Source organism: Equus caballus, chromosome 20 (assembly GCF_041296265.1).
Source record: "Equus caballus isolate H_3958 breed thoroughbred chromosome 20, TB-T2T, whole genome shotgun sequence".
NCBI lineage: Eukaryota > Metazoa > Chordata > Mammalia > Perissodactyla > Equidae > Equus > Equus caballus.
In genome coordinates, this window is record NC_091703.1 from 8,192,887 (window position 1) to 8,319,087 (window position 126,201).

The 126,201-nt window shown below is 41.9% G+C and overlaps 1 pseudogene; it reads right to left on the reverse strand.

Moving 5' to 3' along the window:
• Positions 1 to 915: 915 nt before the first annotated feature.
• On the reverse strand, positions 916 to 70,295 carry LOC111769271 (deoxyribonuclease-2-alpha-like; annotated as a pseudogene).
• Between the last annotated feature and the right edge of the window lie 55,906 nt (positions 70,296 to 126,201).

Here is a 126,201-nt window from a genome sequence, read left to right on the forward strand (position 1 = left end):
AAGATAGATAGATAGATAATAAATAGATAGATAGATAGATAGATAGAGTCTACATATAACAGAGATCATGCAATATTTGTCTTTCTCTGTCTGACTTACTTCCTTTAGCATAATGTCCTCAAGGTCCACCCATGTTGTCACAAAAGGCAAAATTTCATTCTTGTTTATGGCTGCATAATATTCCTGTGTGTGTGTGTGTGTGTGTGTGTTTGTGTGTGTGTCTATATACCATGATTTCTTTATCCATTCAGCCATCAATGGACACTCAGGTTGTTTCCACATCTTAGCTATTGTAAATAATGCTACAATGAACATAGGACTGCATATATCTTTTTGAATTAGTGTTTTCATTTTCTTCAGATAAATACCCAGAGGTGGAATTGCTGGATCATATGGTAGTTCTCCTTTTAGTTTTTTGAGGAACCTCCATGCTGTTTTCTATAGTGACTGTATGAATTTGCATTCCCACCAACAATGGACAGGGTTCTCTTTTCTCCACATTCTCACCAACACTTGCTATTTCTAGTTTTTTTTGTAATAGCCATTCTAACAGGTGTGAGGTGATATTTCATTGTGTTTTATTTTCCACCAATTTCCTTTTATTCCTCAATAACCTTGACTCAGGTGTTACAATTCACATTTTGCAAGTGAGTAGACTGAGCCACAGAGATGTTAAGGCCATAATTAAGGTCACACAATTAGGAAGGGTCTAAACTGGGGTTCAAAGTAAAGTCCAGACTGGCTCCTGAGCCATAGCTCTTGCATGCTCTGCTGGGCTTCCTGGAGAGAAGGGCCTGCTCTCCTCCCACAGGGCTCCCAGGCCCTCACCAGCAGCTGGGAGGCCTTTCAGAGGGCCGGCGGCTGGGTACACAGTGCACACAGGCCTGGTGCTCCTGTCTGAGATTCCGATTCGTTTCACCCACACAAGCCCAGGCCATTTAGGGGTTCACACCACTTGGAGTGGTCTTCTGTGGCCTTGAAGGTTGGCCCAGCTGGCCCGGGAAGGCTGTCTATGTCATGTCCAGCACATGCTGGACCCCAGAGCAGTTGGAGGAGGGGATGCCAGGAGAGTTTTGCCAGGACTGGACCTGCAGGCTGCTGCCAAGGGCTTCTGCCAACCAGCCGGAGTGCAAGTCACCTCCAAAGTCTCCAAATCTGGCAGAGGTCTGGAAGGTGGCCCCTGCCTTTGATGTAAGTGTTACACTGCTCTTCTAGGGTCCAATGGTGAACATGGTGGCCCTTGACCCCCTCCTCCAGGCTTGGGAATTCCTGGGTGAAGGCCTCTTCCAGCATGTGTCCATACATCAGGGGGTAGGTGTAGGTCAACTGTCTGCCTACATTCTAGAACTAGGTGAGGGAAAGAGACATACTCTAGGAGGCTAGCTGCATGCAGCAGAGGAGGCAGGTGCAGGGAAGTGCAGGATGCTATGGACCAGCCAGAAGCCCTGTTCTTCGTCCAGGAGCAACACATCCTTTGTGTGCCCCCAACTGGAAGAGTCCTGAGTTCTACTGGATATAGGCAGCTAGTCACTGTATAGTAGGAAGGTAAGCTGGCTGGCATTGTTCCAGTACAGCAGCAGCAGGCTGTGGCCCACAGCTTCCACTAAGCTGTTGATGATCCCAGAGCCATGGTGCCAGCCCCAAGTCCTCATCCATGTACTTATACAGCAGCCCCCTCTGCACTGCATCCCTGGGCCTGCTCTGGGCCCACAGCTTGTAGATGATAGTCCACAGGCTGCCTCAAGTCCCTGTTTCAGGTCAGTGCCCCTACAGTGGCCCACAACAGCACAACCAGGAGCAGTGGGCTCATCAGGGCCATGCGGCTAAGTTTGAGGAATCTGTGTTGGGCCCACGGGTGCCGGGTCATGAGTTGGGCCAGGCTACACCCCTGGTGACTTTCACTTCCCCAAATCCACCTGGGCACCTGGCTGGAACATCATGAGGATGGAGACTCCTCATTGTGGTTTTGATTTGCGTTTCTCTGATGATTAGCGATGTAGAGCATCTTTTCATGTACCTGTTGGCCATCTGTATGTCTTCTTTGGAAAAATGTCTATCCAGATCTTCTATTTTTTAATTGGATCGTTGGTTTTGCTATTGAGTTGTATTAGTTCTTTATATACTTTTGATATTATATCCTTACCAGATATACAATTTGCAAATATTTTATCCCACTCCATAGGTCACCTTTTCATTTCATTGATGGTTTCCTTTGCTGTATGGAAACTTTTTAATTTGATGCAGTCTCACTCATTTATTTTTGCTTTTGTTACTTTTGCTTTTGGTGTCAGGTTCAAAAACTCATCACCAAGACTGATGTCAAGGAGCTTACCACCTATGCTTTCTTCTAGGATTTGATGGTTTCAGGTCTTATGTTCAAATCTTTAATTCATTTTGAGTTAACTTCTGAGTATGATTTAAGATAGTGGTCCAGTTTCATTCTTTTGCATGTGGCTGTCCAATTTTAGCAAAAGCATTTACTAAAGAAACTATCCTTTTCCCTCTGTGTATTCTTGGCTCATTTTTCATAAATTAATTGACCAAATATGCATGGGTTTATTTCTGGACTCTCTACTCTGTTCTACTGATCTATATGTCTGTTTATATGCCAATACCACACTGTTTTAGTAACCAGAGCTTTGTAATATAGTTTGAAATCAGGGAGCACAAACATTTGGAAGTCAAATCACACACTCTTAACAAACTGATGTGTCAAAGAAGAAACCACAAGAGAAACTAGAAAATACCTTGAGATGAATGAAAACAAAAACACAGCATAACCAAACCTATGAGATGCAGCAAAAGCAGTACTAAGCAAGACATTTATAGCTATAAACAGCTACACTTAAAAAGAAGGAAGACCCCAAATCAATAACCTAACTGTATACCTTAGGTAACTAGAAAAAGAAGAGCAAAGTAAACCCAAAGCTAGAAGAAGGAATGAAGTAATAAAGATTAGAGTGGAGATAAATAAAACGGAGAGTAGATAAATAATAGAGAGGCTCAATGAAATCGCAAGTTGGTTCTTTGAAGAGAACAACAAAATTGGCAACCCTTTACCTAGATTGACTAAGACAAAAAGAGAGAAGACTCAAATTACTAAAATCAGATTCAGTGCAATTCCTATGAAAATAATATATTATTTTTATGCAGTGAAATGTACAAATACTAAAAGTGCACAGTTCAATTAGTTTTAACAAATGTGTCCATCTGAGCAATCCACACCCTTGTCTAGACGAGAAAATTTCCATTCACCCCAGAACGTCCCCAGTGTCCCCTCTTGGTCAATTGCGACCACATCCTGCATTCCAAGCAACAATTTTCATATTCCTTTCACCTGAGTTTAGTTTTACCAGTACTTAAACTTCTCATTAACAGAATCATGCAGAAACCTCTGTTTTCAGCTTTTTTCATTCAATGTTTTTTAGGTTCATGAATGCTGTGCATGTGTTATTAATTCATTCCCTTTTATTTATGAATAGTATTCTGTTTTATAAATATACTATAGTTTATTTGCATGCACTTTTATTGATAAATATTTAGTTTTTTCCAGTTTCTAGCTAATGTATATGAAGCTGCATGAATGTTCTTGTACAAATCTTTTTGAGATATATTTACATTTCTCGAGTAAATACCTAAAAGTATAATATCTGAGTGATAGGGTACTTGTGTTTTGTTGTTTTTTTTTTAACTTTGCAAGAAATTTGTAAACTATTTTCTCAAGTAGTTACATAAGTTTACACTTCCACTATCAATGTATGAGATTCCCATTGCTCCATATCCTCATGAACATTTAGTATTTTCAGTCTTTTTATTGTTAGCCATTGTATGGCTCTTTAGCACTATATGTTGTGGTTTTAATGTGCATTTCGGATGACTAACAATGCCGAGCATTTTTAAATATGCTTATTTGCTACCAATACGTCTTTTTTGTTAAATGTCTGTTCAAATTTTTGCCCAATTTTATTTGATTGTTTTCTTATTGTTGCGTTGTAAGATTTTATATATATATGTGTGTATATATACAGATATGTATACATATATAAAAATATATGTGCATACTCTACATACAAGTCTTTTGTTAGATATGTGTATTGAGAATATTTTGTCCAGTCTGTGGTTTTACTTTTTGTTTTTTGTTTGTCTCTTGAGGAACATAAATTTTTCAATTTGATGAGTTTAATTTCAATAGTTTATATCATGGATAGTGATTCCTGTATCCTGTTAAAAAAATCTTTGACTTCCGAAGGTCACAAAGATATTCTCTTATGTTTTGTTCTATAAATTTATGTTTATCTTTCATATTTAGGTCTATGAAATACCTAGAATAAATTTTTGTGTATGGTGTGAGGTGAAATTTCCATACTTTTTTCAGTTGGTCCAGCACCATTTGCTGAAAAGGCTTTTTCCCTCTTTGAATTGCTTTGGTGAATCTATCAGAGATCAACTGATCACACACATGACGGTCCATTTCTGGACTCTTTATTCTGTCACATTGACTGATTTTCATGTTTTTATATAACTATCACAATGTCATAATTACTGTAATTTTAGCATAAGTAGTGAATTCACACAGTATAAGTGCTCCAATTCTATTTTTCTCAAGATTGTTTTCACTATTCTAGGTTCTTTGAATTTCTTTGTGAATTTTAGAATCAGTTTTCTAATATCTATGGAAATTGATTAAGATTGCATTAAAATTTTACATCAAATTGGGAAGAATTGACTTCTTGATATTGTTGTCTTCTATTCTGTAAATATATCTTTCCATTTATTTGTCTTCTAAAATTTCTCTCATCAATGCTGTACAACATTTTCAGTGTATAAGCCTTGCGTATATTTGATTAAATTTATCCTTAATGATTTTCTGTTTTTTATACTATAGTAGATGCTATTTTCCAATTATTGATACATAATATATAGAAACATAGTTAAGTTTTATATATTGACCTTGTATCCTGTAACTTTGTTGAATTCAATTTTTTTTTTAGTTCTTGGCATTTCTTCTTATAGATTTCTTAGGACTTTTCACAGGAGAATGATATGATCCATAAATAAAGATAATTCACTTCTTTCTTTCCAATCTGTGCCTTTTATTTCTTTTTCTTGCTTTGTTACACTGGCTAAGATCTCCAGTACAATTTAGAATAGAAATGATGAAAGCAGACATTCTTGGAATATTCTCAGTCTTGGAGGTAGGGTTGTGTATTTAATCTTTCACTATTAAGGATGATGTTAGAGATCTCGTCAAGATGGTGCTGTGAGCAGACGTTGAACTCACCTCCTCCCACGAACACAACCAGGTTACAACAATTTTGGGAAGAATCACCCTGGATTGAAAACTGAAAGCTGGATAAAAAGAACCCCCACGACAAGGGACAGTCCTGACGAAGGCAGAAGAGGCAGTAACTCTGGCCAGAGAGGAAAAAAGCCACCTTCGGGAGCAGCAGAGCTTCTCAGCTGGCCAGGTGGGAGCCACCCTAAGGTACGAGCCCTCCCTGGAGGAGTGAGGTCCGGAGCAGGGGCAATACTACTATAAACATCCCTCAGACTCAGCCCAGTTGAGACAGGGGTCTTACTGTCTGGCTTTGTTGGCTATTAACTGCAGCGAGGACACCCCCAGAAAACTATCTCCAAAAGCCGAAAAGATCTGGGTCTTAAAGGGCCCACGCACAAACTCACTCATTGCAGCAACCTGAAATCACCAGAGAGAAGGCTGACTGTCCTTTGGTGAAACGAGACTCACCTGGTGGGCTCTGGGGGCACCTTGGTGAGAGGAGGGTCCTCTCCAGAGACTGAGACATTGGTGGGGGCCATTGTTCTGAGCTGGTCCAGGCATGCTGACACCGACACCAGTGGGGGCCATTGAGGAGCATCCCTTGGGCTGTTAGCCCAGGGGTTTGCCACACCCACTACAGCACAGATTAATCCAGTTCAGCCAGGGCAGGCAACCCGCCCTAGGGACTGGCCCCGCCTAACAGCAAGCCCTCAGGCTACTTTTCAGCCTGCATTGACTGAGTGCCGTGATCCTCTACAGGCAGGCAAGGGTGTCTGCCTCTGTGGGGCAGGGCCTGTGAGAGGACCAGGTGAACTGTGGGGAGCATTGGGGGAGGCGGGGGCCTCTGCCGTGTGGCGTTGGGGTATGCTCCAGGGGGTTGAGAAGTGTGCATGGACCAGGACTGTGTTGACAGTGTATGTGGTCTGGTGGGGGGTGAGGCTTATCAGCGCAGAAGACTTGTGCTTCACAAATAGCCATAAAAAGGATCAGCCCCACCTTCCAAAGCATGAAACAATTGAGTGCCCCCATGGCAAGGGCTAGGCCCACTCAGCTGCACTCCTAAGAGAATTGACAACAGCCTTGTTGACCTCAGGCCTATCACAACTGTACGCCCCTGAGCCTGGTAACCAGCTACACTGGGTGCCAACCCAATTAAGAGGACAACTGCAATAAGAGTGTACTGATAGACTTTGTAGCCAACAGTGCTGAGGCCCCTCCAAACCGGATTTACAAACAGCTAGCCAGGGAAGGAAAGATTAGACTCCCTGGGTACCTGTAGTGGGAGCAACCCTGCCACAGCAGAAGAACACAAGTAGCCCACAAAGGGGTCACTCCTGGTTCTTATGGACTGGTGATGAGAGGGAAGCACACTGCTGGGCCTCAAAAGGCATCTCATACATAAGGCCACTTCTCCAAGATCAGGACACGTAGCCAACTCACCTAGTACAAAGAAAATAGCACAAAGAGGCATAATGAGGAGGCAAAGGAATACTTTCCAAGCAAGGGAACAGTACAAAACCCCAGAAAAAGAACTAAGTGAAACAGAAACTAGCGACCTACTCGACAAAGAATTCAGACAAAATATAATGAGGATGCTCACGGACATGTGGAGAAGAATGGATGAACACAGTGAGCACATCAGCAAAGAACTGTAAGATATTAAAAAAAAAATCAGAAATGAAGAACACAATACTCGAAATGAGAAATTCACTAGAGGGACTCAATAACAGAGTAGAGGAAGCAGAAGAACGGATCAGCAAGCTAGACGAAAGACTAGAGGAAATCACCCAAGCAGAAGAGAAAAGAGAAAAAAGAATTAGACAGAATGAGAACAGTGTAAGGGAACTCTGGGACAATATCAAGCATGCTAACATTCAGATGATAGGTGTCCCAGAAGGAGAAGAGAGAGACAAAGGGGCAGAAAATTTATTTGTCGAAATAATAGAGGAAAATTTTCCTAACCTGAGGAAGGAAACAGACATCCAAGTTCAGGAAGAACAGAGAGCTCCAAACAAGAGAAGCTCAAAGAGGCCCACACCAAGACATATTATAATCAAAATGTCTAAAATTAAAGACAGAGAGAATCCTAAAAGTAGCAAGAGAAAGGCCACAAGTGACATATAAAGGGAAGCCCATCAGGCTATCAGCAGACTTCTCAGTCAAGACCCTACAAGTGAGAAGAGAATGGCACAACATATTTAAAGTGTTAAAAGTAAAAAACCTACAACCAAGAATACTCTATCCATCAAGGCTGTCATTCAGAATGGAAGGAGAGATAAAGAGCTTCCCAGACAAGCAAAAATTAAAGGAGTTTATCACCAAGAAACCAGTTCTGCAAGAAATGCTGAAGGGACTTATTTAAGTGGGAAAGCAATGACCAAAAATAGAGATAAAAAAAAATTATCAAAAAAACCCAAAACAACAACAACAACAAAAAACAGGCAATAAAATCACTTGTAAGGTAAAAGTATAGTAAAGGCAGCAGATCAACTACCTGTGAAGATAATATGAAGGTTAAAAGACAAATGTACCAAAATTACCTATTTCAATGATAAGAGGGTAACGGATAGACACACACTAAACAAAAGACTATATATGATGTGAAAAACATATAATGTGGGGAAAGAGGTCAAGCTAAAGAGTCTATCTACTCAATATAGACTGTTATATACATAGTATATTAAATAGGATCCTCATGGTAACCACAAACCAGAAACCTATAATAAGCAGGAAAAAAAGTAAAAGAAAAGAAATCAAGCATATTACTAAAGATAGCCATCAAACCACAAGGGAAGAGAGCAAGAGAAAAAGAAAGGAACTGAGAGGAACTACTAAAACACCCCAAAAAAAGAAAAAGTGACAAAATGGCAATAAATACATATTTATCAATAGCTACTTTAAATGTCAATGGACTAAATGCTCCAATCAAATGCCATAGGGTGGCCAACTGGATAAAAAAACAAGATCCATGTATATGCTGCATGCAAGAGACACACTTCAGACCCTCAGACACTCACAAACTGAATGTGAAAGGATGGAAAAAGATATTCCATGCAAATGGCAAAGAAAAGAAAGCAGGAGTAGCAATACTTATATCAGACAAAATAGACTTTAAATCAAAACTGTAATACGAGACAAAGACGGGCACTACATAATGATAAAGGGAACAATCCAACAAGAAAATATAACACTTGTAAATATCTATGCACCCAACATAGGAGCACCTAAATATATAAAGCAATTATTAACAGACATAAGAGGAGAAATAGACAGTAACACAATAATAGTAGGGGACTTTAACACTCCACTTACACCAATGGATAGATCAACCAAACAGAAGATCAATAAGGAAACACTCGCCTTAAAGGACACATTAGACCAGATGGACTTAGTAGATATATACAGAACATTCCACCCAAAAACCACAGAATACACATTCTTTTCAAATGCCGATGGAACATTCTCCAGGATTGATCACATATTAGGCCACAAAACAAGTCTCAATAAATTTAAGAAGATCAAAATAATACCATGCATCTTTTCTGACCACAAAGGTATGAAACTGGAAATCAACTACAGAAAGAAAACCAGAAAAGCCACAAAAATGTGGAGATTGAACAAAATGCTACTGAACAATGATTGGGTAAATGAAGAAATCAAAGAAGAAATCAAAAAATTCCTGGAGACAAATGAAAATGAAAACACGACATGCCAAAATCTGTGGGATACAGCAAAAGCGGTTCTACGAGGGAAGTTTATAGCAATTCAGGCCTACCTCAACAAAGAAGAAAAATCCCAAATAGACAATCTAAAAGCACACCTAAAGGTACTGGAAAAAGAACAACAAACAAAGCCCAAAATCAGCAGAAGCAAGGAAATAATAAAAATCAGAGCAGAAATAAATGAAATAGAGACTAAAAAAACAATAGAAAAAATTAATGAAACCAAGAGCTGGTTCTTTGAAAAGATAAGCAAACCTGACAAACCCTTAGCTAGACTCACCAAGAAAAAAAGAGAGAAGCCTCAAATAAATAAAATCAGAAATGAAAGAGGAGAGATTACAATGGACACCTCAGAAATACAAAAGATAATAAGAGAATACTATGAAAAGCTATATGCCAATAAACTGGATAATCTAGAAGAAATGGATAAATTCTTAGATAATACAACCTTCCAAAACTGGACCAAGAAGATGTAGAAAATTCGAATAGACCAATCACCAATAAGGAGATTGAAACAGCAATCAAAAACCTCCCAAAAAATAAAAGTCCAGGACCAGATGGCTTCCCTGGTGAATTCTACCAAATTCAAAGAAGACTTAATACCTATCCTTCTCAAAGTCTTCCAAAAAATTGAAGAGGAGGGGAGCCTTCCTAGCTCATTCCATGAAGCCAACATTATCCTGATACCAAAACCAGACAAGGACAACACAAAAAAAGAAAATTACAGGCCAATATCACTGATGAACATTGATGCAAAAATCCTCAACAAAAGACTAGCAAATCAAATACAACAATACATTAAAATATCATCCATCATGATCAAGTGGGTTTCATTCCAGGGATGCAGAGATGGTTCAACATCCGCAAATCTATCAACGTGATACAGCACATTAACAAAATGAGGAATAAAAATCACATGATCATCTCAATAGATGCAGAGAAAGCATTTGATAAGATACAGCATCCATTTATGATAAAAACTCTAAGCAAAATGGGTATAGAAGGAAAATACCTCAACATAATAAGGGCCATATATGACAAACCCACAGCAAATATCATTCTCAATGGAGAAAAACTGGTTCCTGTCCTCTAAGAACAGGAACCAGACAAGGATGCCCACTGTCACCACTCTTATTTAACATAGTATTGGAAGTCTTAGCCAAAGCAATCAGGCAAGAAAAAGAAATAAAGGGATCCACATTGGAAAAGAAGAAGTGAAACTGTCACTCTTTGCAGACGACATGATTTTATATCTAGAAAACCCTAAAGAGTCCACTAAAAATCTTTTAGAAATAATAAAGGAATACAGTCAAGTTGCGGGAAACAAAATCAATGTACAAAAATCGGGTGTGTTTCTATACGCTAACAATGAAGTAGCAGAAAGAGAAATTAAGAATACAATCCCGTTTATAATTGCAACAAAAAGAATAAAATAGCTAGGAATAAACTTAACCAAAGAGGTGAAAGATCTGTACACCGAAAACTATAAAACACTGTTGAAAGAAATCGAAGAAGACACAAAGAAATAGAAAGATATTCCATGCTCTTGGATTGGAAGAATTAACATCTTTAAAATGTCCATACTTCCTAAAGCAATCTATAGATTCAACGCAATCCCTATCAAAGTTCCAACAACATTTTTTACAGAAATAGAACAAAGAATCCTACAATTTATATGGAACAACGAAAGACCCCAAATAGCCAAAGGATTCCTGAGAAAAAAGAGCAAAGCTGGAGGTATCACACTCCCTGATTTCAAATTATACTACAAAGCCATAGTAACCAAAACAGCATGGTACTGGCACAAAAACAGACACAGAGATCAATGGAACAAAACTGAGAGCCCAGAAGTAAACCCACATGTTTATGGACAGCTAATATTCGACAAGGGAGCCAAGAGCATACGATGGAGAAAGGAGAGTCTCTTCAATAAATGGTGTTGGGAAAACTGGACAGCCACATGCAAAAGAATGAAAGTAGACCATTCCCTTACACCATGCACAAAAATCAACTCAAAATGGATTAAAGACTTGAATGTAAAACCCGAAACCATGAGATTTCTAGAAGAAAACATAAGCAGTATGCTCTATGACATTGGTCTGAGCAGCATATTTTCAAGTCCCATGTCTGACCGGGCAAGAGAAACAAAAGAAAAAATGAACAAATGGGACTACATCAAACTAAAAAGCTGCTGCACAGCAAAGGAAACCATCAACAAAACGAAAAGACAGCCTAACAATTGGGAGAAGATATTTGCAAACCATATATCAGATAAGGGATTAATATCCAAAATATACAAAGAACTCATACAGCTCAACAACAAAATACCAACAACCCAATTAGAAAATGGGCAAAAGATCTGAACAGAGATTTCTCCAAAGAAGATATACAGATGGCCAACAGGCATATGAAAAGATGCTCAACATCATTAGCTATCAGGGAAATGCAAATAAAAACTACAATGTGGTATCACCTCACTCCGGTCAGAATGGCTATAATTAACAAGACAGGAAACAACACATGTTGGCGAGGGTGTGGAGAGAAAGGAACCCTTGTTCACTGCTGGTGGCAGTGCAAACTGGTGCAGCCACTATGGAAAGCAGTATGGAATTTCCTCAGAAAATTAAGGATAGATCTACCACATGATCCAGCTATTCCACTGCTGGGTATTTATCCAAAGAGCTTGAAAACACAAAGGCATAAAGATACTTGCACCGCTATGTTCATTGCGGCATTATACACAATAGCCAAGACATGGAAGCAACCTAGGTGCCCATCAAGGGACAAATGGATAAAGAAGATGTGGTATTTATACACGACGGACTACTACTCAGCCATAAGAAATGACGAAATCTGGCCATTTGTGACAACATGGATGGACCTTGAGGGTATTATGCTGAGTGAAATAAGTCAGAGGGAGAAAGTCAAATACCATATGATCTCACTCATAATTAGAAGATAAAAATGACACAAAAAAACACCACATAGCATTGGAGATTGGACTGGTGGTTACCATTGGGGAATGGGGGAGGGGGGAGGGCAAAAGGGGTGATTAGGCTCACATTTGAGGGGATGCACTATATTTAGTGTCCGAGTGGTGAACATGATGTAATGTATACAGAATTCGAAATATGATGTACACCCAAAAATTAAAATTAAAATTAAATTAAAGAAAAAAGAAAAGAAAAGAAAAGGATGATGTTATTTTTCAGGTTTTCACAGATATCCTTTATCAAGTTGAGGAAGTTTCATTCTAATTGTCTGAGAATTATCATCATGAATGAGTTTTGCATTTTGTCAAATGCTTTTTCTGCATCTCTCAAGATGATCATATTGTTTCCTTTACTTTGTTAATATGGTGAATTGTATTGTTTTATATTCAAATGTTAAAGTATTAATACTTGAGAATCATAGATGTTCATAGATATTATCCTTTATGTATGTTTCTGGGCTTAATTTGCTAATGTTATGTAAATGATTTTTGCAATGTGTTCATGAGCATATTGGTCTATAGTTTTATTTTATTGTAACATCTTTATCTGGTTTTGATATCAGGGTTATGATGTCTGATAAAATAAGTTAGGAACTGTCCTATCATTTTCTGGCCTGAAAGAGTGTTTTATAAGCTTGGTATTATATCTTCCTTAAATATTTGAAAATATTCACCAGTAAAGCAATCTGAGCCTGAAGTTTTATTTGTGGAAATGTTTTTAATTACAAGTTCAATTTCTTTGCAAGATGCAGTGCTATTCAGATTTTCTATTTCTTTATGTGTTCATTTTAGTAAGTTATATCTTACAAGATTTTTGTACACTTGGGTTGTCTAATTTATCTGCATAAAGTTGTTCATAATATCATCCTACCTTTCTAACGCCTTTAGTATCAGTAGGAACTTCCCTTCTTAATTCCTGATACTGACAATCTCCTCTCTCTTTTTATTCTTGATTAGTCTACCTAGGAGGTTATCAATTTTATTCAGCTTTTCCAAGAACCAACTTTAGGTTTGCTTGATTTTTTTTTATTGTTTTTCTGTTTTCTATTTTATTGTGTTTTGCTCTTTATTATTTTCTTCCTTATACTTACTTCAGTTTAATTTGTCCCTTTTTCCTAAATTCTTAAAGTGAAAGTTTAGATCATTGATTTTAACATATCTTCTTTTCTAATATAAACATTTAAAGCTATAAATTTATTTCTAAGTTCTGCTTTGCTACATATCACATATTGTAATGTTGCTGTTTTGGCTCAAATGTAATCTTTTCTTTTACCAGGGGATTATTCAAGATAAATTATTAATTTCCAATTATTTGGGGATCTTTTTAGAATTTTTTGTTATCGATTTCTAGTATACTTTCATTGTGGCCAGAGAATATATTCTGTTGTTTTCAATCCTTTGAAATGTACTGACACTTGTTTTATAGGCTATCTTGTTGTATAAATCTGTCATGATGAACGTTGCATGTGCACTTGAAAAGAACATATTCTGAACATCTTGCATCTACTGATCTATAAAATCCAGCTAGATTAAGCTTCTCAATAAAGTTGTTCAAAATTCAGTCTACCTTTTCTATCAAATATTGATGAGGAGTTTCCAACTGTAATGGTGGATTTGTCTATTTCTTCCTTTGGTTCTGTCAGTTCTTCCTGAATGTATTTTGAAACTGTTTTATTAGATGTGTGCACATTTAGGATTGTTACGTCTTCTTGAAGAGTTGGCCTTCTTATTGTTATGAAGCGTCCCTCCGTATTCTGGTAATACTTCTTGTACTGAACTTCATTTACTCTGATATTAATATAACCACTCCAGCTTTCCTATACTTAGCGTTTTCATGGTAAATATTTTTCATCCTTTTATTTTAGCTCACATCTTTACATTTAATATACATTACATTTAGTACAGTTACGCATTACTTTTTAATGCAGTCTGACGTTCTCTGCTTTTTAATTGGAGTGTTTGTTGATTGATATGATTGAGTTTAAGTCTGTCATCTTGCTATTTTTTTTAGTTATCCCATTTGTTCTTTGTTTCTCTTTTTCTCCTTTTCTGCCTTCTTTTAATTGCAGTCTTTTTTAGTAATCCATTTTATCTTTGTTATTAGTTACTTTTGCTTTAAACAGGCAATTATCTTTTAAGAAACACATATATAAAAGAAAAACTTTTTATATTCATTCATATATTTATTATATCTGGTGCTTTGCATTCCTTTTGAAGATCTGAGTTTCCATTTGTATATGTTGTCCGCTAATCCTAGAGGTTTGCTCATTTCAAAGGGAGAATTTGGTCCTTTTCTAATACCAGGCACAGAGGAATGCCGAATCTCATCTGCTCACCATTGCTATTTTTTAGCATTATTACCCAGTGTTGGTTCTGAAGCTTAGTGCTGCATAATGCTTTGGTGCTTGTGTGTTTTGTAGCATTGCCAGTCCAGGTTTCCATACAGACACAACAGTTGTTTGAGAGAGGATAATTCTATACCTTCAGCACTAAATTAAGTCAAGGATGCTTCACACCTCAACATCACAGCTTTCAGAGCCAGATCTTCTTGTTCATAGATACAGATTCTCAGGATACAGCCTGGTGCTAGAAAGACTGGGTTTGGCTCTCATTTCAGCATTCAGCATCCCATGGATCTAGAGCCACTGGCCCCATTTTCTCCCCCATGACCACTCTCTCTCACGAGTGGAGTCATATTGGTTTCCTTAGGGCAATTGAAACTAGTCCTCCCACTGTGTGAGCAAACACACACACATGCACATGCATGCATGCACACACACACGCACATGCATGCACGCTCACGCGCACATAATGCTGCACTTCCGATATAGGCCACTCTGAGGATCCCAAAGAAATTTTCTGTCCCCGTCCAAACTGTGGCTATAGCTATTATAGCTGACAACTCCTCATTAATCCAAAGATTGATATCAGTCACATTAAAACACCAACACTCAAAAGTTTTGCTGCAATGAAATAGTGCATTTTAGAGCTCATAGCTCTTTCCACTCTAAACTCCCACTAACCTACAAATATTTCCAAATTTAATACTATATACTTAATATTTGGATATATATGTGTATGTGTGTGTATGTCTAAAAAGAGAACTCTTTCTTAAGTTCTCTATTAAAAATCATTGCCTCCTTGTCAAAGTAGCTGAGGGCAGAGACATTGGAAGCCAGTATGTCAGTACTGTTGCCACCTGAAAATCAGTCAGGGAGGAGAAGAGCAAATCTCAAAGATATTACATCAGTGAAATGATGTTTTAATTTACTAAGTGCATATTCAGCCATGTGAGAACATATTTTTGCAGAAAAGGTATACCATACTTCACCATAATCTCTCTCACTTTCACGGGCCGGAGAAAGGAGGTGTTAATGTAGTCAAATGGCTTATTCAAATCACATGAGGGTGAGGCAAGGAAACAAGAGAAGCGCCTGCCAATATTCACCAGTAAGCACACCGCAGTCCGGGTCTGGCCATGTGCACCCATCTGTCTTTTCCACCAGGTCTCTGGAGCTTTGCATCGACCCTGCCCTCCCTGGGAGAGCCCTACCTCCTGGCACACTCCTCAGGGACACAATCTCAGTTCTTCCCTCTGCCAGGAGGACTTGGCCCATCCATGGCATATTGATTGGAACTCAGTGGAAATTTTGAGTCCTTTTTTTTCTAAAGAAAGAAAAATACCCAGACACAACTGAAGAAAAACCCTTAAATTCTGTTCAGTTATCTGAGTTTGTGCCAGATTGGAGGGAACAACTTGCAAATTCTTCTTCAAAAGCTGTCAGAATATTCGCCTTAAGCTTGCTCTGACTCAGCTCTCTGCAAGAAAGACATGTTGCTGCAGCTGATTCATCAGTAAACTGCCCCTCGCTCAAGAGCAAGCAGTCACAGTCACCTCTGATTCCACTTGACCCAGTTCAAGAATGGGGTGCACGTGGTCGGAATGGACCACCACACAGCTCCCACAGGATCAGCACACCTTGAACTGCATGGGGCATGGCAGCGGGACTCATCTTCTTCACTCTTGGGTATGGGTTCATCCCAAAGGCTTTGAATAGAAACAAGCGTTTGTGGGGAAAGGCACAATTCAGAAAATGTCATATCACCAGGAGCTTCTTTTTTCATGATGAATTAACAAAAGTTTGTTTGAAAAGATGTCATCAGTACCAATCCAAAACATGATCTATAGGAGATGAAACCATAAAGCCATCCTCAAATTTTTTACAGAGTTTATCACTTTCTATAAATTGCTCTTTTGCACCATATAGCATCATCTAAAACATTAGCAGTCACCTTTTATTCCTATTGCTGAAAGAATAGATAGTAACCTATATGAATTTAAACATGTCTATTTCAATACACTCAACTGTGTTTGTCACGTGCACTCAATGTATACAACGTTCAGTAGCAAGCTACTAGCTATCAGAAAAACCCAGGCTTCTTTTTGCATTTGCATTTGAATCTATTAGCTCACATTTTGTTTTACGCGGGATGGGAGGAGAAAATTTGATCCCAGGGTCTGTAGTTTTCCTAATTACCAGAGGAGTTTCTATAAATTATATGGTATAATACTGGTAAATTTACTTACATACATAACAAATTCCATATGCTATAACAAATATAATAGATTCATGAAATAAACAACAGAATGTTTTACATACTTCTTGGTTGGAAGTTATGCATCAGGAAGATTAAATAAGAATTTTGTACTTAATATTGAGCCCACGAATAGGAAGATTTCTCTAGTCCTATTGAAGAGCTTTGGTAATTATCAGGACTGGTATAAATACAACAAAGACTTTTTTCCCTTTTGTCTATGTACCCTTTGCTCTCTGAGCTCTGATCTGAACTTGGTATTGTAAATATTCTTATTTTACAGGAAGGGTACTTTAAAATTCAAGCTACTTAATAGTCAACCTGATTGTTTCTTAAGGCTTCTCATATGCCACTGTGACTTATAATCTATTTTAATTTTATCCAAGGTTAAATCAAGTTTGTTTCTTTGTTTGCTTAGGGTTATAATTTCTATTTCTAATCAGTGAAGAGATGCAAATATTAATAAATCAGTGAGATTTAGTGGAGGGGTAGGAGTTCTGGAAGAGCAGCCCGAGGACTGATATACATCTGCTTCTCCATAAAAGCAGCAAAACAATGGCAAAAATCATCAAAACCAACTTTTTCAGAACTCCAAAAATTAACAAAAGGCTTGCAATGATTTTGCGACCTTTTAATTTGGCCTACTCCCATTGTCCTCTCCCTAGCTCCATAAGAGCCTTGCAGCCACTAGTTGGGGCTAACTTGATTTTGAACTTCTCAAAAACTCCTATGTCTAGATCAATGTCACTATTTGACTTGACATGCAGCTCCCTGCAAAAGCCATGTTTGCAGTCATTATTTGATGTGACTTGGAGCTTGTTCTGCCAGAAAAGCCCTATCCCCAGAGCATTTGTTGAAAGCAATCAATGGCAATTCTTTGGCATCATAGCTGCCTGCAGATGTAACTGGGCCAAATCAGAGCTTGGCCAAAAACTTAAAAGGAAGATCTGGGGAATTAGATGTCCATAGAGGGCTTTGAAAAGCTGGGACATATTCCTAGGCATAAAGAGGGCCACACACATGTGCAGGGTTGGGTGCATCCCCCAGAAACACCTGAAAGGACCCCAGTCTCCCATTTTTGGCTGAATTTTAGGCCCTGTACAAGCAGGAAGTGGAGGCTAAGACGGTTGTAAACTACAGGAGCATTGAAAGCATGCCCCAACACACACACAGAGCCGCTCAGCTCTTATTTGTTGAAGACACGTAAGGAAATCTCTGGCTAATCATTAGATGACCATTAAGCTAAGGAAGCAAAGACTTAGTGACTTAAAAATACAGGGAATATAGACTTTACCCAGTTAATTAAGGAACATCAGTAAATACGTAAACAGCAGTAACAACAAAATAGTGACGACAACAACAACCTCTACAAAGTGGAGTGGAATCTGATATCCAGAGTTGCCACATTAGATTACCTAAAAATGCCTATTTTGTACAAAAAATAAAGAAATATGCAGAGAAACAGGAAAGTAAGGCCCATGGTTAACTGATTTTTGATGAGAGAGCCAAGACAATTTTACGGGGAAAAAACAGTCTTTTCAACAAACGATGCTGAGATGACTAGATATCCACATACCAAAGAATGAAATTGTACCCTTATATCATAGTGCACACACATGCACACACACGCAACGCCTCAAAATGCATCATAGACCTAAATGTAAGAGCTAAAAATATAAAACTTTTAAAAGAAAACATAGGAGTAAATCTTTACGACCTTAGCTTAGGCAATAGTTTCTTAGATATGCCATCAAAAAGCAAGAACAATAAACGGAAAAATAGATAAATTGGACCTCATCAAAGTTTAAAACATTTTGCTGCAAATCACACATCAACAGTGAAAAGACAACCCACAGAATGGGGGAAAATATTTGTAAATCATACATCTGATAAGGGACTTTATTCAGAATATGTAAAAATGTCTTACAACTCAATAATGAAATGATGAATAATTCAATCAAAAATGGCTAAAAGATCTGAATAAACATTTTTTCAAAGAAGACATAAGAATGGCGAATAAACACATGGAAAGCTCCTCAACATCATTAGTCGTTAGGGAAACGCAAATTAAAACCACAGGGTGATACCACTCCACTCCCACTAAGATGGCTACAATCAAAAAGACAGACAGTAACAAGGGTGAGTGAGGATACAGAGAAATTGAAACCCTCATACTTTGCTGGTGGGGCCACTTTTGAAAACAGTTTGACAGCTCCTCACACAGAGTTAAACATAGAGTTCCCATGTGACACAGCAATTCCACTCCTAGGTATATACCTGTGGTAAACAGAACAATGGCTTCTCAAAGATGTCCACGTCCCAATCCCTGAAACCTAAGGAATTTTGCACCTGTGATTAATTGTCTTGAGATGGGAGATTGTCCTGGATTATTTGTGTGTATCCAATACAATCACGAGGGTCTTTACAAGAGGGAGGCAGGATGGTCAGTTAGAGAAGGCAATGTGACAATGGAAGCAGCGAAAGAGATGTGACAACAGAAGCAAGAGAAGGAGACAAGATGATGTTAACTGAAGTGGGAGTGATGCCATTGCCGGCAGGAGCCAAGGAGTGTGGATGGCGTCTGGAAGTTGGAAAAGGTTTCCTGGAGCCTCCAGGAGGATAACAGCCCTGCCAACACCTTGATTTTAGCCTCGTGAAACTGATTTCGAACTCCAGATCACCAGAACTACAAGATAATAAATTCATGTTGTTTTAAGCCACTAATTGTGTGGTAATTGTCATAGCAGTGGTGGGAATCTAATACAATACCCAGGAGAAATGAAAATATACATCCACACGAGAACTTGTATACACATGTTCTTACAGCATTATTCACAATAACCAAAAAGTGAAAACAACTCAAATGTCTATTAACTGATGAATGAATAAACAAAATGTGGTATTTCCAAACAATAGAGTGATAACTGAAATAAAAAAGAATGAAGTACTGTTACATGTTACAATGTGAATAAACTTTGAAAACATTATGCTAAATGAAAGAAGCCAGTTATTTATATGAAATGTACAGAACGGGCAAATCTATAGGAACAGAAATAAATTAGTAGGGGATGGGGAGTGACTGCTGATATGTATGGGGTTTCATTTGGGGATGGTAAAATTGTTCTAAGTTGTGATGATCGTGGTACAACTCTGTGAATATACTAAAATCCTTTGAATTATATACTTTAAGTGGGTGAATTTCATGTTATGTGAATTACATATTAATAAACGTATCAATAATCTGCAGCAAAATACAAATGCTCACCTCACTCTACTTCACAGCAAAGTAATTCAAACATACAGCAAAAAATAAAGCATTGATTTTTATCTCTCAATTGGAATTTTAGTTTTATTCTAAGTATTAGCTAACCCCACAGTGAATGCTAAGTTAATTGATTTACCTACTCACTCAACAAATAAATGCCTCCTTTGTGCCATACCCTGGCTAGGCTCTGGACCATAAGTACCAATGGAACAGGCTTACCAATTTTTTTAAATCTTATTCATACAAGGACAGTAGGTCTGCTGCCTTCTTCTCAACTAATAATATATCTTGAATATGTCATATTTCACCACTTCTATTATTCCTTATGTAATAGGGCAGATCCACATTGTTGGTATAGATTAGTTTAAATTTGCTTACTTTATGGGATTATTGGCCAGTTCTAAATTGTTGATACAGGTTAGGTTTAACCTGTTTACACACACATGCCTCACTACTCATGCTGGAGTATTTCAAATACAGTATAACAATATTAATCAAATGCTTAGAAAAATAAATGTGTAACTGAATTAATGCCATGAATGAAATGTTTAAGGAGTTAAGAGAGCAACTATCATCTTGTCTCTTAGGTCAAAGAAGTTCTTTCCAAGGAAACAAGCAGGAAAGTGTTTCAGGAAGGCAGAAGACGTGGGAGATCCAGAGACCAGAGGTTTGCTCACTACAGGGAGAAGCCCAGTGTGGCCAGCGCTGACGAGCAAGGAAGCAGCCACAGGAGCTCTTGAAGGACCTTTCATGGCAGAGATTGGTAGGGGTTCCTCAACTTTCATTTTCAAAATCTCCATTATGAATACCCAACTATTAACACCTACTTCTATTGTGTACTTGGATTAAAGACTCTATATCCTACTTCCTTTGCAGCTAGGTGTGGTAGTGTGATAAATTTGTGGACAACTCGAGGTAAGCAGAATGGTGTCTTAGGGAGAGATGTGTTTTTTAATGTCACATCCTTCTTCCAGTTAGCTTGACGTGGACAGGATGGCTGGAGATTAGGCAGCCATCTTGACCATGAGTGACAGCTGCATGCTGCAAATGCCAGGGCAAGAGAGAAGCAGTGTAGGTCTTGGATATGATGTTATACAAAATCAGCCCCAATCTGCCTACCTCTTATTTCTCTTTTGTGTAAAGAAGAAATCTCAATCTTGCTAATCCACTGTTATCTTAGGTTTTCTGTCCTTTGTGGTTAAACATAATCTCACTTAGTACACTGTTAAGGATTTATTAGTCTCTCCTGCAAGCACACAGAAGATCATAAAGGTTATGACTTAGTTGCTTTATGCTTTAAAAGATCACTTTGGCTGTCACGTGAAGGACTGAAGTGGGAAAATATTGGATAGAGGGAGACCAAGTGGGAAACTATTATAATAATGTAGGTTAAAGATGTTGGTAAATTTAAACTAAAACAGTGTCAGACAAAAAGAAAAAAATGAATTTGAGATATATTTAGGCTAGAGAATCAACAGTACTTGGTTACCGATCACTGTAGGGAGGGAGGAAAAGGGAGGTGTTAAGGATGACTCCAGTCTTTCTAAGATGAGCGATGGGTGGGCTGAGGTGCTATTTCCTGAAATGGGAGACACTGGAGGAAGAGCGGTCTTAAGCAAAAGATCAAGAGTTTAATTTTGGACTGAGAAAGTCTGAAATGGCTGAGGCTATGGCAAGTCTGTAGCTGGAAAGGAAGAAATGGAGATCAGAAGATAGGTTGAGGCGAAATTTGCACACTTGTGCTGTGGAATGCTGTCAATGAAAATTTAAATTTGAGGAGATTTTGGCTGTTGCTTTTCTCTCTCTGATCTAGGGCAACGCTTTGTAAACTGAAGACTATGATCCGTTAGTGGTTCACGAAATCAATATTTTTTTTACCTCACTGGCTTCATTTTTAAAATGAGATAGAAGCTAAAAATTGTGATACTCTACCAGTAATAAAATTATAACTTAAATAAAACTTTCGTTTCCACTTAATGTATGTATATGTACATACACACACACACACACACACATACGTACATTAGCACTGGTGGATATATGCACATGTAAGCTCCTTGGAAAGACATTTTTGTTGGTTTTGGTCACTGATGTATATCCATTGCCTAGATGGGTATATGGTTAGCAGTTGCTAAACATTAATTGAATGAATAAATATGTAAACATGTATGTATGCGTACATTCACTGGGTTGTGATTTAAAATCAATTTATTATTATCATTTTGATATAATTTCATATTTAAAGAAAATTTGCAGGAAAAGTCAAAGAATTCCCAGATACCCTTATCCTTTACCCAGATTCCCCCAAAGTTAACATTTTGCTGCATCTGTGCATGTATACATAGAGAGAGAGAGAGAGAGAGCACTAGCAATATCTATATACAATATTTTTTCTGAACCATTCAAAAATTGCAGACATAATGCCCTTTTACCCCAAATCAGTATTTATGTCTTAAAAAACAGGAATTATATAATCAGTATATAATTATCAAAACCAAGAAATTACATTGAAATGGTACTATTATCTTATCTACAGACCACGTTGAGATTTTTGACAATTGTGCCAATAATGTCTTTCATAGCAAAAGAAGATCTGAGGTCATGTGCTGCATTCATCTGTCGTGTGTCTGTTTAGCCTCCTTTAATCTGGAAGAGTTCTTGAATCTTTCTTTTTATAAAATATGGTATCTAGGTGTGGGTCATGGTAACAACAATTTTTCCGACAGTTACTACTCTAGCGAGTAGAGTCTGCAATGCCACGTTGGTCTGCCTTCAGAGGGGAGTCACCAGAAGGACACTGTCTCCCTTGAAAGGGTGGAGGGTGGCTTCTGGATCTGATCAGAACACAGTGTTAGGGAAAGGAAAGCAATGGGAAATTCCTTATTGCAGCACTTGGGTTCTGAGAGGATATTAGAGCCCGTCATGGGGGAAACAAGGTTACAGAGACCTTGGTGTTGAGGGCCTGGACAGACGGCGCTCGCTGACCTAAGCAGGTGGATTCCAAGGGAGAAAAGAGAACAGCGATTCTAGATCTTTTCAGGGTGAGTTCTACTCAGAGCCCTCTGGAGGCTGGAGCTTTGGGGAGCATTAAAACTTGTGACCAGAGACCAGCAAACAGGAAGCACCGCTGGGCACCGCTGGGCACCCCTGGCACCGAGGGAAGGAACGTTCTCCTTGGAAACCTCTCTGGCTCTGGATCAGCAATGGCATCTGCCCATCTGGATAGGACGTGTTGTCAACAGCTGTGTGTCCGCAAGAAGCAACAGCAGGAATGAGGATGTAGGATTCCAGGTTTTCCAGAGTGAAACTGACTCGGCCCATCCTAGCCCCACACTGAACTGCTGATATTCCCAGGGCTTCATGAGCTATCAAGAGGAGGGAAAATGCTTAAATATCTGCTGATCTGGAAGGTCAAATCTCAACCCACCACCTCTAATTCAAGTTGTAAATTAGAAAGATGAGTTTGAATTTGCACTCTGAAGTTTTGGAACAGTCCTACTTGTTACAGATTATATCTGAAATACGGGAGATGAAAGAAATCTCCTGGAGAGAGCAGAGAATGCAAAGAGAGCCCAGGGCTGAGCCTGAGGAACACCATCACTTTAAAGCCAGGCAGAGGAGTAGCTGCCACGGAGACATGACAGGAGCTGACACAGAACAAGAAAGAAAACCTGAGAGTGTGGGTCATGTAAGCCAAAAGAATGTGGGTTTTAAGGTGGCAGAAATGCTAACACATTGTTGAAGTTTATCTGGGAGCATTTACATTCTATAAAAAGAGAAATAATTATTACACACTTACTATTGTGCCCAGGATTTTCTGTGTCCAGCGTTATTGTAAAGCTGTGGATACACATGGTAAGACCCAGCAGCTAATCAGGACTCATGGTTGTCAGCCCCGGAAACCCACTTCCACTGTCCTAGGATATTGGGGAAAGGAGAACTGGCTTGGAAAATGGGTAGACGTCCAGGGAGCTTCAGTGGGCTGGGCAGCAGTAACCACAGTTCCCGCAGCAGGAACACTGAATGTGCCCCTTCACTGCAACCAACCCATGTGCTCCTGTCATTCGCTGACATTCCAAGTGCCAGGAAGGGACACCAGCCTGGCCAAGCTTCAGCTGCATGCTTACCCCTGGGGTCCACTTCAATGGGGAGAAGCAGGATCTGGGCATCTCCATCTCAGCGTTATTTATTTAAAACTTGAATCCCCTCTGTAATTTAAAGCTCCACTCTCCCCTCCATCCCTCTATCCCAAGTACAGGCAAGGAAGAGAGCAGTGTGCCCTGGACCTAACTGGCTATCACTCTGGTCTTGCGTCTGTGTGGTCAGATGGCAGGACTCCAGCACACCTCACAGATGAGAGGCTCCCTCCTGAACACGGGGCTGCAACTTCCCACTGACTCAGAAGTTACCTGGAACGAGCAGCTTTGCCTCCCTCTCTCCCTCCCCACTGCCCCTCCTCCGTACCCTCCCCCCCAATGCAGTAACAGTCCTGGCAAGATTGCAGCCTCTGTCCAATCTCTCTGTGGACACGTCTTGGTCTGCAGGCGCCATGCTTCTTGGCAAGTGGTAAATCTGTAGGAAAAGGGAAGGAGTGGCTGTACTTGGCCTGGCAATACCACACCATGCCATCTCTCCCCAACTATGCTATTTTCTCCTGTCCTAGTTAACTAGGGCAGATCAGAAAGTTCGCTGACTATGGAGATAGGCCTGGTGGGGGACAAGGGAGATGGAGGAGTTCTCTCTTGGCTTTCGGGAGCCTTTTCCTCCCTCTCAGTGATGAATGGAAGAAATAATGCTCCCTCCCAAGCACTGCACTTCCCAAATGGTGCTCCTCTCCTCTCCCAGTCCTCTCCTTCCGTCAAGAGGATGGGGTGTGGGAAGAGGATGGGAGTGCTGGGGGTGGTTCTGTAAACTGATGCCCCCCAGCAAGCTCTGAAAGGTGGTGGCTGGTCCCAACCACCAGTGGACCAGGGCAGGGCAGGGGGAGCCGTTTGCCCTGCTACAGGGAATTGTTAGAACTTCGATTTGGGGGAGTAGCATAGGGATAATAAGGAGACCAAATTTTAATTGGTTTTATTATTATTTTTAAACTCTAAACAGACAGTGCACTTTCCTCGTAGCCTGCAGCCTGGAGTGGACTGCTCCCACCTCTCCAGCTTTGGGATGTTACTGGATGGTTATCTGACCTTAGGCTGAGGACTATTGATGTGGTCATTGATAAGTTTCCAAGATATGAGGAAAAATCTACCTTGAAATCCTAAATATTAAATATTCCCTGAGCAGAGATACAGGAAGGAAGGGAATTAGATTATGGGCAATCAGGGAAAAAAAGACAAAACAAATTTCTACTATGGTGAGTTTATAATTATTAAAGAGGAGCACGTGTGTACAGATATTTTTCATATGCACTTACTGTCCCCCACACATGTGCACACTGGAGACCAAGGCTGCACACAGACAGTGAAGGAGACCAGCCCTTGCTTACAGTGATTTTCGGGGTGTCAGATCCTCCCCACCGCCAGTTTTCACAGTGCGTGACTATCCAACTTCAGAGACTCATTCCTTTGTGAACATCATCGTCAGGCCATTTTTTTCCTTAGGGTTCCTCTTCAGAAACCCCAGCTAAAATATTCTGTTCCTTCTTTGAATTTTCAAGTCCTTTGTCTAAGTTATTACTTAATACTCTCCATATGCTTGAGGGCAGGAATATCAGTAAGTCATCTTTGTAGTACCCACAGCACCAAATACAGTGCCTGGCATCTACTGAGAGGTCGACCAAAAAATTCTAAAAGTGAATTAAAATATAATCCAGTCTGGGAATTTTTTTTTATTAAGATTATGATAGATTACAACCTTGTGAGATTTCAGTTGTATATTATTGTTAGTCATGTTGTGGGTACACCACTTCACCCTTTGTGCCCTCCCCCCACCCGCCTATTTCCCTGGTAACCACCGATCAGTTCTCCTTGTCTATATGTTAACTTCCACCTATAAGTGGAGTCACATAGAGTTCGTCTTTCTCTGTCTGGCTTATTTTGCTTAACATAATACCCTCAAGGTTCATCCATGTTGATGCGAATGGAACAATTTGGTCCTTTTTTATGGCTGAGTAGTATTCCATTGTGTATATATACCATATCTTCTTTATCCAGTCATCAGTTTCTGGGCATTTAGGTTGGTTCCTTGTCTTGGCTATTGTGAATAATGCTGCGATGAACATAGGGGTGCATGGGATTCTTGGGATTGCTGATTTCAGGTTCTTAGGATAGATACCCAGTAGTGGGATGGCTGGGTCATAGGGTATTTCTATTTTTAACTTTTTGAGAAATCTCCATAGTGTTTTCCATAGTGGCTGCACTAGTTTGCATTCCCACCAACAGTGTATGAGGGTTCCTTTTTCTCCACAACCTCTCCGACATTTGTCACTCTTGGTTTTGGATATTTTTGCCAATCTAACGGGTAGAAGGTGATATCTTAGTGTAGTTTTGATTTGCATTTCCCTGATGATTAGTGATGATGAGCATCTTTTCATGTGTCTATTGGCCATACTTATATCTTCTTTAGAGAAATGTCTGTTCATGTCCTCTGCCCATTTTTTGATGGGGGTTGTTTGTTTTTTTGTTGTTAACTGTGTGAGTTCTTTATATATTATGGAGATTAATCCTTTGTCAGATAAGTAGCTTGTAAATATTTTTTCCCAATTAGTGGGCTGTTTTTTTGTTTCAATCCTGTTTTCCCTTGCCTTGAAGAAACTCTTTAGTCTGATGAAGTCCCATTTGTTTATTCTTTCTATTGTTTCCCTCATCTGAGGAGTTATAGTGTCCGAAAAGATTCTTTTGAAACTAATGTCAAAGAGTGTACTGCCTATATTCTCTTCTAGAAGACTTATTGTTTCAGGCCTAATCTTTAGGTCTTTGATCCATTTTGAGTTTATTTTTGTGAATGGTGAAAAAGAATGGTCCATTTTCATTCTTTTACATGTGGCTGTCCAGTTTTCCCAGCACCATTTGTTGAAGAGACTTTCCTTTCTCCATTGTAGGCCCTCAGCTCCTTTGTCAAAGAGTAGCTGTCCATAGATGTGTGGTTTTATCTCTGGTCTTTCAATTCTGTTCCATTGATCTGTGCACCTGTTTTTGTACCAGTACCATGCTGTTTTTATCACTGTAGCTTTGTAGTATGTTTTGAGATCTGGGATTGTGATGCCTCCAGCTTTGTTTTTCTTACTCAGGATTGCTTTAGCAATTCGCGATCTTTTGTTGCCCCATATGAATTTTGGGATTCTTTGTTCAATTTCTGTAAAGAATGTCCTTGGGATTCTGATTGGGATAGCATTGAACCTGTAGATTGCTTTAGGTAGTATGGACATTTTAACTATGTTTATTCTTTCAATCCATGTGCATGGAATGTCTTTCCATCTCTTTATGTTGTCGTCAATTTCTTTCAAGAAAGTCTTGTAGTTTTCATTGTATAAATCTTTCACTTCCTTGGTTAAATTTATCCCAAGGTATTTTATTCTTTTCATTGAGATCGTGAATGGGATTGAGTTCTTGAGTTCTTTTTCTGTTAGTTCATTGTTAGTGTATAGAAATACTACTGATTTATGTATGTTGATTTTATACCCTGCAACTTTGCTGTAGCTGTTGATTGTTTCTAATAGTTTTCCTAAGGATTCTTTGGGGTTTTCTATATATAAGATCATGTCGTCTGCAAACAGCAAGAGTTTTACTTCTTCATTGCCTGTTTGGATTCCTTTTGTTTCCTTTTCCTGCCGAATTGCTCTGGCCAACACCTCCAGTACTATGTTGAAGAGGAGTGGTGAAAGTGGGCACCCTTGTCTTGTTCCTGTCCTCAGAGGGATGGCTTTCAGTTTTTGTCCGTTGAGTATGATGTTGGCTGTGGGTTTGTCATATATGGCCTTTATTATGTTGAGGTACTTTCCTTCTAGACCCATTTTATTGAGAGTTTTTATCATAAATGGGTGTTGGATCTTGTCGAATGCTTTCTCTGCATCTATTGAGATGATCATGTGGTTTTTGTTTCTCATTTTGTTAATGTAGTGTATCACGTTGATTGACTTGCAGATGTTGAACCATCCCTGTGTCTCTGGTATAAATCCCACTTGATCATGGTGTATAATCTTTTTGATGTATTGCTGTATTCAGTTTGTCAGAATTTTGTTGAGGATTTTTGCATCTATGTTCATCAGTGATGTTGGCCTGTAGTTCTCCTTCTTTGTGTTGTCCTTGTCAGGTTTGGGGATCAGAGTGATGTTGGCTTCATAGAATGTGTTAGGGAGTACTCCATCTTCCTCAATTTTCTGGAATAGTTTGAGAAGGATAGGTATTAAATCTTCTTTGAATGTTTGGTAGAATTCTCCAGAGAAGCCGTCTGGTCCTGGACTCTTATTTTTGGGGAGGTTTTTGATTACTGTTTCTATTTCTTTACTTGTGATTGGCCTATTCAGATTCTCCATTTCTTCCTGGTTCATTTTGGGGAGGTTGTAAGAGTCTAGGAATTTGTCCATTTCTTCTAGGTTGTTCAATTTGTTGGCATATAGTTTTTCATAGTATTCTCTTATGATCCTTTGTATTTCTTTGGTATCTGTTGTGATTTCACCTCTCTCATTCCTAATTTTTTTTTTTTTAAAGATTTTATTTTTTCCTTTTTCTCCCCAAAGCCCCCCGGTACATAGTTGTGTATTCTTCATTGTGGGTTCTTCTAGTTGTGGCATGTGGGACGCTGCCTCAGCGTGGTCTGATGAGCAGTGCCATGTCCGCGCCCAGGATTCGAACTAACGAAACACTGGGCCGCCTGCAGCGGAGCGCGCGAACTTAACCACTCGGCCACGGGGCCAGCCCCTCTCATTCCTAATTTTATTTATTTGAGATTTCTCTCTTCTTTTCTTGGTGAGTCTGGCTAAGGGTTTGTCGATTTTGTTAATTTTTTTGGAGAACCAACTCTTTGTTTCATTGATCCTTTCTACTGTCTTTTTTGTTTCAATATCGTTTATTTCTGCTCTTATTTTTATTATTTCTCTCCTTCTACTGACTCTGGGCTTTGTTTGTTCTTCTTTTTCTAATTCTGCTAGGTGTCGTTTGAGGTTGCTTATGTGAGATTTTTCATGTTTAGTGAGGTTAGCCTGTATTGCAATGAATTTCCCTCTTAGGACTGCCTTTGCTGCATCCCAAATGATTTGGTATGACGTGTTCTCATTTTCATTTGTCTCCAGATAATATTTGATTTCTTCTTTAATTTCTTCAATAATCCATTGTTTGTTCAGTAGCGTGTTGTTTAGTCTCCACATTGTTGCACCTTTCTCTGCTTTATTCTTGTAGTTGATTTCTAGTTTCACAGCATTATGATCAGAAAAGATGCTTGATATTATTTCAACTCTCTTGTATTTATTGAGGCTTGCTTTGTTTCCCAAAATATGGTCTATCCTTGAGAATGTTCCATGTGCACTTGAGAAGAATGTGTAACCTGCTGTTTTTGGATGAAGTGTTCTATATATATCTATTAAGTCCATCTGGTCTAACTTTTCATTTAATTCTATAATTTCCTTGTTGATTTTCTGTCTGGATGTTCTATCCATTGGTGTTAATGGGGTGCTGAGGTCCCCTACTATTATTGTATTGTTGTTGATGTCTTCTTTTAGTTCTGTTAAGAGTTGCTTTACAAATTGTGCTCCTGTGTTGGGTGTGTATATATTTATAAGTGTTATGTCTTCTTGGTGGAGGGTCCCTTTTATCATTATATACTGTCCCTCTTTGTCTTTCTTTATCTGTTTTGCTTTGAAGTCTATGTGTCTGATATTAGTATAGCGACACCTGCTTTCTGTTGTTCATTATTAGTTGGAGTATGGTCTTCCATCCCTTCACTCTGAGTCTGTGTTTGTCTTTGGGGCTGAGGTGTGTTTCCTGGAGGCAGAATATTGTTGGGTCTTGTTCTTTGATCCATCCTGCCACTCTGTGTCTTTTGATTGGAGAGTTCAATCCATTTACATTTAGAGTGATTATTGAAATGTGCGGACCTACCACTGCCATTTTATGTCTTGTTTTCCGGTTCTCTTCAATTTCCTTTGTTTCTCGTCCCATGGTTTAGTCTGTTCTGATGGAGAGCTGCTACTCTCTGTTGTTGTCCTTCTACTTATCTCCTTTGCTCTTGGTTTTGTAGCCCCTTTCCTTTTTCTGATTTTTCAGGAAGGAGGGTTTTCCTAAGCATATCTTGAAGAAGAGGTTTTGTGGCGATGAATTCTCTTAATTTTTCTTTATCTGGGAAAGTTTTTATTTCTCCATCATATTTGAAGGATATTTTCACTGGGTAGAGAATTCTCGGCTGCAGGTTTTTGTCCTCCAGATTTTTGAACATGTCATTCCACTCTCTTCTAGCCTGTAAAGTTTCTGCTGAGAAATCTGCTGATAGCCTGATGTGGGTTCTTTTGTAGTTTAATTTCTTCTGCCTGGCTGCCCTTAGTATTCTCTCCTTGTCGTTGACTTTTGCTAGCTTCACTACTATATGCTTCGGGGTTGGTCTTCTTGCATTGATAAAGTTTGGAGATCTATTGGCTTCTGTCACATGTAGTTCCATCTCTCTCCCCAGGTTTGGGAAGTTCTCAGCCTTTATTTCTTTGAATAGGCTTTCTGCCCCCTTCTCCCTCTCTTCTCCCTCTGGTGTACCTATAATCCTTAGGTTGCATCTCCTAATTGCATCAGATAATTCTTGGAGAGTTTCTTCATTTCTTTTTAGTCTTAGTTCTCTCTCCTCCTCTGCCTGCAGCATTTCTATATTCCTATCTTCCAAATTGCTAATTCTTTCCTCCATATTATCGGCCCTACTGTTCGGTGTGTCTAGATTCTTCTTAATCTCCTCTATCGTGTTCTTCATTTCCAGTATTTCTGTTTGGTTCTTCTTTCTAGTATTGAACTCTTTTGTGACATAGCTCCTGAACTCGTTGAGTTGTCTATCTGAATTCTCTTTTAACTCATTGAGTTTTTTAATGATGGCTATTTTGAAGTCATCATCATTTAGGTTATATATTTCATTGTCTTTGGGATTGTTTTCTGTGTATTTGTCATTTTCCTTCTGTTCTGGAGATTTAATATATTTTTTCATATTGCTTGATGGTGTAGATTTGTGCCTCTGCATAGAGAGAGAGTTTAGTTACTGCTTCCACTTGTTTCTACTGGTGTGGTGGGGGGACAGTTGTTTATACTGCACCAACCAGGAACCCTATCAGCTGTTGCTAACTGGGCCTGGGCCCCTCCTTGTAGTCACAGTGGTCCTGTGGGTTCCCTCTTTAGCTGTGGGGGCCATCACAAGGGGGCTTCAGGCTGCTGGTGCCTACTGTTGCAGACCACCTAGACGTGCTCCCTCCTTAGGGTCTGCAGCAGTGTTATGGGCTTTCCCAGAGGCCAGGGGCAGGATCACTTATATTTGCAGCTCTGTCACTATCGGTGCCCACAAAATCTCACTTGTCCACTATGGGTCACAGCAGAGCTATGGGCATCTTCTCCAGTCTGTGGTTAGCTCACCTAGCTATGCTACTTTTGTCCCAGGGTCTTCCAGCCTTGTGGTTGCCAGGTGGGTACTCTCTACTAGTGCTGTGCAGAGGCTATCGCTGAGGCTGCTGTGAGACTGTAGAGTTTCCCCCTGGGCCAAGGAGCCGGGTCGCTGGAACTCCACCCAGCCTCAGTCCTCTCCCCTAGGATCTCGGGGAGCCCCTTGCCCTGTCTGGGGGATAGCCAGAGACCTTGAGTTCAGTGGCAGCTGGCCGGCTGCTGCCCTGCCTGGGATTCTCCTCTTCGGGACCCTCCCGGCGTTGTGGATGCTGGGCGGGGCCTCTCTGCTAATGGTAGGTAGAGACTTTGCCTGCTGCCCGGACGGAACTCTGGAGTTTCCCCCCCGGGCCGCGGAGCCTGCCGCTGGACCTCCGCCCAGCCCCAGTCCTCTCCCAGGAGATCTCCGGTAGCCCCAAGCCCCGCCCAGGCAAAAACCCAGTCAGTGGGGCCGGCGGTGGCAGCTGGCGGGCCGCCGCCCTGTTTGGGATTCTCTCCGGGAGCCTCCCCGGTGTTGTGGATGCTGGACGGAGCCTCTCCACTAATGGCAGGTAGGGGTTTTCCCTGCCGCCTCCGGTGTGTAACTCTGGAGCTTCCCTCTGGGCTTAGGTGTAATTGCAGGGGGCTTAGGTAGGGCTCTGGTCACCTGTTTCCACCGTCGTTCCTCTGGTGTGCGCTCCCTCCTGCCCTTGGTGTGTGGCGATGTTCTGGGGGCGTCCGCTGGAAGAAAGCTGCTTGCAGGTACTAGGCTGTTCGGGGGTCGGGGTCAGAGAGTTTTCACCTATCTCCACCTCCTCTTGGAGGGAAGTCCGTCCGCCTTCTGATGTATAGCAGCGTGGGTCTCTCAGGTGTCCTGAGATGCCGTATGGATATCCTTTGTTAAGCAATGAATGTCCAATTAGTTGTAGATTCAAAGGGGGAGAGACAAAGAGGACTACTCACGCCACCATCTTGGATCTTCCCTGTCTGGGAATTTTAGAAATCTAAGTCACTAGTATGTCGAGGGCATCCAGACTAGTTTCCTCCTCAGAGGAAAGACAGAGGGCACCCTGAGGATCCCAAGCTGCTCTGAGCTCTGAGAAAGTTAACAAGGCATTAAAAAGAAGTCAATAAAGTGACAGCATCAAAATGGTGACATCAGAACATCTTGTACCCATTCCTGCTTCATTCAATAACCTGGGGCTAGTCATTTAATTTCTCTGATCTCCATTCTCTCATCTATAAATTATCAAGGTTGGATTAAGGTCCTTTCTCTCATGGTTCTCCTCCCTGCTCTACAGAGCGGGGAAAGCCTTTGTTGTTTACTTGTCATCACACTGTATCTCTCTCTCTGTGCACCACTTTGATACTATCACTGCACTCCTTAATATCGGTCAAGGTTCCCGGTACCCACAGGATCCAGTTCAAGCTCCTTCAGCTATCATTCCAGACCCTCCCTCATCTTTACACCTAGACTACTTTTCCAGTCTGTTTCTCATCAGTTCCCTATTTTAAACGTCCCTTTGCAGCCAAAATTGGCCTATTTCTCATCCCCCAAATAGTCTTAAATTTTTTTACTTTAGACCTTCTGGCCAATCAGTCTCCCACCTTTTATTTTTTTTTACTGGACTCAGATACTAGCCCAGCAAACCCCCAAACTTCAGGGGTACTTTACAGCTTTAAAGTGCCCCTCAAATGGCACTCTCCGAGAATCTTCTCCACAAATCTCCTTATTTAACCCCAGAACACTAACCCTTCAGACAACGTGAGAAGAGCTGTGTGACCCATGTAACTCTATCTGGCTGCCTCCTTTGGACAGACTCTCCCCTCCCTTTGGAAACCCCCAACTCAGTGTATCAAGTAGCATTTCCATTTTAACGTTCAGTTTAAATATACAGACTGTTGCTGAGGTCAAATCTAGGAAATGGAGGCTTAGGTGGGGGAGGAGTTTTATTTTTATACTGTTTGATTTTTTTGCCAAGTTTAATGGTTTCTGCAATAATAATTATTTAATAAAAATTACCCTTCGGGGGGAAAAATGTTATTATTACATGTTCCAGTTTATAATCCCTGTCAGGAATGTTTATATTGCCAAAATAATTAAATTCAAGTATTTTTAAAGCTTACTTTCCTACAATAAACTTTCAAGAAATGAGGTATAGAAAAGACACAATGAGCAACAGTGCCCATAAAATCATGGTGCACTGCAGTTTTTCTGCAACTAGAATGATAAGGAAGCAGCTGACCACTGACTTGGCCATCTCTGACATAGTCAGACAGCCTATTTCAAGTATGAAGCAATTTAAACAAAAACTCTCAAGTTTTCCATTTGAAGGGGATTTCTCATGTCACTGCTATTTACCATAAAAATCTCTGGATCAAAGACGTCAAAATGAACATACTTTTACAATATAATATAATATGTTTTCGATATAATTCCTGAAGGGCAAAAAAGTCATTCTAACCTACCCCCACCATCACCAGCACCTGCCCCTACGTTACCTCGCATATAGCAGGTACTCGCTAAATATTCACTACGGGTTTTTCAAAGAGAAGCCTGGCACCATCTCAGCCACATGCCCCCAAATTGGCCTCCTGATGGGATCCACCACGGAACATCTGGATTTCTGCCCCACAGGCCCATCAGCAGAGAGCTCTTGCCAGGCTGGATTCACACAGAAAAATCCCACTAAAGATAGTCACTACCACTTGCAATTTCCTGACGTTGAAAAGGGGAGCTATTCCCCATCCTTTTTTATATAAGTGGAAGAAGAAATGAGTAGAGTCATACACATTTTTCACACTATTTCAGAATAAGAAAAAAAAATGGCCTCCTCTAAATTAGAATCCTAAGAACAGATTCGCTGAATATGGTGAGCCACAATGACTTCATGGAGCCATTATGGGATCACAAGGAATCAGAAAACACCGCCTTAGCTGCCTCCCTCAAAATTATAAAAAGCCAAGTACTATTTTAGCACACACCCCCTGACTCTACTTCTAACACCTATCTTGGGTTGGGTGCAAAATGTCTATTAAAACCACAAGGCTGTGAGCGAAGATGTCTGCCTTCTGTTCCTTGTGGCTTCCAACCCATCCAACCAAAGATGACATCAGCAGACAGTGGTTGATGGGATGGTTATTAAAATTGAGCCAACTCCCAAACACACCCCCCAGTAACTCCCAGCTCTGGAGACAAACGCCTGTCAGGTTTCCAGATGGAGCTGAGCTTCAGGAACCATGACAAATCTTGGGAGGAGGAGGGAGATTCTGAGAGCAGAGTCTCCAAGGATGGATTCATCTGTGTTCATCAGGATGAATGCTCGCATGTTCCAGAAGAAGCCAAGCACTTGAAGAAAAAAGTGTGGGCAGAGGGAGACTGTGTATTAGCGGAACGTTGTCTTTAATTGTAAGTGTAATCTTCCATACTGCTGGGTCACCCCCGAGAATCAAACAATGAAACATCTCCTCAGTGGTCTTTAGAATAATCTGGACTTTTAGGTAATTGGGTGCTGTGTTAGGTCATGGTCCCAGAAGCAAACCCCAAGATGAAGTTTCGCAAAGTTTATTAGGAGGTATACTTAGGACAACCAGTCCTTCCACATGGGGAAGCAAAAAAAGGAGGGGAAGGAAGATATTCTATAGAGGGCAAATTTGGGTCCATCCTGCAGGGGGCACTGCAGAGACAGTGCAACCACACCGCAGCCTTCAGGGGTGGAGTACTGGTACTGCTGCATCCATCAGTCACTGGCAAAGGACTGCCCTGGGCATCGGGGGAGGGGTATCAGTTCCCAGGCACTTCCAACTTTCAGAGAGTGCAGATGAAGTAAAGTTGAAGGTGTCCTCACACCTGGGCACAGCAGTCGTTCTCAGACACCCGTGCTGGCTGTTGGGAGTGAAAGCACATGGGGGCCATTATGCAAGAAAATGACAAAGGAACCAAGGGGATATAGGTGGGGAAGCAACAGCATCTGCTACAGAGGGGCCATTGCCTACAAAATCTGCCTGGTGGCTGCTCAGGAACGAAGTCTGACCTCTTCACAAAAAACACAGACCATCTGTGCTCATCTTTGTTTCTAACAAAGAGCCCCTGGGCTACTCTTCAGAGCCAGTTCTAATGTAATTGCCCCATTTCTACAGGCTGAGAGCAATTTTCCCAGACTAGCCTTTCCCTCCTGTCCTTCCTCTGTATTCTTGTATCCCCTAACCAGTGCCCATCTCTTACCAACTCCTGTCCATCCTTTCTCCCTTTCCTCCCTCCTTTCCTTTCAATTTTTCCCCTCCCACTCTTTCCTCCCTTCCTGCTTTCAGCAATTCAACACCATTGTCTTACCCTGGGCTGCTGACAATTCTGTGTAAAGACAATGGATCAGATACTCAAAACTAGTTGATACAAAAAAGACAATGAAAATAAGTTTGGAAAAAATTTTCAATTAAATCAAACTTATTCAAGAGGGGAAAAAGATCTCTGGGTACCTGACAGAATAATGTGATATTTGATTCCAAAATGTCATTTAAACTTGTTAAGCTGTAATAACCTGAATGTTTCACTATCGCTGTAATATTCACTTAAAAAACCATGCTGGTTAAGTGCTTTGGGGTACAATTCTATTTCTAGAGCTATTTGTTTATTTAGCGATGGCTTTCTGTTTTAGTTAGAAGTATTACTATGTGAAAACATTTGATGAATCTGTCTTCTTAACCAAAGTAAAAACCTGAGAGTTTCAAACATATTTTGAAAGGCTAATGGACACTAGCCAGAGATCAGAAATGTTTCCCCCTACTGTACTCTCACAAACTTGAGAAGACATGAATCGCCATGACTATTTCCTGTTCTCGTTAGTATCTCTAATAAAAATGCAGTAGGAAGAGGGAGTATATTTAGAAGACCTTATCATAACAGTTCCAGGGGAGGCATCAGCAGCTGCTCCAAATTAGAACCCAGAGAATTGATTTGCGCAACACAATGAGGCCAAGGCACGGAGACACCAACTGAAAAATACAGACTTTGTTGCCTTTCCAAAGACACTAAGCACTACCAAATAACTAATACCTTGCATTTATACTTTTTACAAATCAGCTTTGGAAATCAGTGGGTAAAAAGAAACACAGTTCTTGACTTGACTTATTTTTTCACCATGCTCTAGACTGTTAGTTTGGACATATCCAGAGAAGATCTTTTCATCTTAACCAATAACAGTACAGTTAAAAAAGAAACAATCAGTTATTAAATATTTCCTCTAAAGAGATACAAAATAGATAAGGCAGAGATCTTGGCCTTGGGATGCTTATGCACTAAGGAAAGCAAACACACTCATGAAAGAATTTGAGAGTAACGAAAATCTGCAAATGTAAAACAAAATTGGCAACAATCCAGGGTACGAAAACAAAACACAGCCAAAGCAAAGAGTTAGCATAAGAAGCAGGAAACCGTGCCTGATAATGAGACACAGTGACAGGCAGAAGCCGCGCTTCTGACGTGCCAACCCTGCATTGATTTAAGTAGGACTGGAATAGTTTCACATTCTTAACCTGAGTTTATGACTTTCCTATGGTTATCCCAAAACCATTTTCAACGCTATAGTATCAGGAGCTGTGGAACTTAGAATGGTGGGGAGTTGAAATGGCTTCTTACTCATAGATACTTTTTAATATTCACTTTGACTTTCATTTGTACAAATTCTATCTAGTGAGAGGTAATGAAGGAATTAATAAAGGCAGATACCACCAAGTTGCGTGAACAGGCTTTTTGGGGGGAACATAGATGTCAAGATGGGCAACAAGAGGCTCATCACTCCCGTTCTCTCAGCATCTCAGGAAGAGCTGTGCTAGGGTGAGGTGATGCTGCTGGCCACACTCCACCTCTGTGCTCTAGGGAAGAGGCACTGCCCTCCTACCTTCTTACAGGGGCGGAGAGCCAAAAACAGCCTTGGATGTGAGGAACAACGAGACAGACAGGACTTTGGCACCAGGCCATCTGCCTATAAGTTCCAGCTGGAGACGAAGTTGTCTGAACACCTCAGCTTATGACCTGGAGACCTTGTGAGATATGCGATCTAGGCTGCTGTGTGCGCAGGGAGGGGGCATGGTCCTATGGGAGGCCGAGTTTGGGCTCAGGCTCTGCCGTGAAGAACGGGGAGCCCTTGAAGCTAGCGAATCCATTGTCAGGCCATAGAGCTCCAGTCACTCACTGGACAATCCTCCTTGCTTTGCCACCATGGAAAATAGGGCATGTTTATTTAAAAAAAGTACTTAGGAGATATTTCATAGCTGTGTAACTGAGGACAGGAAAAGTGCTCTATTCATTTTTAGCCCCCTATGGCCAGCAAGTTGCTGAGCATGCCATGTGCATTCTAACAAACCTTCCCAGAATGTGAAATGAACCCAGCGCTGGGGCTGCTCTGGAGCATTTTGCTTCCACAGCCACATCTGATGAGCTGATAGCACAATTGAGACTCAGCTGTCTCTGATGCAGCCAGATGTAATCCACACCAGGATGGTGTTCACACACCCATGGTGATAACAGCTTTGCTATTCAGTCTTGACATTGTTTGGTAAAGAAGGTGCTATAGACCAGTTAGCCATAAGTATTTCAGCCATAAGTGTTGGTGACCCTTACTTCTGTTACATCTCCAAAACCAAAGCTGCCTGAGGGCAGGGATTCTGTCTGCCTTTCTCCCCAGTCTATTCTCAGTGATGAGATCAGGGTTTGGCACGAAGTAGATGCTCAGTAAAATCGTACACTGAACAAGCCCCCGAAAAGCTTCCTCTTCGAAGACGTCAGAGGTATGTACCCAGCCCACTGTGCGATGCTTGGTGGCAGGCAAAAACAGTTAAAGAGGTAAAATCTGCTTGTAGGTCCACCCCACTTTTACTCCTGTGAGCTCTGCCCCCCAACACCTGCTGGCTTAGTATCATCACATTTCTTCTTAGCTAGGGTGTAGAATAAAGAACAGGGAACTTACAGTTAGGAAAGTCTCCATTAAAGCCCCACCCCCACCATTCTCCAGCTGTGTGAATTTAAGCAAATCACTTGAGATTTCTTTGACCCTCTTGCAGATAGTAACCCCCATCTCATAGAAATGTGAAAAAATTATAAACTTCAAAGTCATATGTACATGTTGTGTATTATCACTGACTAGTTATTGCAAAGGATCTAATGAAGCAGCCCAAATGAAAGCGTTCATCAGTGATAATGTTTAAGGTGGAGAATGTAGGCTTTCTCTTTATTTTCCAGATCAACTCAAAAAGGCAGCCATCAGCTCTGACAATATATTGTGGTCAACCTAGAATAGTATTGCATCCCTCATCCATTAATAAACATAACACCACCTGTGAACCCAGCGGGTAAACCAGTCATCAAATGGGTCAACCACCTCTGTAGGTGCTTCACGCAGGTGCCTAGAGTGGAGAGAGGCCGCATGGCTCTGGGAAATTTAGCCTTTTCAACAGAAATTACTTCCAAGTGATCCCCATCACCGCCCGCTCCCACACACGCACTCTGGAAAAGACGATGTCAAATAAACAGAAGTTTTCTTTGACTAACTCCAGCCCTGAAAATAATCTCAAAGTACCAAGAGATGCACTGGGAATTTAGGAGAAAGAAAAAATGTGTTTCTTTATTTTTTACTTCTCCTCTAAACAAAGAGAAAAGCTGCTGCTTTGCTTGGGGGGATTGGAACAAATCTCACTGCACGCCCAAGAGGGCTCTGGGTGATGAATATTTAACACACGGTTAAGCTGTAAACAGCCGTAACTCCCTGGTGAATCACTCACTTCAGACACCCAAGCAGTCTCGTCGCTGAGGTCCTGCCCACGGGTCATGAGGGCTTCTCCTCGCCTTCAAACACTAAGCTGTTTGTTCACAGCCTCCTTAATAGTAAGACTCTTTTGTCCACGTAGCTCGGAGGGTGATAGATGGCATTTCATTTCATTTGCCTCTATTGGCCTGATTCATCCCCAGCCTCATACTCCCTCTCATTTGGCTGTAATCTCATACTTGACACATATGTGCTCTTCACTCACTGTGGAGAGCAGCACTGTTTTCTAGCCGGCCTGTGTGCCCCCTCTCTCTATCAAGCATGGACACCAATTTATCTCACAAATAAGGAAATTAAACCATGTTTCCTGTTTGTGTCAGATTTTGCTTCCAGTGTTCAGGGCATTTCGGTCAGATCTACCTCAAGTCTGTGGCCCCAAAGAACACTGCTCCAGACACAGCTGACAGATGCTGCCTTGGCAAAGTGGTGCGTGAGTAGCAAAGTCACATAGAAGATGAGCTGTCGTCAGGACCGGTGCTACATTCAAGGGGAGAACTCCGGAGAAATGCATGTGCATTTTTTTCAAGGCCATGGCTAGATGCCCACCTTCCCTTTACTCTGACAAACGAATAAAGAGCTTACAAAGACCAAATAAGCCCAAATGAATACCATGATGGAGATAACTTGTTGCCAGACACTCAAAACAGAGAGGAAGCCCTCAAGATCAGAACAAAGAACAATTGGCAAAGGTATAAAACACAGTAGTTCACAAGCCTCAGGGACTCACAAAAACATTTTGGTATTCAATTTAGAGGACTTGGAGAGAAACCCAAGAGGTCAGTTAATCCTGCTCCTGGCCCTTCACTCCAGAGCAGTTATCTCATTTTAAAGACCCTCATGGAAGGAATTTCACAGTTATTTACACAGTGGCTGCATAAGTACATTCGTACTAAGGAACATTAATATTGACATGCTGTACTTACTCTCACCATCAACCTATTTCCTTCTCCTAAGAGCTAATCCAGTAGCACTTAAGAAAAGTCACTCAGGAATCCTTCCTTTAACTCTAACTAACCTTAGTGTCATGTGACGCAGCTTTACTCTCCTTTTCTCTTATTTTCCTCAAAGGGGATGGGGCCCATTTTATCATCATGAATGCCATTTTTTATACTACAAATCAGAACACTGGTCTCTCTCCAATCCTTTCTTCTTTTGGTTTAGTTGTTTAAATCCTTGGCTCTTTCCTCATGAGACTTTCTCAAATCTCATTCCCATCTTAATTTCCTGGATTCTGTACAATCTCTATGACGCAGTTTTGCAATGACGAGAGGACAACAGAACATTCTGGTAAGTTCTGGCTAATTTGGAAATAACAAAGAGTCTCTCTTGGGTTACTAAATTCTTCACTCCTATTAGTCCTTCCTTGGACACTTGGTTTTTCTAAAAGTTGCACAACATTGCTGATTCACGTTCAGCTTTTAAGTGTGCAGATACCAAGCAGCATATGACGTTCTGGGAGGTCCACATAAGAAATGTGAACTTCTTTGCAAAACAATGATAGGAGTGAGGTTTTACCTCCAGCCTCTGCTGCCAAATGCCAACTGCTCTCTTATTTTCATAAAATTGAATCTCAAGAAAGGACTAAAGACTCATTCACAAATTCACAACACCACAGTGTTGCCTCTTCTTAGTGAGCCACGTTTCAACAGAGTCCAAAGCTTTTAACTAAATCAATGTGTCCCCTACAATGGAAGTTTTGGAGGACAAAAAGGGACCGGTCTTTTCTCTAAGTTCATGCCAGCTTTGCCTCTACATTGTGCCACTTCCATCCAGGAGTCCACTTGGTTCTAATCCCTTTAAATGAACCAGGTCCATGCCCACAGGACTACCCTGGACCTTGGCAGAGGCCACTATGAGTGGCAATGTTCTTTTTTTGCTCTTCTCGGCTTTCCTGGTCTCAGAACTTCACATGAGATTGATTATTTCCAAAATTGGCCTCAATTCTTCATCTCCTCCTGTGTTCACACCCTTTGCAATGTGACTTTGTAACTCCTCCCATCAAAAGATGGAGTTGACTCTCTCGCCCCTTGGATCAGGGCTGGCCTTGTGGCTTACCTTGCAGCACAAATGACAGTGTCCAAGCTTAGGCCTCAAGAGGTCTTGCCTGCTTCTGCTCGCTCTTGGAACCTCACATCTGCTGTGAGAACAAGCTTCTGGAAGATGAGAGATAACATGGAGCAGAGCTGAGTTATCCCAGCTGAAGCCATCCCAGACCACTGGCCCTCATCCAACCTGCCTACTAACTACAGACACACGAAGGAATCCAGCCAAGGGCAGCCAAGCCTGGTCCTGATTAGTGGAACTGCCCAGCTGACCCATGGATTCACGAGAAATAAGAAATGGTAGCTGTTTTAACCCACTAAGTTTTGAAGTGGTTTATTATGCGCAATAACTAATTAATACACATCCCATACCTTGGTTCCTGTTCTCTGCTTTGTCACTCTGATGTATGATCCAGTGAGAGACCTTCTCCCCTATATTTGATCCCTGGCATCGCTGAAGACTACAACATCTCTTCTCTAACCAACAGGTTCCTGCTCTATAATTTTGGATGAAATGTACACCATTGTGGATCCACCTCTGTCCATGCCCTGCCGCAAAGGGGGAAGGACTCAGACACCAAGACCAGACGATGCCTACTGCCCCCCTCCACATCCCCTGCAAAGCTGTTCTTCTTTCCGCATTTGCAACTCCTGAGAGCACCCCTCTAACTGCCCAGGCAGTCGCCCAAACCAAAACCCAGGAGTAACCTCAGGCTCCTCCTCCCTCATCTCTTCGAGACCAAGTGCTTCATTTCTATGCCCATATTACCTTTCATAGCCATCCACTCCTTCCTCTCTATTCCTATGCTCAAGAGGGCTCCAGCCACCAGCAATCAGTACTCACATGGTAAGTTCTCAATAAATATTTGCTCAGTGACTGTCAAGAGCGACTGGTTCATCAACTCACCTTTCTCTTTAATTGGGTCATCAAAGAAAAGTTTGTGAAATATAATCATTTTATACCTCCTGTTGCATTCTCCCCAATCAACAATAACTTTGGTAAAATCATCTTTTGTTGCCATTGGGTTTTATCTTTTTAATAGTGGGTCCCATGATGAACAGTCTAAGTGGATGTCAGCTTTATTAATTTTTACTACAATGAGTTGAGTCCATTTGCGTTTGGTCTGAGTATTGTGCAGGAATCAGATGGAAGGCCAATGCGCAGGAAAGAGTGCCGATCTTTCCGACAGGGATCCTGTCTAACACCCTGGCTCATAAACTTTTCATGTTTACTTTAAACAGCTCAAAATCACATCATTACCTGCCCCTCCTCCTGCCCTCACCACAACCTCGTACATACATGACGGTGGCTGCAGATGGGGGACTTGGGAGAGAAGGGCTTGTATCATTTCGGGTAGGTGGGAGGGCAGCACCCTGGATGTAAAACACTGCTGCTTCCTGACCCTTCAAATCCCCCAGATGGATCTGGAGCCAGCAAAAGATGCCAGAGGGAGGCTGTCCTGGTGTTCGAGGTTCAGAGCCTGTGACTGAAGCACCGCCCATGGCCCCTTCTCCACACAGTGCTTGCTGACTGCTATGATCAGGCCTTCGCCTTGGAAGCAGACCACAGGAGCCTCAGCCCTTCTTGGGAAACAAACATTGATTATTCCAAACTGGCTCCGTGGGATGTGCTTAAATTCTGACATGCATGATTTTGTAACACTAAACATCTGATAATCTTGGCACCCGCGAAGCAATGACTGGAGGGCGGTGCCTAAGCAAGCAGGTATGCAGAAGGAAGACATATGGCAGGGGCTGAGACACGGGAGGAAGCTCCAGGCCCTGCGCTCTCAGAGCCTTACAGAGCTGCTGTCCTCATTTCCCATGCTCAGGGGTGAGGCCTCTTCCTCCCAAACTTGACTTTTTCATGGTGCTGCACAGATTACTCAATACTCTCATATATTTTTTTTTCGATAATCTTCATGACAATATTGCAACTTAAGTATAACTATTATTATTTTTCCCATTTTATGAATGAAGATATTAAGACTAAGGTAAAGTAGTAGACTGTCAAATATTATGTGATAATAGTAATAATGGCTACTATTTTGGGGCCATTTTCTAGATTATATTCATTTTCTTTTGTCCTGATAAAAACTTTGCTGAATAGGCTGCATTAGCATCCTTTTACAGAGCAGGAAATAGATCCAGTGAAGTCAAGGTCAAGTAACTTGTCCAAGGTCAAATAGCTAGGGAGTGTCAGAGCCCAGATTTGTGCCCAAGGTCAGCTGACACAAAGCCTGTGTTTTTTAAATTTTAGCTCACCTCCTCCAAGTTTCCTCAGCCCAGCCTCTTTTGTAGGCTTTGGGAACCTGAGGATTTAGTGAAGGATCCAGAGTCAAGCTTTATGTCCTTGAACCATACTTACCATTCTCACCCCTTCATCCCCCAGGGGGAGCTTGCAGCCAAATTTGTCTGCCATTGGCTGTTACATTAGGTAAATCTTAATTTTCTGACAGCAGTGTGACCTGCCAAAATATTCTCCATAGGAAGAGATGGACATCGTCAAAATGCCAGATCTGACTCTGCCCTTTCAGCAGGGCCTTTTCATCATCATCATACTGGCACCAAGAACCTCTTTCTTTTGGGTTTTCCATTGAATTTACCAACGCGCTTGCAGACAGAAGGACCTTACTATCTCCTCCCCACACCGAGAACCACTTATTTGGAAAGTAAAATTTCTTGGTCTTTCCCTAGAAGATTCTGGTTCTTGGCTTATCGCTGGTGACAAAATTCAAACAACAGTAAATACTTGTTGAATATCTGCTTAGTGTTAGTCATTGTGCTAAGCATTTTAATAGTTATTTTATTTGATTGCCATAGTAAGCTGATAAGGTAGTTATTGTTCTTAGTTTACACATTAGGTCAAGAAATAAAAGAATTTGCCTGTGATCACCCCACTAGTAAGTGGTGAACCTCAGATTCAAACTTGGATTTTCTGATTGTAAGTCCAACTTTCAATTTTTACTCTGACAAGAAGCCTTGTAATTTAGCAATATGTATTGTCTAAGACACTTGAAAATACTCGTACTCTTTGACCCCAAATACTACTTCTAAGTATTTATTATAAAGAAGTAATCAGAGGTAATCTTAAATATGTCTGCACACGTTTTAACACCACAGAGTTACTTATAATTGCAAAAATTAGAAAACAACTTAAATGTCTAATAGGAAAAATATCTAAATAACTTCTTAATCTGCCTTGCTTAATGATTATGCAATCATGTTTTTGAAGATATACCATGGCATTTAATAATATGAAACAATACCCAAACTACAATAAACAGAACATAAAACCATATATGAGTTTCTGTTACAAGTGAGGTCTGTGTGCTCACTTTCCGTCAATGACAATATTCAAAAGAGCAGGTCTCTTCTTGAAATCTGAAATTTCTTGGGTGAAAAATACATCTGCAGGGTTCCCATGAGGCCAGGTCTTGCTTGTTCAGTATCTCAAGCCCAGAAAGATGAGTTAATTCTTGAAGGAAATGACATTGAACTTGGATTGTTCAGTTGCTTTGATTCTGCAAGCCACAATAGTTAAAAACAAGGATATCAGAAAATTTTGGCATGGTATCTATGTCTCTGAAAAAGGAACAGTTCAGCAGACTGATGAGTAAGGTCTAAGAGTTGACCAGCTATGGAAAGAACAAGAGCCTAGGTGATTCCTGAGACCTATTTGTGATTTTTAAAGATGCAATTTCCCCCCTCTATTGATTTAAGGGGGAAAAAACTGCTCCTATAATACGATCATAATTTTGTCCAAAATAAAAAATTTATACGTACACAAAAAAATTGTAAGAGAATAAAACTTGGTAACTTACAGTCATCTCTTTGTGAAAGAATTATGGCTAACTTTTCTTTTTTCTTAAATTTTTCTATATTTTCCTAATTCTCATCATTGAGCTTCCAACTCTATTATACAATAGAAACAAAAGTATGCTATTTAAAAAAAATAATTTCCTCCATTATTTCAAATTAGCAGAAGTCAAGGTGGCTCAAGTCCAAATGCTGCTGGGCGACATCTTTCTCTTTGCTACTCCCCAACTCAAGGGGCGAAGGAGCGGTGTTAGAGAGCATGAAGAACTAGCTGTATGACCTCTCTGGGCCTCACTGGACTTTTCTGCAAAATGAGCAGCCTGGATGGGTGAGCTCTGCCCCAGGTCTGAGCCCACAGCCTCCCTCAGTGGCCTCTAGATAGAACTGTCTTTCAAAGTGCAATTAGATCTGGCCTTCCCGCATGACTGGAGAGAAAAATATTTATGAATTACTCTCTAGTTTAGAAATGGATCTCTGCCTGGGAACAAAGAGTCGCAAACCCCACTGGCAAATTAGAGTCCATTATCAGACACTGTAGCAGCAAGCTCAGCCCGGCGGTAATTGTATCTGCAATAATAAGGCGGGAGGGCCACTTTAGGCCATTTGCTATGGGAATCAATCATCATTACGGTCTAGCAGCAGAGTGGACATGGAAATGAGCCCATGTTATCAATGGCCAATTAGAGCAAAGACCCATCTAGAAGCTCATGGAGGTTGAGGGTGGGAGAGGGCTGGGTGGGAACACAACAGGTGGCCTGGGTCTCTCTGTCAGCTCACTGATATCACATGTCACCCAGGAAGATTGCTCTGGGACTCTGCCTGCAATCCTGTTTAGAGTCCCTCCTAGGGCTTAGTGACTTTAAACAATGCCAATTCTTCTTGGCTATGACATGCTAATTTCATGTAAATGCACACCCCTTAATGGATAATGGGACATTTGAGTTTACCCTGCATATTCATATCCTAGGGCTGCCATAACAAATTGCCACAAAGTAGGGGCCTTAAAACAGCAGAAATGTATTCTCTTACAGTTATGGAAGATAGATATCCTCTGAAGTCTCTAGAAAGAATCCTTCCTTGCCTCTTTCAGCATCTGGTGGCTCCAGATGCTCCCTGGGTTGCAGAAGCACAATTCCAATCTCCGCCTCCATCTTCAGTCGGCCTTCTCCTGTGTCTCTGTGCATCCTTTCCTCTTCTAAGGACACCCGTCATTGGATTAGAGTCCACCTAATCCAGTATGGCCTCATATTAACTTGTTTACATCTGCAAAGACTCTGTTTCTAAAAGCTCACATTCAGAGATTCCCTGTAGACATGAATTTTGGGGAGATACTGTTCAACTCACCATAGTCTGATATGCGGCACTCTTTGTGTTTCACTGGTTCTCTCTCTCCTCCATCTTATCTGTGACAGTAGAAACGTTGATAATAGCTAATACTAAAATATGACTTACCATGTGCCAGGCATATTCTAATCTCTTTACATATATTAACTCATTTAATTCTCACTACGAGCAAGTACTATTTTTATCCCAGTCTTCAAATGGAGAATGGAGGCACAGAGAGGTTATATAATGTGTCTAAGGTCACACAGTAAGTAGCAGAGCCAGCACTTGAACCAAGGCTATCTGGTTCTGGAGCCTGTGTTCTTAACCATGCATTATGCCTCTTAAGAATTTACAGAATTCTTTTGGATATATACTCAGAAGTGGACTTACTGGATCATATGGTAGTTCTATTTTGTTTGGGTTTATTTTTTAGGAAGATTGGCCCTGAGCTAACATCTGTGCCAATCTTCCTCTGTTTTATGTGAGATGCCACCACAGCATGGCTTGATAAGCAGTGCTAGGTCTGCACTTGGGATCCGAGTTTGCAAACCCCTGGCCACCGAAGCAGAGAGCACATACTTAACCACTAGGCCACCAGGCTAGTCCCAGTAGTTCTGTTTTCAGTTTTTTTGAGGAAACTTCATATTGTTTTCCATAATGCTGCACCATCTTGTATTCCCAACAACAGTGCGCAAGGGTTCCAGTATCTCCACATCCTCACCAACTCTTGTCCTTTTTTTTTTTTAATAAAAGCCATTGTGACAGCTGTAAAGTGATATCTTGTTGTGGTTTTCATTTGCATTTCCTTGATGATTAGTGACATTGAGTATATTTTCACATGAATGTTGGCTATTTGTCTATCTTCCTTAGAAAAAATATTTATATCTTTAGTCCATTTTTTAATCAGTTTCTCACGATTTTTTTGCCTTTGAGTTGTAGGAGTTATATATTTTGGATATTAACCCCCTATCAGACATATGGTTTACAAATATTTTCTCCCGTTCCATAGATTGCCTTTTCAAACTGTTGATTGTTCCTTAGCTGTGCAGAAGCTTTTTAGTTTGACATAGTTCTACTTGTCTGTTTTTGCTTTTGGTCTCATAGCCATAAAATCATTGCCAACTAATGTCATGAAGATTTTCCCCTATGTTTTCTTTAAGTTTAGGTTTATAGTTTAATGTCTTATGTTTAAGTTTCTAATCCATTTTTAGTTGATTTTTGTGTATGGTATAAAATAAGGGTCCTGGTTCATTCTTTTGCGTGTGAATATCCAGTTTCCCAATAGTATTTGTTGAAGAGACTGTCCTTTCCCCATTGTGCATACTTGGTTCCCTTGTGGAACATCAGTTAACCATATACGTGTAGGTTTATTTCTGGGCTCTCTCTTCTCTTCCATTGGTTATATGCCTATTTTTATACCAGTACCACACTGTTTTGATTACTGTGGTTTTGTAATGTATTTTGAAATCAGGACATGTGATGCCTCCAGTCTTGTTCTTTCTCAAGATTGTTTTGGCTATGCAGGAATTTTTTGTTCCCTTATGAGTTTTAGAATTGTTTTTTTCTATTTCTGCAAAAAATGCCATTAGGATTTTGCTAGGGATTGCATTGAGTCTGTAGATTGTTTTGGGTAATATGAGCATTTCCACAGTATTAATTTTTCCAATTGAAGAACACATCATCTCTTTCCATTTGCTTATGTCTTTAATTTTTTTCATCAATGTTTTGTAGTTTTCAGTGTTCAAGTCTTTCACCTCCTTGGTTAAATTTATTCCCAAGTATTTTTTTCTTTTTGATGCTATTATAAATGGGACTATTTTCTTAATTTCCTTTTCTGATGGTTCCTTGTTAGTGATTTTTTACATTGACTTTGTATCCTGCAACTTTACCAAATTCATTAATTAATTCTAACAAGTTTTTTGTAGAGTCTTTAGAGTTTTCTACATATAAGATCATGTTACCTGCAAACAGAGAAAATTTTACTTCTTTCTTTCTGATTTGGATGACTTTATCTTGCCTAAATGTTCTGGCTAGGAACAGTACTATGTTGATTAGAAGTGGTGAATGCTCATAAGTAGAAGATAAAAACAAGGACAAACACATAGACACAGAGATTGGATTGGTGATTACAAAAGGGGAAGTGGGGAGGGAGGAAGACAAAAGGGGTGATTAGGCTCACATGTATATGGTGATGGATGGTAATTAGTTTTTGGGTGGTGACCATGATGTAATCTACACTGAGATTGAAATATATAATGATGTACATCTGAAATTTATGTAATGTTATAAACAAATGTTACTGCAATAAAAACTCCCACAACAACAAGAACAAAGTAAGTGGTGAATGTGTGTGCATCCTTGCCTTATTCCTGATCTTAGAGGAAAAGCTTTCCATTTTTCACCACTGAATATGATGCTAGCTGTGGGCTTGCCACATATGGCCTTTATTATGTTGAGGTCTGTTCCTTCTAAATCTAGTTTTTTTAGAGTTTTTATCATGAAAGGGTTTTGAATTTTGTCAAATGCTTTTTCTGCGTCTATTAAGATGATCATGAAAAAATCACAATCTTAAAGAGATATTAACACCTCAACATTCTCTGCAGCACTATTCGCAATAGCCAAGATGTGGAAACGACCTGAATGTCCATTAATGGATAAGTAGACAAAGAAAATGTGGTATATACATACAATAAAATAATATTCAACCTTAAAAAAGAGAGAAATCCTACGATATACAGCAACATGGATGAACCTTGAAGACATGCTCAGTGAAATAAGTCAGTCACAGAAGGACAAAAATTGCATGATTCTACTTAAAACAGGTATCTAAAATTGTCAAACTTATAGAATCAGAAAGTAGAATGATGATTACCAGGGCTGAAGGGGAGAAGGAAATGAGCACTTGCTAATCAATAGGCATAAAAGTTTCAATTATGCAAGACAGATACATCTGGAGATCTGCTGTACAACGTGTGCCTAAAGTTAACAAGACCGTGCTGTACACTTAAAACTTTGTTAATAGAGTAGATCTCATGTTAAGTGTTCTTACCACAATAAAATTAAATTTTGAAAAAAGGACTTACATAGCTACGCTAAACATTCTGCTACACTGCTAGAAAAAGCGTAGATTGACGAAGCTCTTTTGGAAAGTAATTTGGCAATATGTGTCAGTAGTCTCAAGAATATCCATACATGTTTGATTCAGTAATTACACTTTAGGGAATTTTTTCTTTAAAAAATGTAAATTATATAAAGCCTCCATCCACAAGATATTTATGATGGCACTGTTTATAGTAGCAAGGAATAAAGGTAAATTTAAACAAAAGGAAATTATTTAAGTAAATAATGTTAAACTTGCACAATGAAGTAGTGTGTCTCCCTTAAAACAACGTGAATATTGTGAATAGTTCACAACAACAAGAGGAAATGCTTACGGTATAATGTTGAGTGAAAACTGGAATATAGGGTAGTCTATATGACGTTCTTGATTAGGTTTTTAAACAAGAGAAAAGCATTACATCGAAATGTTTGTAGCAGCTCTTCTGGAAGAATTGAGCATATTTTCTTTCTCTTTTTTTCTACCTTTTTGGATTTTACCGTTTTTATAATAAGTATAAATTGCTTTTATAATTAGAAAAAAGAGAATATGAAAATGTAAACTAGTAGTGCTAATCCTGCAGCAGTGTTCTTATGGAAGGACTGAGCAGGTCAAGGGGAGGATGGTAAGTTCCAGCCCTGACCTTAAAACACAGATCTCCTATTATCCAAGACAAGACATATTAAATGCTCTCTCCTGGAAACTCTAGCATTTATTATTAAATTCTGAAACAATGGATTTGTCTTGTTTTCTAATCTACTAAATGCCAGGTTTGACATTGGTCTATGCTACAAAAATGACTGTCAAATGAATGAATAGACATCTGAGCTAAAAGGGATACGTAGCATACGAAAATGGAGAAGTTGATGGATAGGGAAATAAAATAAACGGTTTGAACAGAAAATGTCTTTCTAAGGGAACAGTTTGAAGTCCTTTCCTTCTTTGTTTCCTAGAAATCCCCCTGGGAACCTGGAGACGTATCGACTGGAGTATCACAGACTCCACTTTACGAGGCTGTGGATTAAGCTTTACCTTTTCAGCTATAGATGATGGAATCTCAACAGAGAAAAAAAAATCATTAGGCTGAAGATCAAACCAACAGAAATTAGATTGACCTAAATCGATGCCAAAAGAAATAGCTTTCCCTCTGGACAAATGCTGAAATGAGAACCTAGTTGATTTAAAGGACAAACTGCCCTTCAGTTCAGGGCATCAGGAAAGTTTTCATCTATATCCAAACTTTTGCAACACAACTCCCTTATTCCCATGTCTTCAAACAGAAAGACTTCTATTTTTGTTTATAACCACATGGCGTCTGTTAGCAACCAGGATGGCTTTATGGTTCTGAGTTAGGTCATAGTACTCAAAATTTGAAACTCATTGAGCTAGTCAGATTGCCTTGGTCATGGCCATGTGTCCTCTGAAGTTTATTACTTAGCATAAAACAAACATTCCCACCTTTCGACTTCCAGGACTGGCTACTGAAAGATGTATGTCCCTTAGTCATATGCTTGTTCACACGCTCTTAGTGACCCAGAGAATAGAGATCTGCTTCGTGTCTGCGTCCAGGACATGGGAAGACGTAACTCTGCCCATGGCCTGATGGTGCAAATTCAACCGCTGGTGACCAGGAGCAGACTAGCTGGTCCCTAGGACCCCCGCTGTGGCTGTTTCCCAAGTGGCTCCTCAGGTGACTCTGCTCAAGGTATTACATCAGTGCTCTAGGACGCCAGTGGAGAACAGACCTGAACGAGCCTTCAAGGACAAGCAGCGTGGGTGTCCCACTGCAAAGAAAGGGCTAATCCCATGAGGCAAAAGACTGACGAGAGCCATACTTTACCGGCAGGGCCATTTGGCAAGCTTGCATTTGTTCATCCAACAAAATTTTGGGAAGGTCTTTGTGTGCTAGGCATGGAATCAGGTGCCGAAGGCACGGAGATCATAGTCTGCTGAGAGAGGTAGAGACATAAACGGACAATTACAATAAACACATACCAGATGGGCGGTGGTACCTCACCCAAACTGGAAGGAGATTGGAAAAAACATCTCAGAGAAGAAGGTGGCTAAACCGTCTTCTGAAACTCAGTGCTCTCCTGCAGCAGAGACCTGGGAACCCCAGAGATGGAGAGAAGTAAAGCACACTGCCTCCATACGCATAGACCACGAACCCACACAGTCTTCCAGGATTGCCCGGGGTACAGCCACTCCATTCTTTGTCCCAAGAACTATAGGACACACTGGCTGCAGGTAACAGGCTTTATGGTGCAGAATTAGATCATTGCTTTTGTGTCCACAAAGAGGCAGGACAAATGCCTATAACGCCAATCCCCATGGCAGCATTTGCAGGAACTGCAGCTCATTCCTAGGGACACAATACACTCAAGACTCATCATCTACAGAAGCCACAGTTTAGCCTGGTGATTTGGGTGAATACCCTGTTGCTCACCCAGGTATCAGCGCCGCCCAGGACGGTGCCTCAGTCTGTGTTTTCCACGTCCTGGACAAAAGGAGTTTGAATTCTTAACTGGCTAAGGAAGATCCTTTTGCTTGGCTGATCATCTGGGTTTTGGGTGGGGGGGTCGTCAGATGCCAGAGCTTGCGTCAGAGTGTATGCTCAATTCTAGGAAAAGAACTTCATTGGTCTGATTAAACGGGCTGTGCCAGTTGCATGTGTTTGAGAATTGAACTAAAACAGGCCAAAATTGGCAAGAGTTTGGAGTTCACCGAAGAAAAAACTGAACTACGTATTTTCAGATTATAAAGGTGGGTAAAAACAAAGATCTGGGTTGCATTAGAGGGGTTTATAAATTTAGGATTCTACGGGAAGTAGGGAAGAAATGAATTCTTGAGCCGAAGTCCTTCCAGATATGCCATCGGATGAAGCCAGGGTGACAGTGCACCCGGAGTATTAGAAGGAGAGTGCGTTCTGAAAGGAAAAGCTCTATTTGAAACCCAGGGGCGCTCTGCCTCCGAGCGCTGGTAGATTAACGACTAAGTCCTAGAAAGGGATCAGAGTGCTCTGAAAGGGCTGAAGAGAACCAAGAGGCTCTCTGAACATTTCTTTCCTTTTATTTATTTTCTTTCTCCCCCAAACCAGCCTGGGAGTACCCCATGATTAATTTTAGAGTTCACTCCAAGTGCATGGACTCTGAGCCCCAAACCGGACTGAACCTCCGTTAGCCACTAGTTAAAATATTTTTCATAAAATTTTCTTTTTCAAAAGTCTTCTTAAACAATAATTCTCTTATAAAACATGATACTTAGAAAGTAACATCTTTATGACTTTGAATCCAAAGAGGCAGAAGCCCAAGGACTCTATTTCCCTTAAAAATGAACAAAAATTTTGAGGCAAAATTAACTGGGAGAGTCAAATCCATGTTTTATTAAACCGAGTTTTCAAAACACGATTCTGGAAATCCAAAATGCCAGTGTTATTTGCCCCTCCCCAGCACGAGCCCTGCAGAGGAGACAGATGGAAAAGTCTCCTGGGTTTCAGAGACATCCATTGTAAGGGGACTTCGAAGAGCCCTGAAGTCCGAATCTGCCAACAGGCAACACATCATCTCACAAGGGAGTGTCAGCGCCACCAGCAGTCAACAAACCAGCCAAACTCTCCACACCCGTGGCCGGGTGGCGTGCGGTGGCCGGTGGCAGGCAGTGGCCAGTGGCATACGGTGCTTGGCTGGGATATTTCCTAGGCCTGAATCGTCACTATCAGCTTCTGCGATGAAGAAGTGAGCTGTGGGGGAATCCCATGGTCACACAGCAAAAAAACCAAAATGAAGGATCTGCTCTTTAAAACACTGGTTTCCGTATCGTTTTAAATGTCAAAGGAAGAAAACATCAATTATGTAGGGAAATGAACTGGAAGGTGCAGTTTCACAGCTTCCAGGAGGCCAGGCTACCTGCAAAAGACAAGGCCATTTTTTTCTCCAGCAAAGCAGTTACTGTCCTTCTCTCAGTGCCGGGTGCTCTTGTCACATCTGACACAGCCTTTCAATTACGGAGAGAATGAGCAAAACAATGAACCCTTAGCGCAGGGGCTCCCCGGGGCTGCGGGCTCCAGGGTGCACTGGGTAAAAACTCCACTTAGGCATTAGAAAATTAATCTCTCAAACAAAAATGCTTTGTCACAATTCACTCCTACAAATGAGAGAGAACAGAGGGAAAGGACCTGAGGCTTATTTCCTCATGAATGTGCTGAAGGAAGATATTCGTTGTTAAAGATATTTCTGGGGTCCTTGTTGACAGGTGCCCTCCAGGACAAGTGGCCAAGCAGGACAGCTTTGGCAATACGAGAACATGGGCTGTCAGGAACCGGTTTTGTTTGGAGCTTGTGTAACATCTCTGCCTGGCTGATTGTAACCTGCAGCCACTTTGGAGACAGAATAACGACATGAACCTGGGAAGCCATCTGACATGGCAATGAGGGTAAACAGGAGGTGTTCAGAGGGAAATCACATTAGGAAAGGATTTGAAGGCTGCCACAACCATCTTTCTAATCTAAAATATTCTCTTTACTTAGGTCCAGAGTAGTGAACTCAAAGGTCTCGCAGTCTGGTCCTTGCTTGGCAGGCGAGACTCAGAACCTCAGAGAATAAGGGAGGCTACCTGTTAGGAACCCCCTCAAAGAGTACTGGTCACTGACACTCTGGGTCCCCCTCAGCTCGCTGTAACGACGAGAAGGGAAAGTACCATCCAACCTCATGGGCAACAGAACAGTGCTGGGGGGTTCTTGGTGGGGGCGGTCTCTGCCAAGAGAAGCAGCAGTGGTCACAGCAAAATCACAAAGCAGCTAGAGAAGAGCGGGCACTAGTGGGGCCCCACTGAAGAGGGGTGGGGATTACAGCTGCCGTGCGGAGGTCTGGCTGTAGGCAGCTCAGTGTGGTGTTGAAAAGAGGTGGGCTTGGCTCCACATTTCACAGTTGCCAATCAGGGCTCGGTGATCAGTGACAGGAAACGCGAATCTAAACTGAAATGTTGTACTTTGTTCATTTTTATAAGTAATTCGCATTTGTGGGATCTAAAACAAAGAATTCTCCTTCCTCCCTCTTACCAGAGGGAAACAGTCAGACAGAGGACTAAAGCAGCCCCCAACACCATGGATGGGGCTGGAAAGAAGTCAGTGAGGCTGGGACCGAGTGCAGAAAGATCAGGACTGCATGCCGATAAATTAGACTTTGCTGAAAGAAAGATCTTCGGAAGACATGACTGAAAGAATGAAAAAGTGAACCCCAGGCTAGGGAGACACGTGCGCTGGAAGAACCCAACAAAGGACGTGTGAACTAAAATATATCTTAAAACTCCTACAAATCAGTAAGAGAAAAATAATCAGTTCTAAAAACATGAACAAAAGACTAAACACTTCACAAAACAAGATGTCCAAATGACCAGTATGCATATGAAAAGTTACTCAACATCATTATTCATGACAGCAATGCAAATTAAAGCCATAACTGAGGTACTGACAAATACCTGTCCTGTGCACGTGTACATGCATGTGCACGCGCATGCACGCGCACTCACATGTGCAGGAACGGCCAAGAATAAAAACGCCAAATGTTGGCAAGAATGCAGAATAACTGAGACCCTTCTACACTGCTGTTGGGGGCAGAAAATGGAAGAATCAGTTTGGAAAACTGCTGACAGTTTTATCTAAAGATAGATATATGCAACACTCTGACCCTGCAACTTCACTGAGAGGTAGAAACCCGATAGATCTGAGCGTTGATGTACACCAAAAGACTGACAAGATCACTCATAGCAGCTTTATTCAATATAGCCCCAAACTGGAAACTCTCCAAATGGCCATCCACGGTAGAATGAATCGATTGCAGCATATCCATGCAATGGGACAGTACAGAGAGAATGAAGAAACTACTGCAAAACGGAGCAGAATGAACGAAACATTATAGCAAGTAGATCACATGTGTGATTCAATGTATATGAAGTTAAAAAACAGCCCAAATTGATCTATGGTGACAGAGGTCAGAATGCCGGTTACATTTTGGGGAGAGTTACTGGCCGCGAGGGCACACCAAGGGGGCTTCTGAGATACTGCAAATGTCCTACATCTTGACGTAGTTGGTGGTTATACTGGATGTATACATTTGTAAAGATTCACTGAGCCGCACACTTAAGATATCCACACTTTTCTGTGTAAGTTGTACTTCGATCAGAAAGTTGGACAGTAGTGCAATGCTGCCTCCTTTCCTTCTCCGGGTCCTCTTCAGAACTCCGGCTTTGCATTTACCACATTAGGTAGGAACTACTTGCCTTCCCTCTGATTTGTAACTTTCTTGCAGATCGCCATGGTATCTTATTCACCTATGTTTCTCCACCCTCCAGCACAGTGCTTGCTATAGAAAAGGTGCTCAATAAATACGTGTTAAACTATTGCAAAAGCACTCTAATCCATGTCATTTAGACTCTCAAATCACACATATTGGTCACGTCCTACCTTATACTTCAGGTGTGAAGGTAAAGAATGGGGGCAAACCTTGACGATCCTTTCTGCTTGTCAGTGTTTCAGATGAAGAAACGATGTCAAACTCTCCCGCCCGTGGTGGTCTGGTTTGAACCAGAGGTCCTCCTGATTGGAGAACATAGCACTCAAGGGCAGAACTTATTCAAAATGCAGATCCCTGGCCCTACCCCCAAAGATTCTGGATCATAGATCTGGGAAGGAGCTCAGGTCTGTACTTTTAACAAGCACTCCAGAAAGTTCTGATGGTCCACACTGCAAGAAACACAGCCTCAGACACACAAAACTTCTGGCTTTGTATAGATTATAGGACACAAAATCCTAAGTGAATATAGACAGGCTGCCTATATTGGCAGCCCCCTCACCCAGGGGGAGACCACCGCAGTTTTAGATTGTGCCCTCAAAGTACAGAGTCTCTGGTGAGTCTTTCAGCAGAGGAGTCTTTTGAAAACATCTGGATTAAGTGGTCCCCTATGATCCATTAGATTCCACCTTTCTTTGGAAACCGGCAGGCACATAATATCTTTAATTCATCTAAGAAAACAGCTTTTATGGCTGAGAGTTCACTTCCGAGACAATGTGTTCCTGAGCACCGGGAAAATAAGGAAGCTCTGTGAGCTCCAAAAAGAGATTTTTCTTTAAAAAAAATTATGGTCTGGGAAATTTTTGTCAATTTCTCTCTAGATAGAGGTCTTAAGGCCATGACACAGGCTGGCGAGAAGCTGAAAACTCCAAATCAAGACTGGCACCTTATCCTCAATTTACATCAGTAAGTTGAGAATGAGCTGTCAGATTCATCTTTTTTCCCTGTGTTGAACGATTTTATCAAGTAAATGGTGTTTTTAGAGAAAATATATAAAAACAAGGGAGACCCACCAGTTTAAAAGTTAAGTTTCTCTCTCCTAAGCATTGACAGACATATATGTAATATATATGTATATGTGTGTATGTGTATACGTATAGAGAGAGAGATAGACAGACAGATAGACAGAAACAGAGACAGAGAGACCGAGATAGAGAGACAGACAGAGACAGAGAGACAGAGAGACAGAGAGAGAGAGAGACCATTACCAACTCCTGAGGGCAGTGGGTTATGACTTTACCATAAGTACAACTCCCTGAAGAAACCATTGAGAGTCTAAGCACTCTGTCATGTGTCTGAGTTGCAAAGAAAAACCAGCAAAGCAAAAATAAATAAATAGATAAATAAACAAACAAACCATGTGCAAACTCAACGAATGTATGTCACGTACCAGTATGTGACCATCAGGAAAACTTAATTTGGCTCCTCTGACTGAAATATAACAAATAGCTTTTGAGTTTTGCTTTGTCATCTATTTCTCCCTAATGCAACAAGGAAAATATTCTTGAAAAGCAGCTGTTAATGGGTTGTGACAAGTGGTTTCCTGTGGTCTATGAACAAGCCATCAATTACTGCCTTTTACGTTCTTTTAAATTCCAGAGGCAAAGGAAGTCCGATAATGCTGTATCGGCTTCATGGTTATTGAACGAAGAGGAGGAATCTTGAGATAAAACAGGTTTTTTTTATCCTTTCTGAATGAAGTTATAAATGTTTTCCCCATGAACACTACAGAATTTCAGGGACTCTCTGAGCTTCAGCCTAGCTCCCTCTAGTTCTTTGAACAACATGGGGTGAACAGTAGAGATGCTACAACTGCAGTCAAATGTGAGCGTTCACAGCGGAGGCTCAGTGCTGCTGGTCTCCCAGGGGAGCCTGCAGGCCTCCTGACTCCCTAACCTCTCCAGGCCTTCATCCCAGCTTGGAGGGCCTTCTGAACATGCTTTCTGGTCTCCTGACTCTGATTTCATGCAAATGGGACAGAACCCAGGAGCTACAACGAACTCTTTGAGAAGAAAGATCTGGAATCGTACAAAGTAAAATTTAAAGATGAGAGTTTATCTCCTATGGCCTCAGCCTTCCAAATTCTTTTCTCTCTTCCTCCCATCACCAGTATTATAAACATTGGGTAAAGCAAATGCATGTTCTATCTTTGGAAATTAAGGAGAGGGGACAGGGGCAGAGGGAGTAAAGAGAAGGCCTGAGGGAGAAAGTGAAAGGCTGAAGGGAAGCCACAGAAGACGCAAGAGCATGAACGAGAAACCACATGCAGTTGTAGCCCACTCATTTTCTGGAATGAGCGAACCTTCTTCACTCAGAGCTATGCTCACAGGCATGTCCTCAGAGACCACCCTGTGTGAAGGAGTGCATGCTTACACAGTCCCAGCCTTCATTCTCCGCCCAGAGAACTCCATTTTCTTCTTCTTCATGGCATTTATCACTGCCTGAAATTATATCACAGATTTACTTATTTCCTTATCTATTATCTGTGTCCTTCACTCTCTATGAGGTAGGGCCTTTGTCTTGTTTACTGCTGAATCTCCAGTGGCTGGAACAATACACGGCACATAGTAGGTGCTCAAGAAATACTAGCAAAGCCAATGAATGAGTGATGGAGTAGACGGATGCATGGAGTCAGGCTTCTGCAAGCGCCCGTGCCTCTGTGCTGGTACCCAAGGCAGCACGTATCTGTGGCTCAGAGCCCTAGAGCTGGGACAGACGACAGATCTGGTTTTCCTGGGACTGAAGAGGTTCTTGCGATGCGAGACTTGCAGTGCTGAAATGGGAACGCCCAGGCAAACCAGGGCAAGTTGGTCACCTTACCTAGAGCCTCCTGAAGGTCTTCAAGAGCTTATGTAAAAGGAGAGCGAGGTCAAGGTATTTACTACCCGTTCAGGGTCACCCCAGGCTGGCTCATCCTCTGAGGTTCACTGCCCCTCTCAAGGTCTCCTCTACCCCACTCTTCCCCTCCAGGTTCCAGTAATCACATCTACTCTTCCTTATTGGGGCCCCAGGATGATAGCAGCTCTGATGCCACTAATCCTGAACATCTGTACCATCCCTGTGGTTCCTCTGCACTCTCACACCTTAATAAATAGTCCTTTTATAAATAAACCCTTCCTGAATTATCTAAAGTTGAGCGAGCCCCTATTTCCCACTGGGACTCTGACTGACATGAAGGGAAAAAGGAAAATGTAGAAAGAAGCATTATGAGAAATCATTAATATGCAAAGGTACTTAGCCTTCTAAGGCTCCGTTCCCCTTCCGTGAATCTGTGGCCACTCACTGGGGTGTTCTAAGAAGTGACTAAGAAAACCTACTTAAGGCTGTTTGCTGGCATAGCAAAAGCACTCAGCAAACTTTAGCCCTTCTTATGGCTAGTGTTCTTACTTTACTCTTCCTCATAACGGGAACAACCAGGAGGAGGGATCCGGCTTGCCATCCATCTGAGAAAGCTCCAGAATCTCACCTCTCCGAACGGCATGAGGGAATGGGCAGAAATACTCTAGATGTAAAAATTCAAACATGCGCTAATTGCTGTTCTCTTAATATTGTTACTTCAGGGCTTTTAGTAAAGCCCTTAAGCTTCCGTATGTTTTGAGATTTAATGGTAAGTCCAACATCTGCTCTGGGTGAGCCTAAGAGTGTGGGCTAAAGGGTGGTTACGTTGCAGATTTGCAGGGCACCCCCAGACCTGAGGAATCCACCCCCTCCTCCTGCTTGGGCCAGGCTGCTGAAATATACAAGAAATCAATAGGCCACAAAATGGAAACAACTTCAAACCCCAAAAAAAGGTTCTCTTTTTCGGATTTAATGATGTGGTGACCTGTCTGCAGACCTTAGATGAAAATGGACCATTGAGAATGTCCTTGAGGGGAGCCTCAGCACGGAGGCGGAACACTGAGAGCAAGAAAGATTTCCTTTGTCATTAAAAGAAAAAAGGGACATTTAGATTCACAGTAACAAGTAAAGTTCAAGCTAGAAGATGAAAATTCCATAATGAAATGAGACAATTTAGGAAAGATAGAGGGGTGGGCAGAGCGCTCAGCTTATTCCAAAGGGAGTGAAAACAGACACTTACACACACACAGCAGGATATGCTTTGCACATAACTTTCTAAGAAAATTGAGAACAAAGAAGGAATATTTAAAGAAATAATGAACACTAAAGCTCATAACAGTAGGACCAAAATTGAATCATGGTTCAGTGTGTTCAACAGGGTCCCTCAAAGTTCATGTCCGCTCAGATCTTCAGAATATGTCCTTATTTGGAAATAGGATTTTTACGGATGTAATTAGTTAAGGGTCTCAAGATGAAATCTTCCCGGATTTAGGGTGAGCCCTGAATCCAGTTACTGGTATTCCTACAAGAGAAAGGAGAGGGGGATTTGGACACCCAGACACGCTGAGACACACGTGGAGACACGACCTTGGGAACGTGGAGGCAAAGATTGGAGTGATGCTTCCACAAGACGGGGAACGTCAGGAGCTGCGAGAAGCTGGAAGAGGCAAGGAATGATTCTCCCCTAGGACCACTGCAACGAGCACAGCCCTGCCAAGACTTGGTCCCAGATTTCTGGCCTCAAGAACTGTGACAGAATACATTTTCATTTTTTTAAGCCACTCAGTTTATAGTAATTTGTTACAGCAACTCTAGGAATCTAATACGCGTGTCAAAGTTCTTTCCATAGTATACAGAGCAGGAGCTCAATCAATACGGTTGCCTAACAAATCATCCAGATGAATCTGCTGCACCGTAAAACCAGGGAGGCTCCGCTTTACTTACATTGTGGGCTTGTCTCAGAATGAAGACCCAGCACTTCATGCTTCCTGTTTCAAATTTTGCAACCAGTGCACTTCACGCAGGATGAGCATCGAGCTCAGGACACGGAACAAGCAGACTGAGACTGACACACCTGCTAATCAGACCTGGCACTCTGTTTCCAAACTGCTCATTCCAGTAGAGTCATTGAGCGATTACACCCAACAGAAGATGGTACCCAACAATACAGGGGTAATTACATCGCCTTATCTGTCTTGAGCAGCGTCCTGTTAGGACTACCCTAGGCCTAACCTTTGCAATGGTGTGGGCACAATCCCAGGCCGCGGGTCCTCCATCGTCCAGGGAGGAATCCCAGCACAAGACTGCTGAGCCATTTCTCGTCACGCTGAGGGAGGGCTGCCTGCACAAGGGAGGCAGGGGGTCTATTGAGAATGGGCTTGGGAGAGGGCAGAGGGGAAGCAGAAATAGATAACGCCTGCGTCCTGAAACGCAGAGCAAATCATAACCCGAAAGTTGTCAACTAGCCTTGCTCTGCTACACAGGACCCTGCCCAGGAATGGGCAGAATATTGCTTTTTATAATTTTTCCTTCTTCTCCCCAACGCCCCCCAGTACATAGTTGTGTATTTTTTAGTTGTGGGTCCTTCTTGTTGTGGCATGTGGGATGCCGCCTCAGCATGGCCTGATGAACCATGTCCAGAATCCAAACCGGTGAAACCTTGGGCCGCAGAAGCGGAGTGCACAAACCTAATCACCCAGCCACGGGGCCAGCCACTGGCCAGAATATTTTTCATCCTCTCGTCAGCATCCCAGGGAACTTGGTGTGGGCATAGCGATGATTCTCTTCTCCATTTCACTGCTCACCTCTTTCCCTGCTAGTGAAGCTGTGGGCTCGGAGTCCAGTTTGTTCGTCATCTTTTGTTGTTAAATCATATTATTGGTTTCATCACTCTGCCATTCTGACTTGATTCCAAGTTGGCCAGACCTGTAGTTGAGTATTGTGCTATTATTCTCCATTTCCCTCTCCCCATCACTCTCTGCCCCTCTCTTGGGCCGCAAGGTGTCGGTCTCAATGGGTTGCACCAGCCTTGCCCCCTCGCCCTCGTTTCCGGTCAGGTAGGGGAGGTACTGCCGGAAGACAGGAGGGTGAGGAGAGAGAGGTCAGATCAAGGGACTCACCCCTCCCCTGCCAGGCCTCTGCTGGCGCGCGTCTCAGTCCCTCTGCAGCCACAGTTCCTCCGGGAGCACCTCTGGCTCTAGTCCGGCAACCAGAGCTCTGTCAGTCCTTCGGGTCTGGGGCTGGAAACTGCTCCTGCTGTTGCAAGTCCCTGAGCGCTGGCCTCTCCCTTATGGCTCCCTCAATTCTGTCCTCACACCTGTAAACAGTGCCTTCATTAAACTCCTTTTCATTTAATCCCCTGGCACAGTTAGTAAGGTTAATCTTGATTTGTACATTTAATACTTTGCCTAGCTACAAGCATTACACACACACACACACACACACACACAGCCTCTCTATATTATCTGAAGAGTAAGGCTTCAGAATTAGACACCCCTAGATAAACGGTCATGCCACTGGATTGCTCTGTTATTGTGGGTTATTTAGTCTCCATGAGTCTCACTTAATTCACCTGTGAAATGAGACCATAATACACACCTCATAGGGCTATGATGAGGCTGAAATGAACTAACACAGCACATTTCTTGTGTGCCTTTCCCCCAACCCCCATTCAACTTCATACAGATATTCCAGACCCTGCCTGGCTGTCACCACCTGAGAGCTGTCTGACCTCTGAGCTGACACCCTCTGGTTGTCTGACCCGTTTCCATGTGCTGTCATGAGTATGCCCCTTGCTGACTGGTCTTTTCTTTAGAACTGTATTTGAGTGGTCCTGCTCACATGTCAAAGCATTTCCCCTAAGGATTCATTCAAGCCTCTCTACCTCCACCTCAAGTGGAACCAATATGCTATTTACAAAGGAGGTCTCTGAGGCAGAGAGATGGGTGAGATGACCTGTCCACATCCCCCCAAAGGTCCAGTAGCAGGTCTCTGGTCTCTTATGCTGGGGCTCTGTTCACACCCTGCTACCTCCATTCTCCTGGAGATCTCACCCACTACATGGTTTCTGGTTTGCTCTGCTGGGTGTGAGATGTATCTGAGAAGATGATGAAATGATAGCTCTTTTGTCACCATCCATAGGGCAGGGTGGGGGAGGTTGGAAAAGAAACTGTGGAGGAAGTCACTATGGGCACAGAACTAGCCCCATGCCTTGCATGCAATGACTTGGACGGAAACAGATCCAGTTGTCAAATTGATGACTTGGCAGTAGGACACCCAGCTGCTGGGTGTTTCCATCCTGATTGAAAACTCTGTGTGACATGGCCATGAGCAATAAACCATGGAAACTAGTGCGAAGTAAGAGTTTGTTCACCTCTTGGCCCTCAAGAATCCTGCCTCAGTGGGCACCACGATGCATAACAGAATATGGTTGGACCAAGGGTGGTCTAGCATAAATGCAAAGTTATCATTTCAGGAGCAAGGGAAAAGCTGCACACATCCCCAAAATTTCTGAGGAAAAGAGAAATTAATTCAGAAAATGTGAACACAAGCAAAATAGAAAGAAAAAATTTTATTGAGGCTTGCTACTGCAGACTTCACTTTTAAGATTCATTTCAGCAAAACAAAAAGGAAAAGAAACATTAGTATCTCTTTCATGAACTATATAAAAGTAAACAGACCCATAAAACGAGTTTAAAGAAAGAATCCAAACCACTTTCTCACCAAAGAATCTTTAAGAAGAAAATATGCTGCTTTTAAAGATCCCAAAATATTCAATAAAAGATTCAGAAAGAGTTGCTGCAAATGTTTTGTTTAGAATTTAATTTTCAGGTTGAATCCATTTAATTTTTTAAAAACCCTGAATTTACAGAAAACAGATAAAATGGTAATAAAGACTGAAATTGGTTGTATATTCAGGAAATAAACCTGCTCTAATGCTAACTGTTGTGCCCGCTTCACGGCTAATGCTGGTGGCCTGAGTCCTTTGTGTTTCTGCCATCAGCCAGACTGACAGTCAAAAAGCGACTATGAAAAAGTCCAGATCACTCGTGCCCACTCGTCAGATGAATGGAAAAATGCTACCTTGTAAATAAAATCTACCTTTATTTTCTTCCCAATCATAAAAGCAATATATACCCACTGCCAAAAACTGAGAAAACAAGGAAAATCACAAAGCAAAGAAAATTAAAACTGTCAATTTCACATTCCAGGGGTCCGCATAGTTAACACTGGGGAAAGCCTTTCCATATTTTTTTAGTTCTTATGTCAATAAAATAAATAGAGAAATAAGATTTAAATATAAATGATATGTAAACATAAATAATATGAAATATAAATAAAATATGCATAAAGCTCTGCAAAATGAGTGCATTTTATTTCATCATATAGCTCTACCATAATTTACTTTATCAGCCCCCCAGTATTAGTCATGTCAATCTTTTCAAATTTTTTAGTTATAAAACCGACAAAGTTCTCTTTTTAATGTTTAAAGTAGATTTAGTCTCCTGACCTTAACTGAAAGCAAAAACCAAAATATTAAACAACACATCCAATGCTATGCTTCTACAAACTTCCCATGTTATTTTAGGCCCCAGGACCTTTGCATGTGCTAATCCCTCAATCTGAAATGGTCCCTCCCTTCTCTTCATCTGCCTACAAACTCCTGGCTTTTGGTGGAGGGTGCTTAACTACTCAGTCCCAAATGTTTCCATTAGGGAGAAAGGACTTACACTTCATTCCCAGAAGTGAATAATATGGGAAGCATAATTCCATATCTTCTCTTCTTCCTCTCTCAGTTCTCCTGAGACGTGTCATGTAAGAATATAGCATTAGTGGGCCCATCTTTCTCCAGTGGATGGAACTAATGCCAAAGCTCAGGCTTTCCTGTGACTTCCTTCTACACTCTTGCTTTAGTTGTACTTGATACGGGAGGAGGCTGGCCATGGTCACAGTCCTGGCTAGGTAAACACGTATCTTCAAACTCAGTTGCCCTCTTGCTATAAAACACAGGTCTTCACATGGAGAGGAGGCCTGGAAGCTCCAGGGAGGTCCACGTGTCATTCTTCAAACTAGCTTAATTAGTTATAAAGTCATAAGTGGATATTTCGATACCTATCTGATTTCTATACACAGAAATCTATGTCTGCTTCAGCGTCCAGAACTGGTTCAGAACTCAAAGGTCTTCCCTGGACCACATACCTCACAACAGAATTAATCTTTTACACACACATTTTATAGCACTCAACACAGTGAATCACGATTATGTCTATATATATGCATATGCCCTTCAAGTCTAAGACCTCCTTGGAGGCAGAAATTATCTTATTTATATTTTTATTTCCAGCACCTAGTATAGTACCTGGCACATAAGAGCTACTTACTAAAAGTTTGTTAAATAAGCAAATGGCAAGTTGTCAGCAGCATCATATATTTTTAAGCAATCAGACCAATTTTTATCCAAATAGGTTCCCTAGAAACATTGGATTCTTATGATCATCAGAAGTCCCTAGAACAGTGATTCTCACACTGTAGCATGTTTCTGAATCATCGGGAGCACAGAACAACTGCTAGGCCACCCCCACAGTTTCTGGTTAGTAGTCCGGAACCCCAGGATTTACATTTCTAACAACTTCCTAGGTGTTGCTGCTGCTGCTGGCCTGGGGACCACGCTTTGAGAACTACTGTCCTTGAACAATATTTTCCAAGCTAGCTATCGTCACAATCACCTCTGGTGTTTGCTAGGTTTCCAAATACCACTATGATATTCTGATTCCGAAAGGTGGCCACAGGAATCGGACATCTCATACGTGATTCTACTGTAGCAAATCCATCCACGGACCACTGGAAATCACTGGACTTGAGCCACATTCACAAGCTAACTTTGGAATGAGATGTAAAAAATAATTTCCTAGCGATTTTTCTGTGACCTAGCTGAATTATTAACTAAAATAATTTTCTGCGGAAGTCTAACCCAAGATACCTTAGCTGCCCTCTCTATGATTTTGGCTAAACTTCACTATTTAATTCTTGACTTTATTATATACTATAGGACTCTGTCCTTCTGAACTTTCTGGTCTGGATACAGCAAACCTCAGGATAGCAATTCCCAATCAATAAGTATTAATTAGGTGCCTGCTAAGTGAAAACCACCATGAAGGCACCAAGGGAGAGAAAGAAACAAAGTATTCAGTTGTTATCCAGAAAGACCTTATCAGCTGATTGGGAAGATAAGAAGTAGATACATTTTTTAGAAAGATAGCTAAAAATTCCAAATAACACATGACAATTATCAAAGAATGCAGACAAGGAATGCTAAAGTAACTTGAAGGGAGAGGCGGATGGATAGCTAAAGCTGGAGATGTAATGAGTAACCATATGAAGGAGAAGGCGCTGCTGAGCTGCATCTGAAGATAGAATTTAGGGGGCTGGATTATGCCTAGAATCAAGTTCCAAGGAGAGCTTGAGACCCAAGCCAATTGTAAAAGGAAAGTCCTAGTGAGAGAATAGGACATCTTGACTTCTATAAAAACAGCAAGGGTGTCTTTGTCAATTAGCTATTGGCTCTCTTCTGCGGGTGACATTGCTCTGGAATAGTACGAATGTGATTCCTCAGTGCCATCTGGCATTTTCCGGCTAAGAACAGCTCTTGCACTGAAATGCAAAAATGGTAGCAGTTAAAATAGTACAGAGAAAATGGCAACCTGTGTTTATTGACATGTCTTAGCATATAGAAGTAGGAGTCAATGACTACTAGACTTTACAGAAACCACATTCATTTGGGGAGCCCCAAGACCCTGGAATGCCTTTCTGCACTACGCAATAAAATTGTACAGTAATTGTTGCCTTTGGGAAAAGAAGTTAGAGTAGAAATTAAATGAGCTTATGATGAATAACGGCCTTTGATTTTTTTTTTGGAGCAGGCATGTGTGTGACCACCTACCCTTTAACTTGTTGAAGTAAACACAAGCAGCAATGATACCATCAAGGAGTTCCTTAGTTATGGAAAACCTTGTGGAACCTCCTAAAATAATTCTATAAGGTAATATTCTATTTATCCCATCAGTGAATATGGGGCCACATATGGAATCAGAGACAGAAAATATTCAATATTTCTAAATCAAAGGCAGAATGCACTGAGATAAGATATAATTGCTTTAGTATCTACACTAGCACCATCAAGGACTACCTGTGGATGAACAGAGTACTGAAGAGGCACGTCATTGCCTTGTTGCCCTCAGGCTGTTCAAAAATCATCTGCCCACATCTACATCTTTGGCTAAGGGCCATGACCAGATGGCTGTGCTTTTACCAATAAACTCATCTCCTAGGAAGCAGTTGTATGGGCAATGGTGGACACGACTCAACCTTGGTCAATCAGATTCTCTCTCATGGGAAATTGGATTTGGCACATTGAGAGACTGGGTCAGTTACTATCAGGAACCAAGACAAAGTCATGGAGACTTGAGGCTGATGGCCACATTGAGCCATAAGCAAGCAGAGGGTCCGGACTGTGTGGGAAGAAGGTTGAAGATACTCTGGTCATGCAACCTGATAAGAAAACTGCCAGATGACTTTTCAGTTCTTACGAGACCCAGCGGACTCCCAACACTTTGTTTCTCATCAGAACTTAAAGAGGGAGCTGAGCATGGCTCCTGAAGGGCCTGAGCTGTGGTGCAGAAGCTCTTGTTCATAGCAGCTCAACTTACATAGCCCAGTAGGTCCATGGTTTTGGTTTCAGAACCTACTTGCTTAACTGTTCATAATCCTTTTAAATATCCTTTCCTTCAGCAAAATGAATCTTTACAGCTTTTAAGTGAATAGACATTATTGCTGGATCCAAATGGGACCACACTGGCCCCGTTTTAAAATCTAGAGTTCCTCGGAATGCTGTGAGAAATCAGCTGACAGTATCCCAAGGCTGTCCTGTGGCAATAGCATGAATGCCATGGGCACTGATGTTTCGTAACCACGAACTTTTCAAGGGATTTTTTGCCCTTCTCTTATTCAGGAAAGAAGTCTACCAAGAAGCTTATCAATCTAAATTCAGAAGAAACAAAAACTAGATAGTTATCAATATGAAACTAATCCTTCATTCATAAATATGAATGGACAAATAAGATCACCAGACATTTGAGCACAACCACCAAAAGGAAACAAAAAGGCCAAAAGATACAAAGCCTCAAGGAAACAGAAAGAAGTCACTACCTAGAAGAGATTTTTTAAAAATATTTAATGAATATCTTCAAAGAATTTGAGCAGATATTGTATTCATAAAACAAGAATAGTATGATTGAAAAGGGGAAAACTAGAGAACAGGAAAGAGTTCTTATAAATTACAAATATAATACCTAAAATATGAAATTCAATAAAAGACCTGAAATATAAAGCCAATCAAACTCTCCTAGTGTTTACAGCAAATGGCAAAGAGATAGCAAATTTGAGGGACAGAGAAAAGATTCATAGAGGAGTAATACAGGAGTTGCAGAAATCCACCAGCTGGCTAAGAGGAATTGCAGAAAAAGAGAACAGAAAATATGGATGGGAGAATTTTTTAAAGAAATAATAGAACATTTCCTCAAACTGAATAAAGGCAAATCCTCACATTTGATGAGTATATTGAGTACCAAGCAGGATGAATAAAAATAACTACACAGCTAGCACATCCTTTTGAAATTTCAGAACAACAAAGATAGAGAAAAAAATCCTAATAGCTTCCAAAGAAAAATGCAAGGAACCACCCAACTTTTCCTTAGTCACATTAGATTCAGAAGATAATGAGTCAATGTTTTCAAAACTCTAAGGAAAAAAATATTTTGAACCCATAATTCTATACCCAGTCAAACTAGCAATGTAGTGTGAGAGTAAAATTAAAATATTTTCAGACATACAAAGACCCAGTTTATATTTCATATTTTCTATCTTAGGAAGTCTTCTGAGTATATATTCCAGTAAAACCAATGAGAAGACTGGAAAGATGACATATGAATTCTGGACTGGTCTTTAGTCCAGGAGGTCATTGAAAAGAAGCCCAAGGATGATGGCTGTAGAGCAGATCTGGACACAACAGGTCCAGATTAGAGCATTCTTGGGGGGGACCTTATCATGGGGGGCCATCCAGGGATAAAAGGATTTTACACAGTAGTAATTAGCTTTATTATAAGACTGGATACATATGAGCTTATGGTGAAGACCTAAGTTTCTTTTTTTAAGTAAGAAAAAAGAATTCCAATTAGAAGTACCTGGTAAACATAAAGAAAAAACGTCAGGATCCAAAAATGAAGGGAAGAAAAATATGACTTGATTTTGAATGACTGATATAAAGTGTAAGAACAGAAAAATTCATGTGACCTTGAAGCCAGGAACATTCTGCTTCAAATGCACAGGAATCCTGACCTTAGACCTGCAGAGCAGGAAATGTAATCATTAGCTTCTTCCTTGTCTCTGAAGTCAACATCTGTATAGTCTTAGTAATGTCAATGCTGCTTATTAGTTTTCCAGTTTTAGAATCCACAGAGAGATAAAGCACAGAAGATTTAATTATGGTCATAGAACAGATCAGAAATGTTTTCTGTTATCAACTTTGACAAAGTAAAAGCACAGCACAGCAGACAGAAGATGGAAGGTGAAAGGGTGATGAGAGATAGAGGGAAGGCCGGGGAGTTGCGATCCTAGAAGTGTGAATCAAGAGATAAAGTTTGTGAGTGTAGAATGGTGGTGACCAGGGGCTGGGGATTGGGGAAAATGGGGAGATGATGGACAAAGAATACAAACTTCCAGTTATAAGATGAATAAGTTCTGGCTCTAACGCACAGCACAGTGATTATAGTTAACCATATCCTACTGTCTATTTGAAAGTTGCTAAGAGAGTAGGTCTTAAACATTCTTACCACAAAAAAGATACGGTAATGTTGTGACAGGCTGGAGGTGTTAGCTAACCAGACGGTGGTAATCATTTTGCAATATATAAGTGTATCAAATCAAACCTTAAACTTACATAATATGTCAGTTATATCTCAACAAAGATGGAAAAAATAGACAAAGTTTCTGGAATAATAAGTGGAGATTTGTTATTAATATTTATTGTTATAAAAGTAACCAAAAGAAGAATTACAAATTAAAATATACCTGTAATACCTATAATAAAGGAAGGGAGAAAAGGAAGTGTGATAATTCATCAGTCCTCATCTCAAGGCAGTGGTCAATCTCTTGACCAACAGTACCAGTTAGTCCTCTATTGTAAACAGCAGAACTCACGATGACTAGTTAAAACAGAAAATAAATTCCTTATGGGGTTCTGGGTAGCTCACAGAATCCCCAGAAGCTCATAGAACTGGTCAAACAGTTTCAAGCAGTGCCGAGCCCAGCTATACTGCAGGGGCGGGCACCGGAGTCCTGCTATTAAACCCACAGACAAAGAAAAGCGAATGTCACCTCCTTCAGCAGCTCTGCAGGAGCCGTTGTATAGACTGCGCTCGGGCGATCGCCCATCCACACCCCGCGGCTGGCGCAGCCTCTGCAGCGTCCCCACTGGCGCTCAGGTGTGGAGGGCAGACGTTCTGCCGCGGTCGCCCCACGAGCTCCGGCACTATCGCCACACTCAACAAAGAAAGTGGATTCCATACTCCTGCCTTCCTCCCTCTGCTCCCTTCTAGGTCACAGCCCAGGGCCGGTGTTTCTGGTTGGCAGAGCCAATGCCACAAACCTGCTCCTTTCCGGCAAGGGAGGCTGGAGAATGAGTTTTGGTTTCTACCTTAAGGAGGTGTGACCCATAACGTGGGACATGTCCAGATAGAGAAAAGGTGTTCAAAAGACAGCGGACATCACAAACCTGGTAACTGCCCATCACACTCAGTGTGATAAATCAAGTAATAAGCATATTTCAAAACACAGCAGTAATAAGCATAATATTGGGAACTACGGCATTTGTCCACCAGAAAAGCAAGGAGAAACAGGTAAAAGTAGTTGCCTCCACATAGCGGGATTGCGGTGAAGAGGGGCGTGGTGGGAGACCAGAGCTTTTCATTATAAATCCTGTTTACTATTGTATTTTACACATTACCTGTGTTGCTTGGATGAAGTTCTTAAACTCACCCTAAAACACTTTAACGATGATATGGACTCAAAAACGTCAAAAATCCTACCAGTGTCACCTGCCCCGCATAAATTCCTACTTAAAAAAATTCAGTTTTTCATGTTTAAACATTAGCCAAATGCAAGTTGATATTGAACTTATCGGAAACCTTTTCTTTTCCTATAAACACTGATTTTCTTTTATTTCAAGAGAGGAATTTTTTTTTTATTGTCTGTTGTCCTGAAGAAATATAGTTGAATGTACAGCATCCTGGCAAACGGTCCCGAAGCTGGGAGGTTCTTTATGACCCAGCAGTTTATCCAGGCAGAGTGGGACTTGAGCTGCCAGGAACAGGGCGCTGAGCCGGCCAGCTCTGCTCTGGGGAAGCCTGCCTCCCCATCTCAAAGGCAATGCAGACATGGCCTCCTGCGTCCCAGGTCTTCTCTGATGTTTCCTAATAATCTATATAGAAACCAAGCTGATACGATTTCATTTTTCTTCCCTTTTTTTCTGCTTTGTTGTGCATAAGGTTTGTAAAAGATCATAGCTAGTTTTGACTATGAGCCTCTCATTTGCCAGGCGCCTTTTCACTGGTTCTTTCTTTCACTCATTTGTTCAGCTAAGTTTACTGAGCACCTGTTATGTGCCAGGCCTGGTGCTAAGTATTGAGAATACAACAATGAACAATATAGATCGAGCTCTATAAACTCTGCAGTTGTATAGGGCAGCATAGTCGTTAAGGCTATGAGCTTGGGGCACAGACTCACATGGGTTCGAGTCCCACATCACCATTAACTAGTTGCCTGACTTTAAACCACTTACCTTCCTTCTCTGTTCCTTGGCATCCTTGTTCTGAAATGGGAATATTATTTATCTCAAAGGATTATTGTGAAGATTAAATGATATATATGGAACACTTGGGACATTATTTCAGTGAAGGGCAGTCAGCAGGAATAGGCAATTATGACAGTTACACAGCAATACGCACTGGAATAGGTTGTAAAAGGAATCCACATGGGGCCACCTATTCTTGCCTGGGTGAGTCAAAGAAGGCATCCCAGAGGAAGTAAGATCTAAGCTAAGGACAAATAAATGAGTAGGATTAGTAGCTGAGAAATGAGAGGAGGAGAGTGTTCTAGCTGGAGGGAAGAAGGCCAAGAGAGTTTTTCAACTTTCAATTACATTCAGTGTGGCTGGATGTGGAGCATGAGTCAAAGGCTCACCAGAAAGGGAAGCAGGAACCAAATCAGGGATTTGTAGAAAACGTTTTAAAAGTTCATCTTTCTTCTAAGAGCAATGGGGGGGTCTATTAAAGGGTGTTCAACAAGGGAATATTTTGATTGGATCTGCTTGTAGAAATATCACTCTGGCTGCAATGTAAGGCATGGAGGGAAAAGAGGAGGCTTGGGATGAGGAGCCCCATGAGAAGGCTTATATTGACTAGGAGAAATAATGGTGGTGGGACAGGGACAGTGTGGGGACACAAGGAGGTAGAAACCATAGATCTGGGCAAAAGATTTAGTGAGGGCAAAGGAAGACAAAGGGCGGTCGAGGACAATTCAACTGGATGGACATGGAAATGTTCACTGAGATAGAGAACACAGTAAGAGCAGCATATTTTGGGGTGAAAGCAATGAGTTTATATTTGCACATGTTGAGTTTGAGATGCCAGTGGGATATCCAAGTGAAGATATCTAGTAGGCAGTTAAAGAAGTGTCTGACACCCAAGAGAGCTCTGGGCTGGAGACAAGGTAGAGACACTCTAACAGCATTTCCTACCAGAGATTTTTCTTTTCCTTATTGAAAAAAGTTGCCCCTAACTTTATGGTCCTGAGACAAAGAGGAAATCATCTTAATGCAGATCTTTTTCGTTTGGTGAAGAATTATCTTGCTCGGTATCGCATTTAGTTACATAAGTGTGGACCTCACTGTCTCATTAGACAGGTATAATAAGTCCTTTGTGCTTTAAAGGGCTTATTTAAAGGGAGTATGTACTTGAGTGGGAAAGAGTATGCATTGATCAGGATAAGCTAGGTTCTGTGGTGTAACAAATAATGTGAACAATGCTAGGGGTTCATGACAGCAAAGGCCTACTTCTCATTCTTGCTACATGCCCATTATAGGTCAGCAGAGAGCTCTGCTCATTGTGGTCTCTGAAGTACTCGTAAATACAGAGTAACTGTATTTCTAACCTTGTCCCTGCCTACCAGAGGGGAAAGAGAGCTCTGGAGGATCTAGGACCAGCAGTAACATGCTTTTGCCTAGAAGTGACCCATGTCACATTTGCTCAAAAGTCATTGGCCAGAACTACTCACATGGCCCCACTAAATCAGAAGAGGGCCAGAAAGAGCTATAATATCATATGCCTGGGAGGTAGAGAGCTGGACAATTTGGTAAATGGCATTAATGACTAACACATGGGGGACCATGAACCTGCAGCCTATCCCAACACAGCTCTCACGGACCATCCTAGAAAGTGGCCACGTGTGTGAGCCAATCCTGAAAACCTTTAACACTTAAGGATCAGGAAAGAAGGATCACGCTGTCTCTTTTGGGGTCATTAACACAGGGGGCTACCTTGGCTCCAAGATCTGCTGGGAGAGGGCTCCCATCAGCACCTATGGTCGCAGCTGCTGGCGTCATGATCTAGACCCCCTGCCGTTCCGGCTTCCTGAGCACAGGAAACACTCCCCTCCATGTAGCCCCATCTTCCACTGAAGGCTCAGTTGCCCCCACTTTCCTGAATAGCCTCATTTCCTCTGAGGGAAGACTCAAATGCCTCTGTGTATCTGTGTGGCCTGTGTCATCAAAGATGCTTCAGCATCCAGCTACTCGGGGCATTAGATGCAATCTTACGACATTAGGTGACCAACACCAGATCTTCTATTGCATTGAACCCAGTGCCCTGAGTAAGTATGTGGGGGAGCAGATGGAATGATTTTTAATCCTTCAGGCTTTGCCCAATTTGGGTAGGAGCCCCTGTCCTTGATAGGAACCCTGCGAAATGGGAAACCCACACTCAAAGTCACTACCATCAGGACAAGATTATCCAATCCCTAGTGATCACTGTGGAGATGGAGGTTTGATCCACTGTCCACACTTTATGTTCAACTCACCAAATTCAGCCTCTACTCAGCCGGCAGCATTCACCAAGCCAGCAGAAGCCAAGATAAGGCCAGGCTGGATTGGACTCCTCCCCCTCAAGAGGCCTGCTGGCTCCCTGAGACTCCTGGACCCATAAAAGGGAAGGCAGCTGAGGCTGGGCTAGGGAAGTGGGGGCTGGGGATGGGTATGACCTCCACATTTCCCACATCAACATGTGGTGCCCAAGCACTGACAACTGGAGACGACTGGAATATGCTGTTTGAACATAAATTGTGTGGTGGACATTCCAACATATACATGATAATTGATGTCATCAATATGAATGGGACTGTGTAGCAAAGATTTATAGAAGAAGAAGAAAATCCAGGACAGAAACCAAGTACCATCAACTTTAGAACAGGAAGGAGAGAAGACACTGGAGACTGAGAAGAAGTGTCCTCAGAGGGAGAAGGAAACAAGCAAAGTGTGGTTCTTGGAAGCCAAGGGAAGACAATGTTTCAAGAAAGTGGAGTTGGTCAATGTTCCTGAGAAGCTGCCTAAGACAAAGACAGTGATTAGTAACAGAGATGGCACTGGTGACCTGATCAGGGCGATTTCAATGGAAGGATGGGGCTGGGAACCACATGACAAGACGTGGACAGCAACAGGGAGATGAGAAAGGACAGGTGGGAATGTAAGCAACGTCATACGTATCACCTCCAACCATCGTATCCAACCTGTAAGCCAGGTATTGTTTCCTACACTTTAACAAGTAGGAAACAGAGTTACTCATGGCGGCCGAGCTGGGAGACAGCAGAGCTGAGATTTAAACACAAGCCCGCGTGGCAGAAAGACAAAGTCCTTTCCACATACCACTGCCTCCCCCAGCACCCCTGCCACTGTTTGTGTCCCTAACCCTGGCGACATGTCCCATGGCAAATATTGGAATGCACCTTTTATACTTCTGATATAAAAAAGCACTAAGCAATAGGATGGAGGTATATGCATATCCTTGTCTGGTAGTCAGAGAAATGGAGTCAGATGAAAAACCGGAATAAAACAGCAGCAGCTTCATCTTCTTTTCATGGCAACGTGTGTGTTTGTTTTCTTGGGCCCAGTTCATGAGTCCCGGCTGCACATCTCAGAATTGGTTGGACTCAGATACCCCTTTGCTGTGGTGCAAAGACGCTGAACTGCCAAAAGCATGTTACAGGCTGTGCCTCTTTGAAGAGCCAGCTTGAACTGATTGTTCTTCAGCTTTTCACATAAATTACAGAACATGAGGCCCACAGCTTCGCCCAAAGTTGTCAACAGGTTTTAATTGTCTCTGCTTTTCCGTACACACAGATGGTTTCGTTAAGCTGCTCTGAGCAGACCTCTGCTGCTGTCTCCACTAAGGAAAATCAGACACAACAAGTGGAAATCCATTTAAAAAGAACAATTATAATAAAACAAATTCTGCAGTAACTGTTGTTATATTTTTCCGGAAGGTAAATGCTATATAAAGGAAAACAGACGTGACGGGACAGAGATAGAGGTAAGGTAAGACACCGTAACGAAAATGTGGACGTTTAAACGCAGGTACAGAAACTACCAAGAAAAGTAAGGAGAGGTGTTGGGAAAAGGCAGATCTCTTTGATTAACCGTATCTATAATGGGACCTCAATTTCAAGCTTCTGTTTCCAAGTTTACTAAGAGACGCTACCAGTGATGCAGCAATTCCACCTCCAGGAATCTCACCTTCACATATAATGGGGAAAGTGCATACAGTTATGTAAAAAGGTTACATTATTTATAGTAGCAAAGTTTTGGAGCAAACTAGTGAAGCCTAGTTTATCTACGTGACAAAACACCGTTTACTTACTTGTTAAAGTTAATGATATGGCCTATACGTAACGGCATCAGATCACTGTAATTTCTTAAGTGAGAAAAGTAGAATATCCAACAATGATTCAATCTGTATACACAATCCCTACCCTTACAGCCCTCTGTGAGCAGGACGACGTCTGGTAGTAAACTTGTCAAAATGTTCACAGTACTTAAGTCTTAGCAAAGAGCTTTTGGATTATTTTCATTTTCTCCATCTTACCACTCTTCATTATCTGAATTTCTTATTCTTTAAGAAAATACATTATCTTTAGAATTATAAAAAACAATGAAGCAACTTTTATTTTGAAAAGGCAAAAATAAATTATGAAGTGACCAAAAACTATGGGATATCGCCTGCTGGAGCCACTGTGGACACAAACGCGGAGCCTTCAGTGTGCAGGGCAGACCGCGCTCGGTGTAGCCCTGCAGGGCAGAGAAGGGAGGTGACGAGACAGGGGCACTCTGCAGGTGACAGCGCCCCATGCACTTGTCCTCTGATGACAAGGACAGCTGCCATACCCTAGCTCTGTGCACATCACCTGGCTCAAAAAGCAGCACTCGATTGTAGATATTGAATGAAATATTTCCCTTAGGGGAGAGACACACATGCGCACTACCAGGTACTCATTTGAGAAGAGTGATGCGTGATAGCCCCAGAAGGGGAAAAAGGCACAAAGTTAAGCAAGCTGGACTTCAAATCCCTCCTCTAGATTCCAACTGTGTGAACTTGTGCAATTTTTTTAACTCTCTGATGCTCAGATTTCTCATTCGAAAAGTGAAAGATAATAAAACATAAACAGATAAAGATGATCAAATAGGTAGAATGAGTGACATAGTGTATTTAAGTGCCTACTATATATTTAGTAGGTGCTCAACATGTGGATATTGTTAGCATAATATCTGTAATATTACCAAAACAGTGAGAACACCATGGTTAGCGGACGGACGATCTGTGCTCTAACGCTGGTTTCGGTGGTGACCGCGAGACTGGACGGCGCCCTGGGCTCTGCGTCTGGATCGTATCTACCTCAGCTCTGCAGTGAGGCCCCAAGACGATGTTCTATGAGGATGTGCCTTGCAGAAATGTAAGGATGCTTACCAAAATACTCACAGTTGTCCTTTAAAATAGGAACCAACACCAAAAACAACAAACATATGCTTGTTTCCATGGCAGTCTTCAGTTCTAGGAAGCCGTCTTAAGATCAGGTCATCTTGGGAGAAGTTCTCACAAAGTCATCGTAATCATGGTCACTTAAAAGACACATTTAAAAAAATAAGCAATACATCCTCACGGCACAAAATTTGAAAGGTATCAAAAAGAACAGCAGCAGAAGGAAGAGTCGCTTTCCCTGGTTCCACCCAGTCTCCGTTTACCTTCCTTGAGGCAACCACTGTATCCAGTTTCTCGTGTCTCTTCCAGAGATATTTTATATGTTAACATGTATATACACAAACACATATACACTAGACATATATTTGTGTGTGTGAGAGCACACACACACACACACACATACATTTTGTTTACCCAAACAATAACATACTACACTCATTGTTCTGTACATTTTTTAAAACTAACAATGTGTTTCCCATATCAATATATAGAGTTGCCCCACTCTTTTTAATGACTGGATAGTTTTCCGTAACATGGATTTACCATAGCTGTTCTCTATCAACAGGATTCTACGTTGTTTCCAACATACAATGCTCCAGTGGGTAGCCTTATATATAAGTTATTTCACACATAGGAGTATATCTGAGATGAATATATAGAAGGTTAAAGGGTACAAGTAGTTTACATTTTGAAAGGCATTGCTAAATTGCACCCCACAGAGTTTGCATCAAATTACATTCCCACCAGCAATGTATGAGAGAGCCTGTTTCTCTACTTTCTAGCCAGTGGAGCATGTGCTCTTAATGTAATAGGTAACAAACAGACAAAAAAGCAATGTGTCATTATAGTTTTAGTTACTATTTCCCTTATTACAAACAAAGTTGAACGTCATTTTGCTTGCTTGAGAACCATTTGTATTTCCTTTACAGTGAATTATTCTTTCATATCTTTTCTGCATTTTCCTGTTTAGTCCTTGGCTTTCTTATTGATTTGAGTTTATCAGTCTTTTCTTTGATGGTGTTACTCATTCTTAGGAAGGATTTCTCTACTTAAATTTTTTAAATCTTATATATTTTTCTAATACTTGTAATTTCCATTTTTAACATCTAAATTTTAATCAATCTGTAGATTTCTGTGTGTTTGATCTGTAGGATGGGAATCCAAACGTTTTCTCGGATAATTATCAAGGCAATCCAAAACTGTTAGCTCTATAGTCCCCATTTTTTCCGGCTATTTTGAAATTCCACCTATATCATTTACTAAATTTCTGTATCTATTTGAGTGTGTTTCTGGACTTCCTTTTCTGTTTTATTTATCTGTTTTTCTAGCCATGTACCAACATCACATTGTTTTAACTTTTGTAGCTTCAGGATATGTTTTGATATCTGATGGAGACAGCCCTCTCTCTTTCTCTCTCTTTTTTTTTTTGATGTTTTTGGCCATTCTTACTTACAACCAATTTATCTGGTTAAAAGATTGCTGGAATTGCATTACATTTATGGATTAACTTGAGGAAAGCTTTATGAAGTTGAGTTTTCTACCCATGAAAAGGCCATGGTCTTTTCTAGTAGGGTTCTTTATTGAATGAAGGTAAACAAAAGTCAGTCTCCACTCAGAACTCTAGCACAGAGTTTATTCAGAATCTACAGGCCTATTTATTTGATTGACACAAAACCTTGCTTTGCCTTAGATGCTCTCTTTCCATTTTTGTAGAAAAAGATACTCAATAGCTTAAATAAGGTTTCTGTGAATGTCGCATTTGCACACCAAGGGCAGAACCACGACTAAATGAGTCACTCACACGTGGACTGTGTCTATTTAATAATGCATCAGCCTCCAAATGCTCTAAAATCAGTTAGATAGGTTTGCCCAACCCAAACACAGCTTAGTTCCGTTCCTTCATCCCAAATACTGCATGACGCATCACTCAACAAAAAAAAAGATCTACAATGATCTCATTCGGAACCACTTAAGAAAAGAAGGATTATTGATTGGCATTTGACAATTAACTTTGGAAGATATTAAATTTCTTTTACAACTGATGGTCTTAGAAATTTTTATTATTGAATATTCTCTTTATATAATCGTCACAGTATCTGACAATTTAACAGTGTAATTTGTAATCAACTGCCATCAACTTCCTGGATAAAGAAGGAGACCTTTCACTGATTATTAGCTGATTTTTCTAAGGTCGCACAGAGACTCCATCAATGAGCTGATTAAAAGAAGGAACTACTGCCTGATCACAAGAGTGAACCAGCTCACCCAGCGCTGTTCCAATGAAACGTCATTCTCGAAACACAGTCTGTTAGCTCCGGGCTCATTTTTAAACAGCTGCTTGTTCATTAGCTGATTATCTCCCTCATACATAGTTCTAGGGTGGGCCTAAAACTAGCTAGTTTAAGCCCAATAATTGCTCTCCTATTCTCACTACTAATCCGTGGTCTGATATGGCAGGGAAAAAGGATGGATGTAGTTAGAGACAAATAGCCCTCCATTCAATCTGAAGCCTGCCCCTGAACTTGAACAAGTTATTGAAATAAGTGTTTCTGATGATGTGGCCCATGGACCACATGTACCAGCATCTCCAGGGTGTTTGTTTAAAATGTGCATTCCTGGGCCTCTCTAATGTACTGAATTAGAAACTGTGGGGCTCGTCAAGTCATCTTCATTATTAGCAAGCTTCCCAGGAGATTCCTGTGCAAATTGCCCCACTCTTATTTGCTCATCTGTAAAATTGCACATGACCAACCTTCCTCACAGGGTAGTCTTGAGGGTTTCAAGTAATTATACATGCAAATCTCCTGGCACATAGAAGTAACTCAGTAACGTTACTTGCCTTCCTCTCCTCTTTTTCTCTTCTACCAAATAATAAGGAAAAATGAAGACAAATACAGCATGTTATTTTAAAGTTTTATTTTGTTCTTTGCTAGGAACTCATGAAGCCACTATTCTCTTCTTAGAACTACATAAATCCTAATTACCTCAAGCTCAAAATTTTTCATGAAAAGCATTTAATTGATGTTACAGATGTAAACTCACCAGATGACCACACAATTTTAAAATATGATAGGCAGCAAGCCTCCACAACATGTATGCCAGTTATCAATTTATTGCCTCTTGGTTCTAAATATATACTTCATTACCTGCTCTCGGAAAATGGATATGGCCCCCTTAAAGTTTTCCTCTGCTGGATGGCATGATATTAAGCTTTGCCAGTAGAGGAGGAAAGGATTTTGCTTCCTGGTTTTGGTGTGCTTGCTTCGCTAGACTCCAGCAGCGAGCAGAGTTTCTCCAGCACCCAGCTCCTGTAGCACGGGTGGCTTCCCAGTGCCGGGTGGCTTCCCAGTGCCCAGCTCCTATAGCATGGATGGCTTCCCAGTGCTCAGCTCCTGTAGCACAGGTGGCTTCCCAGTGCCCAGCTCCTGTAGCACAGGTGGCTTCCCAGTGCCCAGCTCCTGTAGCACGGGTGGCTTCCCAGTGCCCAGCTCCTGTAGCATGGGTGGCTTCCCAGTGCCCAGCTCCTGTAGCATGGGTGGCTTCCCAGAGCCCAGCTCCTGTATCATGGGTTGCTTCCCAGTGCTCAGCTCCTGTAGCATGGATGGCTTCCCAGTGCCCAGCTCCTGTAGCATGGGTGGCTTCCCAGTGCTAGCTCCTGTAGCATGGGTGGCTTCCCAGTGCCCAGCTCCTATAGCATGGATGGCTTCCAAGTGCTCAGCTCCTGTAGCATGGACGGCTTCCCCAGCACCCAGTTCCTGTAGCATGGGTGGCTTCCCAGTGCCCAGCTCTTGCAGAGTGGGCAGAATCCCCAACACCAGATTCCTGCAGTGATCATAGCTTCTCCAGTGCTCAGCTCCTGCAGAGCATGGAAGCCAGCAGCTTCCCAAACTCTCCCTTCACGGTTGGATGCAGACTTCTACTTCTGGTCACAGTGAGTTAACGGGAGCCTGATTTACCCTTCTACCTTAAACAACTAAAAAATTGGACAAAATGTGTGAAATAGTTTTCAGTCACTAGATAACAGGCATCCCAGGACAGTTATCTCTGAGAGAAGGGAGGCAAATAAGGGGACTGTCCAGCTTAACACCGGGAGTGAGTTTGCAGGCCACAGTGAAAGGAGGGGGACTCAAACAGAGTCTAGGGTCTCCCCGAGTGGAGGAATCAAGTTTAATATTTGCTGAGGCCAGAGCTGCTAAACTTCTCAGGGCAGGGTGCTAGAGAAAAGAGAGCTGACCAAAGAGAGAACTTAGGAAATCTTCAGAGGATCCTCGTAAGTGCTTAAGATGTGCACACACATGTGAAGGAGCAACAAATGCCAGACGGAAACACCCTGGAAGGGAACAGGTTGAACAATCCCCAGGGACAGAACTTGTTTGTATCCCACTTGCTAGGATAGAAAGACCTCCAATTACACAGAGTATTGAGTAGTGGGGCAAAGTATAAAAGCCATTCTAAACTTGCCATGTCAGTCAGCTCAGGCTGCTATAGCAAATACCATAGACGGGGTGGCTTAACTAACAGACGTTTATTTCTCACAGTTCTGGAGGCTGGTAAGTCCAAGATCAAGGTGCCAAGGAGTCAGTTCCTGGTGAGCGCCCTCTTCCTGGCTTGCAGACGACTGCCTTCTCCCTGTCTTCATATGGCAGAGAGTGAGAGAGTTGGTGTTTCTTGCTCTTCTTACACGAACACTAATCCCATTAAGGGACTCCACCCTTATGACCTCATCTAAACCTACTTACCACCCAAAGCCTCCACCTCCCAATGTCATTACATTGAGAGATAAGGCTTCAACACGTGAATTTGGACAGGATACAAATGTTTAGTCCATAGCACCTGCTTAACAAAACTTCAAATTGAGCCTCTCAAGGATCAAGCAGTTTCCAGGTAAATGAACTGTATTCCAGAGCAAAGTCCAAAAGTATCTAAAAGAATGACCTCCACCCCCCAAAAAAAAATCAAGCACAAAACCCAAAAAATTCACAATGTCTAGCATCCAATACAAAAACAGCAGGCATTCAAAGAAATAGGAAAATATGGGCCATAATTAGAAGAAAAATCGGTCAATAGAAACAAACCCAGAAATGATAAAGATTATAGAGTTAGTTGATAAGGATGTTAAAATAGCTGTTATAAGTGTATTCCATATGTTTAAGAAGGTAGAGAAAAGCATAAACATCACAAGGAGAAAAATTAAAAATATAAAAAAGGCCCAAATTAAACCTCTAAAGATAAAAAGCACAGTAGATGGGAATAAGAGCAGATTCAACACAGCGGAAGGAAACATAGTGAACTTGAAGTCATAGCAATAGAAACTATCAGTTATGAACACAGAAAGAAACCCCTCCCCCACAAAAAATGAATAGAGCTTGAGTGAGATGTGGGACAATATCAAGCAGCCTATCGTATATTTAATTGAAATCCCAGTAGGAGATGAGAGAGATGGGGTAATAAATAATGGCCTAAAATTTTCCAAATTTGATGAGAGCTGTAAACCCACAGATCCAAAAAGCTCAACAAATCCCAAGTAGACAAAACATGAAGAAAATCATACTAAGAAACATAATCAAATTGCTAAAAACCAGAGATAAAGGAGCAAAGCCATTTCAATGAACAAAGAATAGTCTTTTCAATACATAGTGCTAGAACAATAGGATATCCATATGCAAAAGAATGAACCTTGATCCACACTTTACACCATATATAAGAATCGTGGAGTAGATCACAGACCTAAATATTAAACTTAAAACCATAAAAATTCCAGAAGAAAATATTTGTAACCTTAGATTGGTCAGAAATTTCTTAGATGAGATTTCAAAAGTATAAATCACATTTTTTAAAAGTTGTAAATGGAATTTCACCGATGTAAAACCTTTTGCTTTTCAAAGTACGCTGTGAAAACTATTAAAAGACAAGCCACCAACAAGGAAGAAATATTTTCAAAAAACTATGGTAAAGGACTTGTATCCAAAATATATAAAGAATTCTCAAAAATAAGAAAATAAAATGCCAGTTAAAAAAAAAGAGCAAAAGATTTGAACAGGTACTTCGCCAAAAACATGTAAATAGCAAATAATCAAATGAAAAGATGCTCAATATTGTTAGTTAGGAAAATGCAGATTAAAACTACAAGAAGTAAATATGACACCAAAATCACAAGCAACAAAAGAAAAAGTGGATAACGGGGCATCATCGAAATTAGAAACTTTTGTGCCTCAAAGGAAACTATCAAGAAAATGAAGACAGCCCAAATAATGAGAGAAAAATTATTCAAATTATGTATCTGATAAGGGACTTGTATCTAATATACATATATTGTGTTATATATGTATATATAATAATTCAATACATATAACAATTCAATAATAAATGACCCAAAGATAATTACCCAATTTAAAAATGGGCAAAGGATCTAAATAGATATTCTCCAAAGAAGATATACAACAATAAGTACATGAAAAGATGTTCAACATCGTTAGTCATGGGCGAAATGCAAATCCAAACCGCAAGGAGATAGCACTTCAAACTCTCTAAGGTGGCCGAAATAAAAAAGATAGATAATAACAATAACAAGGCTTGGTGAGGAATGGGAGAAATTGGAATCCTCACACCACTGGCAGGAATGTAAGATGTCACAGCCCCTTTGAAAAATACAGTACCTCCAACAGCTTGACAGTATCTCAAACAATTAAACATAGAGCTACCATATGATTGAGCAACTCCACTTCTAAGTATATACCCAAGAGAAATGAAAACATACATCCACACAGACGCTTGTACACAAACCTTAACAGCAATATTATTTATAATAGCCAAAAAATGGAAACAACCCAAATGTCCATCAACGAATGAACAGACAAAATGTGATATATTCATGCAATATGAGATTATTTGGCAATAAAAATAAATCATGGAGTAAAACATGCTACACCATAGATAAACCTTGAAAACGTTATGATAAGTGAAAGAAGCCAGTTGCAAATGACCACATATTGTATGATTCCATTTATATGAAATGTCCAGAATAGACAAATCAATAGAGAAATAAAAAAAGAGTAGTGGTTGGCTAGAGTTGGAGGGGATGGGGGGACTTGGGGGTGATGGCTAAGGTGTATGGGGTTTCTTTGGGTGTAAAGAAAATATTCTAAATTTGAATATGATAATGAAGGCACAACTCTCCAAATATACTAAACGCCTTTGAATTGCGTACTTTAAATGGGTGAACTGTGTGTTATCTGAAGTATACCTCAATAAACTTGTTCATAAATAATAAAGAATGGAAAAAAAACCCGTACAATCTGTTGCCATTAAACACCTATTTTAATGACAAAACAAACAAATGAAAAGCCATCCCTAAAGTGAAGGTCATTGTGTTTTGGGGAGAGTTAATGTCTGGCTTCCATAGAAGAAATAAAGTCCCAGGGGGGCACATGGTGCCCTGGAGGGAATGTGTTGCTTACAATTGTTGAGGCCCCAAAGTGGGACCTGTATCAGTCAGGGACACAGGCTGGTATTTCTGACACGGCTTCTGGTTGGCTGTTTGGCTTTAGGGTTCCCAGCCAGTTCAAATAATTGAGCTTAGTCCTCGTTTTTAGAGGGACTGCCGCGGGGAGAGATTATAACCTGTCCCATTGGTCCACACCATCAACCTGGTGGCATCCGTCCACTCCATGGAATGGCTGAGCTTCACAGACGTTTTATGTGACAGGCTGAGTTGCTGGGGCAATCCCTTGCTGTTTCCAAAGGATTTCTTGGTAAGATTCAAAGGAATGGCTGTCTGATAGGGGTCTGGGCTCTCTAGTGAGAGGTGGCAGACCCAGTGGTGAGTCTAATTTCAGTTGCTTGCAATTGTAGAGCAAAAGGCTTTGTGGGGGGCGGGGCGGGAATTCTGAAAGACAAAGGTCATTAATGTCCTTTGTCCACTAGTCACCCTGCAATCTAATGTGTTCCCTCTCCAGGTGTCAAAGTTGTTGTCCTCACTCCACAATCATGAACTCAACATTTTCCAATCCAGTAGGTGTAACTTCACCTTTTGTACACTCATTCCCTACTTGCACTCAGGCCTTTCATCCAGAAGTGCCAGGTGCAAAAAGCACAAGGATGTTTCATAAAACTTACAGAGATCCATTTTGTCCCCCACCTGGGACACTATAGAGGGACTCAGACAGCAATGTACTCAACCAAATGGTCATTATCCTTAATGATCTAGGCTAGCGGCAATCACACAATAGAATCCAGGTAGCTGAACCTGAAACAAATTTGAATCTCCTAGGCCCCTTTTGGCTGGGCTGCCACCCTGAGGGTGCACAAACCAGTCCAGCTTGGAGTTGCTGCTAAGGGAAAGAAAGTAGCATCATGCCTAGGAATTGTTGGAGTGGAATCCCAGATATTCATATAGAACTAAAGAGCCCCCCATTGCTTTCATCCTGATCATTGCCTAGGAAGCAGCCAAGAGATAATCCTTTTCTTGGGACAGCTGGATTACTAAGGTATGTGGATCAAGAGGACATCTACATGAGTGACTTGGACAACTTGATAAGCAGCTGTGATTGATTTCCATAGTTCATGGCCCCAAAGAGAGATGTCTTTAATCTGACAGTCTGTTGTTCTCCAAGCAGCAGGCCAGATGCGTAGGCCATTGGCAACAGTCCAAGAGTCAGCAAAATATGACAAAGTTCATCAAAGACTGCTTTGGCTGGAGCTGAGAATGGCTTGTGCGATCCAGAAGTGCAAGAGAATTAACTCCCATGGGGCTCACCCTGGACAAGTAGGATACCGGAGCAGGTACATAATTCCCTCTTCTCCCAGATGGGCTGTCCTGCAACACAGTTATGTGGCTTCTTGGAGGACAGCCACAGGAGATGGAGCAACTGCCAGGCACACCTGAAGCCAATTCACTCACGCATCTCCCTCTGCCTCTCCCATCCTTCTTGCTCCAGCCCTTGGTTCCTCACTCTTGCTCTCTCTGAGTTTACTTCTCAATAAAGTAGTAGCACAAAGGGCTACCAGACAGACCGAGACAATGAGAAAAAACCCCAGTGAGGAGTTTCGCTTATTACATTGCTCTAGAAAAATCACCACTTTATAGCATGGTGACTAGTTGTACTAGAGAAGCTTATTGTGTTGCAACTTTTGTGATCAGCTTCTTTGGGGAGGGGAATGGTAATTTAAAAGCAAAATCTAATGTAAAACTCTCCGATTTTCTCTTTGTTAACAACACTTATATTGCTGAGCTGTAAAGCACTATCATCCACCTGCTGCCTACATATCCTAATCACAGGCAAGGTAGGTGGGAGGAAATAAACAGCCTCCTGAGTGCTGGCCTTGCAAAACCAAACCTGTAAAGCAATGACAAATGACGCATTTTGCAGCAGAGCAGGACAATAATTGGATTTAAAACAAAACAAAAGAAAACTGACTGAAAAGCATTTTTTTAAAAAATTTGTGAATCAGACCTACAATTCATTAGCACACCATTTCCCACTTCCCATCTGGAAACCAGAAATATTGACAATATACATCATGTAGCAGCATCCAACAAAATCATTTAAGAATAATACATTCGAATGTGTGCAGAGAATTTGTATTTTATTTGTGTTTTTTTGTGTGTGAGAAGGGTGCTGTCCCCTCTTGGAGGAGTTATGATTTAGATCAATTTTTCCAGCACTGACTCTGAACTCAACACATTCTGGGGTGTTTCAGAATTTATGTCCAACTTAGCATTCTTCAGCCCCAATATTTCTTTGTAAGGTATCCCAGTGGGAAGCAACCAAAAAAACCATTTCTTTTTTCTTCCCTAAGACTCTTAAAAGTCACGTAAGAAAGATGAAATGACCAACAATGGCTCCTAAGGGGAGTCTGAGAAACAGAGAAGATTCATGAGGGCTTCTTAATGCATGAGTTTCTCTACATTCACAACCCCCATAAACGTCAGAACCCACAGGTTGGAGGATGCAGGGCCGGAGGTCTGCTTACACTTTTAAGGAGATGACTCATGGGATCAGACGTCCTCCTCCTCTCGCAAGGCACGGCCCACAACCCATTGGAACACACTGTTCAATTCTTCCTAGTTCAACCCCTTCCACTTCTTGTTGGAAAGACTTGAACTACATGAAGATGGCCAAGCTGAACAAAAAGTTTTCCACACACCAGTCATTTGACTTAGCCCTGAAACGTGCTCCAAGTCAACACTGGTTGAATGTCAAGGACGCAGCAGAATATATTCCACCACTGGTTCCCAGCGTGACATCCTCCATAAAAGGCCTGTCCTTGCAGGAAAAGCGATCAGCTCAGGCATGCCATGCAGTTGAACGCATTCTGTGGACACCCTAGTCAATAAATATTTACTTTGCCTTGATTAAGTGTGCTATTGTCTGAATGTTTGTGTCCCCCCAAATTCATATGTTGAAAGTCTAACTCCCAATATGATGGTGTCAGGAGATGGGACCTTTGGGAGGTGATTAGGTCATGAGAGTGGAGCCCTCATGGATGAGATTGGTGTTCTTATAAAAGAGGCTCCAGAGAGCTCCCTTGCCCTTCTGCCGTGTGAGGATACAACGAGAAATCCCTGACTCGGAAGAAGGCCCTCATCCAACCATGCTGGCAACTCATCTCGAATTTGCAGCCTCCAGAGCTGTGAGCAATAGATTTCTGCTGTTTATAAGCTACCCAGACTGTGATATTTTGTTACAGCCCAAATGGACTAAGACAGAGCGTATAATAGGCAGAGCAGAAGAAAAACACTTGGATGGCGGAGCATTCATAACCTAGAGCAGCAGATTGCAAAACAAATCATACTTGCTCTCTCGTAACAATATAAATTCCTTACTGAAGACCAGGGGAGCAGAGAAAGGCCAGGAAGGGAAGGCCACAGCTGGGAAGAGCCTCCCACGCAAGTGGAATCACGCTAGTCCATGGGCTGGTGGCCGAGAAACATGGGACCAGAAATTTTCTGTTAAGAAAAAAACAGTTTCCACATAGTTCAACCTTTTGATTAAGCATGACATATAAATGAAAAAAAATCACATCTAAGATGCTGCCTCATCATGAAAAGCTGCTGATGGAACAGATTGAGGAAGCGAGAACAGCATTAACAATCTCAGTGTTTGGGGCCTGGAATTAGACAACACAGATACGAGCACAAGCCTTTGGCATTTAGCACAAATTACCTGTTCTCTTTTCCTTTTTTGGGTCTTGATCCCAAAGTTCTGCAGGCCTTTCTTGAAGAGAAAAATCAGCAACAAAAGCCATTTGACCAAGGGTCAGCTATTTTCAGTGCTATTGTTATGACAACTCTGGCTTCCAAAAGGATTATTAAGAAAAAGGGCCACCTCTTTGAAATCTACATCGAGTTGTTAAGGCAACAAGACCAAGATTAAATCTGGAAATGTTCGCTCCACCGCCCCCTTCCTCCACCCTTTTATCTATCTTGCATGTTCCTGTTGGTCGTGCCAACTAGCTGAAATCATCCTACATCTCTGCCACCTCATCCCAGCAATCAAAGAGAAGTGTGGATCTGAAAGGTGGCATGGTGCATGCATTGATGTGTAGGTTACATTTGTACATCTGTGGGCTCGTGTGCAATTCTGGAAACAGTTCAGCAAATTTCCCCCTAAATTCCATTTGTCAGATTTAGCCAAAGAGGCAGCAATCCCTTCTCCAGATAAAGAAAGGGCGTCAGGAAAACCTCAGTAGCATGTGTTGGATTTCAGCAGGCAAAGGCTGGAGGAAGGACAGTCCAAACGAAAGATACAGCACTTACAAAAACCCAGGGGTAGGGAGTTACGAGATGTGTGCAGATTTAGCTAGAGTGTACGTAGCGTATACGTAGGAGAGGAGGGGACAAAAAGTCTTGAGAAACAGTGAGGACATCTGGGAGTCTTTAAGAACCAAGTTTGTAAATAAAGGAATGAGTGACATGCAGAGTGGAGCTTTACTAAGAGTGACACAGCAGCAGTGTGAGAAGGGACGAGGACATGTGGGGCAGTGACACTCAGTGGTCCTGTCAGTAGTCTCCTCCACAACGGAAGAGAGAGCTACGATTCTGCCCCTGAGAATGGTAATGAGAGGTCACTGGCAGGAGGATGTACGGTGAACTCGGCAGCCAATGATGAAGTGCAGGGGGAGGGAAGGAGGGCTGGAGAGGAGGGGAGCCTGGGAAGGAAGCATGGTGGGAATGGGAAGTTTAGAGGAAGAGCAGTTTGGGGGGACAGACATTGTGTTCTAATTTGAGAAGTGTCCAGCAGGCAATGGGGAATTCGGATGTGGAGCTCTTGAAAGAGATTCGAGCCAAAGATTCAATCTACATCAAATACAGTGAGAAGATGAGCCTCCTGATGGCAAGATCATGAGAAACGAGAAGGGGACTGAGAATGAGACTTCAGTACTCAGTCCCCTTTCTAACCAGGACATTTATTGATCCGGGGCTTGCAAAACCAAACCCCAGGGAGCCAGTGAGAAGAGAGACAGCTTCTCCAAAGCAGTGCATGTGGTCTCCTGAAGGCTAACGAGTCTGCCGGATCCCAACAGTCAGTGGGGGGGTTTGGCCGTTTCCCCATCCCTGGACGTCTGAGCTAAGAGGGGCCTGGGGAGAAGCCTCCAGCTTCGCACAACTTGCGACCCACTTTCCATCTGGCTGACAGAAGCTCTTCCGGCCTCGGATGACAGGGCTGAAAGCAGCTTAGTAGAATGGGTGATGAGTTATATGAACACACTTTCACATTAATTGAATTCTCCTCAGTTGGGCTTCTGCAAAATGAACTTTTTTTTGAAGTGCTACATTTTATCTCACTAATAAGGACCCAACTGGGTGGAGGAAGACTGCTGATTGAGTGGCATTTTCTGCACATTTCCCTAGAGGGATGAGACTGGTCTTGGAGGAGGTGGTGGGAGGAAGGGACCCAAGAGGCCCTGTGTGTGAAGTTAATGCTTCTGGAGAGCCCTCCACCTTACCGAGACCATTGGCTCCCAAATCTGGGCAACTTACCTTGGGGAGTTCTTTTATCCTACCGATTCCTTAATCCAACCAGACCCTCCATTAGACTCTCAGGAAGTGGGGGGTCACCATCTCTCCAGGTATCTTTGGGACAGCCTGCACAAGGGCACCTCCTTCATGGATCACGGCTTTGCAAGAAATCCATGCTCTGTGATTTTCAAAGGTTGCACGAGAAAGGAATTTTCTTGGCGAGCTCTCTAAGAGTGGGGATGAAGACTTGCTGATTGGAAAAAAAAAATGTTCTAAAACTGTCATTTGTTTTTACCGTGATATTTGTAACATCAAATTACATAAAAGCTTCACATAAGATTGGTGTCTTTAGCAGAAGAATTTTGGATCAAAAATGGCTGAGAAACTTCACAGCCTGAGATGATGCTACACTTTAGTTTTTCAAATTGATATCAATTTTAGCAGAGTCCTTTCCTGTTTGAGCTCTGGACAAGTGCAAACTCTGGTGTCCAGAGGGACACTGTGGTCCCCGCATTAATTAAGGAGAACACACAGCATCCAGGTCAGAACCTTAGCTTCCCCCGCAAAGCTGACAAAAGAGGGCACCTCCCTCTCTTTCACACCGTCTGCAAACCCTGGCTTACATTCCTGGGGAACAGAAAAGCATCTCCATCACAGGGAGACCAGCTCAGGAAGCAGTTCTTTTCTCTTTCCTCCAGCAGCAAAACCAAACATCAAAACCCACAAAGCTGAGAGCCAGCATTTAGGCGCACATCTAAATGGCTTTCTTAGTTTTTCTGACTCACACCCCCTGCTCTTTTAAAAACCTTAGGAGACAGCGAATAATTTGGGCAGCGAGTAGGAAGATCTAGTCTCAGCTCTTCATCTCCTCTGCATCTGTTTCTTCATCTCTAAATGGGAGCTAGTGACTCCATCCACTTCACAAGAGGGTTTGGAAGGTCAGAAGGGTTCACCAAGTCATGGCAAGGGACAGAGCTGGGGACAGGAACCCAGGAGCAGCTACACCATGGAGCAGAGTCTTCACAGTGTAAGCCTAGCTCCCCTGCTCTGATTCTGCTCTTTTCTCGTACCTTTCTAGGTGTGGGTAGAGCATTTTGCAGCCATGAGAAATCTCATGAGCCTAGATTATCAACAAAAGATGGTAGAGCTCCAGGCTCCCGCCCCAGTCTACGTTTTTGTTTTTTCGATTTGGGTTTGTGGCTGCAGCTTCCAACCTCCTATCTCAGGGAATACAACACAGATTCAACCTTTGAGTGTTAGGTGCATAAGAGTTGGGCTTCCAGGCAGGGGCTCCTTCCCGGTGAGCCCTGGGCCCAGAGCCACGCCCGCTCAGGTCTGCACTATATGTCTCCCGTGTCTAGGAGCTCCTGACCCTACTTGCTGACCTGGCCTGAGGCTCCAACCACAGGCTGCCACACTGCAGCCAGCTCTGCCTGCATCCAATCAGAAACATCTCCTTCTGTCACAAATGGGAGGCAATGGGGAGAAAGTCCTTCCGGCAAGCACTAGGCCTGTCGGTTGACATTTTGTGACTTCTTTTCCAAGAGATTCAAGCTCTTGGCCTCTAAAAGTGGCCTCTTATGGGTCCACAGTTTTTTCTGCCTCATGCCAAGTTTCCAGGGATTTCCCACATTACCCCTCACCTGCCCAACTCAAGGTCTCAAAAATGGCTCCCGGGTCCTGAGGCTCTCCCCTTGACCTCAGCACAAACTGCCAACTTCTCTGTGGAATTCTCACCACAAGTAGGAGACCAGCCTCATTCCTTCAGTTGCCTCTTCTTTTTCCACTTTACCCTCAAATCTCCTTTTAAAAAAATTTACCAAATACTTATAGAACAGGCTCTGTGCTAGGGCCTGGGGATTGTTTCTCTGCTATGTTGAACACGGGCCCCTGGTATTGAGTGCACTCACTCAACAAACATGCACTAAGAACCTACAGGTGTCAGGCACTAAGAATGTCATGATGGGCAAGTTGGCAGGAGCTCCTGCCTTATCGTCTATCCAGGTAAGGAGACAGCAAACTAGAGACAAAATGAATAAATAAAATGACTGCAAGTGTTAAAAGGGCTGGGAAAAAAGGACTGAGGTAGAAAGTTAGGAGGTACACCTACTCTAGATATGGTAGTCAGGAAACCTCTTTGAAAAGGTGACATGAAAGCTAAGACCCAATGGTGAAAAGGAGCCAGCAGGATAGAATGGGGTAGATGCATTCCAGGCAGAGGAAACAGCACATGCCAAGGACCTGAGATAGCAAAGACCTTGGCCTATTTGAGGAACTGAAAGAAGACCAATCTGGCTGGATGTTAATGAGAGGAGGTGAGTGGACTGGTGAAATACTTGGACAGATGATGATAAACACTGCATGTGAAGATATATTATACAGAATCTTGTAGGCACAGTAAAGAGTTGGAGTTTATTCCACTAATGAAATTTACAGTTAGTCCCAAGGGTTCTGGAACCTTCATGACAAGGAGCTTTGGCAGTTTCTCTTGGCATATCAGAGTTCCTGATGTGAGGCTGCATTCCTGCCTTCATCGTATATTTTTGAGAACTGCTCTGTGCCAGACACCCAGTAATCATATTAGCTTCCTGTCATGAGCCCACACCAATCCACATGCACGTATATTGGCCCATGTGTGTGTTTTTTATTTCTTTGTGGTTCTGAAACAGAATCATATTGCATGCAATCCTTTACAACTTATGTTTTTTTCACTTAGCAATGTATTGTGGCCATCTCTACTGGTTTTTGCTCAGGCTTCCTCAATATGTATGCCTCACCCATACATTGTCATCAGCCTCAGTGCCTCCCTCCCCCAAATATACACTGGGGATAAACCATGATATGAGATTACAAATGCGCCTTTAAAAAGGCGTAGCATAGACTTGCTCACTACACTTTTTTTCTTAGTGGAGCAAGCACGCACCATTGCAGATGAGTGGTCTGTGTCAAGTAACTTTTGGGTTTATTTCACACACCTTACCCAAGGTAATTTCCTTCACACTATAAAATATGATGGGGCGGCGGGAGGTAGGGGGTGATTCTGGGAGATGTGAAGGATTCCCAGCCACACATTCAGTGAGTCCTCCTCCTAGGCAGTTGAACATGGTGGAAAGAGCACAGGTTTTGGAGCCAGCCACACCTGGGTTCAAATTCTGGTTACTCTGCCCACTGGCCTCAGGGACGCATCTGAACCTCACTGTCAGTTTTGTCATCTACAAAAAGGGGATAGCAACACACGGTGGAATATTGTTCAGCCCAAAGCACCTTGATGACGTCATGCTCAGTGAAGTAAGCCAGTCACGAAAGGACAAACACTGTAGGATTCCACTTGTACAGGGTCCCTAGAGTAGCCAACTTCATAGAGACAGAAAGTAGAATGCTGGTGCCAGGGGCCGGGGGAGGGGGCAGGAGTTAGTGTTCAATGGGGACAGAGTTTCAGTGTGGGAAGATAAAAAGAATTCTGGAGATGGATGGCGTGATGGTTACACAACAGCGTGATTATAGCTAATGTTCCTGAACTGTATACTTAAAACTGGTTAAGATGGTAAATTTTATGTGATGTGTTTTTTATCAAAAATTTTTTTAAAAAGACTAAAAATAGGGGATAGTAATACCTACCTCATAGGGTTAGTAGGAGAAGAAGAAAATACTTAGTATAGTGCAGTTCCCCGGCCTCCCCACTATACACACACAAACGCACAAATACATACACACACACACACACACACACTCCTTCCACTCAGCTATTTCTTCAGCCTCCCTTGCCGAATTTCCTTGTAACATAGACACCAACAGTAAGAACAAGTCATGTGCAATGACCTCTGTCCTCAGGAGTCTCTGCCGTCTGCATTCTGGAAGATTCTTCTGTCTCCTATCTTTCCTTACATGAATTCCCATTCCAAGGCATTTCAAGACACTCTTCGAATAATGGTTCTTAACTTGGGGACATCTGCTCTTCAGTCTCTGAAAACAATTTATTCCTCTAATCAGACTCAGGGTTTTGAGAGGCTAAATTGATAAAACATTCATGTGTGCAAACCATCTTCACGGGGCTTCCGCCATGCATGCGCCTCTCTGCAGTTGGAAACATAAGGCCCTGGTGTTTTCCCACTCTGAACAAGCAGTGGGCTCCCAAATTGTCCAAGAAGCGTCAAAGAGCAGTGCTCAGATCCAGATCACTGCTGACGGCTGGCCCTGCGGGACCGACTCCACGCCTTCAGAGCCCTCCCCTGCACTCCTCTTCCCACAGATGTGCCTTGGCATCTGGCAGGATGTGGCCTTTCGTGTAAAGAGTTGATTCCATTTCTTTTTCTTTTCTCATTCCCCAAACTTCTACAATCTAAACCAATAATTAACACACTTCTCCTATGATGACAAAGTTTGTTTAAGTGACTGTGCTTGCATATGCTCACAAATAAATTCTAGATTTAGGAAAAAAATCAATAGATAGGTTTCCTGGTAGGAGATGGATAAAAGTGAGTGTTTTTTGAAAGGTGTGAATAGCTCTATTACCTTCAGAATCCTACAATTTAGACATGGTGGGGGCTGTCGAATCTGAGCTATGTATAATAAGACATAATATTGACTTCTATTTCTATAATAAGCACTTAAAATTTTTACAAAGTGTTTTCAGATACATTAACACATTTAACTCAAAATAAATGAAGGAGGTATAAGTGTCCCCTTTTTAACGAGGGAAAAACAGCCTCAAAGAGTTTGAGGTGTGTTCAAAGCCACCCAACTGGCACAGGGCAGAGGTGGGCTCTGAAATAGCCATCTGTTGGCTTCAAGTTTTTTCTGCTTTTTTCACCTCATCACTGAGAAAGAGAGAATGGATCAGACGAAAGCTATCTAAGGACTCAGGAGGCCCTGGGCATGCTGCCTGGATCAGGCACAGGCTCAGAGATGAACTAGAAAAGAGGACCCAAGCTTTCCCAAAGGCCTGGAGAGAAGGGCCGGGCCATGAACGAGGAACTCAGGTAACCGGACATGTGAACTTTTCAGAGCTTGACAGTAGAAGCAGAGACTTCTTCTTGGGACCAACAACCACACAATGTGTAGCTGCTAAAGGCTTAGTTTTGATGGAAGGCTGTAGGAGCCAATGGAAAGGCTGTGTCTCCAAGCTCAGCATCAGAAGAAACACTCCAAAGGGAAAGTGCCAAAGGCAGGGCCGCCTCCTTTCATTAGATTGCAGTTTCACCTTCCTAAGTATGTTCTAAGTAAAGAGCTCACAGAAATCAGAGACTCCACGCAACAGCAGTAAGCAATATAAAGGTTACGGAGAGAATGAGACCCCCAAACCTGTTCTAAGTCCAAAAAATAAGATTTAACTTTGCTCCCTCAGAATCCGCAGAAGTGTGCTGAGAAGGAGAAGAAGATGCTGTTTGGAGCGGTTGTTGCTGTGGCTGCCACATGCAGTCACTTGAAACAGAGACTATTTGTTCTCATTGTCCCATCCTACCCCACTGCCAGGATCTGGGGTGCACTGAGTATATGAGAATATACTGTGCGCCCCGTCCCTGGCCATTGAGAAAATGGTGCCACCATTGCTGCTTCCCAGTGTTGGGGTGGAAGAGAAAAGATTTCTTTTTTTCTCTCTCTCTACTCCGGGCCACCCTGACTTGGGCTCACAGGTTAGAGTTCCGTAGCCACATGGTTCTTTTTAATAGATACAGACACAAACACACATACTTTCCCCAAGACCTACCTGCCTGCCCCCCAACCTCCAGATCCCCAGATTTTCAGCAGCTGAGACATTTTCTTCTAATATTTTGTGCTAACCACTTCTTGTCCCAGGATAAATCATATTTCTCCTTGGGAAAACTCCACATTATAACAGTTTTCATCCTGATTCAAAAGGCAGATGGGCCTTTTACATAAGAGAGAAGCATCAGAACTGAAAGGATGGAGTATGGTTTGGGGGACAGAGTATTAAGAATAAGTTGACTGGATCAAAGAAAAAGGACGCCCTCAGAATACAAAGATCTGGGCTTTTCTTCCCTGAACAATTCAACTGAGAACCATACCATAGCTCTTCCCTGGAATGATGGAGTGAAGATAAAACAAAACCCTTTGGTCCCCTCAGGTAAGCCCTGCATGGCAGAAAAGGCATCTAATGATGCAGATTTAGTTTTCTTTCTTTTTTAAAAATGCCAAGACTCACACTTTCTATAAGTGAGTTTGAACATATTAACCTAAATCTCACTTTCATGTTCCAAGAAAACCTGTCCTGTAAAACCACAGGAAAGAGGAGACTCTTCGGCTGGGTTCCCCAGAAACTGATCCTGAGATGAGGATTCAGGTGCAGATGACTTTGTGAGAAAGGGCTCCTAGGTAGGGAAAGGTGGTAGGCGAATGGAGGAGCAACAGAGAGAAGGGAAGAAACCAAGGAAGAAGGCAGGCCCAGGCAGAGCCCTGCAGAGGCAGCCTGAGCCTCCAGGGCGCTCAGGAGCATCAGGGGTGTTCTGCAAGACAAGGGTACTTGGGTACCCGCCAGCCACTGGACAAGGGGCATAAATTCCTCTGGCACTGCCTGCTTTCAGACTGTACAGGCCAGGAAGGCTCCAGTGTCCTGAGGCTGTGGACAAGGAAAGCACCCTAGAACCAATGGGCACACAAAAATGGCACGAAAGAAAGTAGAGGTGATCTGAGCAAAGCACTGACATCATCTGCTATGAGGAGCAAAGGTTGCAGTTAGAGAGACTCAGTTTCCCTATACACAAGATGAGGTTGGCTGACCACCCTGTACTCCTGGTGCCTTATCTGTGAAATGGGGAAATACCTGCTTCATTGGGTTGTTGTAAGGGTTAAACAGACAATTCAGGAGGAGCACATATTAAACACTGAGAAATAGCAGCTGCTACAATTATTTATAAGCAAGTATAACAGTAATCTCACCTGGATCTATGACTCCGGTTATTTTGCCAAAAGAAATGTAGTGACCCCACATGTATCTAAAAGTCTCAAAGACCTCCGCCACCTCTCAGCAATTTGGAGAGTGCATTCTGGGTTACCTAGAAATTACAGGTCTCTGTAAAGCATGAGAAACTTGGACAAGATCTATGAGCAATTTTAAAAGCAGCTTAAACAGCAGACTTGTTTGGACTGCACACGAAGCATCTTTTTAGATGAAATTCACCTTCAGGTCTATACAGGGGTTTCTGCCTATTCGTCTCTCAAACACAATTATAAGGAGAGCTTTTAACGTGATAGGTTATGAGCATCAACCTACTATTAGGTTATCTTGCAATAAGCTAAGTTAGGAGCCACGAGGGAGCTGTTTTTATGACATTAGAGTAGCACAAAATGTGATTTTTCTCTAGAGAAGACTTTTGAGGATTAGAAGGAATTAGTCACATCTTCCATGTGGGGGTTTTACCAGTTGTGAAATTATGAAGAAGACCCGACTCAACAATTCCAATATTGCAATATGTCACTTAGCTGTCTTGTTACTTAAAATTACATGGTTTAGAAGACAGTGACTTTAAAAAGAATCCAACTGAGGCTGGAAAGAAAAGGGAGAGATGCAGACAAAGCAAGGGGAAAGTATAAAATTGCTGAACATTTATAGAGCTAAGTTTAACAATTCTGGGCTCATTTAATACATTTCTTTCTTAAATAGCACACTGAATAGACATGTTTATCCTCTCAGTGAATTATATGTTGGAAATGCTCTCATTAAACAGTGTTTTTTTAAAACCTACAATATTGAATCTGAACTGGATTTAATATGTTGCTAAATATTCAAATGAGTCACCTCGTTGGAAGGTTAAAAAAGATGAATAGACTTTCACTGGATAAAGATGATTAAGCCAATTCAAGACCACCCTTGTGCTATATTTTTCTAGCTTCTTCCTTAGCTTACTCTCATTAACTACCCTAAATGAACTACAAATAATGACCAGGTCCCGTCCTTTATATATGAAAATTAGGCCATTAGTAAGCTTGTGACTCCTGAGGTGTTTTCCAGGAGTGTGAAGGGTGTCAACTTTTTCAGGTCCACTCTCCAGGTTCCCCTTGTCCTTAAAAGCATAAGTTTGTAAGGTGGTTGGTCAGGGTGAGGTGGAATCTAAAAGACTCTGAAAGAGATGGTTCTAATGAGCTTGGTCTCATTAACATGGTGTGATAATTAGGTAGCCTAGCAGAACAAATGCAACACTAGGCAAGTTTAAAGAGATATAAATAGCTCTGTGAAATGTTAAATGCAAAGCTAGGAGTGGTATTATCCCTTCAAGAACTAAACAAATCACTGACTAGGATAAACACTAGCACTTATCATCAGAGATGATAAAGAAAAGATGGTAAGTGTTATGGCTAAGGGATTATTGCCACCTACAACTAACTGAATTCCAAAATATATACATATTCTTTTTTGTGTTTTGCTCCTATCATGATAAAACAAATCAAAGATGTCAAGAGAGTCCAGGTTTATTCCAGACAATTAGGAAAGGGTATCTAATTCAACCCAAAGAAGTTTATTTCCATATTTTGACTTCAGAGACTACTCACTCTTTATACACTTTCAACGAATAGTTAATTTGTCTCTTTTTACAAAAAGCTTGATTCAACCAAACAGTTATCCCCAAATTGACAGATAAATTAAATATGATTCTAATCAAAATTCCAGCAGGATTTTGTATGACCTTGACAAATTCATTTGAAAAATTATCTGGAAGAAGAAAGCAAGGAAACTTGCCCAACCAAGATGGATACCTCCAAGATGAAGTAATTAAAAAGAAAAAAGGGTGGTCTTGGCATCAGAAAAGACAAAGAGACCAGTGGAATTGAATAAGAAGTATAGAAAGAAACCCAAGTAAGTGTGGGAATCTGTTACATCATAGAGATAGCACTACAAAACTATGGGGAAGGATGGAATTTTTAGTAGCTGATATCAGAATTAGCTCACAGCATGAAGAAATATGTCTACCTAATGACATATAAAAATACAAATCTAAATTGATTGAAAACCTAGATATGAAAATTAAAACTCTAAAGCAAATATAAAAAATATTTTTAAAAAAATATTGTGACATTAGGATGTGTGGAAGGACTTTTTTGTTATTGTTGTTGTTGTTTGCTGAGGAACATTTCCCCTGAGCTAACATCTGCTTTTTGTATGTGAGCCACCACCACAGCATGGCCACAGACAGACGAGTGGTGTAGGTCCACACCCAGGAACCGCACCCAGGCTGCCAAAGCGGAGCACATCAAACTTAACCACTAGGCCACCAGGGCTGGCCCTGCAAGGAGTTTTAACACTCCAAAAGCATAAGTGAAAAAGGTGTTGACTATAACAAAATTGAAGGTTTCTATTTAGTGTAGAATACTACAAAGTTAGTATATAGATGATAGAACAGGAGAAGAGATATGCAACAGCTAAAACGAACTGAATGCTAATGTCAATAGTCTAGAAGGCACTCCTACAAATCAACAAGAAAAATATAGAAAATGATTTTAAAATGTCCAATGAATATAAATATGTAATTCAGAGAAGGAGGAAACCCTAACAGCTAAAAACTTTATGAAGAAATATTCAACCTCATTCACCAAGAATCAGAGACACGTACATTAAAACCACTCTATGCCCATTCTGTTGGCAAAAATGTGAACGTTGGTAAATACCAAGTGTTAGTGACGATGTTGGCATATAGGAAACTTATGCACTATTGGTGTGAGAGGATATTGGTTATGGTATATTAGACTTTTGTTTGAATCTATTTGCTACCTCTCCACCACTTCCATAGGAGGGATATATTTCCTCTCCCCATTGGGCTTGGCCTTGTGACTCAACTTGGTCTCACAAAGTGGGCCTCCCTGTGTACTTCCTGCTCCTGGACATCAAGCTTGGTCATGTGACTTTTTTTGACCAATAGTATGTTAACAGAAGTGACTTGAGCAGAGGCTTGAAAGGGCTTGCTTGGTTGGGCTTGATCCCTTGTGCTTCTGTCATTGCCATGAGAAGAACACGCCCTAGCTAAGTTTGTCAGTCCAAGGAGGATGAGAGATGCATGGAACAGACCTGAATCCAGCCTGAAACCTAAGTCGTCCTAGCTGAACTCTCAGCTGATCCATAGATGTATGACCGATAATAAATTATTATTGTTTTAAGTCATTGAGTTTGGGGACAGTTTATTTCGCAGCATTATTTTGGCAACAGCAGACTAATACACTGATATAGTATTTGGTCAGTACTTAGTGAATGTAAAAAGCATATATGCTATGTAGTAGAAACTGCCTCACAGCCTCCTCCACTCTTTTCTTATTTGGACAGGATACCTCTTGTATTAGGTTACTCCAGAGAAACACAATCAACAGAATATATATATACAGCTAGAGAAAGAGATTTATTATAGGAAACTGGCTCACTCAATTATGGAGGCTGAGAAGTCCCATGATCTGCTCACTGAAGCTGGAGACCCAGGAGAGGCAGCGGTGTAGTTCCAGCCCAAGTTCAAAGGCCTGAGTTCCAGAGAGCTGATTGTAGAAGTTCTGGGCCAAGTGCAGGGGAAGAACACCATCCTAACTCAAAAACAGGGAGGCAGACAACGCAAATTTTCCCTCACCCCACCTTTTTTTCTAGTCAGGTCTCCAACAGATTGGATGAGGCCCACCCACATTGGGGAAGGCAATCTGCCTACTCAGTCTACAGATTCAAATGTTAATCCTGTCCAGAAACACCCTCACAGATACACTCAGAACACTGTTTAACCAAGTAGCTTGGCACTTCATAGCCTGGTCAAGTTGACACATAAAATTAACCATCACACTTCCCACTCTGAGAGTCAAAAATCCCAGACACTTGCTTCCCCAGTCTCTATTGCAATATATATAAATGCTAGTCAATGAGACCCAAGGGAACACCTACGAAATGACTTGTGGTAAAAGTTTTCCTCTATGATAAAAGAGATACATGGGAAGCTGTAACTCTTTCTTCATGGTTGTGATCATGTCTGCATGTGATGGCCAGAGCTGCTGCAACCATCTGTGACCGCTGGGGAAAATAACACTGACTTACGGAGGATGGTAGAGCAGGAAGGTGATTACATTATCTGATTGCATTGCTGAGCTGCTGATGCTTCCTCTAGAATTCGTTATATGAGACAACTTAGGTTCTTACTATTTAAGTCACTTTCAAGCAGGAATTCTAAAAGCATCCCTAATTATCTATGAGTCGACCCACTAATCTCAACTCCCAGATACGAATAGGCTCATGCGTAAGAGGACAGGTGGGAGGATGCCCATTGCAATATTGTTTTGTGACAGCAAATACTTGGAGGCCTGCTAAATGTCCACCATTTGGAAATAGATGAATAAAATGCCTACAATAAAACATTATGTAATAGTCAGAAGTAGTGAACTATATCTACATAAGAAATTTGAATATATCTCAAAAACAGAGTGAAGAAATGAAAGTAAAAACTGGAATGAGATATATAACACAGTGCCATTTATGTAAGTAAAGAATGCAAACACACAAAACTATAAATTTTCCAATAATTCACATATGCTAAATGAAAATTGTTAAAAAGATTACAGTGCATGCTTAAGTGGAGGATGATCTACTTTCGAGCTCATTCATGTGGTGATTGGCAGGATTCAGTTCCTTGTGGGTGGTGGACTGATGGCCTCAGTCTTCACTGGCTGCTGGCCAGAAGCCTCGCTCAGCTCTTGTCCTCTACAGAGCAGCTCACAGCACGGCAGCTTGATTCCCTCGGAGTGAGTGAGGGAGGGAGGGAGGGAGGGAGGGAGGGAGGGAGAGGGTGTCCAGGATGGAAGCCAGGACCTCACTTTTGCCATATTCTATTTATTAGGAACAAGTCACTGGGTCCAGCCCACATTCAAAGGGAAGGTATTACACAAGAGGGTGAGGACCAGGAGGTGGGAATCACTGGGGACTGTCTTTGAAGTTCCCTACCACGGCCCTCAAAACCATGACCAGTGAGGATCACCTACAATGAATTGAAGAGTATGATTAATTCAGCTTTGTACACCTGAGGTTCAAAACATGAACTTGAAATCAAGTGGCAAAAAGAAGCAGTTGGGCTTTGACTTTTATATATTTGTAGGTCAAGTGGTGGCTAATTGACATGAAATAATGCCTTACAGAGTAGTTATTTAGGTCAAAATGTTGGCTTTAGCTTTGCAAATATTAAGAAGCACAGAAAATTATTTAAGATCAATATAAAGAGACAGAAAGAAAAAAAGATGACTATTACTGTAGCTTCTATTGAAAGAAGCAGATCCAATTCAGATTTAGAGTAAAAAAATCCCATTCTACGTGCTAAAACTTTTTGCTGTAGATTCGGGGAATTTTATAATAGGAGAAGCTTTTAACATTTCCTCTTTTAACAGGTGGGTAATCAAAAGTCCAAATGGTCAGTGGCTTCCCTCCGGCCAGAGCAGCCACCTCTCCTTTGGTCAAGCAACTCTTTCTCAGGCAGACTCTCCTGCCAGGGGAGAAGTGTGATCATTACAGTCTCTAAGCACCTTCTGGTCTGATTCTAAACGGGCTAGACTTGGCACAACCTTCCCTCCTCTCCCAGGAAATTCGCACCAAAGAGTTAATTGCATTAAAATGTTCTGTATTTAACTTCTGTCTCTGCTAACAAGCAAACTTTCAACAACAGTCTCCATGTTCTTTCTCGAGCAAGGCTTCTTTTACTTTGTTTCAGCACTATTTTACTAAAGCTCTCTCATCCTTTTCATGCTCCTCATCACAGTGTAAGTCCATGAAAAATTAACGCCCTTGTTCAGCAGGGAAGCTAGCTTCTTTTAAAGGAATGTTCTGGCAAACCCAACACCAGGACATGCATCTGCAAGCACATCTGCCTTAGAGAAGTACAATGTGTTACAGAAGCTTCTCCCTAGACACTGTGGATCTCAAGGCTGCGGCAATTACAGTGGATTTCCTTTATGTTTCCTTTATCATCCCTTATTTAGCTCTTTCATGTGACAGTACTTTTTGCCTCCATGAACTCGCGAAACTAAAGTAAGTCACTGTAAATCTGTAGGAGTCATTATGCTTTCTTGGACTCCATGGCCATGAGGGAAAGCTGGTATCTCAAAGTCCATTGTCTACAAACAAAATGGCATTTATAGTTGCTGAATAAAACAGTTGAACTTTATAGGTAAGACATTTGTCCATACCAAAGAGCTTAAAATACGTGTCAATTAGAAAAATATGCAATGGAACAAGTAGATCTGAGAGCTCATCGCTGTCATGAAAGTTCTAGTCAAAGAACTTGTGTAGTGTCACACTTAATGAAAATTAAAATTGTGTACTTTCTTTAGGCTAAAATTATAATTACAAAAATTATAATTTTTTTCAATGCATCAGATTATTTTTATTCGGTTGCAACCAACCATTTGGATTAGGATTTTAGTTACATCATATTGTGAAAGAATTCCTCTGGGTATATTACATAAGAGTAACTCAACCAGACTTCACTTGGTGAATTTGATCCTATGGCCAAAAAGAACACAATTCTCCACTACTATGCCCATCCCCCTTCATTCTCCCATCTCTTTGACTTAGCTCACTCCGGAGTCATACCTGTTAGACATCATCTCATAAACTCACAAAACCCCCAAGTAGCTCAACTGCTTTAAGATAGAAGAGGGCACGGTCACAGGAGATTGATACTGGTTGATCACCAGTGGAGAAACTTGTCCAAGTGAATTTGCTTTTCAGTGCCTTCATGCACCTCTTTCCTCCCTCTGTACGAGAGCCCACAGGACTCAGCAAGCTGTCTGTCTCCTCCGTTTGTGCTCCATCTCTGCTTCAACAGCCTAGACAACTTTTAAAATCTTAGTTGGCAGAATCAACCTAGATACTCAGTTTAGTCTATAGCCTTTCACTCTGCTCATGCCCTTTCCACCTTTCCACCACGCCCTCTAGGTGTGCTATTCCATGCATCCCATCACCCAGCTCCAAGAATAATGCTCAACTTTAAGTCAGTTCTTGGTTCTGACAGACTAGCTCATTCCCTAAAGCCTCCTCAAAGGTCGTAATAGCCCCAGAACTTAGAATGAATGGAATAAAATATATGGTGTTTTTAAGTCAGCTTCACACATAAACATGCAATGTTACTTTCTTCCAAAATATTTCACCTGTCCACCACCTTCTTCCTTAAGTTTTTCAGGTAATAAAATGAATGAGCATAGGACATTAATTTCCGTGGGGTGTATGCATTGTGACAGGCTTTAAAACAACAGTAGTAATGATCATACCTCTTTGATGAATTGGAAGAGAAATCAGAAAAACTCTAAAAGGTCTTTTCTCCCCTTTCCAAGGTTGTTCATGAGAAGAGCTAAATCTCTCAGAATCAGATCTAGCCACTTCCATTCCTCTTATATGTGCTTCAGTCCACATAGAAAGAATCTGTTAACCATCACCTTTATAGGATGCACAGTGTGAGATGGCTGCCAAAATAGCTAACACAACCTAGTGCTACACTAAGGGAGGTGTAGAATCCAGAGCCCAAAAGAGAATAGTTATACTATGTGGTCTGAGAGCAGCATATAACAGACAGGAGAGAAAACACCCATTTAAAACACAATTTTAAAAAGTAGTCCCTTAGTCAAAAACTACTCTGGTCCAAATCCAGTCTAAATCACTGGAAGATTCAATAGAAACTCAAAAGGAAGTGCACACTAATGGATTCTCAAAAGAAAAACATATTATAATAGAAGCATCTTACTCCTTGGCAAACATAACAGCTGCTCTGATCGCACATGGAGTCTTAGGTTTGATTCTAGCGCCATATTTTAAGAGAGTCAAAGATAAACTGGAATACATTCAGAATGAGGCAACCTATTTTGAAAATTTTTCATATGATATATATGGTTGAAAGACCTGGTGATCTATTCCCACCAGTGAGGGAAATAAGATAGCTGTCTGAAATAATAGGACAGGCTAGCCAGTGGGATTAGAATTATAGAAGAGTGGTTTAGAAGATTAATCAAGTAAAGTCATAATCAAATAAATGCAAATTAAAACAGCAGTGAAATGCCGATTCCACATCCCCACACGTCAGGGAACTGGGATATGCAAACACATATATTTATTTTTCAATGGAAATGCCCAGTGTTTCATTAGTAGGAGGGCTGGGAAAAGCTTTTGTGCTACTCAATTTGGAAATAAGAATTAAAAGCCTTAAAAGTGTCCATACCTTTCACCAAATATTTTCACATCTAAGGAGTTATCTTAAAGAAAATAACCAGAAATGTTTTTAAAGACTTTTGTAAATGAAGGTTCATTGGAACATTAATTATGCTTACAAAAAAATGGGAGGAATACTAAATATCCAATAAAAATCTCTGGATTTTCTACACTAATAATTACATAGCATTTACAAAGTGCCAGTCACTCTAAGTATTTTCCTCATAACTTCTCTAATCCCCTCAACAGCCCTAGGAGGGGATATCATTACCCCCATCTTAAAGATGAGGAAATGGAAGTGCGAAGACGTTACACAGCCGATGGTCTCATAGACAACGTGTGGTAGAGCCTAAATTCCAAAACAGTCATCTCGGCCTCAGACTCTACATTCTTAACCACTACATGAAGTCCGTTAAAAAGTCATGGCATGTCAAAGTATAGAATACCATTTTTAAAAATGAAATGAAGAAGGAATATGATGAGTTTGATGTGGATCAAGGCTGCCCAAGGGAGAGTAGCCCAAGGCGTCCTGGCCTACGTGCCAATCTATATGACCCGATTCATATCTAAAGTTACACGACCACACGATAACCAGACCCCACCTGCACTGAGACCATTTTAATGACTTTTTACATCATCTTTCCTTTGTCTAGTAAAAATAAGTCATGTACCCGTGCCTTATAAATTTAGCCCTAACCCTCAATACATTGCAGCTCTTCACTGCCCATGGGTCCTGTCCCCATGCTATTCTCTGAATAAAAGAGCACTGCTTCCAGACCTTGAGAGTCCAAGAAATCTTTCTTTTGACTCCTCGGCTCACTGAGCCCGCATCAAGCTCACTGGTGTGAGTTAGCAAAATCTACCTCAAGCCCCTTTGTAGAAAACTAAGACCACATTTGCCCTTCTTCAGTCATCTGGCCCCCCCACCTCTTCTCCAGTTTTTCAAAGACCTCACCCCAGCGCCTTGAGCTGGAATTCCTTCAGGCCAGAGGTTCAGCCCAGTAGAGTAGCTGAGGGGGCAATTACACTCTCTGCTCAATTTTTATTCTCCTTTTCAGCGGCCACTGTTTCACAGGATCAGTGGACAAAAGTTTCTAGGAAGCACATTTTTGCTTTTACATTCCTCACAAAAATGTTTTCAGGGAAATTAAAAAAAACAAAAGTTAACTATGGGTTATTTTTTTCTTTTCATTTTAGGTTAATTAGGAAAAAATGGGATGGTGGAAGTCATTATTAAGGGAAATTTTAAAACAACTTAGGTCAAGCTCAAGCACCTTTCAAACGAGGTCAAAGCTTTTTGCATCTGTGAGATAATGGGAAATATATGTTGCTCTCTGCCGCTGGTTCCTGTCACACAGCTCCTAAAACCTTCATAATTTCCTAAATGATAAGACACTAGGAGCATCTCTTGTTCAAATCTTGGTCTTTGACCTCTGTTCCTGACGTAGAGCTCCCGAAACCCTTGTAATTTCCTGGGTAATAGGAGTGCCTTTTGTTATGATGAGGAGACTCTGGGTGGGCTCCTAGATGGCTCCTGGATGAGAGCTCATCACTGGAAAGACCAAGCCATGATTAGAAGCTTGGAATTTTCAGCCGCCCCCCCCCCCCCAACCGCCCCATTCTCTTGAAAAGGGAGAAATGCTGAAAATGGAGTTAACCATTGATCATGCCAATGTGGTGAAGCCTCATGAAATCCCAAAAGTATAGGGTTGAAAGAGCTTCCAGGTTGGTGAATATATCCACACAGGGAGGATGACGCACCCCAACTCCCCGAGGACCCTCCCAGACCTCGCCCTATGTATCTCTTCATCTGGCTGTTCTTCTGTATCCTTTATCATATCCTTTAATAAACTGGTAAACGTAAGTAAGTGTTTCTTTGAGTTCTGTGAGCTGCTCTAGCAAATTAATCAAAACCAAGGAGGGGGTCATTGGAACCGCAGATCTCTAGCCACTTGGTCAGAAGCACGGGCAATAACCTGGTCCTGCAACTGGCCTCTGAAGTATGTGTGTCCGGGAGAGGTGGGGGCAGTCTCGTAGGACTGAACCTTTAACCTGTGGAATCTATCTCCAGGTAGATACTGTCAGAATTGAATTAAATGGTAGGACACATAGCTGGTGTCACAGAGAATTGCTTGGTGTGGGGACCACCCTCCCAAATACTGGACGTGGTACACAAACCATTATGGCATCTTTCCCTCTTCATGCTGAATAGTTCCCTGTTATGCTGTAGAGACAAACAAGAAACATCTTGGATAACAAAAAAAAAACACAAATACAATTGTTGTTTCTTCTGTATTGGAAACTATCTTGTTTTGACTTTTGACTCACTTGTAAATACAAGCACATGTTTTAAACTCGTGCTATTTTTCTCCACAAATTCCTAAGAGCTAGATAAAAACATAAATGAGCAGATGGAGGGTTTTATAAATCTCCTTATTAATACCAATCAGAAGTAGAAAAAACACATAGGTGGAATTGCTTCAAATGATACAAAGAAGTTTGTCATAGCAAAATAAGTATTATCTCAAGAACTGTTCAGCTTTCTCAGTATTCCTCCAGAATTCCAAGTTTGATGAATAGAGTCTGTGAGAGCTGGCAAGAGCCGGGCGTCACCCTAATCTTTTAATTCCTTTGGCTTGAACAGTATCAAGATTTGTGGACAGTCTGATGTCCTGTCAAAGATATGTGACTTCCCAGGGGAGCCTGACATTCCCACGGTCACTCCCGGCTGTAAGTCCCTCGTTTCTACTGAATTAGTTGTAAAAATGAGTCATGTCAGCCTCCTACATGCTGTTTCTGTTCTGTGCCAAATCAATCCAGATAGGGAAATGGTGCTGTCCTTCATTTTCATAAAAACAAACAAATCTCACCAAACAAGCAAATAAGTAAAACTCAAGCTCACACCAATGCTCCATGTGGCAGATTTATTACAAGTTGGGGACGATCAAAGAAATTTATATCACAGCAATGCAAACAACCGGAGCTGAATGGAGTCCAGCCCTGTTCCCAAGCTGCTTTTGTCACCTGGTCAGGGACTGTGCACTGGTTCCACCAACACAAATAAAGCCTCTGCTGCTCAGCATCCTGCAAACTGCCCTCTCTTCAGTTCTCTGCGCTCAACCGCTCTCTCATAGCAACGTAAATATACGCCAAGAACAGGTTATTTCCAGCGCAGAACATTTCGCTCTTTCATTTTCTTTTCTCCTGCTAAACCCACGTGATTCATGTTATTTTTTTTAACAAAGGCATTGCCCTCCAACAGGAATGCTAATGTGGCTATTAGTAAGTTTTTTTTAAATGTCCCTTCCATTGTAATGATAGACTCTTACAAGTCATTTGGGCCAAGACTCTTAACAGGTAAGAAATCCCAAAAAATAAAGATTAAATGACTTACCCCAAGGTCTCATACCTTCATAGTGACAGAGCTAGCAGGAAAATCCTGTTCTTCGGATTCTGTCTGGTGTATTTTCCATTACTAAATACAAATATTAGAATATCTCAATACTTACTAATACCAACCAGTGGGAGAAAGTTTTAAATTCTGTTTATTTATTGAATACATTGTAAGAGAGTAGAACATCTATTTAATGCACAACAGTCCCGGGAATTTTCCATAAGTAAATATTTTTGAGCATATATTTGTGCTAAATGTCAGCGTAGAGATGAAGGATTCGAAGTTGAGTAAAATATCTTTGTCTGGCATACAAATCCTCTGTATCATGGAGCCAAACTACCTTTCCAAATCTATGACTATAAATACCATCTGTATGCTGATGACTCCCCAAACTTAGGCATCTCCACCTTGACCTCAGCAGCAAGGTCCGTATTTGTGCACCTAAATGCCTTCTTTACCATGCCAACAGGTTGACTAATAGGAAAAATGGAGCTCTTGATTCCTTTCTCAGCAGCTCCTTAAATAGTTCCTTCCTTGGATATGCCATTTCAGTAAATAGCATCACAGCTGCCCAGTGGCTCAGGCCAAAAATCCTCAGAATGATCTTTGATTTGGCTCATTCAATTATAACCTATGCCTACTCTATCAGCTCCTCTTCCAGAACACACTCTAAATCCTTTCCTTCTGTGTCCACCATAACCACCCTGTGTAAGCTCCACGATCCCATGACTAGGTTGCTATAATCGTCTCCTTACTGGTTTTCCTCCTCCGTTTCTGCCTCCTGTCTATTATCCACAAGGCAGCAAAGGGATTTGTTAAAAACATAAATCCTATTACAATAATCTTCTACTCAAAACCCTCCAGTTTCTTTCCATGACAGCATCACCACCGAGTTCCTTTCTGGAGCCTGTGATGCCTGCTTCATCCGGCCGTCTTTGTCCCTGTGGTTAAGTGTATCAACCTCTTCCTTTGAGTCTTATTTTGTGTCTTGTTTAAGAAATCCTTCCTGAGGCCAGGCCATGGCTGAGTGATTAAGTTCACGCACTCCACTTTGGCAGTCCGGGGTTTTACAGGTTCGGATCCTGGGCTTGGACCTGGCACTGCTCATCAGGCCATGCTGAGGCAGCATCCCACGTGGCACAACCAGTGGGACTCACAACTAGAATAGACAACTATGTGCTGGGGAGTTTTGGGGAGGAGAATAAAAACAAAAAAAAGGAAATCCTTCCTATTGCAAGAACATAAGGACATTTCCTTAAATTGTTTTCTCTTCTGCCTGGAACTGATTTTGGTATATGATGTGACGAAGGGATCCAACTTCATTTTTTCCACATAAATAACCAATTACCTCCATACTGTTAATTGCTATTAATCTCCACTGGGAAAAATCACATTTCTACTAACGGGGTCTGTTTCTGGTTCTCAGTTCTGTTCCTTTGGTCTATTCTTCTGTAGATCTGAGCCAATACTGCATCATAATCATGATTATAGCTTTCTACTAAATCTTAGTGTCTTCCGCAGGAGTATATTGGTTATTGTTCGATCTTTGCTCTTTCACATACATTTTAGCATCGGCATTGATTATAAACCAGCATTGATTCCAAGCATAGCATTACATTGAATTTATGAATTATATTGAGTATGAACGAATATCTTTACAAATTGAGTCTTCCTATTCATAAATATAGTATATCTCTCAATTTATTTACATCTTAGTTAATAACTCTCAATACAGTTTTATAATTTCCCCGATAATCTTTTGTTAAATTTATTACTGGCTGAAATGCTTTTATTGCTATTACAGATAACATCATTTTGATGTATTTTTGAAGTGTGACTGCTACCTTCTTTATACTGATCTTGTATCTAACCACTTTGTTAAATATTTATAAATCTCATAATTTACCCATAGTTGTTTTTTTTGGATGTTCTTTGCAGAAAATTATATTATCTGCAAATAATTATAGTTTCATTTCTTTCTTCTTTTACAGTTCTTACCTTTTTTCTTTCATTCTTGTTTTTCTTTTTCTTTCCTCTCTCTTCTCTCCCTCTCTCCTTCTCCTGAGCCATCTTTGATCTCCAGAACAGCGTTAAGGAGAGGTGATTAGAATTTGCAGCACTGTCTTGAACATGAATTTAAAGGGAATATTTCTAATGTTTCACCATCACATATAATATTTGAAGAATGTTTTTGTTAGAGACACCATATCAGATTAATGATTTCTCATTTCCTAGTAATGTTAATTATGAATAGATGTTGAACTTTATCAGATGTTATATCTGCATCTGTTGAGATAATCTTAAAGCTTTTTTTCTCTAATCTGATCACTGATAAATTACAATAAAATAATCTTCTAATAATAAACCAATTTTGCCTCCTACTATAACCCAAGGTGACCATGTTCTTCATATACTGCTGGATTGAATTTACCAGTATTCCACTTAGCATATTGCATCTATGTTCATAAGTCAGCTAATACTATCTCTGCCCAGTTTTTGGAATTAAGATTATACTAGCCTCATAAAATAAATTTCCTCTTTTTCTACTTTCAGGAAGAATTTCTAAATATTGTAGTTATCTCTTCCTTGAAAGAGTGGGGAAACCCACCTACAAACCCTTCTACGCCTTTTTGTGTGTGGGTGGGAAGATTTTAAACTACTAATTTTACTTTTTACTTAAATGGTTATAGAACTGTTCACACTATCTAGTTTTAGCTTGATCTGGTTTTGGTTAGTTGGATAGTCCTAGGAATTTAAGTCTTCTAAGCCCTTTAGGTTTTCTAATGGCTGGCATATACTTTTTCATAGAATTTTCTTTGGTTATGTCTTCTGTGTCTATGACCATGTCCCTTTTTCCATTCCTAATTGTTTACTTGTGCCAACTCTCATTTTAATAGAGTAAGTTCACTGGAGGTTTGTCTATACTATTACTATTTTTCAAAGAACCAAGTTTTGACATTATTGATTTTGTCTGGTGTGTTTTTGTTACTATTTTATTAATTTCTGCTCTTCTCATTGTTTTTATTTTTTTATTCTTACTACTTCCTTGGACTTACTCTGTTTTCCTTTTTGTTTTCCTTCCTAACTTAAGTTGGCTATTGAATTCAGTAATTCTTAACCTTTGTTCTTTTCTTATGTAATCATTTAGATCTTCCTCAAATTACATCTTTAGCTTCATCCTCAGGTTTTGATATTATTTTCATTATAATGCTGTTTTATGTCTCTCAGATAGTAATTCTTTGATATTTTTCTAGGCCTGCTTTAAGGACTAGCACATGTTAATTTTTGCAAATGCTACATATACTCTTGAGAAGAAGATGTGTTCTCCAGTTATTGGGTACAGGGCTCAATACATACCCATTAAGTCAAATTTTTAACTATGTTTTCACATATTCTCTACCCTTGCTTATGTTTTCTTAACCAATCAAATACCAGAGAGGTAATTTGAAACCTTTCACTATGACAGAGGATTTGTCTATTTCTTCTTGAACTTGTGTAGATTTTTGCTTTCTATATTTTGCATCCACTTTATTAGTGCATATAAATTTAGAATCATTATGTACTACTAGTGAATTGAATCTTTTAACATTTCATAGTCAACCTCTGTATCCCCAATAATTTGTTTTGTCTTTGGTTTGATACAAATATAGATACCCTGGTGTGTTTCATTGTGATGTTGTTTGTCTGGGCTTTTTGGTTTGGTTTGGTTTGGTTTTAGGCCTGGTTTATACTTTTCCTTTTAAATTTTCTATTTTCTTAATTTGTAGGTTTGCTGTCTCTAGAGATCATATAGCTAGATTTAGTTTTTTATTCAATCTGATTAAGCTCTTTCAATTGGTAAGTTTAGTCCTTTATATTGATTTTAATTATGAAATATTTGGATTTATTCCAATCATTTCAACCATACTACCTTGTTCTTTCCAGTTATCCCACGTTTTCCATGCCTCTTTTTCCTTTCCTTTCATGCTTTTGGATTGATTGAACTTTTTTTCTTATTCAATCTTCCCCCTCTGTTAATTTGAAAATTGTAAACTCTATTTTTATTCTTTCAGTGATCACTCTTGACATTTTATTACGCAAATTTAACAATGTCAAGAGTTAAGCAAGCCTCTACTCTTCTACCTGAATAGACATTTTTTCCAAGAAGACATACAGATGGCCAACAGGTACACGAGAAGATGCTCAACATCACTCATCATCAGGGAAATGCAAACCAAAATCACAATGAGCTATCACCTCACACCTGTTAGAAAGGCTATTATCAAAAAGACGAGAGACTGCAATGTTGGCAAAGATGTGGAGAAAGGGGAATCCTTGTGCACTGTTGGTTGAATGTAAATTGGTGCAGCCACTATGGAAAACAGTATGCAGGTTCCGCAAAAAACGAAAAATAGAACGACCATATGATCCAGCAATCCCACTTCTCTCACTTGAACTCTGATTAGACATATGTTAGACCTTTTCATTTTGCCCTCTATGACTGTATACTTCTCTTCTATATTTTTTCCTCTCTTGGCGCTATGTAAGCAATATCTTCAGAAACTTTCCTCTAGTTCACTAATTCTCTTTTAACTTGTATATAACCTTATTAAAAACACACAGTGAGTTCTAAATTTCACTATAATTTTTATTTCTAGAAGTTCTATTTGCTAATTTTGAAATCCCTCTAGTCATTGTTGATAGTCTCTTGTTCTTAACTCATTTTGGTGATTCTACTTTTTGTTTCTTCAAAAAATTCATATTTTACATTTTGTATCTGAGAAGTCTAATATCTAAAGTCTTTGGTGATATAAACCTGTTGTTTACATCTGCAAATTCGCACTAGCTATGGTTTGCTTTCTTGAGTGCTTGTGATTTTAATTCTGAGCTCATATATGGTGGAACTTAAACCATGGGAATTCAGACCAGCTGCAGAGGAATGCTTCCTTTCATGGATGATTTATGTTAGTTTCTGCAAGGTGCCTCCACGCCCTTAAATGAACATTTGTCAGTATCCATGACATTTCTGTGCACTCTTAGGTCCTACTGTCACTTTAAGTTATAAACACAGTTGCAATTTAGAAATTAAAATAGCCAGTTCGTGACAATAATCAAAGCCCTTTGATTTAATACCAAATCTAGTCTCCTCCAATCACCTGCAGAGGGAAATCTGGATATTGTCGCTCTTCTCCTCCACCCTTTCCCGCAGCATTTTCCTCCCACCACAGCTTGCCAACTGCAACCTTCGACCCTTCCAGGATCAGAACCATGGGGGCAAAGATTAGGAAAAAAGGAGTCACGCAGCAGCAGGGCCATTTTTGTGCCAGATGTATGGTTGGCTGCCTCACTCTCTCATTGACACTTTCAGGGGCACTTGAGAGAGTCTCCTTTTCGGTTTTTCCAACTGCAACTCCTAAGACAGGGAGGATGCTCTTTTTCTCCCAACTGAACTGGCTGCTTCCCCTCAGCCCCGGCTCCTTTGGCAGTTTCCCTTGCACAGCTTCTCAAAGTTGGAGTCCATTATTTCCTCCATCCAGGCCTCTTGGGCAGACTTTAAAATGGCTCCAGGCCAGCTCTCCCTCCCACACAGACCACATCTGGCCCACAGAAGAGCATCCTATGGCCTGAAGGGAAGCACAGTCTCTTTCCCCACGCTGCAGAAACTCTCTTTTGCTCCATCTTGCTAGCCAGTGTCTCTTACCCTCCCGATTTCTCGCCTGGTGAATGCAAAACGTCGTGTGGCACTGCAATAGGTTATCTTCTTCCAGAAAGCCTTCACGTTGCTTGTGGCAGAAAAGAGAGTCCATGAAGGCAGTCTGCCTGCATCCCGGCAGGAAGTGAGGCCTTTTGGGCCTGTGCTGGATGTTCTTGTGAGGGCTCTTCTCTTACTGCTTGTTCTCTCTCTGTGGCTTAGCCTTTGGAGTCTCAACCGATGGCCTGAGCTGTCTACAGGACTCCTCCTCCTTGGCAATCTGAACTGAAAGTTATGTCTACGCAGCACCATGTGCATGTCAGCATCTTTGTTCAGCTTTTAAGCCTCTTAGCAGCTGCTTCTGTTCAGTTTGTCAGCCTTTCACTCTTCACATGCACAGCTTAGAAGTCAGGAAACGCCTTGAAGAAAAATTGCATGCAAACTCAATTCTCTTTGGTTCCCTTTTCTCTGTGTCCGTGGCCCATCAAGTCCTGGAAGCCTTGGATCCTGAACTCCAATTTTTTTGGCTGTGGCAAGCTACGAGCTGCCACGTTCTGCCTGGGTTCCACACCCCATGACAGGACCTGAATCAGCAAATGCTCTAAGGGGACAAGGACAGCTGTAAAGAAAGGACTCACTTCAGTGCATTTTCCTCCCATCTGGTATCTTGGCCCTTGGAATCCTGGCAACCCTGAGTGCTCTTTGATGCTTTCAGACTAGTTTACATTTTATGTTATTCAGCTTTCTCTATTCTGATACAAACTACTTCTTCAGAGCCAGGAATGGAAATCTCCTTCAAGGTTTCTTTTTGTTTTTTCTTCCAAGAAATGTACCAAGTGGCAAATTTTCTTATTTAATGAAAATGTCTTTCTTTTGGCTTTAAATGTGAAAGATAATTTGACGTAGGACAAAATTCTTGGTTCACAAACACCTTTTCCTCAAAATTCTGTAGATGTTGCTTCGTATTCTTTTTGCATTTAATGTTTCAGAGGAAAACTCTTATGTGAGCCTGATTTTTGTTCCTTTGTAACAGGTGTTAAAATTAATTAAATTAACATTTCGGGCAAGATGCCAAAAAGAACGATGCCAGTTACAAAGCCATGTCTGCAGAGATTGTCCGGGCAGGTGGTTGAGAAGGGATTTCACAGAGTCCCCATAGACAGGGGGCGGGGCGGGAGACGGGATGAGCGGTGAGGAGGACTTCCGGGAAAACCTTTGGAGCCAGGTGAGTCCTACCCCCTGGCTGGTTCGCTCACCTGAACTGTGTGTGTGTGTGTGAGTGTGTGTGTGAAAGAGAGAGGAAGCTCAAAGAACTACTCAGAAACCTTGAGACGCTCTCCACCTTGAGATTAGGAAACTTTTTTCGCACAGACCTTCTCTTAATGTTTGTATATGGACCATGTCTAAAAATTAATAAATATCATATGGTCTCGACTAAATTAAACATGCACAGAAAAAAATATTTCAAGGAAACACACCGAAAGGATTAAAATATAACTTGGGATCTGGGTGATTTTTATTTTTGTCTTCATATATTTATTTTCCAAAAATTTACAAAGATATATACTACTTTTTATAATTAGAAATCCCGTTTTTAAAATATCTAAATATTAAAATTTTACCACACACTATATATGTATGTATTTTTAACATACAACTATGTAAAAAATAATCATCCAGCAAAAAAAAAAACAAAAACAAAACCTAGATAGAAACACCTCCCCGCCCCCCCGCCCCAATAACTTGTTTTTCTCTGAATAGTGATTTCCCCCGAGATATCTGTATTTTCAAACTTTTATATAGTGGGGGGATGGGTTTGGGGCAGTACCGGCTCCAGACGTTTGCTAAGCCCACCTGTGTACTGGGTGGTCTGAGGAGCAAACAGCAAGCTCTCTCCGGCCCCAGACGCAAAGTTGGCCCCAGGCCTCACTCTGCCCCCCTCTGCTTGGCTCTTTCCCTTCCCTACCTGCTCCCACTCCCTCCACCTTCCCTCCTCTGGACGCCCGTGCAGCTGACGGCCCCGCTGAACCGGCCCTTGGTAAACATCCTCGCCCCTTTTGAGCACATTTCCGAAGGCGTCGCGCAGCTTCGAGGGCAGGGCCGCGCCCGGGCCCAGGCTCGCTCCCAGGCTGAGCTCCGGCGGCGCTTCCCGGAGGCCGTGCAAGGGGACAGGCGCCTCTGCGCGCCCGCCGGCCCGCGCCCCGGAATGCCTGGCCCCCAGCTTCCCTCCGGAAACCAACCAGGACGCAAGGGACAAAGAGGCGCACAGCGTGAGAGACACGGTCCTCCCCCCAGGTCAGTAATTAGCGCGGCCGGGGGAGGGGCCGCCCCTGGCACGGTCGGGCCCTTAATGGCTCCCGCCCCAGGGGCCGCCTTCAGATCGACAGCCAAGTGCACTGCCATGAAAAATTCATCAGCCTCTTCCCGGGCATGTCCCAGATCCTCGCGTAGCCCACGACCCGGCAGAAGCGAGGGGGCCTTAAAGCAGCCGCAGCCGCAGCCGCAGGGGGGAGGCCGCGCGCCGGGGAGCCGGGCGCACGCCGGGAAGGCAGGCCCCGGGCCCCCGGAGGCCGCTCCAGCCGGGCAAAGGGGTTCTGGGAGCCAGCGGGCCCAGCCGCGGCCCGTCTCCAGTCCTGCCGCACCCACCTGCCAGGAGCGCGCGCGCCGCCCGGGCGCTCAGGGGCTTGGCCCGGCTGGGAGCCATAGATGTTCTCCAAAACACCAACGGGCAGCACGTCCTGGGCTCCCAGGCCCCCTGGAGCGTGTGGACAGGCCAGCCCTGGCGACTAGGCCTCCCAACTAGGGCCTATTCCCTCGCCACCAGCTCCCGCAGCCACCGCAAGCCAGAGCGCATCGCCCTCGTCTTGCGGGGTGGCCAGGGCCCGGAGGTGCTGCGGTCCCGGAGCTGGGGTGGTGACGGAAGGTGCGAGCCAGAGTTGGAGACGTGCAACAGAGCCGCAGCTTTCTGGAGGCCTCTGCAGCCCCTGCCATCTGGGCATTGCGCAGCCAGACGCTGCGTGGGCCCCCGGAGCTCGCCACCTCCGCTCCACGCTGCCAGCCACGCGGCCGCGGCTGCAGGAAAGCTCCCCGTCGGGGACTGCGGGGAGGAAGGCCGGCCCGGCTCTCCTGCTCCCCAGATCTCTGCATTTTGAAGTCATTTTCCTAAAATCGAACGTTAAATAACCACCGATGGCTTGCCTACGGGCCACGCAGTGCCTTGAGATGCTATATTCTGACCTCGTTGGGATGCGCAGCCTTTTTCTGCTGTTTAGCTTTTGAGTCAAACGCGGTGACTAGGGAAGTTTTAGATGCAGGTCAGGCTTTCCCAGGACCTCCAGGCCAGCGAACGCGCTAGAGCTTAGGCCAACAGCGCCATCTGGTGGTTATGGTCGACACGTGCGGGGAGAGCGGGCAGAGTGATGTAATGGCCCACATTGGTACCTTAGAGTGGGCCCCGCAGCAGGCCCCGCGCTGCCACGTGTTTTATAGTCCACTTTTGCTTGTAAACGAGTCATCGCGCAAGGGTGTCTCTCCACTGGACCAATCGGTTGTATGTTGTAACTGAAATTGCCCTCTTTGACTACCCAATATAAAGCTGAAGGGGACATGGAGATCAAAACCTAGCCTCCCCGATTCACAGCCGTGAAGCAGGGTGGTTGGGACCTTTCCGGGGTCCAGCCAAGCCGGGACGTGAATCCACGCCTCCTGACTCCCAGCTGCGGAATTGTTTTACATTCTTATGCTCTCCACCACAACCAGCTCTTTCATTGCCTCAGGACCGAAGAAGAGAGTCGTCATTGCCTGAAAAACTTTGGGGACACCATTCTGGGAGGGGTCTTCTCAGTGCCTCATCTCACCAGGGCTGTCTCTGGCACACTCTGACCCTCTGCTCTTCCTCTGCTCTTTGCCCCTGACCCTCACCCTGGTGCACACTGAGCTACTTGTCTTGCACCTTTTCGGGCCAAGAAGAGAAGGTCACCATACCGGGGACGGGGTAGCGGCAAATTTAGGCTACTGGACTTCAGATGAGCCTCACTGAGACTTGGGGCATTCAATATTTGTTGATTCCTGCACTGCAGGTATTCCAGATATTTCCTTCCAGTCTTGGGCGCTTGCCCTTAGGATACCTCGCAGTTTGAGAAACAAATTCTCCCGCTTTCCAGAAATGAAGTTTGCCTCCCGCAAGCTACCTTAGTGTGGCCTCTTTGCCCTTAAAATGCTTGTATTGTCTCCTATCTTTTCATTCTCTGTTGCCTCGGGGAAAAAATCCTTTGTCTTTTCCAAACCAAACGCATCTACTTTTGCCTCTAACATAAAATATTAAGCCCAAACAAAACAGAAAAAAAAGGAACTCAAAAGAGAAAATACAATAAGTGGAAGGAAACTTCAAGAAACTATCCATGGCATTCTCAGGAGAATGGAAAAAAGATATTGGAGACCTGAAAAAAAGATGCCACAAGAAAAGGAATACTCAGAGGCTAGAAAAAGACCTCTGGAAATTAAAGAATATTATAGCAACAATGAAAGATGCAAAGGAAGAGTTAGAATAAAAATTTAGAGAAGCCTCCGAAAGTCGAACAAAAAGGCAAAAAGGTAGATAAAAGAAGAAGAAGAAAACTACAAGATGAGTTCAAGAGGCAGAATCAGCTACATTTGAGGGGTTCAGTGAAAAATGATAATGTGGGGTCCTTGTTTAAAAACCATGAAGAACTTCAAGGTGGTGGCTGCAGAGCGAACCCAGCCTGGGGCTGGTGCCCTGGACACAGCTCTCTGGTTCCTCCCCTGTCCCTCACAGTTCAGGCATCGCAGCAACCCATGTCGTGATGACCCCTCCTGATCAGAGTTTTGACCCACAAGATCACTGCCTTTTAGACTGTTTTCCAGTTGGTGGGAGGCCAGGGTGCCATGTGCAATATAGTAGCCTTAGCCACACATGGCCATTGAGACTCGGATGTGGCTAGTCTGATGGCGACTTGCTCTAAGTGGAAACACACACCAGATTTTAAAGATTTAGTGTGAAAAAAGAATGTCAAATAGCTTATTAATAATTGTGTTGTATTGATTACATGATGACGTGATAATGTTTTGGAGGTATTGGGTTAAATAAAATATATTATTAAAATTAATTTCACCTGATTCTTTTTACTTTTTTAAAATGTGGCCACTAGAAAAAAATGTTTAGTGTGGCTCCTGTTGTATTTCTGTTGGACAGCACTGATCTAAAGAGATTATTACTGAGCCACAGGCACTAACCTAGTTACTTCTGTTTTATTTCTCACTCTCTTCTTACAAGGTTCCAGGGCAGCAGGGCTGGCCGTGGCTGTATCCATCAGTTTCCAAGAAGAAAACAGCAACCACTCTAGATATTTCAAAATGAAAGGGATTTAATGTAGGGAATTAGGTTACCAAATTGTTAGAAAGACTGGAAGCGCAAAGGGGAAGGTAGTGTTTCCAGAAATCCAGAACTGCAGAAAGGTGCTCACCCCCCACCCAACCCATAGGAGCCGGTGCTCATGGGAGCCTGCGCCACTACCCCTGCACTGTCGTTCAGCAGCTCCAAGAGCTCGTGGTCATGTGCTGGCTGCACCCGGCCAGGAGCCTACTCACCTCTAGCTGCTGTGGGGGGCCTGGAACTGTTGGTACTACCAGAGGAGCCACCAGTCACCCTCTGCTGTCACGGGGCTGGAGTCACTGACACTGTTGTTGGGAGAGGGACTGCCAGAAACATGGTGGCGTCTATCTTCTCAGACTTTCTGATCCCTGTGAATGTCTCCAGTCGGCAGACCTAAGTAGAATTCACCTGGCAAGGGAGTCTGCAAAATGTAGTCAGCACGCTTCCAGCTCTGGTGGGGAGAGTAGGGTGAGGCACAGGGGCCTTCCACAGAATCTGTTCTGGAAGAGGAAACTGGTAAATGGAATTGCATGTGCTGGAAGGAATGTACTGAATGGGAATGAATTACTGATAGGGACACAGAAAACTAGGATAGCAATAAAAATTTTAAAATAAGTCAACTATAAACTCTAGGAAAAACAAAAAGCTATGAAATAGACGAGATATAATCAGAGTGCACTATGTGATTCGGCTGTGAGCAATGTTTCTATGGTCATAATAATATAAATTCTGAATGTTAATTTACCGAAAATGATGTATAATTTTATTGGGGTGATGGGGCAGGTGGGAGGGTGCAGGTGAAAGAGGTGGTGAATTGGAGCTCTAAATTTTCAGCCCCCATGGCAGTAATTTAACATATAAATTCAAACCTGAAGGAGAAAATCAAGAAATAGCAGTACAAGTTGGTTAATTATATGTTTGAAAGTGAATCCTCAAAGAAAAAACTAAATAGTTAAAACAGAGAGTAGGAATCTGGATTGGGGAGTAGGGCAATGGCCCCGCTGTTCAGGGTGATAAGCGCTGGGGAATTATAGAATGTGCTTTAATGATGTACATATATTCCTTTGAAAAACATAAAATTCAAAAAGAAATTTTTAATTTCATAAGTAAGGAAAACTTCCGCCTCCCCCAAAGCCCTCTACTTCTCATACAGCATTCATTGTATACACAAATTTATGGTAATGTTGAAAAGAAAATGCCATTACTGTCAGAGTAAAGCAATGCTTGACAGCACTGAGTGGCATGATTTATTTATGGAAGGAAAAGTTGACTGAGCAAGAACCAATAATTACCTTTACTCAGTATTCTTTACCATAAATCCATATAAGTCTAGTCATTCTTTGGATGAGCAATTATGGTTTCAAATACTGTTTTGGAAGGATATATGGAGCATGTTGTTTCAGTCTGTCAGCCATGTCAAGGTTGTTAGTAAGATAACTTTGAAATCTGTGTTAATTCTTCGAAGCCAAATTGTATCTGGACAGAAACATTTACTGCTCACCAAATATCCACCTTGATGTAGTCAGGTAGGGCCAGGTGGCATTCTAGCCAATAGGCTATGAGTGGAAGTGATTTGTGTCCCTTCTGAGCCAGAGCACTTGGAGGCCAGTAGAATGGAGGCCAGTGCTCAACCTTTCATCCCTGTCCTTTCCAACCCTGGTGAGTGTTGAGAAGAATGTTACAAGACGGCGGCAGCATCTCGGGTTGCTGAGTCACCACATGGAGGAAGCTTACCCTAAGAGTTGCCTATCATTCAGTGGACCTTGAGTGGTTGAGAAATCAACTCTTATTGTTTTAAACCTCTAAGATTTTGGCATGTATAGCTTACTGAAACATAACTAAATCTATCCTGACACAATGTTCTCTTGTTTCACTTACTATATATAATTTTAATATGTGCTATTTGTAGACATCACTTACTAATCCACCATCATAAATCCATCAATGGGTGTATTTAAGCCATGATTCCAATAGGAGCAATGGGTTTATGCTGAGTCCTGTGTACTCCCTTGCTCAAGTCTCCTAAAATGACTTTCTTTGAGGCGATTATTGGGACAGGGAAATGCAACAGGTGGCCACATAACAGATCTTTTCTCTGTGTGAAGTTAACTCAGCTTTGAGGGAATTGAACCCACAACCAAATAGCCATCATGCTCTGGCTAACTGACAACTCACAAAGGAAACAGAATGAAAGAGGTTAGACTGTTTAGACCGAGTCAAACATTTCAATCAATCAATCAATAACATTAATTCAAAGCCTGCTGGGTTCAGTGTGTTGAGCCTTGTATGATGCGAGCCTGAAAATGAGTGGGAGACATTGATTTTCCCCAACATAGGAAAGAAGAGTCACCATGGGAAAACAATGTTAAACATTTCCATAAGACAGCATCTCAACAGAGACACAATAATATACTTCAAATTTCACGATTGTGCTGAGGCCAGTAGAGGAGACTGGAGAAATCACTTGGTGGAGGACTCACGGGGATGGTGTTTCAAGCTGGGCTTGTAAGAGGCAAAGACAAGTATTAGTAGAAAGGTGAACAGAACACACACCAGATGAAGACAGTGGCACAGAAAGAGGTTCAGGAAAGAGCAGGTACTGTGCGGAAGATCAGATCAGCATGGATGGAGTGAGAGTTCCTGTAGGGGATAAAAAAATGGCATGGGGTCAGGGACACATTAGCCAGGGACCTTGAAGTCAGTGATGTAAATATTTAAGGAGAATTGTTTGATATAAAATGATCTGGAAAAGAGAGAGATTATAGAGGTGGGGAAAGAATACCAACTAGGGTTTAGTGCACTGATTCAACTATGAATCAGGGGTTTGGGGTTTGGAAAGGAAGGGGAAAATCCGAAAGAAAGACTCATAAGGATTTGAAAATGGATTAGATGCGAGGGTGAAATGGGAGAGAGACCATATGACTGATTCCGAGTTTCCAAGCTTGGCCCAATGGAAGGGTGTCTGCTTTGGGGTAAATGAGGAGCTTCCAGATCCAACACCAGGATTTTCCTATAATCCCAGGGGGGAGGACAAATTAGACCACAGCAAGAGCTACAAGCGAGCAGGTAGGGAAGATAACGACCCTAATCTGTTAGCTTTTTGAGGCCAATGATCACGTGTTTACTTATCTTTGTGCCCTCCTCATTCATCTAATACAAGGACTGGACCCTGGAACCAATCAAAGAATAATTATTAAATGAGAGAACAGATCGATTCAAAATGATTGAGCTTTCCTGTATACCAGAGATGTCAGCATGATCTATAACTTTCCACTACACACCTCAGGGGTTGAGGTCTCTATTCAGGAATCACCAACGGATTTCTCATGAGAAACTGACTCTGAGTGGCAAAGGAGCCAGGTTTACCAACACTGAGCTCGTAATAAAACCGTGGGCAGCAAAGGGAAGTTGTGATTCAGGATAGATGGTTAACCGTCTCCTGGCCAATTAACCGGGCACTGGTCTGAGTCCTGGGCACGGGGCCAAAAGACCGAAGGGATGCTCCCCTGCCACCACAGTGGAGCATAAGTGCAGACTCTAACACCCATGTGACTGGTGGCTCAAGTGCTGGGTTGGCCATTGTAGAAGCATGAGAAGCTACAGTACCCAGAAGATCAAAGATGGGTGACAACATGCCGGCAACTTGGAAGAGCAGCGTCAAGGCTGCAGCCCTGTCACGGTTTTATAGAGACCATTGGAGCATATTTATTCATAAATTCACTTAAGAATTCTTCCGCGATCTCCCAGAAGTACTTGAAGACATGGGAAGTACTGCAGGGAGCTGAGGTCTGAACGTCAGTAAACAGAGGCCACATCAGACATAGTCAGGGCATAATCAGAGCCTTTGCCCAGAGTTCATGAGACTGTAAGGGTGGCACCAAAGCTAGTGCCAGCTGTGAACATTTGAAGGTGCATCCAGACAAGAGGGGCCACTGCTGGCCTGGGAAAGGGGAAGCCAGTCAAAGGTTCTGGTCAATAAAATGTACCCCATATGTTGTATACCAATTTCTTGCTATAGTAAAAAAGAAATTTGCAAGGAATTGGTAGACAGTTAACTGCCCTACACAGAAACTATTGTACAGACTTCTGCTCCACTGAACTTTGACCTCCCAGCATACCTTGCACTTTCCCACTGGTACCTAACCACCCTCCACTCTCTGCCTCTTCTTTACCAAGAGAGCCTCTGCTCTGTTCTGTGTGGTAATGCGCACGGCTAGTGCTTCCAGCTGGTGTGGGTGGGGGGAGGCCACGTAATACACTTCTGGGAGGAGGCAGAAGTCTCTGGGTGATGCTTCACTGGGGGCTTCCTTGCCCTTTCTCCTTCCCCTTATTCTTGCACAGAATGGAGGCCCCCAAGCGAAGATGGAGTGACCGGCCATCTTGTGAATACAAGGCTAAAAATCACAAAAACCATGCAGACTCAAGCCACGTGCCCAGGAGAGCTAAGCAGAAAGACAGAAGGAGATTAGGGCCCCAATGGGGTCGAGGAGCCACTATAGCAATCCTGGGTTGCCTACCTCGAGACGTCAGACGATGAGAGAAAAATAACGTTCCAATCGAGTTAAGCCACCCCCAGGGCTTCCATCACTTGTAGCCAACACAGCCCCTAACTGACCCACTGCTTCTGCACCTTTGCTCAAGCAGCTCCCCCACTGAAGGGCTCTGTTCCCTCTTCTCAACTGATCATTCCTTTATACCCCACCGCAAACCCCGCCTCCCTCCCAGGCCCTCTCTGCAGAAGCGACCCCTCTCTCAGATCCCTCCTCATCTGGCTCTGCACTCTTCGCTGGTTGTGTCACATGAGTGGCGTTTCTACCTCCCTGTATTTCCAGTTAACTTATCCTCACGATGAACACGATGCATCTTCTCAACTACTTTGTAATGTTCTGATGGCAGAGACCATGGCTGACCTGTTGCTTTTTGAAGTTTTGTTTTTAACTTCCACAGAATCTTTGCCCTCAGTAGAACCTGGTTCCTACTGAGTGCTTCCCTTCTCAAATGTTGGGTTAGAAAAGCAATCTAATCCTTGTTTATGCAGTGTGGACGGTGAGGGCAAGAGTGGGAAACTTGTTCAAAATCTTTTTAAAATGTAATTCTGGAGGACTTTTGCATTAAAGTTCATGGGCTATTTGGTCTCAATTTCAAATTTATAGTACACTAATCGTGATTCATTCAGCATCATAATGCCAGACCGGCCCACACACATAGCACCAGACACAGCCAACTACTCCCAGAGCTGCTGGAAAACGCCAGCTCTGGAGGTTCCTTTATTTGAGCATTCCTGACTATTCCCAAGGAAATGCTGAGTGACTCATCCTGTCCAACACCTCCACCTCTGCATCCTGTGCCAGGTCCATCTGGCTTCCTATGGCCAAAATAGCATCCTGGGAGGACTGTCCGACAATGCACCAGAATGCAGAGATGGAATGGTGAAGCCTTTTCAGAGGCTCTTGGATGATTTTCTGCAACAGAAAAGAGCAGTTCTTTCCTGAACCAGAATCCTTTGTTGACCCCATGGACTAAAGTTTCCCACGCCACCCCATCTGCCCCCACCCGGTCCATTCCAATTCATTATTTTCCGGTAGCAGTAAACTATGCCGGATGTCCAGGAAATGTATTGTTCAAGAACTTCAGCTTGTCTCCTCGGCTGGTCCTCTCCAAGGTGGAATGGATCGCCACAAGGCAGCTTGCTGAAGTAGGCATCTCTGATGTGTCTGCAGCTGCACAGGTCATTGATTCTAATTTCCACGCTGTTGCGCGACTGAGGAAAATTCTACCAGGGTCCCAGGGTCTGTCAGTGCACAGTCAGCCCAGGCAAGTGCTGCAGCAACTCACACACACCCAGGTGCGGAACAGAGCAGGCTCCGGCCTCACGACGTCGGCCGGGTGCAGATTAAGCCACAGAAACCTGCCTTTGACTCATCCCTGTTTCCCCACCACACTGCGTTTAAATTTGGACTCACGCGGGTCCTGCATTCAAAAGGTCTCAGCGTTTTTCCCTACCTGGCCCTGCAACCGGTTTCCCCAATCCCGGGAGCCTTGGGAGGCGGGGCAGACCAGCCAGATGGCCACTAGGGGGCTCCCTACTAGCATCTGTCAGAGCCAGAGGGCTCAGTCCCTGGAGTTTTTTGGTATATTCGACACGATTTGTCAAAGTGTTTATTTTCTCCTTCCGTAAAGATTTGGAAAGCAATAATAAAGTAGCAGACGTCAAGTGAGGAGGAACCTCCATTGTTTTTTTTCCGTTTGCTTTTGGAAAGAAACTGAATTTAACATTGACCCTTAGTGTGGAACTGGGGTGGGGGTGGGGGTGGGGGACAGCAAGGCACCCGTGGCAAACCTCCAGAAACCCCCCAGCAGGGCCCGCTGATCCCACAGACGTAGGGCACAGGGCATCTCTGTCCCTGTAGAGGCAGGAATCTTGTTAGAGCTACCCAAAAACAGTATTTCAGAAGGAAAGTCTCGGTATCCTTCTTTTTTATTGAAATTCACATGCAGTTTTGAGAAAATGCTGAGAGATCTCATGTATGCTTTACCCACTTTCCCACAATGGTAACATCTTTCACAGCTTTAGTACAATATAACAACCAGGATTGGGGCCAGCCCCATGGAATAGCAGTTAAATTCCTGTGCTCCGCTTCAGTGACCCTGGGGTCACTGGTTTGGATCCTGGACACGGACCCAGCACCACTCATCAAGCTGTGGCAGCATCCCACAAAGAACTAGAATAACCTACAACCAGGATATGCAACTATGTATGGGGGCTTTGGGGAGAAAAAAGAAAAAAGAAAAAAGAGGAAGATTGGCAACAGA